At 58.3% G+C, this 139,017-nt stretch overlaps 5 gene segments (V, D, J or C); all 5 read right to left on the bottom strand.

Annotated features, from left to right (window-relative positions):
- Positions 1-39,842: 39,842 nt before the first annotated feature.
- On the bottom strand, positions 39,843-124,107 carry LOC108390611 (immunoglobulin heavy constant epsilon-like; the record flags this gene model as incomplete). The annotated part of the segment is given in 7 exon segments: positions 39,843-40,531; positions 40,643-40,776; positions 42,502-42,834; positions 42,908-43,228; positions 43,322-43,645; positions 43,803-44,099; positions 124,056-124,107. Coding segments are annotated over 7 exon segments (1,545 nt in total), but the record flags the coding sequence as incomplete, so codon positions are not given.
- LOC140850676 (immunoglobulin heavy constant gamma 4-like) lies at positions 59,389-61,504 on the bottom strand (the record flags this gene model as incomplete). The annotated part of the segment is given in 2 exon segments: positions 59,389-61,161; positions 61,364-61,504. Coding segments are annotated over 2 exon segments (225 nt in total), but the record flags the coding sequence as incomplete, so codon positions are not given.
- Positions 63,264-69,056, bottom strand: LOC108386243 (Ig gamma chain C region-like). The segment is given in 6 exon segments: positions 63,264-63,721; positions 63,839-64,168; positions 64,297-64,341; positions 64,526-64,816; positions 67,670-67,963; positions 68,993-69,056. Coding segments are annotated over 6 exon segments (1,353 nt in total).
- LOC118970097 (Ig gamma chain C region-like) lies at positions 78,560-86,786 on the bottom strand. The segment is given in 6 exon segments: positions 78,560-79,017; positions 79,135-79,464; positions 79,577-79,624; positions 79,809-80,099; positions 82,348-82,406; positions 86,689-86,786. Coding segments are annotated over 6 exon segments (1,155 nt in total).
- Positions 113,859-123,360, bottom strand: LOC118967145 (immunoglobulin heavy constant mu-like). The segment is given in 7 exon segments: positions 113,859-113,998; positions 114,142-114,257; positions 116,446-116,778; positions 116,889-117,206; positions 117,502-117,840; positions 117,913-118,230; positions 123,212-123,360. Coding segments are annotated over 7 exon segments (1,476 nt in total).
- Positions 124,108-139,017: the final 14,910 nt, after the last annotated feature.

Raw genomic sequence — 139,017 nt, 5'->3', positions numbered from 1 at the left:
AGTTTGGGGGTCAGCTAAGGAAGGGGGCGCCTTGCCCCCTGGGTGCCCCAGTGGCCGCGTGGAGCCGATCCTGCAGAGTATCAGAGATGGGGTGGGAGCTGACATACGCCCGTTGCTTCTGCGGCTGAGTGTTGGGGGTTCTCACCACCACAGCCTTGCCTCCCCTGCTTGCCTCTCCTCCTCATCCCCCAGGCGCCATGCTGGCTGGTCTCACCCCAGCCTGGCCCCTGGCTGGGGTCTTGGGGCACTTCCAGGGCAGCCGCCCAGCCCTGCCCGGTGGTTCTGACCAGAGCCTCTGGGCATCCTCTGCTTCCTGGGTCCATCTGGTCTCCCTCCCTCTCCTGCCCCCTGCCCTGGGGCTCACCTGCCTGGGCTGCTGGCTTGGCCAGTGCAGGGGGTCCTGGGGGACACAGTGGGAGGGGGGAGGGGAGCCAAGTGTTAATGTGCCAGGGCCCTCTGCACGGGGACTCCCGGGCTGTGCGTGTCGCTGGACTGGAGGCTGTTGGTGTCCAGAGATGGTTGGACTCCCACAGCTGCCTGCCTTTCTCGGGCGCCCCTCTTGCTGGGGTGGGCGCTGCTCCACACCAGGAGGGAAGGTGTTGCCTGGTGAAGGCAACAGTCAGCAGCCGGCATTCACCCTTTGCTCCTGAAGGTCCAGGAGCCCCGCAGTGGGGTGTGGCCTGTGCCCTGACTCAGCCCCCATCCTCAGGGAGGAGCCGCTCATTCACGAGCTCACGTGCAAGGTGACAAGATGCCTGGGTGCATGACAGCCTTCAGGGGGGACAGCGGCCCAGGGGCATGTGTGGTCTGGGCCAGGAGGGTGAGGACACTGGGACCGAGTGACGCCGGGGTTCTTGTTCACGGAGCCGAAGAATGAGCTCCACAAACAGTCAAGGTAAGAGAGCAAGGTACAGGCTTTATTTAGAGATACAGCGAGAGGACAGAGCTCCCGGCTCACACCAGGAGGGGGCAGGAGAGTCCTTGGTGGTGCGTCGTCTAGGGGGTTTTATAGGCAGTTGAGGATTTTTCGAGAACATGAAAAAAACTTAGGGGTGTGGACTTGTTAAGTGGTCTCTGAATATTTAGAATTAACAACACAAGCAACTTCCTGTGATGGTTTCTCTCAGATACCAGCATCTTGGTCTGGGAGCACATGAAACAAGGCCACCTGCTCAGCCCCCAAGCTGGGCTGGGTCATAGTCGGACTGCCAGGGCTGACAGCGGAGTCACAGGTTATGCTGATACCCTTGCGGAACACTCAAACATTCCAGGCCAAGTTGCTCCTGGCCTTTTGACCTTTAACTGATCTCACTGAAGATGTCTATATCTTTACCCTAGAGAATTAGTGTGACCTTGACTTTGCATAATGCTTAGCACAGACTTTCAACAGGGACTTCTTTGCCCATTGTTACATTGCTCCGACTAAATATTCTGCCCTGCTTTTCCCCCCCGGAGGCCCTCACCCTACTCTGATTATACCCCTGGTCCCTGTCTCACGAGGACTGCAAGGCACTGCTGTCCTCAAGGCAGGGGGTGTGACATACCGAGCAAGGACAAGGAGCGCCACGGAGGCCTAAGTGAATACCAGGTGTGAACGCAGACAAGCACCGCGTGGCGGGGGTGCTGCGTGGGGAGGGGTGGCTCATGGCAAGCAGAGGGCACGACAGAGGGACAGGCTGGACACGCTGCCTGCACGCCCGCAGCAGAGCCGCACCTGGAGGGGGTCCCCGGTGGCCAGAGATGGCAGGAAAGGGGCCTGGGGAGGTGGCTTTTTTTGGTGGTTATTTTCAGGTCTTAACATTTTTTTTGTGTGTGTGTTTCCTTCATTTTTTATTTTTTTATTTTGGTATGGTTAATGTACAATTACTTGAACAACATTGTGGTTACTAGACTCCCCCCATTATCAAGTCCCCCCCACATACCCCATTACAGTCACTGTCCATCAGCGTAGTAAGATGCTACAGAGTCACTACTTGTCTTCTCTGTGCTATACTGCCCTCCCCGTGCCCCCCACGCCACATTATACATGCTAATCGTAATGCCCCTTTCTTCCCCCTTATCCCTCCCTTCCCACCCATCCTCCCCAGTCCCTTTCCCTTTAGTAACTGTTACTCCATTCATGGGTTCTGTGAGTCTGCTGCTGTTTTGTTCCTTCAGTTTTCCTTTGTTCTTACACTCCACAGATGAGTGAAATCATTTGGTACTTGTCTCTCTCCGCCTGGCTTATTTCACTGAGCATAATACCCTCCAGCTCCATCCATGTTGTTGCAAATGGTAGGATTTGTTTTCTTCTTATGGCTGAATAATATTCCATTGTGTATATGTACCACCTCTTCTTTATCCATCATCTACTGATGGACACTTAGGTTGCTCCCATTTCTTGGCTATTGTAAATAGTGCAGCGATAAACATAGGGGTGCATCTGTCTTTTTCAAACTGGGCTTCTGCATTCTTAGGGTAAATTCCTAGGAGTGGGATTCCTGGGTCAAATGGTATTTCTATTTTGAGTTTTTTGAGGAACCTCCATACTGCTTCCCACAATGGTTGAACTAATTTATATTCCCACCAGCAGTGTAGGAGGGTTCCCCTTTCTCCACAACCTCGCCAACATTTGTTGTTGTTTGTCTTTTGGGTGGTGGTCATCCTAACTGGTGTGAGGTGATATCTCATTGTGGTTTTAATGTGCATTTCTCTGATAATTAGTGATGTGGAGCATCTTTTCATGTGCCTGTTGGCCACCTGAAATTGCTTCTTTGGAGAAGTGTCTGTTCAGCCCCTCTGCCCATTTTATAATTGGATTATTGGCTTTTTGTTTGTTGAGGTGTGTGAGCTCTTTATATAATTTGGATGTCAACCCCTTATTGGATCTGTCATTTATGAATATGTTCTCCCATACTGTAGGATGTCTTTTTGTTCTACTGATGGTGTCCTTTGCTGTACAGAAGCTTTTCAGCTTGATATAGTCCCACTTGTTCATTTTTGCTTTTGTTTCCCTTGCCCAGGGAGATATGTTCATGAAGAAGTCACTCATGTTTATGTCCAAGATATTTTTGCCTATGTTTTTTTCTAGGAGTTTTATGGTTTCATGACTTACATTCAGATCTTTGATCCATTTTGAGTTTACTTTAGTGTATGGGGTTAGACAATGGTCCAGTTTCATTCTCTTGCACGTAGCTGCCCAGTTTTGCCAACACCAGCTGTTAAATAGGCTGTCATTGTATATCCATGGCTCCTTTATGGTATATTAATTGACCATATATGCTTGGGTTTAGATGTGGACTCTCTATTCTGTTCCCACTGGTCTATGGGTCTGTTCTTGTGCCAGTACCAGATTGTCTTGATTACTGTGGCTTTGCAGTAGAGCTTGAAGGCAGGGAGCATAATTCCCCTGCTTTATTCTTCCTTCTCAGGATTGCTTTGGCTATTTGGGGTGTTTTGTCATTCCATATGAATTTTAGAACTATTTGTTTCAGTTCATTGAAGAATGCTGTAGGTATTTTGATAGGGATTGCATTGAATCTGTAGATTGCTTTAGGCAGGATGGCCATTTTGACAATATTAATTCTTCCTATCCATGAGCATGGGATCAATTTCCATTTATTAGTGTCCTCTTTAATTTCTCTTAAGAGTGTCTTGTAGTTTTCAGGGTATAGGTCTTTCACTTCCTTGGTTAGGTTTATTCCTAGGTATTTTATTCTTTTTGATGCAATTGTGAATGAGGTTGTTTTCCTGATTTCTCTTTCTGCTAGTTCATCGTTAGTGTATAGGAAAGCCACAGATTTCTGTGTATTTATTTTGTATCCTGCAACTTTGCTGAATTCAGATATTAGATCTAGTAGTTTTGGAGTGGATTCTTTAGGATTTTTTTATGTACAATATCATGTCATTTGCAAACAGGGACAGTTTAACTTCTTCCTTGCCAATCTGGATGCCTTTTATTTCTTTGTTTTGTCTGATTGCCGTGGCTAGGACCTCCAGAACTATGTTGAATAACAGTGGGGAGAGTGGGCATCCCTGTGTAGTTCCTGATCTCAGAGGAAAAGCTTTCAGCTTCTTGCTGTTAAGTATCATGTTGGCTGTGGTTTTTTCATATATGGCCTTTATTATATTAAGGTACTTGCCCTCTATATCCATTTTGTTGAGAGTTTTTATCATGAATGTATGTTGAATTTTGTCAAATGCTTTTTCAGCATCTATGGAGATGATCATGTGGTTTTTGTCCTTCTTTTTTTGATGTAGTGGATGATGTTGATGGAGTTTTGAATGTTGTGCCATCCTTGCATCCCTGGGATGAATCCCACTTGGTCATGATGGATGATCTTTTTGATGTATTTTTGAATTCAGTTTGCTAATATTTTGTTGAGTATTTTTGCATCTATGTTCATCAGGGATATTGGTCTGTAATTTTCTTTTTTTGTGGTGTCTTTGCCTGGTTTTGGTATTACAGTGATGTTGGCCTCGTAGAATGAGTTTGGGGGTGTTCCATCCTCTTCTACTTTTTGGAAAACTTTAAGGAGCATGGGTATTAGGTCTTCACTAAATGTTTGATAAAATTCAGCAGTGAAACCATCTGGCCTGGGGGTTTTGTTCTTAGGTAGTTTTTTGATTATAAATTCAATTTCTTTGCTGGCAATTGGTCTGTTCAGATTTTCTGTTTCTTCCTGGTCAGGTCTTAACATTTTTAATAAACTTCAGATTCACATACAGACTGGGAAGAGAACAGAGTCTCACATGCCATTTGCTCCTGTGTCCTCACGTGCATGTGTCACCGTTGTTGACGAGTATCAGTCGTGCAGCTGCGGGAAGCCCAGCGCTCCTGGTGCGGTGACAATGGGCCAGGGCACAGTGAGCGTGGGCTTCCCAGGGGCACCGCAGTCATCCAAAGTGTGGCTGAGCAGGTGTGTGTCCTCGGATGGCCTCCCCGCGGCCCTCCATGCTCCGGCTGCAATCAGCGCCCACTTGCTCCTGCTCAGGACCTTCCTCAGGCAGCTCCTTGTCTCCGTCGCTCGGCTCGGTTTCGTGGGCCGTGCTGAGGGGTGGGCTGCCTGCCACCTCTGTGCCTGGGTCTGCGTGCCTGCCTGGTGGAGCACTGCAACGGCGCAGGTTGGCCACCAGGGGGCTCCCGGTACCGCTCTGTGGTCTCCGGGTGTGGAGGGGCCAGGGCCTCACAGGGGGACCTGCCAGTGTGACCCGGCCCGCCTGGAGCTGGCCGCCCCCCGCGTCTGCGTCTGTGCCCAGAGTCCAACGTTGGACCAGGCTTCCCTGGCCAGGCCTCTGAGTTCCTGGGACATTTGGAGGTCATCGGCTGGCAATCATTCACAGACCTTACTCTACCCAGGGGACCAAGACCCCACCCCGAATGTCTCTGCAGGGGGCTTCACCCAGGCTCTGGACCCCAACCAGGCAGGGTACAGGAGGTCCCTGGGGGTTCCATGCTCACGTTGCCAAAGGTCCTCCTTGGGGACCCCTGGGAACTACCACCTGCAGGAGACTGCTGATGCTGAACTGGGGACAGACCTGCCCAGTGGAGCTCAGGGTGCCCCTCCATGGGGCACAAGACTGGGGGAGTGACCCCCGAAATGCTGTGGCAAACGGCACCAGGGAACATCACTCCCACCCTCAGGCCTCACCCCCTGGGCCGGGGCTGGGCCTGGACCTCAGGACACCTGCACCCCTGTGTGGGCACACCCAGCAGGTGCCCGGACACAGGACTCGGCTCTCACGGGGCAGCCCCCACCCGTGCCTGTCGCCCGGCGTGACCCTTCCTCCAGGGACGCTCCAAGGGTCCCGGAGGACACTTCCCGTCAAAGGCGTGGGTGAGGACGGCATCCATGTGCACACTGACCCGGCTCAGTCCTGGGTGCCAGCTGCAGTGGACACGCCCAGTGGTGCTGGCCATGCCCTCTGCCCCTCCCTCCTGCTCCTGTCCTCTGCCCTTTGCCCCTGCCCGCCCCCCCACCTGCCCAGGAGCGCCAGGTCTGGGAAGTCTCCTGTTGCATGCGATGCTGGTGACGGCCACACGGGGGCAGCAGAGTCCGTTGCACCCTGGGCGCCCAGGGTCCTGCTGGGCTGTGGGGGTGGGGTGGGCCTGAGGGGTCTCCTGCGCTGATGGGGCCCTAGGGTCCCCCCGCCTGGGCCTCAGGTCACCGGACCCTGTCCCTAGCTAGCTTACCAGACCTGTCCCCTGTCTCACACGACCCCAGCCCGAGATCACCCTGACCCTGGCCCCAGCGGACCCTGGCCCCGGGTCACCCTGACCCAGGCCTCCCCAGGCCAACTCATCACAACAGGACTCATCTCGGCCCTCGGACATCAGGGCTGAGTTGGCTGCGCTTGGGGAGAGTGTTACCCGGGGACAGCGTCTGGAGGCCGCGCGAGGGGGCAGGGACACCGAGATGGGTGCTTGGGAGACAGGACAAAGGGACCCCATCCTGGAGGCCTGTCCTGTGCTGGGCGCCTCAGTGGGGCTCCCGTCGGGGGGAAGTCTGGGCTGGCGGCCTGTTGTGCGTCCAGGGCAGGGTCTGGGGGTGCAGGGTGAGGGGACCAGGTCCCTTGGTGGGAGGGCTCACGCTGGAGGCTTGGGGCTCTGGGATGCCCAGGGAGCCGCCTTGAGGTGTTCAGCTGTGCTGACAAATGTGGGGTGTGTTGCTCATGAGGGCCAATCACAGGTGGTGGGGTCTGCCCGCCCCCCCCGCCTTTGGTACAATGGTCATAAGTAACAGCCTGTGCATTGGTGCAGCTGGAGGGGCTCTCATCTGCGTGCACACACTGGGGCTGAGGGCTGGATGCTCGCCGGTCCTCAGGGCCGCTGACAGCCTGACCCCGTGCCTGAGTCCCCACTCCATGTCAGCACCAGGTGCGGCCCGGGCTCGTGGTTCTGCCGGCCTTCTTGCTCCTTGGGGCACTGAAGGGTCACTCGGAGGTGTGAGTGGTGGCAGGGCCGCCCACTGAGGTCACCCAGCTGGGAGCTGGTGTCTCACTGGGCCTTGGGCCTCTCACGGCCTCCTGAGGGCCAGGCTAGCAGGCATGTTGGCTGTTCTTGCGGGTGGACAGCAGTCAGGCCAGCCTTGGTCCTGGCGGGCAGATGCCAGCTCCTGCCGGGGTCTCCCTGAGCCCTCTGCAGACTGGCTCCTTCCCACGGTCCAACACCCCTGTGCTGGGGATCGACAGTGCTTGCTCGTCCATGCTGAGACCACGCCAAACTCCTGGAACTGCGGGAGTGCTGTGGAGGCTCCTCACCTCCTTCCTTAGGGTCCTGGGGTGTCGCCATGTGGCCACACCAGCTCTTCTCCTCTGTGTGCATATATACTTTATCATGGCTCTGAGGACTGTGAGCAGTGCACACACACACACACACACACTCACACACCCAGGTGGGCCCTGGCCTGTGGTGCAGCCAGTCTGCTCGGGACCCAGTGGCAGCGGTGGGGCCTGGTTCCTGGGTGGCCAGGCAGAGCAGGTGCTGACGTGAGATGGCTGTGAGGAACTCCGCCCTGCGGAGATGGTGGTCCCCGACAGGATGGTGCGTCCCACGCGGTTTTGACTTCAGGGTGTAGTGAAAGCTGAGGGCCCTTCAGTACAAACACTCTGGGGGCTTGGCCAGGGGGTCTTTCCCGGTCCAGGGACCTGGGGGCCGATCCGGCCATGGTGCCGTCACTGAGCCCCAAGGTCCAGGGTGAGCCTGTCACCAGACAGAGGTCCGCCCGCACGGCCATGCCGTTCTCGCCGTCAGCACGGCCCTCCACGCCTCCCAGGCGGCACTCGCTCCATCTCCATATTGTACAAAGAGCCGAGTGACAGAGGCTTTTGCCCCCCTGTGGCCCATGTGGGCCTTCTGAGCATGTTCATAAGGAGGTTGTTAAATTCATTTACTACTCAGGACTCTGTCCACTCATGACGGGCTGATGGCAACGGCGCCCCATCAGAGGTGCAGGAGATGTGCAGAGGACATGGAGAGCACAAGAGGGCGCACGTGCTGGCACCCGGGCGTGTCGGTGAGACGAGCTGGCACATGCTCGTGACGTGGCCTGAGGAAGAGGTTAGGGGCCTCCCGTCCCACCAAGGAGCAGAGAGCATGTGGCAGCTGCCCCCAGATCAGCTCTGCAGAAACTCCTTGCAGGCGAAGGGGCACTGGAGGAGGGAGCCCTCAAGCACCTGCTCCCCTCCACCAACCCAGGGCCGTGGCACATGGGTTGTCTGGGCTCCCCCTCGGGCCCCTGGCTGCCCCTCCTGCTGTGTGGGCTTGCGGGGGCCTCCCCACTCGTTGGTCATCACCAGGTCACTGTGGGACTGTCGTGCAGCTGCGGGGAGATCCCGGAGCTCCCGGTGTGGTGCCAGCGGGCCAGCACACAGCGAGCGTAGGAGTGGGGTGCCCATCACCTCTGTGCCTGGGTCTGTGCACCTGCCTGGTGGAGCACTGGGATGGCACAGGATGGCCACCAGGGGGCTCCCGGCACCGCTCTGTGGTCACTGGGCGTGGGGTGGCCGTGGCCGCACAGGGGCACCTGCCAGTGTGACCCGGCCTGCCCAGGGCAGGCTGGCCCCCGCGTCTGTGCCCCACCACCGGCCCTGCTCTCTGGATGCTTCTAAAACCTCTGTCCCTGGCGTTTGGCAGGCTCAGCTCAAAATATCACAATGTGCATTTTATTTTTAATATTTAGTATCATGAGCTGAATTGAATGTCCCCTCCAAATTTCACATCTTGAATTCCTGACCCCCCAGGACCTTAGAATTTTACTTAGCTTAGAGATGGGATCTTTAAAGAGGTTTTTAAAGTTAAAGTGAGGCCCTGGATGACACGGCTGGTGTCCCCGTAAGGAGAGGAGATGGAGAGGCAGAGAGCCGCGGGGGACGGCCGTCTGCACGGGGGAGAGGGGCCTCGGGACCCCGCCCTGCCCACGCCTGGACCTCGGGTCTGCCTGCAGGCGGGAGTGCAGCCGCGTGGCTGCGAAGGCCCCGTGTGGTGCTGTACATCAGCTGCCCGAGCACCTGGTGGGTGTGGTGGGATCTTGGATGGAGTGAGCCTGGCCCCCCATCATTCGGGAACGTCCCAGCTGCGCCCCCCGCCACGCTACATCTCTCCTCATGCACGAGAGGTCCCTGCTCTGGGTGCTGTAGGTTCCCCTGCTGGTACCAGTCTCACACGTCCTGTTCCCATTCCAGAACTTCCCACACCTGTGGGCTCACCTAACATCGTTTTCATTTCCATCTTTAGGTTTGAAAAGACATTACGTGTGGTCTACTCCGCATCTGATGACTCTAATCCTTGGCTCTTCCGGGGTCTTTGGAGTTCTCTGGGTTGCTGATTCCTGCTTCTGGGACTTCCTGTTTTTGTTTCACTATGAGTTTTTGTGCGTGGACACCCGTCCCTCAGGTCTCCGTCTGTGAGGTTTGCCCCCAAAGTCCAAATGCTTGAAGGAGGGCGGCCCCAAGGGGGGCAAGCCTAGCGCCTGCCGCCAGCGGGGGGCCGTGTCAGTGCTACCCCGGGCTCCAGGGCTCCTGGGGCCTGAGCTCTGGCTCCTGACCGCAGGGCCCTGCTGGGGCTTAGGAGGGGACTTTCCTCATCAGAGCCCAGGCTCAGCTGTGACCGGCCATTTCCTCTTTCCTTCCCCTGGGGTGAGGCTTTCTGTTCATTCTGGGCGCTGGGGTGCATCTGCCCTGACTCCCCAGTCCCCTTCCTAGGCCAGACAGAACCCTGCCCCCAAACCCAAAGCCCAACCCCAGGACAGTGCCCTGGTCAGCCTCCTCCCTTCCTCTCTGGCCACCCCTGCTGCCCATTCAGAAATCCCTCAGGCCCTGATTCCAGCCTGGGGCCCACCCAGGCCCCAGGCTGCTCCCAGGCCTGGTCCTGCCTTATCACAGATGGCCCAGGGCCCGGCTCTCGGTCACCGTGCCTGGAGTGGCTTCTGGTGTCCATGTGCTCTGGGTGGGAGTGGGAGCTGCCACCTCCTCCACCTGGGGTGTCCTAGTCACTGTGATGCACCTGCTCACCTGGCCCAGAATTGAGTCTTGACCTAGCTCCAACCTGAGCCGCAACCCTGGCTGAAGCTCCAGGCAGGCCTCTGACCCCACTGTACAGATTCACAAGTGTGCAGAGACCCCCACCCCCCAAGGAGGGGCATGGGGGACGGGCCTGGTGGGGAGGGGTCCAGTGTCCTGGGGTGGCAGAACTGCGGTGGCGCAGGATGGCCACCAGTAGGGGGCTACCGGGACCCTGCTACACTGCTAGCATTGCTAAAGGTCCTCCTTGGGGACTCATGGGAACTACTGCCCACGGAAGCCTGCTGACCCTGAACTGGGGACAGGCCTGCCCAGTGGAGCTCAGGGTGCCCCTCCATGGGGCACAAGACTGGGGGTGTGACCCCAAACTGCTGTGGCAAACGGCACCAGGGAACATCACTCCCACCCTCAGGCCTCACCCCCTGGGCCGGGGCTGGGCCTGGACCTCAGGACACCTGCACCCCTGTGTGGGCACACCCAGCAGGTGCCCGGACACAGGACTCGGCTCCCACGGGGCAGCCCCCACCCGTGCCTGTCGCCCGGCGTGACCCTTCCTCCAGGGACGCTCCAAGGGCCCCGGAGGACACTTCCCGTCAAAGGCGTGGGTGAGGACGGCATCCATGTGCACACTGACCCGGCTCAGTCCTGGGTGCCAGCTGCAGTGGACACGCCCAGTGGTGCTGGCCATGCCCTCTGCCCCTCCCTCCTGCTCCTGTCCTCTGCCCTTTGCCCCTGCCCCCCCCACCTGCCCAGGGGCTCCAGGTCTGGGAAGTCTCCCGTTGCATGCGATGCTGGTGACGGCCACACGGGGGCAGCAGAGTCTATTGTGCGCTGGGCGTCCAGGGTCCTGCTGGGCTGTGGAGGCGGGGTGGGCCCGAGGGGTCACCTGCGCTGCCAGCCCTAGGGTCACCCCACCTGGGCCTCAGGTCACTGGACCCTGTCCCTAGCTTACCAGACCTGTCCCCTGTCTCACACGACCCCAGCCCGAGATCACCCTGACCCTGGCCTCAGCGGACCCTGGCCCCGGGTCACCCTGACCCAGGCCTCCCCAGGACATCATCACAACAGGGCTCATCTCAGCCCTCGGACATCAGGGCTGAGTTGGCTGCGCTTGGGGAGAGTGTCACCCGGGGACAGTGTCTGGAGGCCCTGCGAGGGGGCAGGGACACCGAGATGGGTGCTTGGGAGACAGGACAAAGGGACCCCATCCTGGAGGCCTGTCCTGTGCTGGGCACCTCAGTGGGGCTCCCGTGGGGGGGGAAGTCTGGGCTGGCGGCCTGTTGTGCGTCCAGGGCAGGGTCTGGGGGTGCAGGGTGAGGGGACCAGGTCCCTTGGTGGGAGGGCTCACGCTGGAGGCTTGGGGCTCTGGGACGCCCAGGGAGCCGCCTCGAGGTGTCCAGCTTTGCTTGCGCACATGGCCCTCTCCATTGTCTTGGGTATGTGTTTCTGCAGGTGCATCAACCCCTGCCAATCACTCAGGGAGCCCCGGGTCCTAAGCACCCAGAGTTCCTCTAGACTCCCCTTCTAGGGGAGCAGCCCCTGACAGTGAGGGGCGCCTACTAGTCTCTGTGTCTGCTCACTCGCTGTGTTACTTGGTGTGAGTCATGTGCCTGCTGGCAAGCCCCCTGGTCATCCTCGGGAGGCTGCCGCAGTGAGGAGGGGACCACATGTGACCTCACGGTGTAGATCACTGGAGGAACAGGCCATGTGGCTTTTGTTTCTGTCCACAGGGCCTAGCGGTGTCCTCAGTGACCGTCCACCGGAAACCACTCGTGGCAGCAGACTTGAAACCTGCCCTGCCCCCTTGCTGACAGCTGGGTGACCTGGAGAGAGGCTAAGGCCCAAAGCCTCACCCAAGCCATCTGGGGGCCAGGCAGTCGCTCCCAGGGCTCTGGGGTCCTGGTCCCTGTCCAGGGAGCAGGGGGCCCAGGACCACAGGCTCCTCCTCACATGAAGTTGTGGGCAATGGAACCCCAGGGGCCCCTCGGCTGTAGCAGCCCCGTGTTTGTGCTGGTCCGCACGCCTGCTCCGGGGACATGCCCGCCCTCAGGGAGCCTCATAGTTGATCCTAAAAACAAGACAGCCGTGAGAGGCCAGGCACTGGGGCGCCTTCACCCTCCTTCCAGTTTCAGGGTGGGGTCCTGGTCTCAGTGCCTCCTGTGGAGGAGGCTGCTGGGGTCAGCAGGGGCTTGGGGATGAGGGTGCCTCCCCCCACCCCACCTGTCCTCCCATATCTGCCCCCTGTCCCCGCCTTTCCCCACATCGCCCCATCCCACCTCTCTCTTCCCCCTCATCCCCACCAGCCGGTCCCCAGCCATGGGTTGGGGGGAGTTATTCCCCAGAGCCCACTAGATATGCAATGCCTCCACTGGATTGTACTCAGAAAGACTATCCAGCTATCAGGGTCTGCCCACCAGTGCCAGGCTTGACCCCCCAGACCGCCAGGTCTCCTAGCCTGCAGCCCCCTCGCCTCTCATCTGTACCTTAGGGAGTGTTCTGGAAGCCACAGCTGACCATGGCCTCCACCACCCCCGGGTGCTGGCCACCCTGACCATGGCCTCCAGCTGACCATGGCCTCCAGCACCACTCTGGCCAGGCTGTGCCCTCCTCCATGGCTGCCTCGGCCCCCTGGCCACCCACTGGGCTGTGCAGGGGTACCCAGGGCAGCAGCCACAGGCACAGGTGCACCCGCCACCGCCCTCCCCAGTCCCTCCTGCTGAGCCCTCAAGGCCAGCCTGTACCCCTGCCCAGGAGACCTAGCCCCCTGGCCCCCCGACAGCTCCTGCCACCAGGACGAGGGAGATCCTGAGCCACCCAGGGCCACGAGAGAGGCAGAGGCTGAGCTGCCCCCAGTGGGACCCCGCACCCCCACACTCCAGGGGACCAGGGGACGAGTCCCTGTGGGGAGGTGAGGCGGGAAGGCTGGGAGGCACCCTGCGGCCCAGCTGGGCCCTGGGGTGGGGGAGGGCATGTGTCCTCACAGGGGCTCTTGGGTCGCGCGTCTTACTCTGCGACACTTTCTGTCAGAATGTGACAATTTACAATAAAAAAGTTTTTTTTCTTTAGAAGAAAAGGAAAACAAGCTGGTCCCGGGCCAAGCAGCGGCAAGGGGCCAGCCAGAGGCACTCCTCAGCATGTTCTGTGCATGAGAAGGGAAGGGCAGGTGGGGCTCTGGGGGGAGCCGGGAGGACCCAACCGGGGGAGAGCAGGCTGGCAGTGAGAGGGCCCGGGGCTGGGGGAGCCCGGAGCGCAGACCCAGCTGCGGAGGTCCCCGCGGGGACGGCGGCTTGCAGCTCTCTCTTGGGCCCTCCCCAGGCTCCATCCTGGCGGGGGCACTGCCCTCCTGGGACCCCCAGCTCACCCAGGGAGGCAGGGCTGTGGACTAGTCAGGAGGGACCCTGGAGGCCAGACACAAGGACGTGCCCTGGGACCGGGTGCAGGAGGGACAGGGCCCTGCAGCTGAACGGGGCCCCACCTGCCCTCCGTTAGGGTGATTGTGTCGCTCTGTATCTTTCTGTGTTGAAACATTAATTCCAAATGCTGAAGCCATGCCATGTGCTGCAGACACACATCCTCTGTGACACTTACTGGTGTGGAGGGACGAGCCCCAGGAGCTGAGGCCAAGCTGGTGGGGGGAGGGGGGTCTGGGCCACAAGCCTGGCAGTGGTGGGCAGAGCCCGATAGCGGGATGGCGGGCCCTGGGCGCTGGCCACACGGGCAGGGCGGACCTCCAGGGGACTGCTGGACAGCTGCCTGGATAGCGGGGGAGAGTGCGTGTGAGAGGTGTGCTCACAGCCTCACCGCCCTCTCTGTTCTCTGGGCCCAGGGCTGCACGTGCGCCCGGACCCTTGTCCTGTTTTGGAGGGGCGGTTGGGTGCTGCGTGTCCCTTTCTGAAAGCATGAGTCTGTTCACAGCCAGGGCCCCCGTGCCCCCGGGAGAAGCCATGGCCCCAGTGGTGCCCAAGAAGAGGCTGGGGAACTTCTGGGATGAGGACTCACCCTCAGGAACGACCTCACCCCAGCCTATCTTCACGTGGGCCCCTGGGAATGACTGAGCCCTTGTGGGCCCGTGTGGGCCTGTGTGGGCGATGGGACTCATGGACATGGTGCAGCGTGTGCTCCGACCCCGTGCGTCTCTGGGGACTGTGTGCCTAAGTGTGTGTAAGCGCGTGCAGGGTGGCTGAGTGCTAAGCCATAGTCACTTAGCTCAGTGGCTCAGAGGGTACGTGTCTAGGTGTGTGTTTGTATCTGTGTCTGTCAGTGTGAACAGGTTTACTGAGAGGCCACATGTGCCTGTGTGTGTGTTTGAGCCTGTGGAGCCCGAGGGTACAATATATACTGATGGCAGTGCCTGTGTCTGTGTGTCTTCGTGTGTCTGTGTGTGTCTGCATGTGTCTCCATGTGACTGATCTGGGTGACCAGGTTTGTGGGGGGGGACTGTGTGTGTGAGGAGGGGTCCCTGCCATCTGGGCTGTACTCTGGGGGTCCTCCCTGGGAACTCTCCCTCAAATTTAAGAGTCTTCCCTGGATGGCTTGGACTGGCTGGGCTGGGGAGGTCGGCACAGGCAGAGACCCCTGCTCTGGGAGGTGGGGTGAGAGCTGGCCTGGCCTGCCTACCCTGGACACCCTGCACTGTGTCCCCAGACATGGTCCCCAGCCTCTCACTGTGGTCACCACAGCTGCTGGCCCTCCAAGGCTCTCAGTGTGCGGGGCTGTGGAGCCAGAGGCAGCCCCTGTATCTGGGGTGGGGTGCCATAGGGGCCTCCATAGCCCACCTGGGACAAGGGGCAGGACTGCACAGAGGCAGCCATTTGGGGCAGGCCCACAGGGTCTCTGGCACTGGGGTGGTAGGCGCGCTATGGAGGGGCAGCAGCCTGAGAGTGTGCAGGTCTCCCTTGTCCTGGCTGTGGCAGGGTCAGAGTTTGGATGAAGGTCAGGGTGGGCTGAGCGGCAGGGCAGGACAGAGTTGGGGGTGGGTGCACCCGGCTATGGGCGAGGGGCCTGTTCCCTGGATGGCCTGCAAAGCCCACTTCCTGGGGCTGTGTCTGGTCCCTCCCTGTGCAGGGTTGCCCTCCCTAGACAGCCCTCAGGGAAGCACCCTGGGGGCCTGGTCACTGGGCCTGCCACAGCACAGGCCTGGACACCCGGGGGCCAGGGTAGTGGGAGGAAGGTCAGAACCCCCTCAGCCCGCAGCAGGCTGGGCCCCAGCCTCGCCACCTCCGATGCAAATGCCTGAAGTTTCAGGGGGGCTGTTGTGGTCTTGGGGTGAGTGGGGCTTTCCACCCCAGCCCTCACCTGCTCTGTGGTTCCCATCCTCGATGCTTTTAGAAATATTTGCAAGCGTGTTTGTGCCTGTGTGCTGGGTGGGGGTGGGGGCCACAGCCTGTGCCCACGGGTCTTGTTTTTCAGACTGGGCTCGGGGGAGGAGAGCTGCACACCTGGCTGCCCCAGTGGGGGCAGTGAGGGTCCTGGCGGGGCCCCAGCGCCTGCAGCCCTGCTTAGCAGCATGTGGGATGCTGGCCTGGGTCATGCCCTTTGTGGGGAGGCTCTGGGCAGCTGAGGTGCCCAGCCTGAGTGGGGCTTAGGGCCCAGCCAGGCAGAACCTTCCAGAAGCACAATCTTCCTGGGCTGGTGGTACAGATGGGGAGGGAAGCTCAATAATGGGCTCTTTACTCACACCCTATGCATGTACACACAGAACACACAAACACATGCATGAGTGCACATGCACTGTGACCCTGGCATGGGCTGCCCAGGTCACAGGAGCTGGCCTGGGCTGTGCTCAAGTGCCCTGCTGTCCCTGCATGGCTCGCTCTGACCTTGCCTCTGAGCTTGGAGGCCCAGGGAGGCTGAGGCACCTATCTGGCCAGTCTTCCTGACTACAGTACAAAGCTCTGGCCCCACAGTACTACTCATGTGCATGTGAGTGCCAGCAACCAGTGAGTACATACACATGTGAGATGAGTGGGACCAGAAGGCAGGTAGTGTTCATACATGTACACAGGTGTGGTCCAGGTGTGAGCAGGCATGTAGATGTGGGTGTGGGTGTGTGGAGGTATGTGGCGTGTGTAGGGGTGTAGATGTGGGCAGGTGTCTGTGTGGAGGTGTGTGGTGTGTGTAGGCATGTAGACGTGGGCAGGTGTGTGGTGTGTGTAGGCATGTAGACTTGGGCAGGTGTGTGTGGTGTTTGTAGGAGTGTAGATGTGTGTGTGTGTGTGGAGGTGTGTGGTGTGTGTAGGCATTTAGATGGCAGGTGTGTGTGGATGTGTGCCATGTGTGTAGGTCTGTAGATGTGGGCAGCTGTCAGGAGGTGTGTGGTATGTATAGGCATGTAGACGTGGGCAGGTGTGTGTGGAGGTGTGCGGTGTGTGTAGACATGGGCAGGTGTGTGTGGAGCTGTGTGGTGTTTGCAGGCATGTAGTTTGTGTGTGTGTGCAGAGGTGTGTGGTGTGTATAGGCATGTAGATGTGGTCGGGTGTGTGTGAAGGTGTGTGGTGTATATAGGTGTGTAGACACGGTTGGGTGTGTGTGGAGGTGTGGTATGTGTAGGCGTGTAGACGCGGTCAGGTGTGTGTGGAGGTGTGCATGGGTGTGTAGATGGGGTTGGGTGTCGGTGGAGGTGCATGGTGTGTATAGGTGTGTAGACGTGGGCAGGTGTGTGTTCAGGTGTGTGGTATGTATATGTGTGTAGACGTGGGCAGGTGTGTATGGAGGTGTGCGGTGTGTGGAGGTGTATAGATGTGGACAGGTGTGTGTGGAGGTGAGCAGTGTGTGTAGGTATGTAGACATGGGCAGGTGTGTGTGGAGGTGTGTGGTGTGTATAGGCATATAGACGTGGTTGGGTATGTGTGGAGGTATAGTGTGTGTAGGCATGTAGATGCAGTTGGGTGTGTGTGGAGGTGCACGGTGTGTATAGGTATGTAGACATGGGCGGGTGTGTGTTCAGGTGTGTGGTGTGTGTAGGCGTGTAGATGTGAGCAGGTGTGTGTGGAGGTGTGCAGTGTGTGTAGGGGTGTAGACGTGGGCGGATGTATGGTGTGTATAGGCGTGTAGACACGGTTGGGTGTGTGTAGAGGTGTGTGGTGTGTGGAGGTGTATAGATGTGGACAGGTGTGTTTGGAGTTGTGTGGTGTGTATAGGCATGTAGACATGGTCGGGTGTGTGTGGAGGTGAGCAGTGTGTGTAGGTGTGTAGACATGGTCAGGTGTGTGTGGAGGTGTGCGGTGTGTGTAGGTGTATAGATGTGGTCGGGTGTGTTTGGAGGTGTGTGGTGTGTATAGGCGTTTAGACGTGGTCGGGTGTGTGTGGAGGTGTGTGGTGTGTATAGGCGTTTAGACGTGGTCGGGTGTGTGTGGAGGTGAGCAGTGTGTGTAGGCGTGTGCTGGTTTACCATGGGGCTCCCAGGAGACCCTGCTAGCATCTCTCTCCTTCCAGGCCTGGCTCACTGTTAGCACCCCCAGGAGAAGACCTTTGCCCACTCTCCAGGTCCCTCCTGGGTGTCTGCATGTCCCACGAAGCCCCTGGGCAGTGACAGGACCAGGCAGGTGGTCCCGGCAGTAGCCAGGCAGATGTGTCCTGTGTGCCCAGCATGGTCCGGCATGGCCAGGAGAGAGGGATGTCTCCGATGTGGGCACCAGGGTGGAAGATGGCCTGAGGGCTTCCCTGGGGGAGGGGTGGTACGTGGCCCGAGGTTGGGGCTGAGTATGCACGTGCGTGTTGGAGGTGAGGCCCCTAGTGGGGAGGCTTTCTCAGTACCTTCCTGGTCGGGGTAGAGACCCCAGCTCCCAGTCCCACAGAGAGGCCCCACCCCAGGAGGGGGGAGGTGGCACGCGGCCGGCTGAGGAGTCCCCTGGCTTAGAGGCTGAGCCTGAGCCCTGGACAGGGTGAATGGGGAACGGGCGCATGGCGAGCCCAGGCCTCGTGGCTGTGGCTCTGATCTGCACAGACGTGGGGACATGGCCTCCTGCCCCTGCAAACTCTGCACGCGTATGGAGACCCTCGCACAGCCGCATGCACAGACATGCGCTCAAAGACACACCCTCCGAACGCTGGCACCACATGCCGCCACGCCTCACACAAACACACGGCCCCCAGCTCACTCACTGGGCCGCCCTCACACAGAGCAGCCTGACACACGCGGGCTCACGCACAGACGAACACGCACCCCCACGTGCACACCCACACCCCTCCCTCCAGGCCCTGGGCACTCAGGGAGTCCCAGTGAGGCTGTCTCAGGCCCTGCCGCTTCCTATGGGGCCCAGCAACGTGCCCGGACCCCACTGCACTAGCCACGTGCCCCTGTCCTGCCTCGAGGGTCCCATCTGTGAGGGGGGCACGCACCCTCTGTTCGGGGAAGGCCCCCACAAGTGGCACAGGGGTGCACGGGCAGAGGTCAGCCAGCAGTTGGGAGCAGCCCAGCCAGTCCTGGGTCAGCGTTGGGCGGCTGTGTGTGGGTGGGGCCAGAGCAGCTCGGGGACCCCCTTCCCCTCTGGGGTTTGGCCCCCATGGTTGCCAGACACCCACCAGGCCCTCCACTCCAGCACTGTGCAGAACAGGGTGGGCCTCTGGGCCCCAAGGAAACCCACAGGCCTGCCTGGACCCTGCACTCGGGGCTGAGGGTCAGGGACACTGTGTGGGCGAGGCAGGAAGCAGGAACTCTGGGGTGCTGGGACCCCCCACCTGGGGCTGACAGTGGGCGTTCAGGCCTGGTGCAGGATGACCGGCACCACACAGGCCTGGTGTGGGGGTGGGCACTGCCAGGCCAGCAGGGCGATTCCCAGAGCATGGGGAGGGCCCTGCAGGGGTGTGTGGGGCCTGGCATGCTCTGGCTGGGCCCAGGCGCAGGGCATGGCCCCACCGTGCCCCCTTCCCTCTGGCTGCCACAGGGAGAGGGGCCCTGGGGTCCAGGAGGATGGCATTGGGGTGAGGGCCATTCTCTCGTTAAGGGTGGTGAGATGGGGGCCTCCTGTTCCTTCACTCCTCTTCACGTGCCCCTGGGAACCTTCTAGAAGGGGCCTTCCCCTCACCCGTCCATCTGGGCAGTATGGAGCACGGGCGCTCTGAGTGGGCATGGGCCAACATCTTTCTCTAACTCACCAGTTTAAGACAGGGAGAGACAGAGACAGATATACAAGGAGAGAGAGAGGGCAAGATGGACAGAGAGGGGGACAGAAACGGGGAGATGGGAGAGACACAGATGGCAGGGGAAGGGGTCTGAAGAGGGGTCAGAGGGAGAGATGGAGCCCAGGGCTCAAGTGGGGATGGGGGATGGACAGGGCCAGGCGGCATTAGGGCAAAGATGGGCGGGGAAGGCCAGGGTGACAGTCTGACAGGGGCTCAGGTCACCACCTGTGGCCCACGGGCCCTGCTGAACCTCACCATCGTGGTCTGTAAAGTGGCAATGGCCCCACCACAGCAGTGGCCAGCACCTGGGTAGTCCGGTCCTGGGGTGACCCTGTGCACTGTCTCTGCCCCTCCCACCCCCATGCCCCTACCCACACTGGGGCTTGGAAGCACTCATGCTGCCTGTGGGGCAGGCTCCCCAGGGCCCAGGTCACCAAGATGGGAACAAGCTGAGAACCACTCGATTCACCAGAGTCCCTGTTTGCTGTGGGGGTCACCGTGTCACTGACCCGAGGAGGGTCCGGTGGGCTCTGCCCTGCAGGTAGGGGGTCAGAGGGTCCCTGAAGCCTGAGGTGGGGGCCAGCCACCCTGCGGAGGGTGGTGGCTGAGACTGCAGGTGGGTAGGCTATTTCTGGAAGCAGCCTCAGGGGATGAGAAACATGTTCTTCGGTGCAGAACGAAGAGCCATTTGCATGTGCCCTCCAGGGCCAGTTTGAGCCAAATGAGTAAGTCAGAAACTGAGACTGGAGCCCTTCGCACCTGCCGGAGGTGGGGGTGGCAGCAGTGGGCTCAGGGCCTGATGCTGGGGCCCAGAGACCCTGATGAAGCAGCCCGGACCCCCACTCTGGGCCTGCCGCATCACGGGCCCCCTGAGCAGGTCTGCTCCAGAGGAGAGAGACGACACTCAGAGGCCAGCGGGCTGAGAGGTCAAGGCTGGTGTTGTGCCTGGGACAGCTAGGACATGGCGCCCCAGGGTCCAGGGCAGGGGCGGACAACAGAGAGACCCCAGCTGGGAACAGTGGGGGTGGGACCGAGCGACCAGTGAGGGTGCACTGGGGTGGGGCCGCCTGCCTATGTCCACTCAGAGTGCCCCGTGCTCCATACTGCCCAGATGGACGGGTGAGGGGAAGGCCCCTTCTAGAAGGTTCCCAGGGGCACGTGAAGAGGAGTGAAGGAACAGGAGGCCCCCATCTCACCACCCTTAACGAGAGAATGGCCCTCACCCCAATGCCATCCTCCTGGACCCCAGGGCCCCTCTCCCTGTGGCAGCCAGAGGGAAGGGGGCATGGTGGGGCCATGCTCTGCGCCTGGGCCCAGCCAGAGCATGCCAGGCCCCACACACCCCTGCAGGGCCCTCCCCATGCTCTGGGAATCGCCCTGCTGGCCTGGCAGTGCCCACCCCCACACCAGGCCTGTGTGGTGCCGGTCATCCTGCACCAGGCCTGAACGCCCACTGTCAGCCCCAGGTGGGGGGTCCCAGCACCCCAGAGTTCCTGCTTCCTGCCTCGCCCACACAGTGTCCCTGACCCTCAGCCCCGAGTGCAGGGTCCAGGCAGGCCTGTGGGTTTCCTTGGGGCCCAGAGGCCCACCCTGTTCTGCACAGTGCTGGAGTGGAGGGCCTGGTGGGTGTCTGGCAACCATGGGGGCCAAACCCCAGAGGGGAAGGGGGTCCCTGAGCTGCTCTGGCCCCACCCACACACAGCCGCCCAACGCTGACCCAGGACTAGCTGGGCTGTTCCCAACTGCTGGCTGACCTCTGCCCGTGCACCCCTGTGCCACTTGTGGGGGCCTTCCCCGAACAGAGGGTACGTGCCCCCCTCACAGATGGGACCCTCGAGGCAGGACAGGGGCACGTGGCTAGTGCAGTGGGGTCCGGGCACGTTGCTGGGCCCCATAGGAAGCGGCAGGGCCTGAGACAGCCTCACTGGGACTCCCTGAGTGCCCAGGGCCTGGAGGGAGGGGTGTGGGTGTGCACGTGGGGGTGCGTGTTCGTCTGTGCGTGAGCCCGCGTGTCAGCGTGAGGTGGCCAGTGTGTGGCCAGGAGCACTTCTGTGGTGTCTGTGTGCCTGGCGTGTGCCTGACCGTGGGTGCCGGCGTGAGGGGCTGCCCTGGACACCTGCCTAGGGCACTGTCCCTCTGCCTACTTCTGCCTGGGGTCTTGGGGGTCTTGATGTTCATCCTACATCTCTCTGTCCACCTGTCTCTCCCTGTCTCTGTCTCTCCCTGTCTCTTTCTCTGCCCACCTCTGTCTGTCTTTCCCATTTCTGTCTCTGTCTTTATCTTCCTATCTTTCTTTCTGCACCTGTGTCTCTCCCTATGTCTATCTCTCTGTCTGTCTCTGTCTTTCCCTCTCTGCCCACATCTCTGTCTCTCCCTATCTCTGTCTTTCCCCACTTCTGTTAGTCTCTCCCCACCTCTGTCTGTCTCTGTCTCTCCCCATCTCTATCTCTGTCTGCCTCTCTGTCTCTCACTGACCCTGGTACTCTCCCCAGTCCTGGGCCCTGGTCCTGGGGATGGCCCGTGGCTCTGCTGTGGGTCCTGTAGGGGGCCCTGGCCCACAGCCCACAGGGTGCCACTGGGGTCTGCCTTGGCTGAGGGGCTCCACACAGGAGAAGGGGGGCCCAGTGTCAGTCCTCAGTGCCAGCAGCCCCAAGCCTGGCCTTGCCCTGTCATGTGCCCATGGGGCTGCACACCCATGAGCCCTGAGGCAGGGGGCAGCCCCTGGCCTGGCCTGGACCCAGTGCGGGCCCTGGCTGACCCTGGCTGATGTTTACTATCCAAGATGGTAGGCCTGGCTGACCCTGGTTGACCCAGGCTTGTTTTTGTCTAATCCTGGTTGACTTCAGCCTCCCTTAAGGCCTGATACTGGTTGGCCTTGGCTGACCCTGACTGACCCTGGACTGACTGGTTGGCCCTGGCTGATCCCAGGTTGACATTTACTATCCAAGATGGTCCCTAACCCTAGGCAGGCCTGGCTGTCCCTGCGCTGAGGGGGGGCTGGTGTAGGGTTGGGGCTGCAGGCCTTGGGGACTTTACTGACCCCAAAGGGCTCTGGTCCATTCCTCAGGCCCCAGGCCCACTTGGCCGGGTCTCAGTTTTGGGGCATGACCCTCAGAACAGTAGTCTCTGGTCCGGACACCTGGGCCGGGCTGCACCCGCTATGACTCAGCCTCCCCGTAGGGCTATTTTGGGTGTTTCGCCAGGTGATGAGGTTTGAGAAGAAGAAAAACAAGAAAGGATGAACACCATCACCTCACCCGCCCCCCACCGCCCCCTCAGTCCCCATTCCTCCAACAAGCCCTCTCCCCACTAGGTGGCCTGGGGCCTTGGGCCCTCCTGGGCAGGGGTCTGCCTCATGCAGCCTGGGCCCTGGGCCCATTCTCTCTCTGCAAGTCAGCCTGGCACCTACACACCCCTCTGGGTCCTGGAAAAGAGGAAGCCAGGCGTTGGGGCGCCACCTCACGCTCCACTCAGTGCCCAGAACCAGGGGGCCTTGCGTCCTCAGGAGCACCCTCTTCTCAGTGTGGGTCACTCCCTGTGAAAGGCAGGATGCAGGACCCCAGGCACAGAGGCAGGACTCAGGCCTAAGGCGCAGGGATGCAGGCCAAGGCCGAGGGCTCCAGACTCGGTGTAAGTGGGCCTCAGATTAAGAGCTGGCCATGTGTGAGGCCCTGGGCCCAGTGACCAGGACCAGGGCCCAGTGACCAGGATCATCAGGGCTCAGTGACCAGGACCAGGGCCCAGTGACCAGGACCAGGGCCCAGTGACCAGGATCATCAGTGCTCAGTGACCAGGACCAGGACTCAGTGACCAGGATCATCAGGGCCCAGTGACCAGGGCCAGGGCTCAGTGACCAGGATCATCAGGGCACAGTGACCAGGACCAGGGCTCAGTGACCAGGATCATCAGGGCTCAGTGACCAGGATCAGGGCCCAGTGACGAGGATCATCAGGGCACAGTGACCAGGACCAGGGCTCAGTGACCAGGATCATCAGGGCTCAGTGACCAGGACTAGGGCCCAGTGACCAGGATCATCAGGGCTCAGTGACCAGGATCAGGGCCCAGTGACCAGGATCATCAGGGCCCAGTGACCAGGACTAGGGCTCAGTGACCAGGATCATCAGGGCTCAGTGACCAGGATCAGGGCCCAGTGACGAGGATCATCAGGGCACAGTGACCAGGACCAGGGCTCAGTGACCAGGATCATCAGGGCTCAGTGACCAGGACTAGGGCCCAGTGACCAGGATCATCAGGGCTCAGTGACCAGGATCAGGGCCCAGTGACGAGGATCATCAGGGCACAGTGACCAGGACCAGGACTCAGTGACCAGGATCCTCAGGGCCCAGTGACCAGGATCATCAGGGCCCAGTGACCAGGACTAGGGCTCAGTGACCAGGATCATCAGGGCTCAGTGACCAGGATCAGGGCCCAGTGACGAGGATCATCAGGGCACAGTGACCAGGACCAGGGCTCAGTGACCAGGATCATCAGGGCTCAGTGACCAGGACTAGGGCCCAGTGACCAGGATCATCAGGGCTCAGTGACCAGGATCAGGGCCCAGTGACCAGGATCATCAGGGCACAGTGACCAGGACCAGGACTCAGTGACCAGGATCATCAGGGCCCAGTGACCAGGATCATCAGGGCCCAGTGACCAGGACTAGGGCTCAGTGACCAGGATCATCAGGGCTCAGTGACCAGGACCAGGACTCAGTGACCAGGACCAGGGCCCAGTGACCAGGATCAGGGCCCAGTGACCAGGACCAGGACTCAGTGACCAGGACCAGGGCCCAGTGACCAGGATCAGGGCCCAGTGACCAGGACCAGGACTCAGTGACCAGGACCAGGCCCCAGTGACCGGGACCAGGACTCAGTGACCAGGACCAGGGCCCAGTGACCAGGACTAGGACTCAGTGACCAGGACCAGGGCCCAGTGACCAGGACCAGGACTCAGTGACCAGGACCAGGGCCCAGTGACCAGGACCAGGACTCAGTGACCAGGACCAGGGCCCAGTGACCAGGATCAGGGCCCAGTGACCAGGACCAGGACTCAGTGACCAGGCCCAGGCCCCAGTGACCAGGACCAGGACTCATTGACCAGGACCAGGGCCCAGTGACCAGGACCAGGACTCAGTGACCAGGACCAGGACTCAGTGATCAGGACCAGGGCCCAGTGACCAGGATCAGGGCTTAGTGACCAGGACCAGGACTCAGTGACCAGGACCAGGGCCCAGTGACCAGGATCAGGGCCCAGTGACCAGGACCAGGGCCCAGTGACCGGGATCAGGGCCCAGTGACCAGGACCAGGGCTCAGTGACCAGGATCATCAGGGCTCAGTGACCAGGACCAGGTCTCAGTGACCAGGATCATCAGGGCCCAGTGACCAGGATCAGGGCCCAGTGACCAAGACCAGGACTCAGTGACCAGGACCAGGGCCCAGTGACCAGGATCATCAGGGCCCCAGTGACCAGGATCAGGGCTTAGTGACCAGGATCAGGGCCCAGTGACCAGAACCAGCCTCCAGTGGTGAGGACCAGTGATGCGGCGCAGTCTTGGGAGGCGTCTTTCTCTACCCTATTCTGGAGTCCCGCTCTTGTCCTGCGTCTCTGCCTTGTACATGACTAAGTCAGGGGGCTCTACACAAGGGGACCCAACCTTAGGCCTGAGGCAGGCTCATTCTCTCTGAAGTCTCTACCCGTCTCCTGTCCCCCTCCCCTCATTCAGAGTCTGAAGACCTTTGCCTTGGGATCGGTTTATTGCACACACACACACACCAGCAAGTCGTGAGTGGGGGTAGGCGGGCAGCTTCCAAGGTGGGTTGGGCTCTGGCATACAGCTGGGTTCACAGGAGGTCCTTCCAAGCTCCTCTCTGCAAACACAAGAAGGGTCAGGGCCTGGGGTTCTCCTAGGTGTGCAGGGCCTGGCAGCACCCTGTCCCTGGCCGTGGCCTGGCTCTCAGGAGATGGGATTGAATCTTGCGTTATTGCACCTGGAGGAAGCTGATGCCCTGATCCCACTAGGGGACAGTCACAATCTGATCCCAGGCCTGCCTGCGTCCTCGGTGTCTGTGAGGGGGCCAGACCTCCAAGTGGTGGGACGGGAAGATGCTGGTGGGAGCTGAGCGTGCCTGCCCCCATCAGCCCACCGCTCTTCGTTCTCGGCCTCCGCCTGCCTGGCCGGCTCCTGCTCAGTACTGGGGGCCTTCTCTGCTGCCAGGCGGTGCCCGGATGCTGGTCACAGTCAGTGCTGCACTGTAGAAGAGGCTCAGCAGGAAGAGGGTGAGCAGGGTGACAGTGGTGGGCCACAGGCTGGCTCCCGGGGCATCCTCCTCCAGGTCCTCGGGTGGCAGGTCCAGCACCAGCCAGGGAAGGGGCTGTGGGCAATCTGCAAGACACCGAGGGCCTGCCAGGCCCATGCCTGCATGAGTGGGGGCAGAGCCCAAGCCTTCCCAGCAACATGCCCTCGGGGCCCAGGCAGCAGCGGGGGTGCCCTATCTGAGGTGCCTACAGGAACCCTGTCTCTTAAGGTCTCAGGGCGCCTCAGGGAGAGGCCTGGCCAGGCGGGAGGGTGGGCACTCTGTGCTGTTCAAGAGAGCTCAAGCCCCGGGCTCCCTGGATCGGGGTCCTATCCATGCTCAGCAAGCCCTCCCTAGGCCCTTGCTGCTGGATTGGCCCTGGGTGGACCCAGAGAGAACCAGACATGCCCACTTCCAGGGTGCTCCAGGTTGAGACATAGGTCTGGGTCTGTGGCTCAGTGTGCAAAGGCCGGATGGGCATGACCGGGGGCCTCTGTTGTCTTCCCAGGGAATGTGGCTGGTGAGCTGTGAGGAGCATGAGGGAGGCCCAGCAGAGGCCACCAGCACAGGCAGCGCTGCTGTCTTTGGGGTCTCAGGGCAGAGCCCATGCGTGCTAAATGGGATTCGGACCCCATGCTTCAGACCCCTTCTTGTCACATGCTGACACAGCCAGTCCCCCATCCCACCATCCACCACCCACCCACCTATCTACCCCCCTTCCATCTGCTCCGTGTCCTGGGACCCATCCACCCAACTGCCTGCTGTCCATCTGGGCCTGGCCCTGGGTCCCTTGGTGGTCGGAGCACCTCCTCCACGGCCCACTCTCCCAGTTCCGTCGCTCTCCCTACGGCCCTTTGGAGACTGGACGCTCGAGAAGGGAGAAGTGGCCAGGTGGGAAGGGGTCGGCACCCCACCTTGGCTCTGGGACCAAAGGAAGGCAGCTTGAGGGCCAGGTCCACTGAGGGGGCCCAGAAGTGTCTGAGACCAGAGCTGGGGCCCCACTGCCCCCTTGTGGGAGACCTGGTGCCAGGTGCCCCACAGTGGCCATGTGACTGCCTCTGTGCTGTCTCCCTCAGCCTCGCCTCTGCCAGGAGCCCCCAGCAGAAGCTGCACAGGTGCCCTGATACCTCAGCTGCCCCACCTGTAGTTTGGAGCATACTTGGGCTTGGGAGGGGATGGGAGCCTTGAGTGGTGGGGCCAGGCCGGGGTCAAGGGCTGCCTGGAGGGGTCTGTGGGATTGGACCCTGAGCTGTGCCCAGTGGGGCACACAGGGAGAGCCTGGGGCAGCAGGACTGGGACTGAGGGAACCTGCTGGGCGCTTGGGCAGGGACTCCGCTTGCCTCCCTGGAGCTGGGCTGTGAGCTCCTCGAACCTGCAGGGCTTGGATGCGCGTGCGCGTGTGAGCGTGAGCATGTAGGAGGCACGAGCATGTGTGTGGCACAGAGAGGTGTGGTGCAGGTCACTGGGGCTGTCCTGCACTTCTGCGAGTCCCTCCCAAGGAGGTGGGTCTCTGGAGCCCCGCCCTCCTCCCTCGTGCTCCTCCTGACCCGGGGTGGCTGCCCCTGGCTGGCAGCCTGTGCTCTCTCTCTGGTCCCTCACGGCTGCCCCTAGAGGCACATTCCAAGATACAAATGGCCATGTCACCTGCCGCTGGGGACTTCATGATGCTTGCTTCCCTCAGGACCCACTGGGCTGCGCCCACCTTGCCCCTGTCACCTCAGTCCTCATTCCCAGCTTGGCCCAAACTGCTGTGCACCATGCACACACATGCACGCTCACACAGGTCCATGGGCATGAAGGTGCCAGGCTGTGCAGGAAATGGCCTGAGAGGGCAAGGGTCACGGTGCCTCACCTGGGCCTGCACCCTCCCCCATGTGCCACAGGATGGAGGCGTGGGACTGCTTTGGCTGCATGGAGTTTATTTGGGGCTTAATAGCAGATGCCTTCCACCTCTGACAAGACCACGGACACATTCACGTGGGTGGGTTTACCCGCCAGGCGGTCGATGGTCTTCTGGGTGAGGGCCATGGGCAGGGCTTCGTGGCCCACCATGCAGGAGAACTTATCCCCCTGCTTCCAGTCCTCGGCTGCCACACGCAACATGCTGGTCACGGCAAAGGTGGCGACGCCCTGGCCAGGCTCCTGCATGGGCCTCCAGGTCAGGTACTTGTTCACGGGCAGCTCCTGGGTCCCATGCAGCCACCTCACCAGCACGTGCTCTGGGCTGAAGCCCCGCACCATGCACGTCAGTGTCACCAGCTCGTTGAGGGCCAGCTCCTCCGACGGCGGCGGTAGCAGGTGGACCTGGGGCCGGAAGGTGTTCCCTGGAGGGCAGAGGGTGGGTCAGGGCTTGGCAGGCAGGAGGGAGCCCCTCTGCTCTCTGGGTGCCTCGGACCTCAGCTCCTCTCTGTCAAATGTGGGTGGGAGCACCCAAGCCCAGGGGTGACAGGGAGGAGGCAGGCTTAGGAATGTGCCTTGCAAACCATCAAGAGCCTCTCAGTGCATCCTGGGAGGGTCTGGGCCCACCTGAGGCTTTGGTGATGGTGGCAGTTTGCGGGCTCTTGGACTCAGGGTGCGTGGCGGTGCAGGAGAAGCTCTCCCCATTCTTCCATGGCTCAGCGCAGCCCGGCAGGACACTCGACATGCTGTAGCAGCCACAGGGGTCACGCTGGGGCGTCCCCTGGACAGCATCCTTCCCACCTGTGGGCTTCCAGGTGAAGGTGGCACCCTTGGGGTCCTTCAGGCCACTCAGTGTGCATGTGAGGCTGGCATTGGAGCCCAGGAGCAGGTCCTCAAGGGCTGGCTGGTGCAGTGACAGGTGGGGCTGGCCGCACGACGGACACTCACAAGAGCAGTTACACTCAGAGTCAGGGCATTTATGTCCTAGAGCAGAGAGTGAGGCCAGAGCAGGTCAGCACACCTCTGTGCCTGCTTGCCACCCCCTTTCTTTAGGTCCAACCTGGGCCCCTCTCCTGGACACCCACTGGGGGCTCAGCCCCACAGCCCACTCTTGTCTGAGTGGAGGGCCAGCAGGGGACTGAGCTCCAGGTGCTGGGTCAGGGCAGCAGTGTGATGGCCCCCACCCCTCCATGGCTTGCCCTCTGACCTATGCAGGGCACGTCCACAGCCTTGCTGGCACTGGAGTAGTGGCTCACGTGGCATTTCAGAGACTTGCCCTCCGGGCACTGGTCGGCTGGCAGGGTCAGCTGGCTGCTCATGGTGTACCGGCTCCCGGTGGTGGCCCGCGCTGGGGGGAAGTTCCTGACTGATGCACCCTGCCCGCTATAGCTCCAGGTCACATTCACGGGCTCTGGCGGGAAGAAGCCCTGGACCAGGCAGGCGATGACCACGTGCCCGGCTGGGTCAGTGCTTCCGAGGCTCAGTGGGAAGACATTGGGGCTGGTCACAGGCTCTGCAACATAGGACACACTGTGAGACATGCTGCCTGGACCCCTGATAGCTCCACAAGGATGGAGGAGGAGACTGGCTCAGAGATGGCAGTGACAGCCCCAAGGTCACACAGCTCTTATGCTGTGGAGTTGGGGGCAGGGCCAGTCATGTGAGTCCAGCTGCAGTGTTTCTGAGCAGTCCTCAGAGTTCTGACATAGGAAGCCAGACGTGCTCCCTGCGTGGGGCCTCTGGTGCAGGCCAGTCCCAGGCTGGACTCCAGGTGGCCAGACACAGCTCTCCCACTGACAAGCTGAATCTACAGGCACCCCTGGAGCCACAGCTCCCCATCTGTGCAGTGGGCACAGCCATGCTCCCCCGGGGCTTCTGGGCCTGAGTGGGCCCAGAGGGAGGCAAGGCGAGGCGGAGCGCCCCCTGCTTGCTAAGAGCCTGGGTGGGGTCCTGCAGGAGGTCCCACTGAGGGGGAGGGCAGCCTGGCAGCCAGGATTCCAGGCGTGACTCAACTCAATCTGCAAATCCCATTCACCTCACCCCTAACCAGCCTGGCTCAACCCAGTTCAGTTCAGCTCAGGCCAGCTCATCCCAGTTTAGCTTAGCTCAGCCCAGTTCAGCCCAGCTCAGCCCAGCTAGCCCAATTCAGCTTAGCCCAGTTCACCCCAGCTCAGCTCAGCCCAGCCCAGTTCAGCCCAGCTCAGCTCAGCCCAGCTCAACCCAGCCCAGTTCAGCCCAGCTCAGCTCAGCCAAGCTCAGCCCAGCTCAGCCCAGTTCAGCTCAGCTCAGCCCAGCTCAGCTCAGCCCAGTTCAGCTCAGCCCAGTTCAGCCCAGCTCAGCTCAACTCAGCCCAGCCCAGCTCAGCCCAGTTCAGCCCAGCTCAGCCCAGCTCAGCCCAGCTCAGCCCAGTTCAGCCCAGCTCAGCCCAGCTCAGCTCAGCTCAGCTCAGTCCAGCCCAGCTCAGCCCAGCTCAGTTCAGCTCAGCTCAGCCCAGCCCAGCCCAGCTCAGCTCATCCCAGTTCAGCCCAGCTCAGCTCAGCCCAGTTCAGCCCAGCTCAGCTCATTTCAGCCCAGCCCAGTTCAGCCCAGTTCAGCCCAGTTCAGCCCAGCTCAGCTCAGCCCAGTTCAGCCCAGCTCAGCTCAGCCCAGCTCAGCCCAGCTCAGTTCAGCTCAGCTCAGCCCAGCCCAGCTCAGCTCAGCCCAGTTCAGCCCAGATCAGCTCAGCTCAGCCCAGCTCAGCCCAGTTCAGCCCAGTTCAGCCCAGCTCAGCTTAGCTCAGCCCAGTTCAGCCCAGCTCAGCTCAACTCAGCCCAGCTCAGTTCAGCCCAGCTCAGCTCAGCCCAGCCCAGTTCAGCCCAGTTCAGCCCAGCTCAGCCCAGCTCAGTTCAGCTCAGCTCAGCCCAGCCCAGCTCAGCTCATCCCAGTTCAGCCCAGCTCAGCTCAGCCCAGTTCAGCCCAGCTCAGCTCAGCTCAGCTCAGCCCAGCCCAGTTCAGCACAGCTCAGCCCAGCTCAGCTCAGCCCAGCTCAGTTCAGCTCAGCTCAGCCCAGCCCAGCCCAGCTCAGCTCATCCCAGTTCAGCCCAGTTCAGCCCAGCTCAGCCCAGCTCAGCTCAGCCCAGCCCAGTTCAGCCCAGCTCAGCTCAGTTCAGCCCAGCTCAGCCCAGCTCAGCTCAGTCCAGCCCAGTTTAGCCCAGCTCAGCTCAGCCCAGTTCAGCCCAGCTCAGTTCAGCCCAGCTCAGCCCAGCTCAGCTCAGCCCAGTTCAGCCCAGCTCAGCTCAGCCCAGTTTAGCCCAGTTCAGCTCAGCCCAGTTCAGCTCAGCTCAGCTCAGCCCAGCTCAGCTCAGCCCAGTTCAGCTCAGCTCAGTCCAGTTCAGCCCAGCTCAGCTCAGCCCAGCTAAGCCCAGTTCAGCTCAGACAAGCTCATCCCAGCTCAGCCCAGTTCAACCCAGCTCAGCACAGCCCAGTTCAGCTCAGCTCAGCCCAGCTCAGCCCAGTTCAGCTCAGCCCAGCCCAGTTCAGCTCATCTCAGCTCAGCTCAGACCAGTTCAGCTCAGCCCAGCTCAGCTCAGCCCAGTTCAGCCCAGTTCAGCCCAGCCCAGCTCAGCCCAGTTCAGCCCAGCTCAGCTCAGCCCAGTTCAGCCCAGCTCAGCCCAGCCCAGTTCAGCCCAGCTCAGCTCAGTTCATCCCAGTTCAGCCCAGCTCAGCTCAGCCCAGTTCAGCCCAGCTCAGCTCAGCCCAGCTCAGCCCAGCTCAGCTCAGCCCAGTTCAGCCCAGCTCAGCTCAGCCCAGTTTAGCCCAGTTCAGCTCAGCCCAGTTCAGCTCAGCCCAGCTCAGCCCAGCTCAGCTCAGCCCAGTTCAGCCCAGCTCAGCTCAGCCCAGTTTAGCCCAGTTCAGCTCAGCCCAGTTCAGCCCAGCTCAGCCCAGCTCAGCTCAGCCCAGTTCAGCCCAGCTCAGCTCAGCCCAGTTTAGCCCAGTTCAGCTCAGCCCAGTTCAGCTCAGCCCAGCTCAGCCCAGCTCAGCTCAGCCCAGTTCAGCCCAGCTCAGCTCAGCCCAGTTTAGCCCAGTTCAGCTCAGCCCAGTTCAGCTCAGCTCAGCTCAGCCCAGCTCAGCTCAGCCCAGTTCAGCTCAGCACAGCCCAGTTCAGCTCAGCTCAGCCCAGCTCAGCCCAGTTCAGCTCAGCCCAGCCCAGTTCAGCTCATCTCAGCTCAGCTCAGACCAGTTCAGCTCAGCCCAGCTCAGCTCAGCCCAGTTCAGCCCAGTTCAGCCCAGCCCAGCTCAGCCCAGTTCAGCCCAGCTCAGCTCAGCCCAGTTCAGCCCAGCTCAGCCCAGCCCAGTTCAGCCCAGCTCAGCTCAGTTCATCCCAGTTCAGCCCAGCTCAGCTCAGCCCAGTTCAGCCCAGCTCAGCTCAGCCCAGCTCAGCTCAGCTCAGTTCAGCCCAGCTCAGCTCAGCCCAGCTCAGCTCAGCTCAGCTCAGTTCAGCCCAGCCCAGCCCAGCTCAGCTCATCCCAGTTCAGCCCAGCTCAGCTCAGCCCAGTTCAGCCCAGCTCAGCTCAGCCCAGCTCAGCTCAGCCCAGCTCAGCTCAGCTCAGCTCAGCTCAGTTCAGCCCAGCTCAGCTCAGCCCAGCTCAGCTCAGCTCAGCTCAGTTCAGCCCAGCCCAGCCCAGCTCAGCTCATCCCAGTTCAGCCCAGCTCAGCTCAGCCCAGTTCAGCCCAGCTCAGCTCAGCCCAGCTCAGCTCAGCTCAGTTCAGCTCAGCTCATCCCAGTTCAGCCCAGCTCAGCTCAGCTCAGCCAAGCTCAGCCCAGTTCAGCCCAGTTCAGCCCAGCTCAGCTCAGCTCAGCCCAGTTCAGCCCAGCTCAGCTCAACTCAGCCCAGCTCAGTTCACCCCAGCTCAGGCCAGCTCAGCTCAGCCCAGCCCAGTTCAGCTCAGCCCAGCCCAGTTCAGCCCAGTTCAGCCCAGCTCAGTTCAGCTCAGCTCAGCCCAGCCCAGCCCAGCTCAGCTCATCCCAGTTCAGCCCAGCTCAGCTCAGCCCAGTTCAGCCCAGATCAGCTCAGCTCAGCCCAGCTCAGCCCAGTTCAGCCCAGTTCAGCCCAGCTCAGCTCAGCTCAGCCCAGTTCAGCCCAGCTCAGCTCAACTCAGCCCAGCTCAGTTCACCCCAGCTCAGGCCAGCTCAGCTCAGCCCAGCCCAGTTCAGCCCAGTTCAGCCCAGCTCAGCCCAGCTCAGTTCAGCCCAGCTCAGTTCAGCTCAGCTCAGCCCAGCCCAGCCCAGCTCAGCTCATCCCAGTTCAGCCCAGCTCAGCTCATCCCCGTTCAGCCCAGCTCAGCTCAGCCCAGTTCAGCCCAGATCAGCTCAGCTCAGCCCAGCTCAGCCCAGTTCAGCCCAGTTCAGCCCAGCTCAGCTCAGCTCAGCCCAGTTCAGCCCAGATCAGCTCAGCTCAGCCCAGCTCAGCCCAGTTCAGCCCAGTTCAGCCCAGCTCAGCTCAGCTCAGCCCAGTTCAGCCCAGATCAGCTCAGCTCAGCCCAGTTCAGCCCAGTTCAGCCCAGCTCAGCCCAGCTCAGCTCAGCCGAGCTCAGTTCAGCTCAGCTCAGCCCAGCCCAGCCCAGCTCAGCTCATCCCAGTTCAGCCCAGCTCAGCTCAGCCCAGTTCAGCCCAGCTCAGCCCAGCTCAGCTCAGCCCAGTTCAGCCCAGCTCAGCTCAGCCCAGTTCAGCTCAGCCTAGTTCAGCCCAGCTCAGCCCAGCTCAGTTCAGCTCAGCTCAGCCCAGCCCAGCCCAGCTCAGCTCATCCCAGTTCAGCCCAGCTCAGCTCAGCCCAGTTCATCCCAGTTCAGCCCAGCTCTGCTCAGCCCAGTTCAGCCCAGCTCAGCCCAGCTCAGCTCAGCCCAGTTCAGCCCAGCTCAGCTCAGCGCAATTCAGCACAGCCCAGTTCAGCCCAGCTCAGCTCAGCCCAGTTCAGCCCAGCTCAGCCCAGTTCATCCCAGTTCAGCCCAGCTCAGCTCAGCCCAGTTCAGCCCAGCTCAGCCCAGCTCAGCTCAGCCCAGTTCAGCCCAGCTCAGCTCAGCCCAGTTCAGCCCAGCTCAGCTCAGCCCAATTCAGCACAGCCCAGTTCAGCCCAGCTCAGCTCAGCCCTGTTCAGCCCAGCTCAGCCCAGCTCAGCTCAGCCCAGTTCAGCCCAGATCAGCTCAGCTCAGCCCAGTTCAGCCCAGTTCAGCCCAGCTCAGCCCAGCTCAGCTCAGCCGAGCTCAGTTCAGCTCAGCTCAGCCCAGCCCAGCCCAGCTCAGCTCATCCCAGTTCAGCCCAGCTCAGCTCAGCCCAGTTCAGCCCAGCTCAGCCCAGCTCAGCTCAGCCCAGTTCAGCCCAGCTCAGCTCAGCCCAGTTCAGCTCAGCCTAGTTCAGCCCAGCTCAGCCCAGCTCAGTTCAGCTCAGCTCAGCCCAGCCCAGCCCAGCTCAGCTCATCCCAGTTCAGCCCAGCTCAGCTCAGCCCAGTTCATCCCAGTTCAGCCCAGCTCTGCTCAGCCCAGTTCAGCCCAGCTCAGCTCAGCCCAGTTCAGCCCAGCTCAGCTCAGCCCAATTCAGCACAGCCCAGTTCAGCCCAGCTCAGCTCAGCCCAGTTCAGCCCAGCTCAGCCCAGTTCATCCCAGTTCAGCCCAGCTCAGCTCAGCCCAGTTCAGCCCAGCTCAGCCCAGCCCAGTTCAGCCCAGTTCAGCCCAGCTCAGCCCAGCTCAGTTCAGCCCAGCTCAGTTCAGCTCAGCTCAGCCCAGCCCAGCCCAGCTCAGCTCATCCCAGTTCAGCCCAGCTCAGCTCATCCCCGTTCAGCCCAGCTCAGCTCAGCCCAGTTCAGCCCAGATCAGCTCAGCTCAGCCCAGCTCAGCCCAGTTCAGCCCAGTTCAGCCCAGCTCAGCTCAGCTCAGCCCAGTTCAGCCCAGATCAGCTCAGCTCAGCCCAGCTCAGCCCAGTTCAGCCCAGTTCAGCCCAGCTCAGCTCAGCTCAGCCCAGTTCAGCCCAGTTCAGCCCAGCTCAGCCCAGCTCAGCTCAGCTGAGCTCAGTTCAGCTCAGCTCAGCCCAGCCCAGCCCAGCTCAGCTCATCCCAGTTCAGCCCAGCTCAGCTCAGCCCAGTTCAGCCCAGCTCAGCCCAGCTCAGCTCAGCCCAGTTCAGCCCAGCTCAGCTCAGCCCAGTTCAGCTCAGCCTAGTTCAGCCCAGCTCAGCCCAGCTCAGTTCAGCTCAGCTCAGCCCAGCCCAGCCCAGCTCAGCTCATCCCAGTTCAGCCCAGCTCAGCTCAGCCCAGTTCATCCCAGTTCAGCCCAGCTCTGCTCAGCCCAGTTCAGCCCAGCTCAGCCCAGCTCAGCTCAGCCCAGTTCAGCCCAGCTCAGCTCAGCCCAATTCAGCACAGCCCAGTTCAGCCCAGCTCAGCTCAGCCCAGTTCAGCCCAGCTCAGCCCAGTTCATCCCAGTTCAGCCCAGCTCAGCTCAGCCCAGTTCAGCCCAGCTCAGCCCAGCTCAGCTCAGCCCAGTTCAGCCCAGCTCAGCTCAGCCCAGTTCAGCCCAGCTCAGCTCAGCCCAATTCAGCACAGCCCAGTTCAGCCCAGCTCAGCTCAGCCCTGTTCAGCCCAGCTCAGCCCAGCTCAGCCCAGCTCAGCCCAGCTCAACCCAGTTCAGCCCAGCCCAGCCCAGTTCAGCTCAGCCAGGCTGAATAGCCAGCTTGCCCCTGCCCTGGTAAAGTGTCCTGCGGAAGGTCTGGGGTCTCCATGGCAGTCTGTCTCCCTCCCTGTCCTCTGTCTTGGTACCTGTGTCCATCCTCCCGGAAGAGCTTAGTAAGGCCTGACTGAGGACCTGAGGTCTGAATGACATCTGGGACCCACCTGCTCAAGGCTGCTGGAGGGTCCACCATGGTTGAGAGGCCTGGTTCCCTGCAGCCCCCTGGCCCTGCAGCACATGTCCATTGTCCATCTGCCTGTCACCCCAGAGGGGCTGGAGAGGAAAGGAAGCCTGGGTCTTGTTCAGGCCTGGACTGATGGTCGTGAGGTCTCAGCAGCCCCGTCCTGCTCTGGGCCTTTGCTTGTGGTAGGGCTGGCTGAGGCTTTGAGGGCAGGCTCGGGGGGCTGCATGGCTGTGTCTGGCCCATAGATAGGGTCAGTCGCCCACTTCCTGTCCCGCCAGAGGCGGCCGCTTGCCTGCACGTCATGTCTGGTCTGTGGTCTGGCTGTGGTGGGGCCAGGTGTGTGTGGCCTGCTCTGTATGACCCTCGGGAGTCTGGCCCTGGCCTGAGGCCATGTGGGTGCAAGGGCGGTCGCCCAGGTGGGGTCGTGGCTCCACGTGGCCACCCACAGGGCTGGTGGGGGAGCAGACATGCAGGGATGCAGGGGCTGAGGGAGACATGGTTGGGGGCTCTGGGACACTGAGGCAGAGGTGGCACTGGAGGTGGGGACAGAGTGGGGCCACAGAGGCTGGGCACCAAGGGGCAAGGCTCACCCAGACCAAGCCCCTCGGGCCGGCCTCGGGTGGTGTCTGTGCTGCAGGTCAGGGCATGAGGGTGAGGAGCCACTCCAGTCTCGCCATGACCAATGGCTGCCCTTTTGTGGCAAGCCCCACGAGCAGCTGGGCCTGGGCTGAAGCCAGGTGAGGGGCTTGGGGGCTGCCCTGTCTGGATGCCCTGGGCCTTGGGGATCTGGGCAGCTGAGGTCTCGCCTCTACCTGCATCTGGCAGCCTGACCTGCCTGTGGCAGCCTGCCTGTGGCAGCCTGAGCTGCATCCACTTTACCCGCTCCTGGGCGTCTGGGCCAACCCTCTCTGGGGCCCCTCACACAAGGGGCAGCTGGGGGGTCCACATCCAGTAGCTCATTTGTTACTTCACACACAGAAGGTTCTGGAGCCACCACGGGAACTAACGGTTCTTCGCAGGAGGGACTTCCCAGGAGAGAAGCTGCATGCTTGCTGGGGACACCCAGGGATGCTGGGCCCTGGGGCGGGCTGGCTCTTCCTGGCGAGGAATGGAAGGTGAGGCTGGGGGTGGGGGAGGAAGGGATGGATGGAGGGCATGCCCTGGTGGGACCCTCCAGTGGGCACATATGCCACGGCTTGGCTTAAGGAATCTCGGTTTTATTATGAGCCCCGGAGTCCCTACAGCATCACACCTGAGGGGCATTCTCTCCCAGGGCCACCTGCCATGCCCACACACGCTTGTGAGTACAGCACCCTCTGCATTGTGGGTGACTGCCGCTGTGGCTCTGCCCGTGGGCCCTGCATCCCTGGCGTAGTCAGAAGCCCTGGAGTCCCCTTCAGCAGCCCTCACCTGAGGTGGCAGGAGGAATGAGATGTGGGACATGGGACGGGGCCTTGGGGCCTGAGCAGCCCTGGCATAGAGGGAACAGAGTGGGTGGCAGGGCAGTGGGGTGCCTGCCCCCTGTTGCAGCCTGCCTGTCCCCTCAGCCAGGCACTCCCGTGCAGACATGCTTGAAGAGGAGGGGTCCTTTTGGAGCTGGGGTGCAGGCTCAGGATCCCGCTCTACCTGACGGCCGCAGCATTGGGTGGAAGAACCTGAAACTTGGGGAGAAGGCCAGAGATGAAGTGGGGCACAAGTTCAGGAGGGTCCTCAGGATGCCATGATGGTGGAGCACAGCTGGGGGGCTTAAAAATCAGAAGTCCGTTCTCGTGGCTCTGGGGGCCAGAGCTGAGATGCAGGTGCAGCAGGGCCACACGCCCCTTGCAGGCTCTGGGGCGCGGCCATCCCAGCCTTCTGCCTCCTGGGGACCCAGGTGCCGCTGGCTTGTTGCTGAGTCCCTCCCTCCTGTGGCCGGGGCTCCGGGACAGCCCCTCTCCGCCCTGTCTTCGTGTAGCTTCTACTCCGTTTCTGCCTCTCCTGTCTCTTGGGAGGACACATATCACTGGAATTTCAGCCACCTGGACAGTCTCATCTCGGACCCTTAACCCAATCCCATACGCAGAGGTAATTTTTCCAAATAAGGCCTCATTCCTGGGTTCCAGGGCTTGGGGCACGGACACAGCTTTTAGGGATCGCTGTTTAGCCCAGTCTGGTGGGTTAATGAGAGAAGGAGGGACAGAGGGGACCCCAAGAAGGTGGCCTCTTGCTGCTGGGAGGGTGTGTGAAGGTGGGGTTGCTGGCATTCCCCTGGGGGGTTCTGGACCCTGGTGTGACCCCCATCTTCCATTCCATCCCCATGGCACTGCTCTTGGGCCTGCTCCCCCACAGTGCTGGGCCTCTGCTGGCCCCTCTAGATGGGGTGACCATCACGCCTTCCTCCCAGGCTTGGGGAAGATGCACTTGGCCTCTGTGTGTGCACCAACCTTTGTCAATCTGGGGTCCCCAGGGTGAGATGCCTCATGGTCTGTGGTGAACTCAGAGAAAGAAGTCACTCAGTTCTGCCTTTGGGGGACTCCCCATCCAGGAGAGGTGAGGATGGAGCCTCGGTGTGCATCTGTGCAAGTGTGAGCTGTGTGTCTGTGTGTGAATGCAGAGCAGTCAGGGGCTGCAGCCTTGGCCTTGTCTTGGAAAGCCCCCGCTCCTCGGGTGCTCTGTTTAGGCCAGAGCCTCAGGGTCTCCAGATGAGCCCAGCATCACCAAGTCTTGGCTTCCTGCCCCGACGGGAGGCTGGTGCCATGGTCCCCTCTGCGGTCTGTGTTGGAGTCTGTGTGATGCCATCTCTCGGCATGGAGGGAGGCCCTCTCTGGAGGGATCTCTGGCCAAGAGGGTCTGGGCATGTGTGTTGGGAACAACGGGCCCTGGGAAATGGTCTTCGCATGTGCACACCCTCAGACAAGCCCGTGAGGGCCACTGCATCCCCGGTGTCCTTATTTTATTTTATTTTTCTTGCTGCAAAAAGCTTCATTGTTTCCATTTGGTCCATGGCTTGGGAAAGGACTTGAGGGTGGTTAGCAAGCACAAGCCACCGGTTGGCTGCAGGGAGAGCAGAAGCCCCAAGCCCAGGGGGAGGCCCGCAGGGCCCCACCGGCTCCTAGTTGTACTGGAGGGTGATACCTGGCCAGCCCAGCCCTGGAGGCCTGCTCATGAGGGAGTCATCTTCTTGCTGGGTTCCATCTCCTTGCCTGGGAAGTGGCTCTCCGGGAAACCACGGGGATGGGTGTCTGGGTGTGCACAGCCCAGAGCACGCAGGTCCGGAAGGGCCTGGGCAGGTTCTCCCCCAGGACCGTGGCGGCCACTGTGGCATCCAGGGTTTCAGCCTGCTCATCCTGGGATGGCTCCTGCACTGTTCTGGAAGAGGGCGCAGCTGCCGCACGGGTTCTGCATCTCCAGGAGACGCCCCCCAGCGGCACGCTTCTGGCCGGCATGTGGAAGGGGGGCCCACACCCTCCAGGGCTCCCTGGCCTCTGGCAGAAAAGAAGCCCAGAGAGAGGGCCATGTGGGAGATGCGAGGACAGGCTGACCAGGTGGTTGGCGGCACCTCCACTTCAGAAGGATAGTCTTGCTGAACCTGGGAGCTCATGGCTGACAGGCAATAAGGGGCTGAACTCCAAACATGGCTTGGCTGGTTCTCGTGGCGGAGACTGACTAAGAAGATGGTTCCGAAGGTGGCGACTGGAAGAGAGGTTGGAGTGTGGTCGGAGACTGGTAAAGAGGGCATCCCTGGGTCTGTTCATCCAAACATTGTTGAAGCAAGAGACAGATCCGTGGGACTGCTGGGCACACGGCCCTAGTGTCCTTATTGTAGCTTTTCTAATCATGGAAACCTTTTCTCGTATTACCAACCATTCAGTGTCCCTTTCCGCGTAGGGCCCACGGCTCACTTTTCTGGCTTGCTGTTGGTCTCTGAGCCCTCTTTGTACATGAGGGAATCTTGCCCTTTGTCATGTGTGTTCACGGATTCTCCCCTCATTTCCAGTGTACTTCATGAAGACCCTCGCGGGCAGGCCGCTCCGACCAGTGAGACCGCCTCGGTGTCCCGAGGAGGGGCCACAGCCTCGCGCCCACAGCTGTCCTCAGCTGGCTGGTCATCTCACCACTGCTGTGGCTCCCATCTCCAGGCTCATCAGTCAGCTCCAGACAACACGCTTGCTGGTGAGCCTCCCTCAGCTCCCCAGGACATCTGGGCTGGCAGGACGGGGCCAAGGACCGGCCCACGTGGGTGTGCTCAGTGGGTGGACAGTTGGGGCAGGTGACAGGTGGTCCCAGGAGGCTGATGCCGGCCCCACTTTGGTGACTGTGTTCCCGTGGCCTCCTGCGCCAGCAGAGCAGCGCCTTTGGGGTTCCTGCCTCGGTGTTTCCTGAGGAGGCTGGAATCACTGCTTTCACTTTGGTGTGAGAAGTGATGGTGTGTCTGGGCTGGAGGCCAGTCAGGCAGGTGTGGTGAAGACTGCACTGGGTGTCTCTGGGGGTGTGGGGGACCCTTGCAGGGAGCAGCAGCTGGCCACCTGGGCCCCACCCTTTGGCCCCTGGTGCATGTCTTCAGGAGGGCCTGCCTCCCACCCCCCATGGACCAAAGGCTTCTCCCCCAAAGCACACTCAGATGGCATGGGGTCTGTAAGAAGGAACTTTACTAAGAAACCCAAATGGAAGGAAACAGAATCGGCACCCAGGGGCAGCAGGGGGGGCAGGCACAGCGGATGGCACTGTGTGGGCCTCACAGAAGCTCCTTCTGCTGCGGGACCCCTAGCCTGGCCTCTGCCCGCAGCCCCAACTGGTCCTGTGGCTTCTCCCCAGAAGGGCTTCTGCTGTGGGGCTGAGGGCAGTCAGCATGACGGTGGGCAGGTGGTCCTGGGCGTGGGGGTGGTGGGGAGGGACACCGAGCCTGGGGAACGAGGCCCGCCCTGTACCCGGACTCTGAGCAGCCGGCAGGGCCTCAGGCCGCAGGCCCTCATCACTCAGGGGTTAGGTGGCTGTGGGAGTGGCCCTGGCCGGCACTCGTGCCAAGTTCAGGTCACTCTGTGGAGGGGACATGCCTTTCTGGGGCTTGTCCCAAAGTGGGGTGGGGGTGGGGGCTGTGACCGGCAGGCCTCACAGGCACCTCGGGACTTGGGGCTGAGCCGGAGCCCTCTGGATGCCTGTGCGCAGGTTGTTGGGTCCCTGGCTGTGGCCCCTTTGGGGGTTGGCCCGCTTCCCCCTCCCTCTCGGGGCAGAGCCGGGAAGGAGAGAGCCAGGCCTGTGTTGCTGGGACTCCGGACCTAGGCTGCCCGCTGCCTGACATGCGTGTGGTCCTGGCAGGCGCGGGGCTTCTCCTGCAGGACAGTGGCAAACACCCACTTCACCTGGGGGTGGGGACGGGGGCGGTGAGAAGACAGCTCTGCCTGGGCTCCCTCCCTCTGGACCTCCCTCACACCCGCCCTGCTGGCCCAGGAAGAGGGGCCACGTGTCCCCACCTTGAGGAGGGTGACGGTGGCGCTGTAGCTCACGCTGAGCAGGAAGAGGATGATGAAGGTGGAGAGGCTGGTCCACAGCCCGTCCAGCTCCTCGCCCTGTGGCTCTGCCATACACAGATCTTGCAGGTCCAGCTCTGTGGGCACCGGCCAGTCAGCCCTCCCCAGTCTCAGCGTGCAGGGTGGCAGGCCTGGCCACCCTGAGGAAGGGGAGTGAATAGGGGCCCTGCTCCCCGGGTCCTGATGCCCTGGTCTTGGGCAGACCCACCCTGTCTGCCCTGCTCTGTGACTTCCCAGAGTCCCCAGCCAGCCCAGGATGGGGGCCCATGTGCCCTGAGTTGGCTGCAGGCTGTGTAGGAGCAGCCTGGTGCCCTGCTCCCTTCTGTCTGCTGCCCAGTAGCTCTCCTGTAAACTGCAGAGCCTGTGGCTACCTAGCCTGGCCTCCCCAGCTCCATTTGCCAGCCTGGGGACCCCTCCAAATTGCACACAGATGGCCACCCTTCCTGGAGAACTGCACGAGGAATTCTCGGTAGCTAGAGTCCAGCTCACAGGACCTGGGACAGCCCTTGGGTCATTGCAGTGGGTGCCCTGAGGGGCTGACCCACATGGCCCACTGCTGACCCCTGCCTCCTGGCTCCTCCTGCCCTGGGGCTGGGCCCTGACTGTCCCTAGCACAGCGGGCCTCCCCTGTGAGTGACCTTGTGCTTGTGTGCATGGCACCGTGGCTCCGATGCGGAGTGTGCCAGCCTGGTGCTGCTGGGCTTTTAGAGTGTGCTTGGCGTCAGCTGTTTTCCAAGCGAATGCAGTGGTTGCTTGTGTGCTAGGGAGTGTGTGTGCACATGTGTGCATGTGTGCAAGGTGGAAGGTGGGGTCTGGCCCCTGGCTGTGACCCGCGCAGCCCCCAGCCCTGGCAAAGGGTCAGCAGCCTGCTCTGGGGAGTGCTTTACTGGGAGAGTGGGCCGGAGCCCACACCCTGTGTGTGAGGCTGTGTGTGTGTGTGCGTGTGTGATCGTCTGTCCCTCTGTAAGGTGCTGCTGGCAGGGAGAGCTGTCTGGGGGGGCTAGAGCCACAGGGGAAGCTGTGTGAGGCCTGCTGGGCTCCCAGAGGGGTGGGAAGCCTCTCTGTGCCTGTCTTGTCCTAGTGGCTGAGGTGTGATGGGGAGGAAGGTCTGGATGCAGCCTGGGTGAGAGGGGAGGTGTGGGGCCATGCTGCATGTAGACCACGCCCACCCTTGAGGGGCCGGTGGCTGCGTGACTGGGGTGGGCCTGACTCTGAGGCTCACCAGAGTGTGGGTGTGAGGGCAGGGCGGGGCCCAGAGGGCTTGGTTCTGGTGCAGGTTGGCCTACCTGTGCCCGGGAGGTAGCAGTGGGGGGTGGGCAGGGGTGGGCTTCCTGGGCCCGTGTGTCAGTGCCCATGTGGGGCTCTGACTGGCCTCGCTTCTCTACCCAAAGGGCCTGTGTGTGCCGCTGGAGGGGCATCTGTGTCTGGAGGGGCTGGCCTGGGGCTGGGGCCTCCAGGGCCTCTGGGGGCAGGGAGCAGGGGATCACTGGGGTCTCCCTGGGACCACCCTTGGGCTCGTAGGACTCCTTTGGGTGGGCAGGACTCAGAGTGGAGTGGCAGGCAGGGCCTGGACAGAGGGGGTGGTGGATGGAGCCGCGTTGCAGCCACACCCCGTCCTGTCCCCTCTCCTGGGCCAAGACACACCCCTGCCCACCCCCAAGAATGGGCGTGCCCTGGGCTCCAGCAGGTGCGGAGCGTTTATTGACAGTAGTGGGTGGGAGGTCTGGCCTGCTCCCTTCCCAGGCCCAGCAGGACGGAGCCCTCGGGGAGAGGGGCGTGGGAGGGAGGTCAGCATCATTTACCGGGGGCTTTGGACACGGTTTTCTCAAGGGTCCTGGTTTGGGTCAGTGCCTCATGGACCACTTGGCAGGAGAATTTGCTGTTCAGTGTCCAGTCCGTCCGGCTGACCTCTAGACGGCTGAAGACAAAGAAGGTGGGGACGGAGCCGCTGGTCCTGCGGGGCCACGTGGTGGTGTACTGGTCTGTGCGGACCGCGACGTCATTACGCAGCCAGAGCACCGAGATGTCGGCAGGGAAGAAGTTCTGAGCCAGGCAGGTGAGGGTGAGCTTGTCCGTGGGCCCCTGCCCTTCCTCGGGAGGCGGGAACACGTGGACCTCAGGGGCTGCACGCTTGCCTGCAGATGGGCGTGGGGTCAGCCAGGCTCCTACCCTGGAGGCCCACCCACCTGCCCCTGGCCTGCAGCTCACCAGGGGCCTTGGAGATGGAGCGCACAATGGCGATGGGCAGGTCAGGGTGGTTCACTGTGCAGTAGTAGGTTTCGCCCTCGATCCAGTCTGTGGCGTCCACCGGCAGGGTGGACATGAAGGTGTACGTCCCGTTGAAGTGACGCTTGGAGACCCGCTGGTCCTGTGGCAAGGGGAGCTTGCTCTCCCGGGTCCACTTCAGGGTCATGTCATCCACGCTGGCCAGGTCCACCACGAGGCAGGTGATCTTGGGTGACTTGTGGACGTACAGGTCGAGGGGGCTGGGTGGGATCAGGTAGGTGCTCACGCCTCGAGGGTCGGACTCTGCGTGTGCAGGAGGGTCTGCGTGAGGCCGAGAGCTGGCCCGCATCCCTGAGCCCTTGCTGACTGGCAGTCAGCGTGGGTGGGGGCCCATACCTGTGCATTTGCGGGCATGGTCCTGAAAGGTCAGGCCTCGATAGGAGACCTGGCAGGTGTAGGTTTTTTGGGACACCCAGTCGGCCTGGGTGATGTTGAACTCGCTGTGGGTGGAGTTTGCCTTGCCCTCCTGCCTGACGGGGCCGACGTGCTGGGAGCTGTCTGCTTCCCTGTGCCCGTCCACCAGCCAGCTGACCTCCATCTCGTCCGGGTGGTAGCCGGAGATGAGGCAGAGGAGCTGGATGACCGTCCTGTCATCCCCGTTGGGCTGGCAGGATGAGTGGAAGAGCTTCACAGTGGGCGGGGAGAAGTCCGCGGCACACACTGGGGATGAGGCGGCAGGTAAGGGGTTGGCCCCTGAGCCCGGGGTCCCCATGCACCAGCCAAGGGCCCAGCTCTGGTGGCACTTGAGCCCTTCCCCCACCCACCCAGCCTATCTTTCCGCTCTCTGGCCTGAGGGGCACCGCCCAGCCGGGCTCACCGCTGATGGTCTTGTTGGTGGTGGAGGCGGCATGAGCCACGCTGCAGGTGAACGTCTGCTTGGCCCACTCTCCTGAGGCGGTCATCTGGCTGACGGTGGTGTAGAGGCTCGAGGCTGGGTTGTGGGCACTGGGGAAGGCCACTGTGCTCCTCTTCAGGGACCCTGAGTCCCAGGTCACTGTCACCGGCTCTGGGAAGTAGTCCGCGACCAGGCAGCCCAGTGTCAAGGAGCTGGCATTCATGATGACGTCTTTGCAGCAGGAGACCAGGGGGAAGACAGACGGGCTCTGGCTGGAGACTGTGGGGAGGGGTCAGGGTCAGCACTGGCCTCGGGCCTAGTGCCCCATTGAGTGCCAGGCTAACAACTGACCTGGGCATCCTCCACCTGGGGCCCTGGGGGATCCTGGAGGGAGGACTGTGGGGCAGAGGGGTGTGGTCTAGGAAGGGGACCCCTACTCTAACCTTTGGGGACAGAGGGCTTGTTCTGGGCCCTTCCTCATTCCTTGGTCCTGCTAGGGACACCCTCCGATGACCCCCTGCACCCCTGCCAGAAAAACTTGCTGGCCCTGCCCTTGGCCAGGGTTCCCAGCCCTCAGCCCTGAGTAGCTGGCTGTGGGGAGCAGAGGGGCCAGCCCATCCCCCAGGCTAAGGCTCAGTGCTCAACTCCTGCACACTGAGGTTGGGACCCCCCCCCACAGGTCACCAGGCTGCCCCCCACTCCCACTGACCCTACTGGGGAGTAGGGATCCTGGGACCCCCAGGAACTGTCAGGCTGTGCCTTCTGACCCCAACCACAGACCTCATAAAGGCCCACAGATCTAGAGGCCCCATGCCCCGGAATCACTAGTATGTTCCCCCCACCATCTGAAGTCCGCGTGAGGCTCGCTGTGGGCAGGCACACCTGTCCCCAGCCAGGTCCCTGCTCCCGTGGCTGAGGCTCAGCAGCTCAGTGCCCTGAGCCCTCTACAGGGGCCCCTTCCCCCCACCCCTTGCTTGACCAGCCAGGCCTCCCTGTCCTCCATCCTCCCCGTTGATCTCCCAGGGCTCCCAACTACAGGCCCCGTGGACCGAGGATGGAGACGCCGTCAGCCCACTGCAGTCCCTCCACAGCAGGAAACAGGGTCATATGTTCGCCTTTACTGCACCTGGTCTTAGAACGCCAGACCCCAGCTTATCCCGGCCCTGCTTCCCAGCGCAGCCCTGCTCACCCTGCCGGCCCAAACCAGCTGAGCGCAGTCCAGACCATGTTGCGTCAGGACAGAGGAGGCCAGCTGAGACCCAGCTCTGTGCCCAGCCCAGCCTAAAGGGCCCTGCCCAATCCGGGCCAGCTCAGCCTGGGACCATCTACCTTGTCCAGCCTGGCTCAGGCCAGTCAGGATACCCGTCCCAAGCACCCTGGTCATCTTGGCTCTGTCCACACGATCAAACCAGGTTCCTTCAGCCCAGCCCAGCCCAGAATAGCCCAGCCCAGCTTAGCACAGTTCAGCTAACTTAACCCTGCTCAGCCCAGTTCTGCTCAAACCAGCTCAGACAAGCTCAGCCCAGTTCAGCCCAGCCCAGCCCAGAATAGCCCAGTTCAGCCCAGTTCAGCCCAGCTCAGCCCAGTTCAGCTCAGCTCATCTCAGCCCAGCTCAGCCCAGTTCAGCCCAGCCCAGCCCAGAATAGCCCAGTTCAGCCCAGCCCAGCTCAGCCCATCTCAGCCCAACTCAGCCCAGCTCAGCCCAGCTCAGCCCAGCCCAGCCTAGAATAGCCCAGTTCAGCCCAGCCCAGCCCAGAATAGCCCAGTTCAGCCCAGCCCATCTCAGCCCATCTCAGCCCAGCTCAGCGCAATTCAGCCCAGCTCAGCCCAGTTCAGCCAAGCTCAGCCCAGCATAGCCCAGTTCAGCCCAGCTCTGCCCAGCCCTGCTCAGCCTTGTTCAGCCCATCTCAGCTTATCTCAGCCCAGCTCAGCCCAGTTCAGCCCAGCCCAGCCCAGAATAGCCCAGTTCAGCCCAGCCCAGCTCAGAATAGCCCAGTTCAGCCCAGCCCATCTCAGCCCAGCTCAGCCCAGCTCAGCCCAGTTCAGCCCAGCTCAGTCCAATTCAGCCCAGCTCAGCCCAGTTCAGCCAAGCTCAGCCCAGCATAGCCCAGCTCAGCCCATCTCAGCCCAACTCAGCCCAGCTCAGCCCAGCTCAGCTCAGCTCAGCCCATCTCAGCCCAGCTCAGCCCAATTCAGCCCAGCTCAGCCCAGTTCAGCCAAGCTCAGCCCAGCATAGCCCAGTTCAGCCCAGCTCTGCCCAGCCCTGCTCAGCCTTGTTCAGCGCATCTCAGCCTATCTCAGCCCAGCTCAGCCCAGTTCAGCCCAGCCCAGCCCAGAATAGCCCAGTTCAGCCCAGCCCAGCTCAGCCCATCTCAGCCCAGCTCAGCCCAGTTCAGCCCAGCTCAGCCCAATTCAGCCCAGCTCAGCCCAGTTCAGCCAAGCTCAGCCCAGCATAGCCCAGTTCAGCCCAGCTCTGTCCAGCCCTGCTCAGCCTTGTTCAGCCCATCTCAGCCTATCTCAGCCCAGTTCAGCCCAGCTCAGCTCTGTTCAGCCCAGCTCAGCCCAGTTCAGCCAAGCTCAGCCCAGCATAGCCCAGTTCAGCCCAGCTCTGCCCAGCCCTGCTCAGCCTTGTTCAGCCCATCTCAGCCCAGCTCAGCCCAGTTCAGCCCAGCTCAGCCCAGTTCAGCCCAGCTCAGCCGTGTTCAGCTCAGCCCAGTTCAGCCCAGCTCAGCCAGGTTCAGCTCAGCCCAGTTCAGCCCATCTCAGCCCATCTCAGCCCAGTTCAGCCCAGCTCAGCCCAGCTCAGCCCAGTTCAGCCCAGCTCAGCCGTGTTCAGCTCAGCCCAGTTCAGCCCAGCTCAGCCCAACTTAACCCTGCTCAGCCCAGTTCTGCTCCAACCAGCTCAGACAAGCTCAGCCCAGTTCAGCCCAGTTCAGCCCAGCTCACCCAGAGTTACCCAGCCCTGCCCCGCCTGGACGTCCCCAGTCCAAGCAGCACAGCCCAGCACAGCCCAGCTCGGCCCATTTGAACCCAGGACAGGTCATCTCCATCCCTGTAACTCCGTCCACCCCAGCTGGGCCAGCTTGGGGCAGCCCAGCTCCACCCGGAGGAGTGGGCCCCGGCCAGCCTGCCACCTAGTCCAGCATAGGGATGGCTCCCTGCCGCTTCCCGACCCTGGCTGTGGCCCCTGTCCAGCCTGTGGCAGGCATCCTGCCCAGCCTGCTGTCTGTGCCCTCTCTGTGGTGCCTGGCCCCTTAGCCCCAGGCCCTCCCTGGCCTGTGCGAGGTCTGGCCCCTTGTCTCCTCAGGAGGGCTTCGGGCAGCCTCCTGTGTCCCTGTGTCCCCAAACAGGGAGGGGACAGTGAGGGCTGAGCAGCAGCCAAAGGCTGTCCACAGCCAGGTATCCAGGCATCTGTCCTGGGCAGGGCAGGGGTACCTGAGGTGCCGGCCCTCCGTCCAGTAGCCTGACCCCCGGGGGGCACCGTCCCAGCTCCCTGCGCGGGCTCCCAGCCGAGGTGGATGGGCAGTGCTGATGCTGTCGCCTCACGAGCAGACAGTGGCCTGGGGGAGGGGGGCTCTGCCTCAGTGCTCTCGGCTGAAAACAGGGCGGGAACCCCCGGGGGCCGAGGGGGCCCTGGAAGTCCCCTTTTCTCTGTGTTCCTGGGAAGCCGAGGGTGGTGGCGGGGTCTCAGGTGAGGCGCCTGGGCTGTGGCCGAGGTGCTCTCCTGGGGGGCCTTGTCCCCGGCCTCTGTGCCCAGTGCGTGGCCCCCTCCCTCGGTGCCACGGGCCCACGCTTGTGGGCATTTGACTCCCCGAGAGGCGGAGGGCAGCAGGCCCGGCCTCCTCTGCTCCCCAGGCCGCCCTGTGAGGACAAGGTGGTGGCCGCTCTGTGTGTGAGCAGGGGAGCCCTGGGTGGCTGGGTGCCCGAGATGTGAATGCAGGGCCTCCTGATGGCACGCTGCCTTGTTCCTGTGTCACTGCTGGAGGAACGCGCCCAGGGGGTCTCTGGGGGTCAGTGTCTGGGGACATGGGCCCAGCTGCACAGGCAGCCCCGGTGCACACAGGCTCTCCCGTGTGCCCTGCCGATGCGTGGCTCCCCCATACCCGTGCGCTCGCTCCCAGGTGGCTGTCCTGCAGTGGTGTGGCCAGTGAGGGCTGGCAGGGACCTTGGGGAGGCTGCCTGTGGCTGTGAGGTTGGCCTGTGGCTCTGAGAGATCCCTGCAGACACTGGCACCCGGTGCAGCTGCCCTGTCTGTGCTGCGGTGCTCACCCCGAGTGTGGGGCCTCAGAGAAGCCTTCTGGAGGCACCACGGCTTCTGACTGTGGCCTGCTGGGTGGCCAGGCCAGTGTGGGTGCCCCTCGATGAGTGTGGAGCCACGGGAGGGTCCAGGCCTGGCCTGGAGCCGGGGCTGTGTCCTGCAGGCCTGTGGTCCCTAAACCTCTGAAGGCTGAGCCCACACAGGGCAGCCACGGGAACCAGCCCAGCTCATCAGTGTGGGCTCCTGGGAGGGCGGGTGAAGCCTTTGGAGAGGGAGGTGGCAGGACCCTGTAACCTGGACCAGGACTGGGGGATCCCTGCAGGGAGGCCGTGGCCATAGGCTGTCAGGCTGGCATCCTTGGGGGAAGCCGGCTCCTTTGGAAGGCCCCAGAAGGGGAGTGTGGTGGCGCGGGCTGACCCAGTGCACAGAGCCAGGGCCCTGGGGGGGCCCGAGGTGAGGCCTGGGGGAGCCAGGGCCCAACCTCCCCCTCCTCCCCCAGCACAGAACAGGTGTGTCCTGCCCGACATTGCCTTGTGGACAGACGCCCTATGGGAGGTGGAGTGGGGGGAATGCTGAGTTCCTGGTAGGACCCATGATGCTGAGAGAAGACACAGGCTGGCAGAGCCCCACCGGGGAGCCTCCTGCCACCCCCGGGCCCAGGCACACACACGCCCGTGTGCACGCGGCCTGCACGAGCTCGAGGGTGTGGGCTGGGGCTGCACGTGGCCACCCTGGATCCGCCCACCCGGCTCCCGCTGCTCATCCTCCCAGGCCGTGGGTGCTTGGGGCAGGCGGCAGTGCCCTGTCCGACCCCAGCTGAGCCCGGACGTCCTGGATGTGTCTGGTTGCTGGCGCCGGGGCGGGAGGGCGAACGGGGCTGTCAGGGCGTGGGCCCTGTCCTGTCTCCATCCCTGCCTGGCCGTGGGCTTTCTCGGTCTTGGAGGAGAGTGGCTTGTTGTGTCTCTCCCAGCCCCAGCAGGTGGGCTCAGCTCTGAGCACACGTGTGTGTGTCCCCTCCCGGTTTCTCCCTGGGGCTGTGGCTCTGCCCCGAACTCCAGGTCATCCTCTCCCAGCCCCTCTAGTTGCGGGGTGCCCCCCAGTGCCCTGGCCCCTCCTCCTTCTGTCCAGGAGCGGACTCCCCATTAGGTACAGTGCCCCAGCCCTGCAGGCCGCCCTGTCTGGCGTGTCCTGCCGCGGCTCCCCTGCGTGGCCTGGCCAGGTCCACTGTCCCCACAGCGCTATCCCACGGCAGGGACGCAGGGCAGCAGATTCTCCGTGTGGTGTACAGGTGTGTGCATGTGGGCGTGCTTCGGGAGCAGGGGGTCCTCCCACCCCGGCACTCGATGGGGCCTGCTGTCAGGGTGTGCCCCAGGAGGGCTGGGGGCCGCGGGGGCAAGGACTGGCCACGGGGCGGTATTGTGTGGAGGTGGTGGGGAGCCTGGAGCCAGGAGCCAGGGCAGGGCACGGGTACCCCGGCTCAGGAGACCCCAGGGTGGGACTCCACAGGTGGGAAGCTCTATAGGAGCTGGGGGCTTGGGGACTGGCTGGGGGTTAGCTGGGGCTTGGCTAGACTGTATGACGTGGGTGGGCTTGGAGCCGGGGCAGTGTGAAGCCCCCTCTGAGGCTGGGCCCCAAGCTCAGGGCCTGTAGGGTGACCTGGGACCAATGCTGCCTCTGCAAGGGGTTGCTTGGTGCAAGGGCCAGGCTGCAGATGTTTCTACACCTCTCCTGGCCGGACACTGACTGTGGTTGGCAGTGGCTAGCCCTGTGAGTCACCCCAGAAACTCATCTCAGCCTCCTGCTAGCCACTGCGGGGGAAGGCCCCTGAGTTCTCCTGGACGGTGAGCCTGCCTCTGCTCATCTGTGGGGGTGGCCCCCTGAGCAGGCCGCGGCATGCCCCATCTGCCTCTAGGCTTCGCCCCCCCGTGCTGCCTGGCACCCCTGAAGCCTTCCTCCCTGGGGCCGCCCACCCCCCCACCCCGAGTCCAGCCTGCCCAGCTGCTTTTGGAGGAGCCGAGCGGCGTCCCCTCCTCCCGCACACAGGCTCCCCCTCCCTGTGAGCGCGAGCATCTCTTCGAGGCTCTGGAGCTTTCGGGCCTTACTGTGCTTTCTAAAGGTTTCTTGCCGATTTCCTGGAATTTGCAAGGCACCCAACCAGTTTCCAGCCCCTTGCTGGTTTAAGCCTGGGATGACCTTGTCCTGCCTAACACCCTCCTTTCACCGCGTCCTTCACCGAGCGGAGCTCTGGAACATCACACAGCCAAACTCATCCGTTACTTCCTGGGAGGCTCATGCTTTTGGGGCCGCTGGGGGGTGTCTTGGGGCAGCTCCAACCAAGGGCCGCCAGCAGGCTGGCCGAGGCCATAGCAATGGGCTCCTGCGGTCTGGAGGCAGAAGGCTGACATCAGGCGTGGGCAGGGCCTCACCCTGAAGGCGCCAGCGAGGCCCCGTCCACCTCTCCCAGCCCCTGGAGCCGTGGCACCGTTCAGGTCCTTGCCTCCGTCGTCACGGGGCCTCCCGCCCTGGGTGGCATCTCCCCTTCTCAGGAGGCCACCAGTCACTGGGCTTGGCAGCGGTCTGGAAGCTAGTGCGATGTCACGTCAAGATCCTCAAGCTAATGACATGGCAAAGACACTGCATGCCAATGACGTCACCCTCTGAGGCTCCGGATGGGCAGTCACGCTGCCAGGCGGATCCCCAGCGTGCACGGCGGCCTGTCCGCTCTGCCCCTGAGCTGGCTCCTGTCTCGGTGTCTGATCCCGCCACGACCACTGCTCCCCCTGCACAGGGTGCCATGGAGAGACCCAGAGCGGTTCTTCATCGGAGACCTGCTTTCCCCCCAGGCCCCCACTTTCCCGCCGCCTGGGGGCTCCCACACTTGCTCTGTGCTGGGCCCTCTCCTGGGGCTGGGCTGTGTCCACGTGTGCACGAGTGCCCTCCTCTTCCTGGCAGTTCCGGGTGGACGCCCACACCCGGGGGACCTGCCTCCCTAAAATCCTCATCCTTCGTGCTTATGTTTCAATGCTGTCCGAGCTGTAGGTGGATCTCAGACTCTAACAGCCGCGCGAACCCAGCTGGCGCTGTGGTTGGGAGTTCCCGTCGTCCTCCTCGGTCCAGGGGACAGACCCCGGCGCCCCCGCCCTTGACTCGGGCCCCTCTCCGTGTGTTCAGATTGTCTGACGTCCTTCAGTGGGGTTTGACCTTTCCCAAAAGAGCCTTGGACCATTTTCTCGGGCGATCCCTTACATTGTTGTGAGGTGGGCCTTGTTTCTCTTGCATATTATGTCCCTCCTTCTGCTGACTTTCGGCCTCATTTGTTCTTCTTTTTCCAATTTCGATAATAGTGACGTTAGACTATTCATTTGGGATTGTTCTTCCTTTAAGTGTGCCTGGATTGCTATATACTTTCCTCTTAAGACTGCTCTCGCTGCGTCCCACAGAAATTGGGGCTTTGTGTTGTTGTTGTCATTTGTTTCCATATATTGCTGGATTTCCATTTTAATTTGGTCATTGATCCATTGACTATTTAGGAGCATGTTGTTAAGCCTCCATGTGTTTGTGAGCCTTTTTGCTTTCTTTGTACAATTTATTTCTAGTTTTATACCTTTGTGGTCTGAAAAGTTGGTTGGTAGAATTTCAATCTTTTTGAATTTACTGAGGCTCTTTTTGTGGCCTAGTATGTGGTCTATTCTGGAGGATGTTCCATGTGCACTTAAGAAGAATGTGTATCCTGCTGCTTTTGGGTGTAGAGTTCTGTAGATGTCTATTAGGTCCATCTGTTCTAGTGGGTTGTTCAGTGCCTCTGTGTCCTTACTTATTTTCTGTCTGGTGGATCTGTCCTTTGGGGTGAGTGGTGTGTTGAAGTCTCCCAAATGAATGCATTGCATTCTATTTCCTCCTTTAGTTCTTTTAGTATTTGTTTCACATATGCTGGTGCTCCTGTATTGGGTGCATATATATTTATAATGGTTATATCCTCTTGTTGGACTGAGCCCTTTATCATTATGTAATGTCCTTCTTTAACTCTTGTTACTTTCTTTGTTTTGAAGTCCATTTTGTCTGATACTAGTACTGAAACACCTGCTTTTTTCTCCCTGTTGTTTGCATGAAATGTCTTTTTCCATCCCTTGACTTTTAGTCTGTGCATGTCTTTGGGTTTGAGGTGAGTCTCTTGTAAGCAGCATATAGATGGGTCTTGCTTTTTTATCCATTCTATTACTCTGTGTCTTTTGATTGGTGCATTCAGTCCATTTATGTTTAGGGTGATTATTGAGAGATATGTACTTATTGCCATTGCAGGCTTTAGATTCCTGGTTAACAAAGGTCTAAGGTTAGCTTCTTTAGTACCTTACTGTCTAACCTAACTCACTTATTGAGCTATTATAAACAACAGTCTGATGATTCTTTATTTCTCTCCCTTCTTATTCCTCCTCCTCCATTCTTCATATGTTGTGTGTTTTGTTCTGTGCTCTTTTGTGTCTCCTTTAACTGCTTTTGTGGGTAGTTGATTTTATTTTTTGCCTTTACTTAGTATTTGGTTGGTCTGCTTTCTTTGCTGTGATTTTATTTTCTCTGCTGACATCTGTTTAGCCTTAGGAGTGCTCCCATCTAGAGCAGTCCCTCTAGAATACCCTGTAGAGGTGGTTTGTGGGAGGCAAATTCCCTCAACTGTTGCTTGTCTGGAAATTGTTTAATCCCTCATTCACATTTAAATGATAACCTTCCTGGGTAGAGTATTTTTGGTTCAAGGCCCTTCTGTTTCATTGCATTAATTATATCATGCCATTCTCTTCTGGCCTGTAAGGTTTCTGTTGAGAAGTCTGATGATAGCCTGATGGGTTTTTCTTTGTAGGTGACCTTTTTCCTCTCTCTGGCTGCCTTTAAAACTCTGTCCTTGTCCTTGATCTTTGCCATTTTAATTATTATGTGTCTTCGTGGTGTCCTCCTTGGGTCCCTTCTGTTGGGAGTTCTGTGGGCTTCCGTTGTCTGAGCAACTATTTCCTCCCCCAGTTTGGGGAAGTTTTCAGCAATTATTTCTTCAGAGACACCTTCTATCCCTTTTTCTCTCTCTCCTTCTTCTGGTACCCCTATAATGCGGATATTGTTCCATTTTGATTGGTCACTCAGCTCTCTTAGAATTCTTTCATTCCTGGAGATCCTTTTCTCTCTCTCTGCATCAGCTTCTCTGCGTTCCTGTTCTCTGGTTTCTGTTCCATCAGTGGCCTCTTGCATCTCGTCCAGTCTGTTCCTAAATCCTTCCAGAGATTGTTTTATTTCTGTAATCTCCTTCTGGACGTCATCCCTTAGCTCTTGCATATTTCTCTGCAGGTCTGTCAGCATGGTTATGACCTTTATTTTGAATTCTTTTTCAGAGAGATTGACCAGGTCTATCTCACCCAGCCCACTCTCAGGGGTTGTCTGGACTATTTTGGACTGGACTAAATTCTTCTGCCTTTCATGGTGACAGCGGTGGCTGTAGGCCAGTAGCACATGTGTCAGCTGGGAGAACAAAGTCCTCTCCTACTTGCTGGCCGCCTTGCCCTTCTCTGCTGCCCATGTTGGTTACCCGCACTCCTGGAGCAGCTTCTGGGTTAGTCCCCTTAGCTGCTGTGGGCGGGGTCTCCATCAGAGCAGCACGGAGCCATGCGGGGAGTGGCAGGCGCACCAGGTGTGTTCTCCTGTGAAAGTGGTGCCCTTGCTAGGCAGCTGTGCTCCAGGAGTGGCCTTTGGGTCTGGCCTGGGCGGCTGTGTGCCAGGCTGAGATACTGGGCAGCTGCTGGGGGTGCAGCTGCTCCTGGGCTGCTCCTCTGCTGCCACTTCCGGCTCCCGCGGGTCGCTCCCGGGCCCCTCTGGCACCACCGCATGCTCGTGCAGGCCTCCCCCGGGCCCCTCAGGTGCCACTGCCACTGGTGCACACGAGCTGCTCCCAGGCCACTTGGTAGCCACTGCTGCAGGCTCTTGTGGGCTGCTCCTGATCCCCTCTGGTGCTGCCACCATGGGTTTGCGCAGGCTGCTCCCGGCCCCACACAGGCCGCTCCTGTTCCCCTCTGGCGCCGCCTCCCCCGGCACGCGCTGCTGCTCTCCCACTACTGGGCCAGTGTGTTGGGGTACGCGCTGGTTGGGGGAATGACTAGCAGGCTGCTTATCACCGTGAGGGTCTTCAGAGCTGCGCTGCTGCCTAGGGGGTTAGGTTGCCTGGAGTTCCCTGGGTTCCCAGGTGCTGGGGTGTGTGTGTCAGGACGACTTTGTCCAGCTGTGGGGTCCCTGTCCCTTTAAGACTTTCAAAAAGCACTTGCTTTTCTTTTGTCTCAGGGGTGCCGGTAGCAGGGACCTACTCACAGGTTTTGCTTTTCTCTTTCTCTAATATCCAGCCCCTTGTGCACTGTGTGTCTGCAATCCTGGTGCCTATTTCTAGAGCTGGTTGTTTAGCAGTCCTGGGCTTTCACTCCCTCCCCGCTCTGACTCCTTTCTTCCTGCTGGGGTCTGGGGTAGGGGGGCGTTTGGGTCCCCCTGGGCTGCGGCTTATATCGTACCTCCTTCATGTGATGCTGAGTTCTCACAGATGTAGATGTAGCCTGGCTGTTGTACTGCATCCACTGGTGTCTCTTTTAGGAATAGTTGTATTTGTATTTGTTGTATTTTCAAAAATATATATGTTTTTGGGAGGAGATTTCCACTGAACTGTTCACACTGCCATCTTGGCTCCTCCCCCTCTAGTAACGTATTTTTAATATCCCAGTCTAATTTCTCAAATAGCTCTCTAGGTGCATTTTCTTGTGTTATGCTCTTAGCGACTATAACATGCATCCTGGACTTAAAGCCGTGAACTTAGATGTCGTGTTTCACTGCTCCACATCCATGGCCTGAACTGTGACAAAGGACAGTGTTATTGACAAGCCCCTCCTCAGCGCTGCTGTCATGTCCTCTGCATCTACACATGTCAGGGACCCTGCAAAAGGCTGCCGTCATGTTTACTTTAAACAGTCACTCGTGGTTTTAGGAAGTAAGATAAAAAAGACAGTTTCCGGCACGTGCATGGTTCCCGCCTCTCATGCTCCCCTTTGCACCCCACAGGCCGGAGGCCCCTCTGGGGGAGTTCCTTTCAGCGTGAAGACCCTCCTTCCACCTTTCCTTTATGGCAGGTGTCCTGGCACCACACTCTCCCGGTTATTGTGGATCTGAAAATGTGTATTAAATGTTCATTTTTGAAAGATATTTCCCTGGATATAGAGTTCTTGGTTGAACCTGTTCTCAACACTTAAAAGATGCTATTCCACCATTTTTGGACCACTCGTCTTTGCAGTGTGAAGCCGGAGGTGATTTGTTCCCTGTGTGTGTCACATCTCTGCCTGCATTCAAGGTGTCCTCTTTATCTCTGGTTTTTATCGGCATCACATGTCATATTTATTGTTAGGAACTGAGCTTCTTGAATCTGTAAACTGAGATTTTCGCCACATTGGGAAACTTTCAGTTTTTATTTTTCAGAGACTTTTTCTGCCCCATCCTGTCCCTTGTCTCCTGGGACTCCAATTTGACATACTTTCCAATGTTTCATAGTGTCCTGTAGGATGTTGAGTGTCTTCTTTGTTTAGGGATCAAAAGAATTTTTATGATATATAGAACATATATGACATATAAAACATGTTACATAGAGGTTTATATCACATCTATTATATGTCTTTATAAATACAAATAGAGCATCTATATGTTGTTACATCTAAGTTTTCTGAGATCACTTATGATTTCTCAAATCTGCTGTTAAGTTCTTCAAGTGCCTTAGAACAATTTCAGAATTGTACTTCCTGGTTCCGGAATTTCCGTGTGGTTCTTGTGAATCACTGAGATATTTCTGTAGAGATTCTCTCCAGTCTAGTCGCTCATCATAAACATGTTTTACTCTAAGTCTCTGAACAAACTTAAAGCAGCTGCTTCAGTATCTTTGAGAATTGGGGCCTGTCTCAGCTGATCTCCACTGACTGCTTTGTACTGAGAGACTATGGGTCTCCTTTTCTTTTTTCTCTTCATATTTAGTAACTTTTAAACGTCTACCTGGTGTTGTGGATGGAAGTATTGGTTCTGAACCCCCCTCACAAAGGTGTCGGTTCATATGTCAGGAGGCAGTTAGCCCGACAGACTCATGCTCCACAACCTGTGTGCCTGTGGGCGGCAGTAGCTGACATGCCCTAAGTTCTTTGAACCTCTAAGCTGGTTCTTTTTGCCTGGCCCTTTGGGGTTTCCCCTACACAAGAACAATCAGGGGATCATCTGAGGATTGGAGTAGTGTCTGCATGCAGATTCTGGGGTTCCCTCTCTGTGGCTCTCCCTTCTGAAATCCGCCCTTGGAACACAGCCTTGTACCCCTCCGTCTGAGCCCTTGGGCCAGGATGGCTGCAGTCTGCCTGCGCTCCCGTTGCACCTGACGCCCAGGCTGCATCGGACCGACTTCCCAGGGACTCGGCTCCACGCCCGCTGCTTATGGTTGGTCTCCGGTGCCTCCGCATCGCCGTGGGCACCAGCTCACCCAGAGCTCGGTGCTGTCACACAGGCTAGACTGGCCCAGGGCTCTGCCACTGCTGCAATTGGAGCTGCTTTCTCCCACGTACTCTCATTTCCGTATCCTTGTAACGACTGTGGCTCCGCATATTTTCACGTGTTTTGCAGATGTTCGGACATCTTTTGTGAGTCATCCGTTCACTTCCATTGCCTGTTTCTCTACTGAGCTGTTTGGATTTTCCAAGTGATCCACAGTTCTGTATACATCCTGGGAATGCCTGCCTGCCTGCGTGATGGTGGGACAGGCCGTCCCTGCCAGGGCTCGGCTTCAGGGCACCCCTTTGCAGAGATTTCCCTGGCCCCAAGGTGGGGCTCTCCTGGCACCTGGCCTCTCAGCCCCTGACGCTTTCCATGCAGAAGGTGATCACACGGCCCTTCATGTTTATGGAATGATTTACTCTGTGTCTGCCTTTGCCCCGGATCTACACTTCCTGTGGCCAGGCCACGTCTGCCTCTCTCAGCTATCTATAGATGGATCTATTAGCCTTGATATCTATCACTCTATCATCTATCTATCTATCTATCTATCTATCTATCTATCTATCTATCATCTATCATATCTATCTATCCATCTATATCTATCTATCAATCATCTGTCTGTCATTCTATCCATCCATCCATGTCTCTGTTTATCTATTCATCCATTCATCCATCCATCCTCCCCTATCTATCTATCCATCCATCATCTATGTACCTACCTACCTACCTACCTTCCTATCTATCCATCCACCTATCTCTTTCTTTATAAATCAAACATCTATTTGTCTAGATATCCACCCATCTGTTTATCTATTCATCCATCTATACACCTCTTTCTTTCTGTCCATCCATCCATCCATCCATTCATCCATCCATCCACCCCTCCCTCTAGCAATCCATCTCTATGTCTATCTATCCATCCATTTATCTATCTATTATCTATCTATCTATCTATCTATCTATCTATCTATCTATCAATCATTATCTATCTATCATCTATCTATCTATCTATTTATCTATCTATCTATCTATCATCTATCTACCTACCTACCTACCTACCTACCTATCCATCCAATCTCTTACTATATATATCAAACATCTGTCTAGATATCCACCCATCTACTTATCTATTCATCCATCTATACACCTTTCTCTTTCTGTCTGTCCATCTGTCAATCCATTCATCTGTCCATCCATTCATCCATCCATCCATCCATCCATCCATCCATCCATCCATCCATCCATCCACTCATCCATTCATCCATCCTACCATCTGTCTGTCCATCCATCCATCCATCCATCCATCCATCCATCCATCCATCCATCCACCCCTCCCTCTAGCAATCCATCTCTATGTCTATCTATCCATCCATTTATCTATGTATCTAATCTATCTATCTATCAATCATCTATCTATCTATCTATCTATCTATCTATCTATCTATCTATCTATCTATCTATCTATCTATCATCTATCTACTTACCTACCTATCCATCCAATCTTACTATATATATCAAACATCTATCTGTCTAGATATCCACCCATCTATTTATCTATTCATCCATCTATACACCTCTTTCTCTTTCTATCTGTCTGTCCATCTGTCAATCCATTAATCCATCCATCCATCCATCCATCCATCTCTCTCTATCTCGTGTCATATCTGTTTCTGTCTCCTGTTGATTCTGTTATTCTGTTGATTTCTGTTATTCTATTTCCTGTTGATTCTGTTTTTCTGGAGAATTCTGTTTTTCTGTAAAAACTGGAGAGTCAAGCATTGCAGGCAGGTCCGATGTGGCTCCTGTTACATTTATGCTAGTTTGGAGTTTCCTGCACATGGTAGCATTTTGGGGATGGCAGCATCAGTCAGCTGCCTGCGTATGCTGAGTTAACAACCAAGGCCTGGATGAAAGGGCTCCACCTCCGGAGCCCATCCCACTGGTGTCGCTTGCTGCAGCAGGCCTGGGCCTCTCTGTCTGGGGTCCCGGCCAAGGAGCGGGAGTTTCTGGAGCAGGCCATTCCCTGAGTGGAGAGGCGGAGTGATGGCGGGCCCGTGGTGGATGGTGGGCCACTCCTTTGTCCGAGGCTGGGGCCCATGTGGCAGTGGGTATCCTTGTTGGGGGCCCTGCACGAGGGCGTGGAGGGAACTGTGGGAAGTCATTGACACCCTGCACAGGCACTCACTGCCCCCCCGACCCAGCTCCTCCCTGTAAACGCTGATGCCTGTGCAAAGCCCAGCTGAGCTCAGGTCACACTGGGCCTCTTGCCCACAGCCTTCCTCTCAGTGTGTCCTGACCATGGGACCCAGCACCTAGTTTCCTGAACCACACCTCTCTCTCCTCTGGGCCCCTCCTGGTCTGTCCTTTTCTGGCACCCCAACCTGATGTTCTAGAACTGGACTTGCCTCTTTGTGCAGAACTGTGTGCCCATATCCAATTCCTGACCCCCTGACCCCCAGGAGGTCAGAATGTGACTGCACTTGAGACGGGTCTTCAAAGAGGTGATTAAATTACAGCGAGGTCCAGGGTGGCTGGAGTCCCCATAAGAAGAGGAGATGGGGATGCAGACAGGCACGGGGGATGGCTGAGGGAGCCCACGGGGCAGACAGCTGTGCACAGAGGAGAGAGGCCCCGGGACCCAGGCCTGCTTCCGCCTGGACCTTGGGTCAGACTTCAGGTGGGAGGGCACCCCGGTGAGCTGGCAAGGTGGCCTGCGTGGACTATGTGAGAAACACGCTCACTGGTACAAATTCAATAAGAGGGCACGGAGACAAAGAGAACAGCGCAGCGAGGCTTTAATGACGGTCTTGCAAGATCGGGTGTCTGGTGGGCAGGCACACCTGGGGAGTTTGGCGCCAATAATTTATCTCCTAGTACCCGAGTCTCTCCCCTGGTTCCTCACTGGCTGGGTACTACAGGGTTCACATTCTTTCCCGGACGTCGCCTAAGCCAGTTATAGCTTTCCTTTACATTTGTCTTAACTTTATTGGTAGGTTTAAAAAACTCAAACAGGGATAGCGAGGCCCTTATCCATCCCCCCACACCCACTCTCAGCGTGAGCAGCTTCCACCAGTGGCCCTTTGTTAATACCTTACTGTTAAAATGTTAAACATCCTAGTGGGAATAAATCACATTTAGGTTTTATATTCTTTCCTAACAACTAGTACACAAACAGAACAGCGAGTGGCTTCGAGGCGTGGCCGGTATGGAAACTTCCACACCCAGCGCCCAGGCTAGGCCCTGCTCCCCGTGCCTGCGTGCCCTTCACCCCTCAGCACCGTCCCTGGCTGCCCTCCTCGTCTGGGGGGAGCTGCGGGGGCTGGGGGGCTGTGCCCTTGGCTGGGGAGCCGCAGCCGGGAGGGCCGGATTCTGGGGGTGCGAGGGGCCCCCGAGCAGGCTCCAGCAAAGCAGGACACCCCGGGCAGTCACGGCTTCTTCACGGGGTTAGTGCCCAAAGGAAGAGGCGGAGAGGACAGGGAAGAGCTCCGGGAACCTGGAAGAAGGGAGGGGCTCCCGGGCTGGAACCGCGCGGCTGCCTTTGAGATCCGGGTGGGTCCTGGAGTCCCGGGGCTGAGTCTCCTCCCCAGAGGCGGCCGGCCTGGTGTGGGTTCTCCAGGACAGGAGGGGGGAGGCAGCCCTGGCCTGAGGCTGGGTGTGGGGCCTGGCTCTGCGGGTGGTTCCCAGGCCTGGGAGCCCTGGCGGATGGTCTCGGTCCTGCCAGTCCTCAGCAAGGGGAGTTCCTGCAGCGTGCCTGGGCCCTGGGGACAGGGCGGGCCAGCTGTGCCCACTCCTGTCCTCCCGGGCCCTCCACCTCTCACAGGGCCGGGCGGCCCCAGGACGTGTCCCCAGGCCTCTCTCCAGGAGGCCCGTCTGGCCAGATGCTCTCACCCCAGGCAGGGCAGCCCTGTTCACGGGGGCACCCACTGCAGACACGGGCCAGGCCTCCTCCGAGGGCGCTCTGCCGGTCTGGGCGACAGCTCACAGCACATCCGAGTGCTTGTGTGTTGGGGTGCGGCGCCCGAGGTCTCTCTTGCTCCCATGAGGCCTTGAAAATGTGCTTCCTGGCAGGAAATCCTGTGTCTGGAGCCTGATGGGTGGGCTTCCCGATGGCCGAGCCTGCCCATATGATGGTGGAGGCATCATTGCAGGGCCCCATCTGGGTGATCCTGCTCGCCAACCCTGGGCGTCCTGGGAGGGCATGCATCCCTGGTCCCTGGGCAGCTGGCGTGGAGGGGCTGGCAGGTGCCCACCAGCCCAGTGGCATAGCCTGTTGTCCACTCGGGTCTGCTAAGGGGAGCGCTGGGGCAGGATGCAGCCTGTGGTAGCAGTGCGGTCAAAAGGCAGCCATGTAGGGGACAGTGAGGCCAGAGGGTGGAGGTGCAGGTCTGGGCAGCTGGCTACTCTGCAGGCTGATGCACTGGTGCTGGCCCAGGTCCAGGCTCCCCTGTTCCCCACCTGGAGGCCTCCCTAGGCCCCCTGCACGATCATGTTCCTGTAGTCAGGGACGACTGTCCGCTTCAGCTCCACCACCGAGGAGAAGATCCATTTCACCTGCAGCAGGCGGGAGGGTGAGCACGGCCCAGGCCACCCTTCCATACCAGGCTGCCCTCCTGCACCTGAACCTCCTCACAGCACAGGAGGTGGGCAGGTGTGGGGTCAGGAGGGGGCCCGGAGGGACTGTGGGGGCATCAGGGCTGTGAGGGGCTAGGGGACAGTGCGGGGCCCATGGGTGTGGGGGAAGTGCAGCTCCCACCTTGAAGAGGGTGACGGTGGCACTGTAGCACACGCTGAGCAGGAAGAGGGTGATGAAGATGGAGATGGTGGTCCACAGCCCATCCAGCTCTCCATCCTGGGCCTCCACGCAGCTCTCGTCCAGCAGTAGGTCTGCAGAGGGAGGGGGTCAGGGCCAGGCCTGCTGTGGGGCTGGGCCTGCTGGGCTCTGGGCAGCCCTGTCCTGGCCTCAGCCCCCGTTCCTCCAGCTGGGGCCCCAGGTCTGGGTCTGGCCTTGGCATCCCCTTCCCTCTCCAGGGTGCAGGTGCCCAGACTGTGCAGGGTGTGGGCTCAGCTCTGCCCCACTCCTGGGACCAGGTCCCAGGGCCTGGCAAAGCCTTCTCAGCTGGGCCCTTCCCAGGGAGCCTGGGTCAGTGTTGGCAGGTGGCACTGAACCATTGCACTAGTGATGAGAGTGCTGGGGACAAGTTGGGTGGGGGTTTCTGTATGTGGGATGGTGGTGGAGGTGCCTGGCATTTGGGATGGCTGGTGCTTGAGCTGTTCAGTGGGGTCCTGTGCCGGTCTGGTCCCTGCAGATTACCCCATGGGAGGCCCGGTCTATGAGGAGTGTGGTGTGCAGGGATGTTGGTGCATCACTGTGCACGTGATCTTAGTGCTTGTGTGTGCATGTTGGTGCATGAATGTATGTGTGCAGGTGGGTACCTATATATACACATGGCCTTGTGTTTGTGACGTTTCTGCATCTCTGTGATTGTGTAAAAGGTGCTCCTGTGTGCTTGAGCCTGGTACCCTTGGGTGCAAGTTCATGTGTATGCATGTTACAGTATGTGTGTGTGTGCATGTGCGTGCCTACATGTACCTGCTAATGGACTTTGTGTGTGTATGTTTATTGTGCACATGTTGGTGATTTCTGTACTAGTACAAGTTGGAGCATGTCTGTGCATGTTCCTGCATGTGCTTGCATGTGGGTGATGGGTGCCTGTTTGCATGTGTGCAAGTGTATGTGTGTGTACATGTGGGTGCCTATATGTGCACACGCATGTGGGCTTTTTTCTGTGTGGGTATGTGCAGGTGCATGAAGGCCTGTGTACATGCATATGTGCCTTGGTGCACGAGTGTGAGTGTACACGGGGGCACCTGTATGTGCATGTGCACGTGGGCCTGTGTGTGCATGTGTACCTTGGTGCATGTGCATGAGTGTACACATGGGGTACTTGCATGTGCATGTGCAGGCAGGCCCCTGGGGGTCCAGGTGGTCAGTGGTGTGGCCCTGCCAGGGGAACATTGGCTCTGAGCTCGGTGTCCACCTGGGCTAAGGAATGGTACCCCTGGCACTCAGCACCAACTGCCTGTGCACACTTGGGGGTGGGGCATGAGTGTCCCCATAGGGGACAGGCCTGGCCCCATGCAGGGATGAGGCTGGGCAGAGCTGCCTTCCTGAAGGAGGTTGGGGGTGTGACCTCAGAATGACTGAGGGCAAAGGAGGGCCTGTCCCCCATCCCAGGGCCAGGTGTCTCCAGCATGGGACGGAGCCACCGTGCAGAGCTCCTGGGAGAGTCAGTGGACAGCGCACCAGGGAACAGGGCCAGGCCGGCGTCCCCCAGCATGGGCTCTGAGAGAGGTGGGACACCAGTGCTCATTTCCCTGGGAGCTCCTGGGCTTCACCCATTCCCGTGCCCATGCTGCAGCCCCCAGGACTGCTGTCAGGAGCTGCGGTGCCTGGCAAAGTCCCTCCCCAGCCTCAGGCAGCCCCTGAGGTCCCAGCACCCTAGGTGGCCTGCACAGTCCCCACGCTCTGGGCCTGGGCCCCGAGTGGGACCTGCCTCCCCCTAATGGTGACAACTGCCTCAGTGTCTGGCCTGTCCCTGCCACCAGTGGGCTGGCGTTGCCTGAGCTCTGCCTCGGAACAAACCATGACAGCCTTGCAGGGGCCCAGGGTAGCTCTGGGTGCTTTATTTTGTGCTGGGCGCCCGGGAGGTATGTACATGGGGTGGGAGTCAGGTGTCCTGGAGGGACCCTGAGAGCCCTGGGAGGGGCGGGGAGAGCATTGCTCATTTACCGGGAGACGGGGAGATGGATTTCTGCGTGGAGTGGTTATGCAGGGCCTCGTGCATCACTGTGCATATGAAGGTGTCCCCCGCAGCCCATGCATTCTTTGTCAGGGAGAGCTTGCTGTAGAGGAAGTAGTCCCCGTTGTTGTCCTTCTGGGCCGGGGTGGTGCTGTAGTTGTTCTCTGACAATAGTTGGCCATTTTTCTGCCATTCAACGTCTATATCTTCTGGGTAGAAGTCTGTGATCAGGCAGGTCAGGCTTATGCGGCTGTTGCTCAGCATCTCTGGTGTTGGCGGCAGCACGTACACCTTTGGCTCCTTGACTTGCCCTGTGGGGACACGGGTCAGCACAGATGGGCACTCCCGGGGGAGGGCTGGACTGTGTGTTTGGGGTCAGGTGACCCCTGGACACCCTCCCCACACCCTGTCTGCTCTATGATCCCCACCTTTGGCCTTGGAGATGGTCCGCTCAATGGGCAATGGGAGGGCTGGGTTGTTGACCTTGCACGTGAACTCCTTGCCATTCAGCCAGTCCTGGTGCAGGATGGGAAGGGCACTGACCACACGGTAGGTGCCGTTGAACTGCTGCTCCCTCGGGTGTGTCTTGGCTGTGTGCACCTCCTGGTCATCCACGAACCAGCTGAACTGGATCGCAGAGTCTTCTGAGCCCACGTCCACCACCATGCAGGTGACCTCGGGCTTTCGGGCGATCATGAGGACGTCCTTGGGTTTTGGGGAGAAGATGAAGACGGAGGGTCCTCCGGGGACTTCAGGAGCTGGTTCAGGAGACAGAGCCCAGTGCATCAGGATCTGAGCAGCCCTCCTCTAGGCACTAGTCCCCAACAGTCCTCTGCTGGGGCTGGGCCACCCTCCTAGGGGTGGAGGGAAGACCTGGCTGACTCACCTGGGCATTTGAAACACTGGCAAGGGGTTCTTGGTGTTTTGGGAACTGTGGAGAGAGCAGACTGGGGGTTACTGGAGCCGGCAGGGTGCAGACCTCGGGGAGGGCTTAGGTCAGGGCCAGGTTGAGGCAGGTCTCAGGTGGCACCAGGCAGAAAGCCCAGGGCACCCATCCCCAGGCTGGGGGTCTTTGTGGGGCTTCCCATGCCTGTCTGCAGTGGGCAGGCTCTCACCGGTCTTGTCCACCTTGGTGCTGCTGGCCGGGTGGTTTACGTTGCAGGTGAAGCTCTCACTGGACCACCTGCTGGAGGGCACAGTCACCATGCTGCTGGTGGAGTAGAGCCCCGAGGACTCCAGGACGGATGGGAAGGTGTGCACTTCGTTGGACAGGGCGCCCGAGTTCCACGACACAGTCACCGGCTCAGGGAAGTAGCCGGACACCAGGCAGGCCACGGACACGGTGGAGCCGGATGTGCCCCCGCAGGTGGGGGCCAGTGGGAAGACCGAGGGGGCTTTGGTGGAGGCTGTAAGAGACGAGGCTGTGTGACCACCCGCGTTTGCTTACTTTGGGTGCCCGGCCTGACTGAGCCCCGACGCTTGCACCCAGCTCCCAGCCAGCCTCCTGTGTCCTGCAGCCCCCAGCCCTGTCAGTGCCCTGGACCAGCCGGCCCCTTCTTTGGTGGGAGGCCTGTGTCACCCACTGCCCGCGCTCTGCTCCCTGCCGCTTAGCCCTGAGCCCTCGTCATGGCCTGTTCCCTGCCCTCCAGGCCCTGCACCTTCTGGGGCAGCCTGCAGCCAAGGCACCTGGATGGGGGACATGGTCCCTGCTCGGGACCCCTGTCCCATTCCTGTACCCCATCCCTGTCCTGTACCCTAATCTGCTTTGGACCCCATCCCTGCCATGGTCGCCTGCCCCTCCCCTAAATGCTGCCCCGGTATCTCCTCCTAGGCCGTCCCCTCCTGTCCCATCCCTGGGCCCCTATCCCAGGCTCCTAAATCTGTGCCCTGGGCTCTCCCGTCCCTCCTGCGTCCCTCCATTCCTGCTCTCCACCCTCTGCCGACCCAGCTCTTCCCCCATGTCAGTTATTTGCCCCTCAGTAAGAGTGGGAGCCCTGCCCTTCCCTGCCCTGCCCCTCCTCTCCTGCATGGCCCCAGCACCTCTACGCCCCAGTGTGGCCAGATGCACCCCCAGCCCCAGGCCCCGGCCAGGCCTGCCCTCGGACTCTGGGACCATCTGCTCAGCCCCAGGGCTCTGCCTGGAACCCCTCCCTCCCGCACCCCAGGCTGGTCCCCTGACACCCAGTCGGCCCCACATTCTTCCCTCTGTGGCGTCCACTGCCCTCTGCATTCCCAGGAAGCTCACCCCTCCTGCTGCACTTCCCCACATGCCCTGGGTAGTAGCTGGTGTCCTGGGCCCAAGAACTGCTGCCCACCGGGTTGCTGAAAGGCTTCCTCCTGTCCGTTCAGCACCAGGCTCTTCCTGCCCAGCGACCCTCTCCAACCCCTTCCCTGACAGGCTCCTCAGGGCTCTGTCTCCTCCTTGAACCCTTGAATGGGGGGCGCTAGGGTCCCCAAGATGCCTGTGCAGCTCAGCTCTAGTGTAGTGCATACTAACTGGGACTCTGTCCTGCTCTCTTGCCAGGCATGCCTGGGGCTGCCCTCTGCTCTCCTGCCTCCACCCGAACCCCTTCTTAGCACCCTTTGCTCTCATGCAAAAGCTAGGCCTGGACCCCTGAGCTCTGCAGCCTCCCCCGACTGCCTTCACAGCCCCTGCTCCGGTCCCCTGAGTTCTTGGGGCTCTCCTGCCCTCCCAGCCCCCTTGTAAACAACACAAGCTCTGCCTGGTCCCCTGAGCTCCTGGGGCTCTCCACTGCCCTCCCAGCCTCCTGCTCACCTACACAAGCTGTGCCTGGTCCTCTGAGCTCCTGGGGCTCCCCACTGCCCTCCCAGGCCCCTGCTCACCTACACAAACTGTGCCTGGTCCCCTGAGCTCCTGGGGCTCCTCACGGCCCTCCCAGCCCCCTGCTCACCTACACAAGCTGTGCCTGGTCCACTGAGCTCCTGGGGCTCCCCACTGCCCTCCCAGGCCCCTGCTCACCTACACAGACTGTGCCTGGTCCACTGAGCTCCTGGGGCTCCCCACTGCCCTCCCAGCCTCCTGCTCACCTACACAAGCTGTGCCTGGTCCCCTGAGCTCCTGGGGCTCCCCACTGCCCTCCCAGCCTCCTGCTCACCTACACAAGCTGTGCCTGGTCCTCTGAGCTCCTGGGGCTCCCCACTGCCCTCCCAGGCCCCTGCTCACCTACACAAGCTGTGCCTGGTCCCCTGAGCTCCTGGGGCTCCCCACTGCCCTCCCAGCCCCCTGCTCACCTACACAAACTGTGCCTGGTCCACTGAGCTCCTGGGGCTCCCCACTGCCCTCCCAGGCCTCTGCTCACCTACACAAACTGTGCCTGGTCCCCTGAGCTCCTGGGGCTCCTCACGGCCCTCCCAGCCCCCTGCTCACCTACACAAGCTCTGCCTGGTCCCCTGAGCTCCTGGGGCTCCCCAGTGCCCTCCCAGACCCCTGCTCACCTACACAAACTGTGCCTGGTCTCCTGAGCTCCTGGGGCTCCCCACTGCCCTCCCAGCCCCCTGCTCACCTACACAAGCTGTGCCTGGTCCCCTGAGCTCCTGGGGCTCCCCACTGCCCTCCCAGGCCCCTGCTCACCTACACAAACTGTGCCTGGTCCCCTGAGCTCCTGGGGCCCCCCACTGCCCTCCCAGGCCCCTGCTCACCTACACAAACTGTGCCTGGTCCCCTGAGCTCCTGGGGCCCCCCACTGCTCTCCCAGGCCCCTGCTCACCTACACAAACTGTGCCTGGTCCACTGAGCTCCTGGGGCTCCCCACTGCCCTCCCAGCCCCCTGCTCACCTACACAAGCTATGCCTGGTCCCCTGAGCTCCTGGGGCTCCCCACTGCCCTCCCAGGCCCCTGCTCACCTACACAAACTGTGCCTGGTCCACTGAGCGCCTCAGGCTCCCCACTGCATTCCCAGCCCCCTGCTCACCTACACAAGCTGTGCCTGGTCCCCTGAGCTCCTGGGCTCCCCACTGGCTTCCCAGGCCCCTGCTCACCTACACAAACTGTGCCTGGTCCACTGAGCGCCTCAGGCTCCCCACTGCACTCCCAGCCCCCTGCTCACCTACACAAGCTCTGCCATGTATCCAGACCCCAGCCTCGCCCTCCTTCCATCCAGCCCCCTCCAGTGCTCTGACAGGATTGTGCAGCCCCTGGGTCAGGCCCCTCCCTTCCCACATCCCGGGTCACCTGCTACAGTTCTGCCTGGTCCCCTGAGCCCTTGGGTCCACGCCCTGCCCTCCCAGCCCGTACTCACCTGCGGAGCTCTGCCTGGTCCTTCCGCCTCCTGGGGCAGCCCCCGCGATCTCCAGGCCCCGCTCACATGCTCGTGGCCCTCCTGCTCCTGGGGGTCCATGCTCCTGGTGCCCTCCTCTCCCTCGGTCCCTCTCCCAGGTCCCTGAGCTCAGCTCGGCCCCCACATCTCCTAGGGCTGCCTCTGTCTTCTGTGCCCCTCTGGACCCCTTAGCCCAGGCCCAGCTCCTGACCTCAGCTCCCTGCTTTTTTATCCTACCAAGCAGGCTACTCAACCCCGGAGCTCTCTGAGCCCATGAGAGCCCACATCACGGTCTCCTCTCCTCGACTGTGGTCTCTTGTGGCTCACCGGCTGCAGCCCTGGGCCCCACAGCTGTTACATCTGACCATGCCCTGGCCTGGACAGGACTTTTAGGACACCTGGGGGTCTGTTCCTTCCCTGTGCTGAGCCCGCCGTGCATCAGGTCCTTGGCTCAGACCTGTGTCCATCCTTGTGTGGATCCTGTTGCAGCCCAACCCAGCCCCATGCCCCCAGCCCAGCTGGTCAAGGGCAGACCTAGGCTTGCACCCACCCAGCCCCTCACGTTCTCAAATGCCCTGTGGGGTGTCACGTGGTTCTGGCTTGGGTGAGCATGCCTATGGCCCCCAGTCCTGGTGCTGGGCTGGGTGCATGGACCCCAGGCAGCCTGCTCCCCCAAGCTACCTCAGCTGCAGGAGTCCCTCTGGGCTCCTGAGCCTCGGTGCTGGTTCCCGTGCCCTCTCCACTCCTGTGCCCCTGCTGCGAGCCTACCCCACTCACCTCATACCCGGTCTCCACAGTGCCACATCCTCTGGGGCCCTGGGCCATTGTGGCTCCTGGGTGCTGGCAGGACCTCTGCTGTGTACCCACATCTTCCTAGGAGCTGGGCTGTCCTGGAGGTGTGGGCTCCCTCCCAGCAGCCCCGCAGAGACTCAGAACGGGATTGAAACCTGTGGCACTCTTCCCAAAGTTCCCTTTTCTTCTGGGTGGTTTCTGTCTCAGAGGGCCTGGGGGAGTCCGAGGCTGCCTCCCAAGGGTGTTGGGGGTGGGGAGGTGGGGCCGTGAGGGATGGTGGGAAGTGGCCGTCCTGGTGCTCTGGGCTGTCTGCCTCCTGCAGGGTCTATACCTGCTGGCCCACCGCAAGCTGTGGCTGCGGCCCTGTTGGGCCCCTCTTCCTGCCCGGAGAGCGAGGCAGGGCCAGGCTGTCCTGCCACCGCCTGCAGCCCACCGGGCCTTGTCCTGTCCGCCCACCAGGCCGGCCTCCAGAGGAGAAAACCCAGTCTTCCCTGAGGTCCCGGCCTTTCGCACCTTCCCGCTCCTGCTCCATCCGTGGCGCCATCTCCAAGCGAAGGAGGTGGGACCCTGTGGTCATGGGGGCAGTTGTGCTGGTCACAGCTGTCCTGGGGACACATGGAAGTGTGATGAGCTAGAACAGAGTTCACCTTGGCTACCCGGAGCTCAGCATCCCTGGGGTGGGGACAGCGTGTGGCCCCTGCACTGCTGAGTGTGAGCCGGGGCCTCTCTGGCCAGTGTGCCGGGCGTTGTCCCTCAGTTTCTGTGTCTGTGGGGCCTGTTTTCAAATGCCCTGGGCCTCAGCCTTGTGAATGAGGTGCTGTGGGCCCTGCTCAGGACACACTCAGGGTGAATGATCCCCAGGTTCTGGTCCCCCAGGCCACCCCTGCATGCCTTGTGGGCAGCTCTGCGTGTCACATGGTCAGCACGCGGGCCACCGGTCACCGGCTCTTTCCGCTGGTGGTTGCCAAGAATCACCCAGATGCCCCTCATCTGGAGTCAGGTAATCCATGTCAGTGAGTCTGGGAACTCCCTGAGGAGCGTCCAGGTGGAGGGGCTTCTACCCTAGAGCCACTGCAGCCCTGAGCCTGGGTTCCTGGAGGACCAGCGGCAGGTTGTGCATGTCACGTGGGACCTGGTGCCTCGTACTGATGGCTGAGCCCAGTCCAGACTAGCTCAGCTGAGCTCAGCTAGGTTCTGCTTAGCTTCCTTGGCGTAGCTGAGCCCAAGTCAGCCCACGTCAGCCCAGGCCAGTTGAGCATGGAGCCTAGCCCGTGGCAGCCTCCGCCAGCCCCGCGGCCCTGCCTGGTCGAGCCTGGCAAAGGAAAGGCAGGGTCACCCCCTGACCACCAGTAGCCCCGCTCAGCTCAGAAGCCCAGAGCTGCCCAAGCCAGCCCCACCCAGCAAGCCCAGCCTGGACCCTCCCAGCCCACTTAGTGCAACACGATCTGGAATGGCCTAGAGGAGCCCAGATGACCACCCTGGCCCAGCTGAACCCAGGACAGGTCAGTCATCTCCATCCACAGAAGTCTGTCCACTCCAGCCACGCTTGGCCCAGCCCAGCTCAGAGGAGTGAGCCCAGGCCAGCCTGCCACCTAGTCCAGCATAGGGACAGCTGGTTCCCTGCTGGAAGTCCCCTTTTCTCTGTGTTCCTGGGAAGCCGAGGGTGGTGGCGGGGTCTCAGGTGAGGCGCCTGGGCTGTGGCCGAGGTGCTTTCCTTGGAGGCCTAATCCCTGGCCTCTGTGCCCGGTGCATGGGCCCTTCCCTCGGTGCCACGGGCCCACGCTTGTGGGCATGAGTCCCCGGGAGGTGGAGGGCAGCAGGCCAGGCCTCCTCTGCTCCCCAGGCTGCCCTGCGATGACAGGGTGGTGGCCGCTCTGTGTGTGAGCAGGGGAGCCCTGGGTGGCAGGGTGCCTGAGATGTGAACACAGGGCCTCCCGATGGCACGCTGCCTTGTCCCTGTGTCACTGCTGGAGGAGCGTACCCAGGGGGTTCTCTGAGGGTCAGTGTCTGGGGACATGGGCCCAGCTGCACACGCAGCCCCGGTGCACACAGGCTCTCCCGTGTGCCCTGCCGACGCGCGGCTCCCCCATACCCGTGTGCTCGCTCCCAGGTGGCTGTCCTGCAGTGGTGTGGCCAGTGAGGGCTGGCAGGGACCTTGGGGAGGCTGCCTGTGGCTGTGAGGTTGGCCTGTGGCCCCTGCAGACGCTGGTGCCGCGTGCAGCTGCCCTGTCCGTGCTGCGGTGCTCACCCCGAGTGCGGGACCCCGGAGCAGCCTTCTGGAGGCACCACGGCTTCTGACTGGCCTGCTGGGTGGCCGGGCCAGCGTGGGCGCCCCCGATGAGTGCGGAGCCACGGGAGGGTCCAGGCCGGCCTGGAGCCGGGGCTGTGTCCTGCAGGCCTGGCCCACCCAGCTTCTGCCGCTCACCCCCCCAGGCCGCGGGCTTGTGCGGCAGGCCTCAGGGCCCTGTCTGATCCCAGCTGTAGCCAGACGTGCCGGCATGTGCCTGGCTGCTGGTGCCGGGGTGGAGAGGACCTGGTTCAGGCCCATGGGCCTTCTCCATTCTTGCCTGGTCTCGGACTTTCTTGGCCTCCGGGGAGCATGGCTCTCCTGTGGGTAGGAGTATGATGAGGGCCCTCTGTATGGTATGGCTGATAGGGACAATGTACAAGGACAGCAACCCAGCGGGTGGCTCCACTCTGTGTGGCACCCCTCCCTCCTCAATAGAAACAACACTACAAGGACAGCAATTTATGAGGTGGCTCCCCTTTGCCTCGCCCCCTCCTCAACCCAAACAAAAAAAACCAATCCCTTGGTTTCCCGTGCTGCCGAGCACGGGGCCCCAAGGTTCGCTCCCTGAACTCCCTCCCCCTCGCCTGCTCACTTGCTGTGGACGTAGGAATGTTACAGACAAGGAAGCAGAAAGGTATGAATTGCTCCCTTTTCCTTTGTTCGGGGCTCAGACTCTTTGGGAGGTTGCTCCCCTCTGAGCCCGCCGGCGTGAGGTAAAGCCTCAACACTGCAAGACCTCCGAGTGCCGCTTGGTTTTTTCCGTCGGTGACCCAGTCCAGGCTTTTTTTCAGTATTTTCTGAAACGTGCCTCCCTCTGTCTCTTCCTGTATTCATAGGAGTGTCTACATCTCCTATCTGTCATCAACTTGACTGCCACCTGTTTCCTACTGTTAGTCTGGGGAGAGGAAATCCCAGGCAAAATACCTCTCAAATCCAAAATCAGTCAAAGAGAGAAATAAAGTTTAAAATTCATGTATTGCACACAAACTGCAGTCTGGGGGCTTCTCTCTCTCCCGCTCAGAGGCAAAACAGGCCCTCCCCTCCCCCCTCAGGTACAGATCAGCCCTCCTTGCCCAGGTCATTACCCACTGATACGGAGATGAACTTCTCTCCACCCCTGAGGAAGGATGCAAATGCACTAAAGCCACACTTCTTTCCACCAGGGAACCCCTGTTGATATGCAGATGTACTAAAGCCAGGTGAGATATTCTGGAAACGTGACAATTTCACCCACACCTAGCATTATCTATCTCTATATATCTATCTGCTGGGGGAGAGGCGTTGCGTATTTTCCTCGGCTCATGTCCCCGCCACGACAAAGAACTGAAGGGCAGAGACACAGCAGAGAAGCAGGGTAAAAGTTTTATTTAAAGTTACTTAGAGAGGAAGTGCAGGCGACCTGGAGAGAGCAGTGCCCTGAAACTTTGGTGCTCCCCCTTTGAAGGATTTTTCAGGAATGTGACAAAGGGCTAGGGGTGTGGACTTGTTAAGTGGTCCCTGAATATTAAAAATTAACTTAACTGTAAGGAATTTCCTGCCTTGATTTCTCTCCGGGACACCTGCGCGTTGGTCTGGGAGCACATCAAAAGGCTGCCTGCCCAGCTCCCAAGGTGGGCTGAGGTATTGTCTACTTGCTAAAGAATCTAGCCTCTTGAACTTCCTGGGTGTTAAAATGCAATCTTATCTTCAAGATGGAACTCTTCCTGCCTTTACCCATGCCGTCTACAGCTGGGCCTGCAGCTAAGTTAGTTGCTCAGGTTGCAGAATCACCTCGTCAGATCTGAAGGAGGAAAGAGCACAGAGGCCTGGGCCTTTTAGCATGCTAGAGTGAATCTCACACATGGTTACGAATGGTTAGCATAATAAAACATGTGCTGCTCTTCTTTATCTGGGGAACATTAACTGATCTCACTGAAGAATGATTCTAGAGCTCAATGTTTAACATAGAGTTTTAGTAGGGGGGTTTCCTTGCATGTAGCTACATTGCTGACTGCAAATATCTCACCCTGCCCCCTCCGGAGGCCCTCACCCTACTCAGACTACATCTAGGGTCCCTGTCTCATCTGCATATCAATAGGCACTCAGAGGTGGAAAGAAGTGTGGCTTTAGGGCATTTGCATCATTCCTCAGTGGTGGAGAAGTTCATCTCCATATCAGTGGGTAATTACCTGGGCAGCAGAGGGCTTATCTGTACCTGAGAGGGGAGAGGGAGGGGCAGTGTGGTTGCTGCGGGAGCAGGAAAGAGAGGCGGCCTGGGACTGCAGTTTGTGAGCAATAAACGGGTTTTAAAGTTTATTTCTCCCTTAGACTGATTTCGGTTTTTAGGGGTATTTTGCCCCGGGATTTCCTTTCACTGGACTTAAAAATTGGCATAGTATTGGCAGGATTCCTGTGAACCCAAAATCTGTTGTAATGGGTGCGACCTTTGGGAGGGCTGGCCCTAGAAATGATGGCTCATGCCGTGGACATGTGTCTACACTCGTGTGGTCATGGAGGCGCCACCACCGCTGCTGGCCACGCCGACCCCGGCCTGTGGCCCAAGCCTAAGGCTGCTGCTCCTGCTGCCGGCCGGAGCCTGGCCACAACGTTGGAAAGGAGCAGAGGCCTGTGTCACCTCGATAGAGAAGCAACTGGCTGCTGTGTGCAACGCCTTGCTACAGAGCCCATCACCGGAACAGCTCCAACCGGTGATAACCTCCTATCCCAACACAGGGTGGGTGCGAGACTGGACCACCCACTTAATTGGACATGTGTTGCAAGTATGGGTACAGCAATTAGGAGTGAAATGGACGTGGCCCTGGACATTTCTACACATGGACCAGAGATGGTTGGCTCTTCTCGCACCTTGGGGAAAAGGCCTGGAAGCTGGCCTTCTGTGCTTCGTTTTTTTGTGTCCTTGATGCACTCCCTGGCTGCAGTTCCTGCGTGATGGCTGGAATGGACGAGTTTTGGACTTAATCTGCATGGGACTTTGAACCTAGCTGAATCCTCTGGCTTGAGAATTATGATTGTGTTGCTGTTGTCAAGAAAATAATGTTTAAAGAGAGGCTTGACTTTGTCTAATGTTTGGTTAAAATTTTGTGAACAATCTAGCAAGATTGTTAGGAATGAGTAAACAAGTGTAGAAACGTATTTTGTGCTTAGACTGTGCTGTAAAGTACATTTACTTAATATCATAGGCTGAATCCTCTGGCTTGAGGATTCTCAAGATTTGATTGCTGTTGCTGTTGCGTGTTACTAGATGGGTCGGAAGAGGGGGATCAAGTAAATTGTAAGGCGAGATTTCTGGAAGGGTGGATTGTGGGTAAAATTGAAACATTTCCAGAATATCTCTCTGGCTTTAGTATATCTGCATATCAATAGGCTTTCAGAGGTGGAAAGAAGTACGGCTTTAGGGCATTTGCATCATTCCTCAGGGGTGGAGAAGTTTATCTCCATATCAGTGGATGATTACCTGGACAATGGAGGGTGATCTGTACCTGAGAGGGGAGAGGGAGGGGCAGTGTGGATGCTGCAGGAGCAGGAGAGAGGCGGCCTGGGACTGCAGTTTGTGAGCAATAAACGGGTTTTAAACTTTATTTCTCCCTTCGACTGATTTCAGTTTTTAGGGGTATTTTGCCCCGGGATTTCCTTTCCCTGGACTTACACTGGCCTTCTAGTTTTAACTGGTTAGCTGAGTCCTTTCTAGGGGCTTTACTGACCTTGCTCTCTTTCCACCCTGCTCATACCTATTTTCCTGCCTAACGTATCTACCTTCTGCTATCCGTCTATCTATCCATTCATCCATCCATCCATCCAACTGTCCATCTGTCCATGTCTTTCTATCTCCTACTGTTACGGAAAATACTGGAGAAACCTGGACTGCATCACCGACGGAAGAACCAAGCAGCTCTCAGAGGTCTTGGAGTGCTGAGGTTTATTTTACGGCAGCGAGCCCCGAGGGGTCTCATCTCCCAAGGTGTGAGCCCCAAACAAAGGCCAGGGGAGCAGTATATATCCATCTCTACGTCCACAGCAAACGAGCCGGCAAGGGGGCGTGAGGTCAGGGAGTGAGTGCCTGGCAGAGCGGGGAGTGAAGGGCAGGGGGAGTGAAGGGCAGGGGTTTCAGCTGTGTTTGCCAAGAAGAGCAGCAGGAGGGAGCCAACCGGACTAGCCTGCTGTCCCTGGAAATTCTTCCCTGTCACTACTGGTTCTTTACTCTGGAGAACCCCCCACCCAAAACTGGAGAGTCAAGCATTGCAGGCAGGTCCAATGTGGCTCCTGTTACATTTATGCTGGTTTGGAGTTTCCTGCACGTGGTAGCATTTTGGGGACAGCAGCATCAGTCAGCTGCCTGCGTATGCTGAGTTAACAACCAAGTCCTGGATGAAAGGGCTACACCATCAAGGCACACTGCTCCCAGGGCTGGGTGCCCCTCATCCCCCTGAGCACCGTCCCTGGCCGCCCTCCTCGTCTGGGGGGAGCTGCGGGGGCTGGGGGGCTGTGCCCTTGGCTGGAGAGCCGCAGCAGGGAGGGCCGGATTCTGGGGGTGCGAGGGGCCCCTGAGCAGGCTCCAGCAAAGCAGGACACCCCGGGCAGTCACGGCTTCTTCACGGGGTTAGTGCCCAAAGGAAGAGGCGGAGAGGACAGGGAAGATCTCCGGGAATCTGGAAGAAGGGAGGGGCTCCCGGGCTGGAACCGCGCGGCTGCCTTTGAGATCTGGGTGGGTCCTGGAGTCCCGGGGCCGAGTCTCCTCCCCAGAGGCGGCCAGCCTGGTGTGGGTTCTCCAGGACAGGAGGGGGGAGGCAGCCCTGGCCTGAGGCTGGGTGTGGGACCTGGCTCTGCGGGCGGTTCCCAGGCCTGGGGGCCCTGGCGGATGGTCTCGGTCCTGCCAGCCCTCAGCAAGGGGAGTTCCTGCAGCGTGCCTGGGCCCTGGGGGCAGGGCAGGCCAGCTGTGCCCACTCCTGTCTTCCCGGGCCCTCCACCTCTCACAGGGCCGGGCGGCCCCAGGACATGTCCCCAGGCCTCTCTCCAGGGGGCCCGTCTGGCCAGATGCTCTCACCCCAGGCAGGGCAGCCCTGTTCCCCGGGGGCTCCCACCGCAGACACGGGCCAGGCCTCCTCCGAGGGCGCTCTGCTGATCTGGGCGACAGCTCACAGCACATCCGAGTGCTTGTGTGTTGGGGTGCGGCGCCCGAGGTCTCTCTTGCTCCCATGAGGCCCTGAAAATGCGCTTCCTGGCAGGAAATCCTGTGTCTGGAGCCTGATGGGTGGGCTTCCCGATGGCCGAGCCTGCCCATATGATGGTGGAGGCATCATTGCAGGGCCCCATCTGGGTGGTCCTGCTCGCCAACCCTGGGCATCCTGGGAGGGCATGCATCCCTGGCCCCTGGGAAGCTGGCGTGGAGGGGCTGGCAGGTGCCCACCAGCCCAGTGGCATAGCCTGTTGTCCACTCGGGTCTGCTAAGGGGAGCGCTGGGGCAGGACACAGCCTGTGGTAGCAGTGCGGTCAGAAGGCAGCCATGTCGGGGGCAGTGAGGCCGGAGGGTGGAGGTGCAGGTCTGGGCAGCTGGCTACCCTGCAGGCTGATGCACTGGTGCTGGCCCAGGTCCAGGCTCCCCTGCTCCCCACCTGGAGGCTTCCCTAGGCCCCCTGCACGATCATGTTCCTGTAGTCAGGGACGATTGTCCGCTTCAGCTCCACCACCGAGGAGAAGATCCATTTCACCTGCAGCAGGCGGGAGGGTGAGCAAGGCCCAGGCCACCCTTCCATACCAGGCTGCCCTCCTGCACCTGGACCTCCTCACAGCGCAGGAGGGGCGCGTATGGGGTCAGGAGGGGGCCCGGAGGGACTGTGGGGGCATCAGGGTTGTCAGGGGCCAGGGAAACAGTGCGGGGCCCATGGGTGTGGGGGAAGTGCAGCTCCCACCTTGAAGAGGGTGACGGTGGCACTGTAGCACACGCTGAGCAGGAAGAGGGTGATGAAGATGGAGATGGTGGTCCACAGCCCATCCAACTCTCCATCCTGGGCCTCCACGCAGCTCTCGTCCAGCAGTAGGTCTGCAGAGGGAGGGGGTCAGGGCCAGGCCTGCTGTGGGGCTGGGCCTGCTGGGCTCTGGGCAGCCCTGTCCTGGCCTCAGCCCCCGTTCCTCCAGCTGGGGCCCCAGGTCTGGGTCTGGCCTTGGCATCCCCTTCCCTCTCCAGGGTGCAGGTGCCCAGACTGTGCAGGGTGTGGGCTCAGCCCTGCCCCTCTCCTGGGACCAGGTCCAGAGGACAGGGGACCAACAGAGCCTTCTCAGCTGGGCCCTTCCCAGGGAGCCTGGGTCAGTGTTGGCAGGTGGCACTGAACCATTGCACTAGCAGTGGCATTTTTGGGAACAAGTTGGGTGGGGATTTCTGCATGTAGGGAGGCATGGAATTGCCTGGTGTATGGGAGGGCTGGTGCCTGAGCTGTTCAGTGGGGTCCTGTGCTGGTCTGGTCCCTGCTGGTTACCCTGTGGGAGACCTGGTTTGTGAGGAGTATGGTGTGCATGGATGTTGGTGCATCTTTGTTCAGGTGATCTTAGTGCTTGTGTGTGCATGTTGGTGCATGTGTATGCATGTGCAGGTGGGTAACTATATATACACATGGGCTTGTGTTTGTGATGTTTGTGCATATGTGTGACTGTGACCTAGGTGCTCGTGTGCTTGAGCATGGTACCCTTGGGTGCAAGTTTGTGTGTGTGCATGTTGCAGTATGTGTGTGTGTGCATGTGGGTGCCTATATGTACATGCTGATGGGGTTTGTGTGAGTATGTTTATTTAGTACACATTGTTGCTTTCTGTATTAGCACAAGTTGGTGCATGTGTGTTCATGTTCCTGCATGTGCTTGCATGTGGGCAATGGGTCCGTGTTTGCAGTGTGTTCACATGTATGTGTGTGTACACGTGGGTGCCTGTATGTGCACATGCATGTGGGCTTTTTTGTGTATGGGAACATACATGTGCATGAGCTCCCGTGTGCGTGCATTTGTACCTTGATGCATGAGTGTGAGTGTACACGGGGGCACCTGTATGTGCATGTGCATGTGGTCCCATGTGTGCATGTGGAGTTTGGTTCATGTGCGTGAGTGTACATGTGGTTTCCTGCATGGGCACGTGCAGGCAGGCCCCTAGGTGTCCAGGTGGTCAGTGGTGTGGCCCTGCCAGGGGAAGGGCCTTGCTGTCATTGGCTCTGGGCTCGGTGTCCACCTGGGCTAAGGGATGGTCCCCCTGGCACTCAGAACCAACTGCCTGTGCACACTTGGGGCTGGGGCGTGAGTGTCCCCACAGGGGACAGGCCTGGCCCCATGCAGGGATGAGGCTGGGCAGAGCTGCCTTCCTGAAGGAGGTTGGGGGTGTGACCTTGGTGTGTTTGAGGACAAAGGAGGGCCTGTCCCCCGTCTCAGCATGGGATAGAGCCACCCTGCAGAGCTCCTGGGAGAGTCAGTGGACAGCGCACCAGGGGACAGGGCCAGGCCGGCGTCCCCCAGCATGGGCTCTGAGAGAGGCGGGACAGCGGTGCTCATTTCCCTGGGGGCCTCTGGGCTTCACCCATTCCTGTGCCCATGCTGCAGCCCCCAGGACTGCTGTCAGGAGCTGTGGTGCCTGGCAAAGCCCCTTCCAGGGCTCAAGCCGCCCCTGAGGTCCCAGCACAGTCCCCACGCTCTGGGCTTGGGCCCCAAGTGGGACCCACCTCCCCCTAATGGTGACAACTGCCTCAGTGCCTGGCCTGTCCCTGCCACCCGTGGGCCGGCATTGCCTGAGCTCTGCCTCGGAAAGAACCATGACAGCCTTGCAGGGGCCCAGGGCAGCGCTGGGTGCTTTATTTTGTGCTGGGCCGCCGGGAGGTGTGTACATGGAGTGAGGGTCAGGAGTCCTGGAGGGACCCTGAGAGCCCTGGGAGGGGCGGGGAGAGCGTTGCTCATTTACCGGGAGACGGGGAGATGGATTTCTGCGTGGAGTGGTTATGCAGGGCCTCGTGCATCACTGTGCATATGAAGGTGTCCCCCGCAGCCCATGCATTCTTTGTCAGGGAGAGCTTGCTGTAGAGGAAGTAGTCCCCGTTGTTGTCCTTCTGGGCCGGGGTGGTGCTGTAGTTGTTCTCTGACACTAGTTGGCCATTTTTCTGCCATTCAACGTCTATATCTTCTGGGTAGAAGCCTGTGATCAGGCAGGTCAGGCTTATGCGGCTGTTGCTCAGCATCTCTGGTGTTGGCGGCAGCACGTACATCTTTGGCTCCTTGACTTGCCCTGTGGGGACACGGGTCAGCACAGATGGGCATTCCCGGGGGAGAGCTGGACTGTGTGTTTGGGGTCAGGTGTCCCACGTTCACCCTCCCCACACCCTGTCTTCCCCTTGACCCCCACCTTTGGTCTTGGAGATGGTCCTTTGGGTGGGCGATGGGAGGGCTGGGTTGTTGACCTTGCATGTGAACTCCTTGCCATTCAGCCAGTCCTGGTGCAGGATGGGAAGGGCACTGACCACACGGTAGGTGCTGTTGAACTGCTCCTCCCTTGGGTGTGTCTTGGCTGTGTGCACCTCCTGGTCATCCACGAACCACCTGAACTGGACATCGGAGTCCTCTGGGCCCACATCCACCACCATGCAGGTGACCTCGGGCTTTCGGGCGATCATGAGGACGTCCTTGGGTTTCGGGGGGAAGATGAAGACAGAGGGTCCTCCCAGGATATCAGGAACTGTTTCAGGAGATAGATTACATGGTGGGTCAGCACGTGGCACTCATTGCCCCACAGGCATGTCTGTGTTGGACCACCTCCTAGGGGTGGAGGGAAGGCCTGGCCAACTCACCTGGGCATTTGGGACAATTGCATTTGTCCGGTTTTGGTGTTTTGGGAACTGTGGAGAGAGCAGACTGGGGGTTACTGGAGCCGGCAGGGTGCAGACCTTGGGGAGAGCTTAGGTAAGGGCCAGGTTAAGGCAGGTCTGAGGCAGCACGAGGCAGAAAGCCCAGGGCACCCGTCCCCAGGCTGGGAGCCTTTGTTGGGCTTCCCATGCCTGTCTGCAGTGGGCAGGCTCTCACCGGTCTTGTCCACCTTGGTGCTGCTGGCCGGGTGGTTTACGTTGCAGGTGAAGCTCTCACTGGACCACCTGCTGGAGGGCACGGTCACCATGCTGCTGGTGGAGTAGAGCCCCGAGGACTGCAGGACGGATGGGAAGGTGTGCACTTCGTTGGACAGGGCGCCCGAGTTCCACGACACAGTCACCGGCTCAGGGAAGTAGCCGGACACCAGGCAGGCCACGGACACGGTGGAGCCGGATGTGTCCCCGCACGTGGGGGCCAGCGGGAAGACCGAGGGGGCTTTGGTGGAGGCTGTAAGAGATGAGGCTGTGTGACCACCCGCGTTTGCTTACTTTGGGTGCCCGGCCTGACTGAGCCCTGACGCTTGCACCCAGCTCCCAGCCAGCCTCCTGTGTCCTGCAGCCCCCAGCCCTGTCAGTGCCCTGGACCAGCCGGCCCCTTCTTTGGTGGGAGGCCTGTGTCACCCACTGCCCGCGCTCTGCTCCCTGCCGCTTAGCCCTGAGCCCTTGCCATGGCCTGTTCCCTGCCCTCCAGGCCCTGCACCTTCCGGGGCAGCCTGCAGCCAAGGCACCTGGATGGGGGACATGGTCCCTGCTCGGGACCCCTGTCCCATTCCTGCACTTCATCCCTGCCATGGTCGCCTGCCCCTTCCCTAAATGCTGCCCCGGTATCTCCTCCTAGGCCGTCCCCTCCTGTCCCATCCCTGGGCCCCTATCCCAGGCTCCTAAATCTGTGCCCTGGGCTCTCCCGTCCCTCCTGCGTCCCTCCATCCCAGCTCCCCACCCTCTGCCATGCCAGCTCTTCCCCCCATGTCAGCCGCCTGCCCCTAAGGGAGGGTGGGAGCCCTGCCCTTCCCTGCCCTGTCCCTCCTCTCTTGCATGTTTGCAGCACCTCTAGGCCCCAGTGTGGCCAGATGCACCCTAGCCCAAGGCGCTGGTTAGGCGTGCCCTCGGGCTCGGGACCATCTGCTCAGCCCCAGGGCTCTGCCTGGAACCCCTCCCTCCCGCACCCCAGGCTGGTCCCCTGACACCCAGTCAGCCCCACATTATTCCCTCTGCAGCGTCCACTGCCCTCTGCATCCCTACAAAGTTGACCCCTCCTGCTGCACTTCCCCACATGCCCTGGGTATTAGCTGGTGTCCTGGGCCCAAGAACTGCTGCCCACCCGGTCACCACATAGGTTCCTCTTGCCCAGTAACCCTCTCCACGCCCTCCCTGACAGACTCTGCAGGGCTCCCTCTCCTCCCTGAACTGGTTCACCAGGATCCCCAAGACACTTTTACACCTCAGCTCCAGCACAGTGCAGGGCAGCTGGGACCTCAGTCCCTATACCCACTAGCCAGGGACTCCTGGGTCTGCCACTGCCCTCCCAGACCCCTGCAAACCTACACAAGCTGTGCCTGGTCCCCTGAGCTCCTGGGGCTCCCCACAGTCCCCCCATCCCCCTGCTCACCTACACAAGCTCTGCCTGGTCCCCTGAGATCCTGGGGCTCCCCACTGCTGTCACAGCCCCGTGCTCAACTACACAAGCTCCGCCTGGTCCCCTGAGATCCTGGGTCTCCCCACAGCCCCCCACCTGTCTGCTGACCTACACAAGCTCTGCCTGGTCCCCAGATATCCTGGGGCTCCCCACTGTCCGTCCAGCCCTCTGCTCACCTACAGAAGGTGTGCCTGGTCCCCTGGGCTCCTTGGGCTCCCCACTGCTCTTCCAGTCCCCTTCTCATCTACACAAGCTTTGCCTGGTCCCCTGAGTTCCTCGGGCTCCCCACTGCCGTCCCAGCCCCCTGCTCACCTACACAAGCTCTGCCTGGTTCCCTGAGTTCCTCGGGCTCCCCACTGCCGTCCCAGCCCCCTGCTCACCTACACAAGCTCTGCCTGGTTCCCTGAGCTCCTGGGGCTCCCCACTGCACTCCCAGGCCCCTGCTCAACTACACAAGCTCCGCATAGTCCCTTGAGATCCTGGGGCTCACCACTGCCCTCCAGCTGCCTGCTGACCTACAAAAGCTCTGCCTGGTCCCCAGATATCCTGGGGCTCCCCACTGCCCAGACAGCCCTCTGCTCACCTACACAAGGTGTGCCTGGTCCCCTGAGCTCCTGGGGCTCCCCACTGTCCCCCCATTCCCCTACTCACCTACACAAGCTGTGCCTGGTCCCCTGAGCTCCTGGGGGAATCCCCACAGCTCTCCCAGTCCCCTGCTCACCTACACAAGCTCTGCCTGGTCCTCGAGATCCTGGGGCTCCCCACTGTCTCCCTATCCCACTGCTTACCTACACAAGGTGTGCCAGGTCCCCTGAGCTTCTGGGGCTCCCCACTGTCCCCCCATCCCTCTGCCCACCTACACAAGCTCTGCCTGGTCCCCTGAGTTCCTGGGGCTCCCCACTGCCCTCCCAGCCCCGTGCTCACCTACACAAGCTATGCCTGGTCCCCTGAGCTCCTGGGGCTCCCCACTGTCCTCCCAGCCCCCTGCTCACCTACACAAGCTGTGCCTGGTCCCCTGAGCTCCTGGGGCTCCCCACTACCCTCCCAGGCCCCTGCTCACCTACACAAGCTGTTTCTGGTCCCCTGAGATCCTGGGGCTCCCCACTGCCCCTCAGCCGCCTGGTGAAATACACAAGCTCTGCCAGGTCCCCTGGGCTCCTTGGGCTCCCCACTGCCCTCCCAGCCCCCTGCTCACCTACAGAAGCTGTTTCTGGTCCCCTGAGATCCTGGGGCTCCCCACTGCCCCTCAGCCGCCTGGTGAAATACACAAGCTCTGCCAGGTCCCCTGGGCTCCTTGGGCTCCCCACTGCCCTCCCAGCCCTCTGCTCACCTACAGAAGCCGTGCCTGGTCCCCTGAGCTCCTGGGGCTCCCCACTGTACCCCCATCCGTCTGCTTCCCTACACAAGCTCTGCCTGGTCTCCTGAGTTCCTGGGGCTCCCCACTGCCCTCTCAGCCCTCTGATAACCTACACAAGCTTTGCCCGGTTCCCTGAGCTCCTGGGGCTCCCCACTGCCCTCCCAGCCCCCTCCTCACGTACAGAAGCTGTGCCTGGTCCCCTGAGCTCCTGGAGCTCCCCACTGCCGTCCCAGACCCCTGCTCACCTACACAAGCTGTGCCTGGTCCCCTGAGCTCCTGGAGCTCCCCACTGCCCTCCCAGCCCCTGCTCACCTACACAAACTGTGCCTGGTCCCCTGAGGTCCTGGGGCTCCCCACTGTATCCCAGCCCCTTGCTCACCTACACAAGCTGTGCCTGGTCCCCTGAGGTCCTGGGGCTCCCCACTGTCCCCCAGCCCCCTGCTCACCTACACAAGCTCTGCCTGGTCCCCTGAGGTCCTGGGGCTCCCCACTGCCCTCCCAGCCCCCTGCTCACCTACACAAGCTCTGCCTGGTGCCCTGAGATCCTGGGCCTCCCCACTGCCCCTCAGTCACCTGGTGACCTACACAAGCTCTGCCTGGTGCCCTCAGCTCCTGGGGCTCCCCACTCACCCCCATCCCCCTGCTCACCTACAGAAGCTCTGCCTGGTCCCCTGAGCTTCTGGGGCTCTCCACTGTGCTCCCTGGCCCCTGCTCACCTACACAAGTTCTGCCTGGTCCCCTGAGGTCCTGGGGCTCCCCAGTGCCCTCCAGCTGCCTGTTGACCTACAAAAGCTCTGCCTCGTCCCCGGATATCCTGGGGCTCCCCACTGCCCACACAGACCTCTGCTCACCTACACAAGGTGTGCCTGGTCCCCAGATATCCTGGGGCTCCCCACTGCCCACACAGCCCTCTGCTCACCTACACAAGCTGTGCCTGGTCCCCTGAGCTCCTGGGGGAATCCCCACTGCTCTCCCAGTCCCCTGCTCACGTACACAAGCTCTGCCTGGTCCTCGAGATCCTGGGGCTCCCCACTGTCTCCCTATCCCACTGCTCACCTACACAAGGTGTGCCAGGTCCCCTGAGCTTCTGGGGCTCCTCACTGTCCCCCCATCCCTCTGCCCCTCTACATAAGCTCTGCCTGGTCCCCTGAGTTCCTAGGGCTCCCCACTGCCCACCCAGCCCCCTGCTCACCTACACAATCTATGCCTGGTCCCCTGAGCTCCTGGGGTTCCCCACTACCCTCCCAGGCCCCTGCTCACCTACACAAGCTGTGCCTGGTCCCCAGATATCCTGGGGCTCCCCACTGTCCCCCCATCCCTCTGCCCCCCTGCACAAGCTCTGCCTGGTTCCCTGAGTTCCTGGGGCTCCCCACTGTCCTCCCAGCCCCCTGCTCAGCTACACAAGCTGTGCTGGGTCCCCTGAGCACCTGGGGCTCCCCACTGCCCTCCCAGGCCCCTGCTCACCTACACAAGCTGTTTCTGGTCCCCTGAGATCCTGGGGCTCCCCACTGCCCCTCAGCCGCCTGGTGAAATACACAAGCTCTGTCAGGTCCCCTGGGCTCCTGGGGCTCCCCACTGCCCTCCCAGGCCCCTGCTCATCTATTCAAGCTGTGCCTGGACCCCTGGGCTCCTGGGGCTCCCCACTGCCCTCCCAGGCCCCTGCTCACCTACACAAGCTCTGCCTCTTCCCCTGAGTTCCTGGGGCCCCCCACTGCCCTTTCAGCCCTCTGATAACCTACACAAGCTGTGCCTGGTTCCCTGAGCTTCTGGGGCTCCCCACTGCCCTCCCAGCCCCTGCTCACCTACACAAACTGTGCCTGGTCCCCTGAGGTCCTGGGGCTCCCCACTGCCCTCCCAGCCCCTGCTCACCTACACAAACTGTGCCTGGTCCCCTGAGGTCCTGGGGCTCCCCACTGCTCTCCCAGCCCCTGCTCACCTACACAAACTGTGCCTGGTCCCCTGAGGTCCTGGGGCTCCCCACTGTCCCCCAGCCCCCTGCTCACCTACACAAGCTGTGCCTGGTCCCCTGAGCTCCTGGGGCCCCCCACTGCCCTCCCAGCCCCTGCTCACCTACACAAACTGTGCCTGGTCCCCTGAGGTCCTGGGGCTCCCCACTGTCCCCCAGCCCCCTGCTCACCTACACAAGCTGTGCCTGGTCCCCTGAGCTCCTGGGGCTCCCCACTGCCCTCCCAGCCCCTGCTCACCCTACACAAACTGCCTGGTCCCTTGAGCTCCTGGGGCTCTCCACTGTCCCCCAGCCCCCTGCTCACCTACACAAGCTGTGCCTGGTCCCCTGAGGTCCTGGGGCTCCCCACTGCCCTCCCAGCCCCCTGATCACCTACACAAGCTCTGCCTGGTGCCCTGAGATCCTGGGCCTCCCCATTGCCCCTCAGCCACCTGGTGACCTACACAAGCTCTGCCTGGTTCCCTCAGCTCCTGGCGCTCCCCACTGCCCCTCAGCTGCCTGGTGACCTACACAAGCTCTGCCAGGTCCCCTGGGCTCCTGGGGCTCCCCACTCACCCCCATCCCCCTGCTCACCTAGAGAAGCTCTGCCTGTTCCCCTGAGGTCCTGGGGCTCCCCACTGTCCCCCAGCCCCCTGCTCACCTACACAAGCTATGCCTGGTCCCCTGAGTTCCTGTGGCTCCTCACTGTCCCCCAGCCCCCTGCTCACCTACACAAGCTGTTTCTGGTCCCCTGAGATCCTGGGGCTCCTCACTGCCCCTCAGCCGCCTGGTGAAATACACAAGCTCTGCCAGGTTCCCTGGGCTCCTGGGGCTCCCCACTGCCCTCCCAGCCCCCTGCTCACCTACAGAAGCTCTGCCTCGTCCCCTGAGCTTCTGGGGCTCTCCGCTGCTCTCCCCGGCCCCTGCTCATCTACACAAGCTGTGCCTGGTCCCCTGAGCTCCTGGGGCTCCCCACTGTACCCCTATCCCTCTGCCCCCCTACACAAGCTCTGCCTGGTCCCCTGAGTTCCTGGGGCTCGCCACTGCCCTCCCAGGCCCCTGCTCACCTATTCAAGCTGTGCCTGGACCCCTGAGCTCCTGGGGCTCCCCACTGCCCTCCCAGCCCCCTGCTCACCTACACAAGCTCTGCCTGGTGCCCTGAGATCCTGGGCCTCCCCACTGCCCTCCCAGCCCCTGCTCACCTACACAAACTGTGCCTGGTTCCCTGAGGTCCTGGGGCTCCCCACTGTCACCCAGCCCCCTGCTCACCTACACAAGCTCTGCCTGGTGCCCTGAGGTCCTGGGGCTCCCTACTGCCCTCCCAGCCCCCTGTTCACCTACACAAGCTCTGCCTGGTGCCTTGAGATCCTGGGCCTCCCCACTGCCCCTCAGCCACCTGGTGACCTACACAAGCTCTGCCAGGTCCCCTGGGCTCCTAGGGCTCCCCACTCACCCCCATCCCCCTGCTCGCCTACAGAAGCTCTGCCTGGTCCCCTGAGCTTCTGGGGCTCTCCACTGCGCTCCCTGGCCCCTGCTCACCTACACAAGCTCTGCTTGGTCCCCTGAGTTCCTGGGGCTCCCCACTGCCCTCTCAGCCCTCTGATAACCTACACAAGCTGTGCCCGGTTCCCTGAGCTCCTGGGGCTCCCCTCTGCCCTCCCAGCCTCCTCCTCATGTACTGAAGCTGTGCCTGGTCCCCTGAGCTCCTGGGGCTCCCCACTGCCCTCCCAGCCCCTTGCTCACCTACACAAGCTGTGCCTGGTCCCCTGAGCTCCTGGGGCTCCCCACTGCCCTCTCAGCCCCTGCTCACCTACACAAGCTGTGCCTGGTTCCCTGAGCTCCTGGGGCTCCCCACTGTCCCCCAACCCCATGCTCACCTACACAAGCTGTGCCTGGTCCCCTGAGCTCCTGTGGCTCCCCACTGCCCTCCCAGGCCCCTGCTCACCCTCCTTCCATCCCATCCCCGTCCAGTGCTCTGACAGGATTGTGCAGTCACTGGGTCAGGCCCCTCCCTTCCCACATCCCGGGTCACTTGCTACAGTTCTGCCTGGTCCCTTGAGCCCTTGGGTCCACGCCGTGCCCTCCCAGCCCGTACTCACCTGCGGAGCTCTGCCTGGTCCTTCCTCCTCCTGGGCAGCCCCCGCGATCTCCAGGCCCCGCTCACATGCTCGTGGCCCTCCTGCTCCTGGGGGTCCATGCTTCTGGTGCCCTCCTGTCCCTCGGTCCCTCTCCCAGGTCCCTGAGCTCTGCTCGGCCCCCACATCTCCTAGGGCTGCCTCTGTCTTCTGTGCCCCTCTGGACCCCTTAGCCCAGGCCCAGCTCCTGACCTCAGCTCCCTGCTTTTTTATCCTACCAAGCAGGCTACTCAACCCCGGAGCTCTCTGAGCCCATGAGAGCCCACATCACGGTCTCCTCTCCTCGACTGTGGTCTCTTGTGGCTCACCGGCTGCAGCCCTGGGCCCCACAGCTGTCACCTCTGACCATGCCCTGGCCTGGACAGGCCTTTTAGGACACCTGGGGGTCTGTTCCTTCCCAGTGTCCCTGTGCTGAGCCCGCCGGGCACCAGGTCCTTGGCTCAGACCTGTGTCCATCCTTGTGTGGGTCCTATTGCAGCCCAGACAAGCCCCATGCCCCCAGCCCAGCTGGTCAAGGGCAGACCTAGGCTTGCACCCACCCAGCCCCTCACGTTCTCAAATGTCCTGTGGGGTGTCACGTGGTTCTGGCTTGGGTGAACATGCCTATGGCCCCCAGTCCCGGTGCTGGGCTGGGTGCGTGGACCCCAGGCAGCCTGCTCCCCCAAGCTAGCTCAGCTGTAGGAGTCCCTCTGGGCTCCTGAGCCTCAGTGCTGGCTGCGGTGCCCTCTCCACTCCTATGCCCCTGCTGTGAGCTGACCCCACTCACCCCACACCTGGTCTCCACGGTGGCACGACCTCTGGGGCCCTGGGCCTTCATGGCTGCAGCTGCTGGCAGGACCACTGCTGTGTGCCCACAGCTTCCTAGGAGCTCGGCTGCTTCCCGGAGGTGTGGGCTCCCTCCCAGCAGCCCCGCAGAGACTCAGAACGGGATTGAAACTGTCTCATCGCTCCCCAGGTTCCCTTTTCTTCTGGGTGGTTTCTGTCTCAGAGGGCCTGGGGGAGTCCGAGGCTGCCTCCCAAGGGTGTTGGGGGTGGGGAGGTGGGGCAGTCAGGGACGGTGGGAAGTGGCCGTCCTGGTGCTCTGGGCTGTCTGCCTCCTGCAGGGTCTATACCTGCTGGCCCACCGCAAGCTGTGGCTGCGGCCCTGTTGGGCCCCTCTTCCTGCCCGGAGAGCGAGGCAGGGCCAGGCTGTCCTGCCACCGCCTGCAGCCCACCGGGCCTTGTCCTGTCCGCCCACCAGGACGGCCTCCAGAGGAGAACCCAGTCTTCCCTGGGGTCCCGGCCTTTCCCACCTTCCCGCTCCTGCTCCATCCGTGGCTGTTTCTCTGACTGAAGGAGGTGGGACCCTGTGGTCATGGGGGCTGTTGTGCTGGTCACAGCTGTCCTCCTGGGGACACATGGAAGTGTGATGAGCTAGGACAGAGTTCACCTTGGCTACCCGGAGCTCAGCATCCCTGGGGTGGGGACAGCGTGTGGTTACTACAGTGCCAAATGTGGGCCGAAGTCTGTCTGACGAGTGCTGGTGTCGTTAACCCTCGGTTTCTGTGTCTCGGAGTGGCTGCCATAGCTCCGCCCACCCGCACATCCTGGGGCCACCCAGTGACATCACTTGAGGCCGGGTTCTGGGGATCCCCTGGAGATTGCATTGTCCATGTCCCAGAAGTGCCGGGGCCAGCAGGGCGATGTGGGTGCTCCTTCCCAGTTAGATGGAGGCTGGGCTTGTCCCGGTGCTGTGGGCCCTGCTCAGGGCTCAGGATGAATGCTCCCCAGGTACCTGCCCCCAGGCCACCTCTGTCCGCCCCGTGGGCAGCTCTGCCTGTCACACGATCACAATGCGGGCCACTAGTCACCGGCTCTGCCCCTGGTGGTTGCCAAGAATCACCCAGATGCCCCTCATCTGGAGTCAGGTAATCCATGTCAGTGAGTCTGGGAACTCCCTGAGGAGCGTCCAGGTGGAGGGGCTTCTACCCTAGAGCCACTGCAGCCCTGAGCCTGTGTTCCTGGTGGCTCGGCGGCAGGTTGTGCATGTCATGTGGGACCTGGTATGTCCTCCTGGTCCCCATACTGTCTGTTTCTTGCATACGCAGGACAGTTTCCTGTGGTTAATCCATCATTTTTTGGGTCCCATCTGGGTTCTTGGGCACCAGTTGCTGCTGGTCCTTGGTCAGTGCTGATGGAGGGCTGCTTTGGTGAGTGAGGGTGGGACAGCATGTCGGGCTGTATCAGAATCTGTGCCGGTCCCCATGCAGTGTTCAAGATCTCATCTTTCCAGACCAGACTTTTCATTTAAGATAGTTGCTGAGCTACAAATTTACGTGTGGTTGAAAATCTGGAAACCATCCTATGGAAATCTGGGCCTGGCTCTCAGAAACATTTGCGCTGTTACAAGAGCAGAGATGCTGTGAAGGTGTGTATGTTAATATGTTGAACATTCTCCTTGTACAGAAAACTTCTTTGTAGAAAAAGGGGACTTGGGGTGCCCAATGAGGGCTGGGGCCCTGGCTCAGCAGGCGGCCCACTGGGTGGCTCCATGGAGTGTGTTTGGCTTTCCCTGGTTGGTCCTAAGCTGGAAGGAGATACCCCAATTATGGGGTCATGGACCATGGTTCACTGATTGGGCTTTCCCCGTTTGGGGTGACAGTCTGGCTTCTGGGCTGGTTGCTAGTGACAGTGGTCTGACATCCTTCAGGCTGTCAGCCATCTCTGTGTGCCACACTGCCTTGCTCCCTGGCCCTGTGGGTCAGCTTGTCGAGAGGTGTGCCCACAGCTGATAGGGCCTTGGCTCCCTGCAAGGCTTCTCGGCTGGCTCCTCCTTGAGCAGATGGCCGCTGCCCTCCAGGGACCTTGACCTGCTCCCCGCCCTCCTCCTTTGTGTCCAGCAAGGACTTAGTCTTGTAGCAAGGCTCCCCCCACCTTAGGTTAATTGGCTGAGCCTGTAAATCAGTCATATGTGCCTTGCACGAATGTGGGGGTGCACTCAGCCATGTGTGCCTCCAGGGTCAGCAGACCTGGTTTATGCAGCACTGTAACATAGGAGCATGAACTATTTTGGGGTGTGATGGGACAGAGGAGAAGGGCTTGAGCCAGGTGCGAGTGTTGGCAGAGCCAGTGTGGATATATCGGCCTCACAGCCTTCGTGGTGCCATCATCAGCAGGTGAGGGTTGGGAGTTGCCTCAGGTGGCTGAGGTCATCCTGCCCTTCCTGGGAGGGCGTGGATGTTGGGGAATTTTAATTGCCTGAAGCTCAAAGTGATTCTTACCTCAAAGGGACATGTTTTCTGGTTGCCTATCTGCAGCCCTCAGAGCCCTGGGATCCCCACACTCAGTTCATACCTGTGTCAGCAAGCAGTCCCCATTACATTCTCTCAAGTGTCTTGTTGGTCGTGACTGTCACAATGCGCAGAGCAAGGCCCTCAGATGGTGGCTGTGGGGGATCCTGAAGGGCTGTCTTTCATCCCCCAAATCCCAGCTTCATGGGCTTATGTTTTTGGAATCAGAAAGTACCCCCTGCCCAGACCAGTAGAACTTCATGACCAGGGTAGCATCAGTCCATGCAGGGCTGCCCCTCTGGCCCATGTATGGGGCACAATGGAGGCCATTAGGACTGACTCCCCGAGTCCTGCAGCATGATGCTGTTTGGCTGGAGGAAGGAAAAACAAGGCCATGCAAACAGAACAGAGAGATGCCATAGGGGGAGAACAGACCAGACCCCAAGGTCCGTGCCTTATATGGAAAGGGGACAGCTCTCCCTGAATTCCATCCTTCTGATGTGCCAACTAAGACCCGGGTGTCAGCCTCCTCCTTCTTGGAAGGAAAAAAGTTTCTAGTTGTCTATTATGTCACCTGTAGCCAATCATACCTCTCCACGCCCCCTGGGATAGCTTGCCCATGCCTCCCCCTCCTAGCCCCTTATAAGCCCCCACCTCCCTGACCGGGTGTGACCTCCCCGGCCTGTGATACCCAGACCGCGGAACATCACCTGGCAGTGGCGCTCAAATAAACTACCAGGCCCTTTGTTGCCCCTCTTCACCTGCATATTTCAGCTAAAATTTATCTTACAGGTGCCTCCCATGATGGGGCTCTGGTGCCTGCAGCAGACCTCACCTTGGGCCTGGACCCACAAAGGTGCCCCAGCAGGCTGCTCAGTGAGCAGGTGGCATTGGTACAGTGCTGGGCTGCGTGTGCTGGAGCAGGGAGGGGCAGGGTGGCCTATGGTGGGTGAATTGAGCTGCTGGAAAGTGTGGGAGACTATGGGCTTGCAGGGGGAGGAGCTGGGATTCTCATGGGCCCCTAGCAAGACAAGCTGCTGATGGAGCTGGTGGAGCTGGCCCAGGATGGGCCAGAGGCCCGGCATTGGTCTAGAGCCCCTGGTTTCCTCAGACTGGGTGTCCTCCTTGTGCTGACGCTGTAATGTCAGACAGGCCCTGGGAACCTACAGCCCAGAGGAAGGTGTGTGGGGCAGGGGAGGTTAGAGTCAGAGGGGTTAGTGGTACAGGGAAAGGATGTAGTCCAGAAGAGAATGTGGGACAAACTGCTGGGTGCTCCAAGATTTCTTGGCACCCCGAGCTCTGTTGTTATGTGACTTCTGCCTGGGGACAGGGCAGATGAAACCTATTTTATGAAGCCCCCTGCTTTGAGGCCAGTCCTTCCTTTGACCTGCTAATGGGGTAGAATTTGGTGAATGTGCATTTTCATGATCCTGTTAGGACAGTGGCTCAGTGTTGCAGAGGTATTTCACCAAGATGTCATAGAAGTGGTAGCAATGACACATGTGTCAGCTTGGGACAGACCAGTAACCATGGAGCACACAGCCCTGGGGTCAGGGTGGACCTGTAACTGTGGAGCATATACTCCTGGGGCTCAGTGCAGACCAGTGACCAGGGAACATACAGTCCCAGGGTCAGAGCAGAACAGTAGCCATGGAGCATACAGCCCCCGCGTCAGGGCAGACCAGTAACCGTGGAGCATAAAGCCCACGGATTCAGGGCAGGCCAGTAACCATCGAACATATGGCCCCCACGTCAGGGCAGACCAGTAACTGTGGAGCATACAGCCCTGGGGCTCAGGGCAGACCAGTAACCGTGGAGCATACAGCTCCCTGGGTCAGCAACAAGCCTAGTTGCCATAGCAGTCAAGACCAGCCAAGTGTGTGTGAGTGTGACCTCTGATGACCAGGGTCTGAAGTGCTTACCTGGCCTGCCTGCCCCCTGCCTGGTGTGCCAAACTTTGTTACATTCATCTGGATGGTGGGAACAGACCCTAATAGCCATGAATCTTTCAGGCAAAGTGAAATCCTCTTGGATAACACAATATTCTTTCTTAAAGGAAGTCGATGTTTTGTCTCCAAAAGTAGAGAGGGGCTCACGCTGCCAAGCCAACGCACGCACTCGACCTCCTTGTGGCAGGACCACTCCAAGGCCACATGATCGGTGAGAGTCTCATGTGGTCAGTGCCCACAGAGCAAGCATAAGCCCACGTGCCACCACCTGCCTGGCTCTCCTCTGTGTCTTAGCAGGTATGTGACAGTCCTCATGCTTCATATCCAGGATGCTGTTCCCTCTACGATGCCCTACTATGTTAGGTACCATCTAGAAAGAAAAATGCTACCTTGTGAATAGACCCACCACTTATGACTTGGCATTTTCATGTCATATGTATTGAAACACATTCTTTATGTCACTAGACCTTGGGGCTCAGCTTGGAGCTGGCTTTGCAGTGTCATTTTGATCCCCTGTTCAGTAATGGTGCCAAGTGAGCTGGAACAATCTTGTCTGGAGGCAGCTGGTTCCTTTGAGTTAGAAGAATATTCCATTGTGTTTCAGGGTGTAATTTTCTGGGTTCTCGGAAAAAGCAGAAGCAATAAGATGTATATGTCCCTATATGCACGTGTGTATGTGTATCTGCCCCAATGTCATCTACCTCTGGCTATATAAGAGCCTCATTGTAAGGAATCACAATTACATATATTATATGAGGACCATGTTATTATAAGGATCACGTGATCGTTGAGGCCCACCAACCCAGAGTCTGCTGGAGACCCGGGAGAGCCAGTGTTGCAGTTCAAGGCCCTCTGCTTTAGCTTGTTGAGAAAGGATGCCTGGAAAGAACAATTTTGAGACCTTGCATGTCTGGAAATGTCTTTATTCCACTTTCACCCAGGCATCACTTTGGGTGCAGAAGTCTAAGTGAGAGATAGTTTTTCTCTAGATGCTTTAGGCCATCTGAATTCGTGTCCTCCCTAGTGACAGAATATTCTAGAAGCACCAAAGGAACTCAGGTCAAACGGTGGCCTCTTCTCCTGGTGTCCACCCTGGATAGCTAGAGTAAGGCAATTCAGTGGATAAAGGGCGGTCACTTCAACATACGGTGCTGGAGCAGCTGGATATCTCCACGCACAAAAATGATTCTAGGTGTGAACCTTACACCTGTCATGAAAATTAGCTCAAGGATCATTGACCTAAATATAAAGCACAAAGCCATGAAACTTCTCAAAAATAACAGGAGAAAGTCTAGGTGACCTTGGTTTAGGCAATGAGTTTTTAGAGACAACATTACAAACACATTTCATGGAAAATAAGAATTCATTAGTTGGACTTTATCAAAATGAAAAATGTCTGCTCTGTAAAAGATACTGTTGAGAGAATGAAAATAACAGGCCAGAGACTGGGAGAAATATCTGTAAAGCTCATGTTTAATAAAGGGCTTGTGTGCAAAATATGCAGAGAACAAAACATGCAGGATTCAGCAATAAGGAAACAAAAGCCCAATACAAAAAAAGGGCAAAGTGTCTGAACAGACACCTCACCAAAGAATGACAGATGGTAAACAAGTGTCTGGAAAGATGCTGCACATCATATGTTTTTAGGGATCGCGAATTAAAACAACGATGTACCACTGCATACCTGTTAGGATGGGAATCCAGAAACAGAGTAAAACCCTGACAATCCCAGTGCTGGGGGGGATGTGGAGCAGCAGGAGCTGTCACTCCTCACTGGTGGGCGTGCACAATGGCACAGCCAGTGTGGAAAACAGTTTGGCAGTTTCTTAAAAGTCTAACATGACTTTATCATACAACCGAGCAATGGCATTCCTATTATGTCCACCCCAAAGCCTGCACACAGATGTTTGTAGCAGCTTTATTCATAACTTCAAAACTTGGAAGCAACCACTATGTCCTTCAGTGGGTGAATGGATATATAAACCATGGTGCATCCAGACGATGGAATTGTATTCAGCAATAAAAAGAAATGCAGTATCTCTTCCTGATGAATTGATGCTTTCATCATTATATCATGTCCTTCTTTGTCTATTGTGACTGTTTTTGACTTAAAGCCTATTTTGTCTGAGTATACCCACCTTTGCTATCTCCTGTTTATCGTTTTCATGGGGTATCTTTTTCCATTCCTGTACTTCCGGCCTGTGTGTATCCTTAAACGTAAAATGAGTTGCTTCTGGACAGTGCCTGGTTGGATCTTGTTTTTTATCCTGTCCACAATCCACAACTCTCTATATTTTAATTGGATAGTTTAATCCATTTACATTCAAAGTAATTATTGATGGGGAAGGACTGACTATTGCCATTTTGCTAATAGTTTTCTGTCTTGTTTTGTTCCTCTTTTTCCTTTTTGCTACCTTCCTTGGTGCCTTGTTGATTTTCGTGTAGTATTATTCTTTGATTCCTTTGTTGTTCAGTGGGTATAAAGTTCTAGTTATGCAAAATGAGTCAGTTCTAGGATTTGTTATGCAACATAGTGCCTACAGTTAACAATATTGCATGTACACCTATACATTCACTAAGAGGGAAGATCTCATATTAATTGTTCTTACACACACACACACACACACACACACACACACACACACACCCCTAGAGGCACGAGGAAACTTTTTGAGGCAATGGCATGTCTATTACTTTGATGGTGGTGGTGGCTTCACAGGTGTATGCATATATTCAAACTCATGTACACATTAAACTTGTGCAGTTTTTTAATATATTAATGGTATCTCCATAAAGCTGTTAAAAAAAAGAAATTTGTCAAAAAAAGAGCCATCAAGTCACAAAAAGACATGAAGGAACCTTAAATGTACGTTGCTAAGTGAAAGAAGCTGCCTGGAGAAGGCCACATACCATACGATCCCACTGCACGGCATCGGGGAGGCACATCTAGGGGGGCAGTGAAAAGATCCGCAGTTGCCAGGGACATGGGGGCGGGGTGTGGGTGGGGAATGACTAGATGGAAGATGGGCTCTTCAGCCCAGTGACTCATGGTGGCTACATGGACAGCAGCTTCAACAGCAGATCTGATCAAGGCAGCTCCACAGACAGCAGCCTTGAGGCTTCTGGGTCCAGATGAAATTTACATTTGTCGAAATCTATAAAACTGTGAAGCATAAGGAGCAAACCATAAAGTTAACTATGGGCTTTAGTTAATGACAATTAATTAATTTTGATGCATTGTGACAAATATACCACATTTGATGCAAAATGTTTATAGTAGGTGAAACTGTGAGTGTATGGGGGAACTGGAGTATATGGAGACTCTGTACTTGCTGCTCAAACCTAAAGCTATCTTAAGAGAACAAAGTTTATTAAAAAAATAATGATGCTATACAGAAAAACAAAAGCAGCACCACGGACAGCAACCGCAGCCACTGCCTCCTGTGGAAAAGGCGGCACCATGGACAGCAAAAATTAGCCTTATCAGGGGAGTTTACAGATCAGTTTTCTGGACCATTGTCCATGACCTCATGTATCTTAAGGTCATGGAATAGTCCGTTTTTATGACTCAAATGCCCAACACAAGAGTTTAGGGTTATAATCCGCGTGTGCGGAAGCCATGACTGCCGTACAGGGAAGACTGGATTGACCGGTGGTGGCGGTGGAATCCTAACAGGGTCCCTGATTTTGAAATGAAATTTGTCTGTATGTTAACCAATTCTTTTCTTTTTTCCACCTCCCGTTTCTCTACTATATAATGTAAGTCTCGTTAGTGGTGATTCACCACAGCTCAGAATTTAAGACGCAGGGAATCCAAGGTTGGTTGCTACTTATCAAGAAGAAGACACATCACCCAAAGGTATTTAAAGTGATATATTGGACTTTGTCTTCTCTTTTGGGAGGAGAGATTTCATGTTTTAAGTTGTATGTGGGACAATTTCACTATGTTAGGAGGAAGATTAATTTGCTATGTTTTTTTATTTGGAAGATAAGAATGGTCCAAAGAGGACGCTTGGTCGACAAGGAGTGGATTGTGGTGGTTTTGGTCTGTGTCCTCTTAACTAAACTCTAACTAAATTGCTTGGATTCCCTTCTCTGTGTGGTGCTAGATGAGGATTGGTGATAAGTGGAATTTACACAGGCTTTGGAAAGCAAAACTGAAGCAGCGATCTGTATGTCTGGGAGGGTGGCATGGAGCCCCAGGCGCTCCTAGTAGTCATGCACTCTGTCACTGACCTAAAATGGGCTTTGTTAGTGTGCATAGCTGCCCTCCAAGCTCCTGTCGGACCTCTTTCAGGTCTCCTGAGTCCTGGGCCAGCCGATGTGCAGCTCCACCCTGAAGGTGACCAGTTTCTTCTAAAGGTGAGAGATTCCAGATTTTCCTGAAGGATTTCAGTTTTCTTTATGGGTGACATTTTCTCCTTCTTTCCCCTGCCTGAAATTTTGTTTTCATTGTGGTAAAAGGCACATTACAAAATTTATCATCTTAGACCCTTTAAAGCATACAGATCAGTGATATTAAATACATTTATAATGTTGTACAACCGTTATGACCATCCATTTCCTTAACACTTTCAATCTTATAAAACTGAAACTCTGTACCCATGAAACGATGATCCCACATCCCTGCCTCCTGCCCCCGGTAACTGCTAGTGTACTTCCTGTCTCCTTGGATTAAACTACACTAAGCATTAACCTCATGTAAGTGGGAATCACACAGAATTTGTCTTTGTAGCTGACTTATTTCACTTAGCATGATGCCCTCCAGGTTCACCCATGTTGTACAGAATTTCCTTCCTTCTTTTTTTAATTAAAAATATTTTTTAATTTCTAATTTTGTATTCCAATCAAATTTTACTTACACAAAGACACAGCTGGCCTACCCCTTAAATAGGACATCAGGTTTTACCAAATCACAACAGAGCTGAGATTGGGCATGGCTGAGATTGGGCATGGCATAAATACCACTTCTCTTTCTTTTTTCTTAAGCATATTTTTTGTATTGAAGTATAGTTGACATACAATATATTGGTCTCATAGTATATGACACAGTGATTCAACAGGTGCACACACTATTAAATCCTCACCCCCACTAGCGCAGTTACTATCTGTCAACATGAGAAGATGTGACAGAATCATTGGCTACATTCTCCATGCTCTCCTTCCATCCCTGTGACCAACTTACATCATGACTGAGATTGTTCTTCCCCCTTATTCCCCTCCCCCTCCCCACACCCTAAGCCCTCTGCAGTGGTGACCACCAGTCACTTCTCAGTGTCTATGAGTCTACTTTTATTCATTTGGTTTTGTTTTTATACTCCACAAATAAGTGAAATCATATGGAATTTGTCTTTCTCCACCTGGCTTATTTCGCTGAGCATAATACCCTCCAGCTCCATCCATGTTGCTGCAAATGGTAGGATTTGTTTTCTTCTTATGGCTGAATAATATTCCATTGTGTATATGTACCACCTCTTCTTTATCCATTCATCTACTGACGGACACTTAGGTTGCTTCCATTTCTTGGCTATGGTAAATTGTGCTGCGATAAACATAGGGGTGCACCTGTCTTTTTGAAACTGGGCTGCTGTGTTCTTAGGGTAAATTCTTAGGAGTGGGATTCCTGGGTCAAATGGTATTTCTATTTTGAATTTTTTGAGGAGCCTCCATACTGCTTTCCACAATGGTTGAACTAATTTACACTCCCACCGGCAGTGTAGGAGGGTTCCCCTTTCTCCACATCCTCGCCAACATTTGTTGTTGTTTGTCTTTTGGATGGCAGCCATCCTAACTGGTGTGAGGTGGTATCTCATTGTGGTTTTAATTTGCATTTCTGTGATGATTAGCTGTGTGGAGCATCTTTTCTTGTGTCTGTTGGCCATCTGGATTTCTTCTTTGGAGAAGTGGGTGTTAAGAATTTCCTTCCTTTTAAAGGCAGAATAGTATTCCATTATATGTATATACCGCATTTTGCATATCCATTCACCTATTGGTGGACACATAGATTGCTTCCTTGTTTTAGCTACTGTGAATAATGTTTGCATGAATGTGGGTGAACAAATATCTCTTCAAGAGTATGCTTTTAATTCTCTGGGGTATATACCCAGAAGTGGAATTTTTTGGTAATACAGTTGTAAGATAAATTTTAGCCGAAATAAGCAGGCAAAGGGGCAACAAAGGGCCAGGTAGTTTATTTGAGTGCAACTCCCGGGTGATGTTCCGCGGTCTGGGTACTACAGGCCAGGGAAGTCACACCCGGTCAGGGAGGTAAGGGGTTAGGAGGGGGAGGAGTGGGCAAGCTATCCCAGGGGGCGTGGAGAGGTATGATTGGCTACAGGTGACATGATAGACAACTAGAAACTTTTTTCCTTCCAAGAAGGAGGAGGCTGACACCTGGGTCTTAGTTGGCACATCAGGATGGAATTCAGGAAGAGCTGTCCCCTTCCCATATAAGGCACGGACCTTGGGGTCTGGTCTCTTCTCCCCCTATGGCATCTCTCTGTTCTGTTTGCATGGCCTTGTTTTTCCTTCCTCCAGCCTAACAATAGTAATTTTATTTTCAATTTTTGAGGAACTTCCATACTCTTTTCCACAGTGGTTATTCCACTTCACATTACCACAGCAGTGCACAATGGTTCTAATGTCTCCACATCCTTATCAATTTATGTTATTATCATTATTTTTTCACAGTAGTTATCCTAATGCACTTGATTTGATATCTTACTGTTTTCATTTGCATTTGCCTAATGATGAGGGATGTTGAGCCCCTTTGCATGTACTTATTGGCTAGTATTTTTTCTTTAGGGAAATGTCTATTTGAGCCCTTTGCCCAATTTTGCATCTGTTTTTTTTTGTTGTTGTTGTTGCATTTCAGGGGTTCTCTATCTATTCTGGATATTAATCCCTTATCAGGGATTTGCAAGTATTTTTTCCTATTCTGTGGGTTGGCTTTACTCTGTTGATAGTGTCATTCCATGCACAAAATTTAAAAATGTTCATGAATTCTAATTAATCTTTTATTTTATTTTGTTTTATAGTTTTAGGTCCCACATTTAAGTCTTTGATCCATTTTCAGTTAGTTTTCGTATATAGTGTTAGATAAGGGTTTAACTTCATTTCTTACATGTAGACATCCTATTTTCCCAGCACCGTTTGTTGAAAAGATTGTCCTTACCCCATTGAATTCCCTTGCTACCCTTGCCAAAAATCATTTGACCATGTTGTGAGGGTTTGCTTCTGGACTCTCTATTCTATTGCATTGGTCTATGTCTGTCTTTATGTTGGTACCATACTCTTTTGATTACTGTAGCTTTGTAGTAAGTTTTGAAATCAGGAAAAATCAGGAAGTGTGAGTCCTACAACTTTTTTATTATTTTTCAAGATTTTTTTGGCCATTTGGGGTCCTTTGAGATTCCATGTGAATTTTTAGGATGGATTTTCTATTTGAAAAAAAATGCCATTGGATTTTTATAGGGATTGGATTGACTCTGTGATCACTTTGGGTGGTATTGACATCTTAACAGCAGTAAGTGTTCTAGTCCATGAACATGGGGTGGGTCCATTTCTTTAATTTCCTTTAGAGTGTTTTGTATTCTCATTGTATGAGTTTTTCACCTCCTTGGTTAAGTTAATTGCTAAGTATTTTATTCTTTTTGGTGCTATTATAAATGGATTTTTAACGGTAACTTCCTTTCTAGATTGCTTATTGTTTATATATAGAAATGCATCTGATTTTTGTGTGTTGACTGTATATCCTGGTACTTTGCTGAAATTATTTATTAGTTCTAACAGTTTTTTGAGGAATCCTTGGGGTTTTCTTTTTTTTTTCTTTTTTATGCTTAGGAAAACTTAAACCTCTAAGTGACTTTAGTATTATTTATTTTTTAAAGGTATTATTGATATACATCTTATGAAGGTTTCATATGAAAAAACAATATGGTTACTACATTCACCCATGTTATCATGTTCCTCCCACACCCCATTGCAGTCAGCGCCCAACAGTGTAGTCAGATGCCACAGAGTCACTGTTTGCCTTCTCTGTGCTACACTGTTTTCCCCATGATCCCCCACACCATGTGGACTAAACATAATATCCCTCCGTCCCCTTCTCCCGCCCTCCCCACCCGCCCTCTCCCACCTCTCCCTTTGATAACCACTAGTCCCTTCTTGGAGTAAGTGAGTCTGCTGCTGTTTTGTTCCTTCAGTTTTCCTTCATTGCTATACTCCACAAATGAGGGAAATAATTTGGCACTTGTCTTTCTCTGCCTGGCTTATTTCACTGAGCATAATACCCTCTAGCTCCATCCATGTTGTTGCAAATGGTAGGATTTGTTTCTTTCTTATGGCTGAGTAATATTCCATTGTGTATATGTACCACCTCTTCTTTATCCATTCATCCACTGATGGACACTCACGTTGCTTCCATTTCTTGGCTATTGTAAATAGTGCTGCAGTCAACATAGGGGTGCGTATGTCTTTCTCAGACCGGGCTGCTGCATTCTTAGGGTAAATTCCTAGGTGTGGAATTCCTGGGTCAAATGGTATTTCTATTTTGATCTTTCTGAGGAACCTCTATACTGTTTTCCACAATGGTTGAACTAGTTTACATTCCCTTCAGCAGTGTAGGAGGGTGCCCGTTTCTCCACAATCTCGCCAACGTTTGCTGCTGTTTGTCTTTTGGGTGGTGGCGATCCTTACTGGTGTGAGGTGATATCTCATTGTGGTTTTAATTTGCATTTCTCTGATGACTAGCGATGTGGAGCATCTTTTCATGTGTCTGTTGGCCATCTGAATTTATTCTTTGGAGAAATGTCTGTTCAGCTCTTCTGCCCATTTTTAAATTCGATTATTTGCTTTTTGTTTTGTTGAGGTGTGTGAGCTCTTTATATATTTTGGATGTCAACCTTTTATCAAATCTGTCATTATGAATATATTCTCCCATACGGTAGGGTACCTTTTTGTTCTATTGATGGTGTCCTTTCTTTACAGAAGCTTTTTAGTTTGATATAGTCCCACTTGTTCATTTTTGCTTTTGTTTCCCTTGCCCGGGGAGGTATGTTCATGAAGAAGTCACTCATGTTGATGTCCATGAGTTTTTTGCCTATGTTTTTTCTTAAGAGTTTTATAGTTTCATGAGTTACATTCAGATCTTTGATCCATTTCATATTTACTTTTGTGTATGGGGTTAGACAGTGATCCAGTTTCATTCTCTTACATGTAGCTGTTCAGTTTTGCCAACACCAGCTGCTGAAGAGGCTGTCATTTCCCTATTGTATGTCCGTGGCTTCTTTGTCATATATTAATTGACCGTATATGTTTGGATTAATATCTGGACTCTGTTCTGTCCCACTGGTCTCTGGGTCTGTTCTTGTGCCAGTACCAAATTGTCTTGATTACTGTGGCTTTGTAGTAGAGCTTGAAGTTGGGAAGCGAGATGCTCCCTGCTTTATTCTTCCTTCTCAGGACTGCTTTGGCTATTCGAGGTCTTTTGTGGTTCCATATGAATTTTAAAACTATTTGTTCCAGTTCATTGAAAAATGTTGTTGGTATTTTGATACGCATTGCATTGAATCTGTAGATTGCCTTAGGCAGGATGGCTGTTTTTACAATATTGATTCTTCCTATCCATGAATGGATTTCCATTTGTTAGTGTCTTTAATTACTCTTAGGAGTGTCTTGTAGTTTTCAGGTCTTTCACTTCCTTGGTTAGGTTTATTCCTAGGTATTTTATTTTTTTTGATGCAATTGTGAATGAAATTGTTTTCCTGATTTCTCTTTCTGTTAGTTCATCGTTAGTGTATAGGAAAGCAACAGATTTCTGGGTATTAATTTTGTATCCTGCAACTTTGCTGAATTCAGATATTAGTTCTAGTAGTTTTGGAGTGGAGTCTTTAGGGTTTTTTATGTACAATATCATGTCATCTGCAAATAATGACAGTGTAACTTCTTCTTTACCAATCTGGATTCCTTGTATTTCTTTGTTTTGCCTGATTGCCGTGGCTAGGCCCTCCAGTACTATGTTAAATAACAGTGGGGAGAGTGGGCATCCCTGTCTGGTTCCCGATCGCAGAGGAAAAGCTTTCAGCCTCTCGCTGTTCAGTATGATGTTGGCTGTGGGTTTGTCATATATAGCCTTTATTATGTTGAGGTACTTGCCCTCTATACCCATTTTGTTGAGAATTTTTACCAGGAATGGAAGTTGAATTTTGTTGAATGCTTTTTCAGCATCTGTGGAAATGATGAGATTTATGTCCTTCTTTTTGTTGATGTGGTGGATGATGTTGATGGATTTTCGGATGTTGTACCATCCTTGCATCCCTGGGATGAACCCCACTTGGTCATGGTGTATGATCCTTTTGATGTATTTTTGAATTCAGTTTGCTAATATTTTGTTGAGTATTTTTGCATCTATGTTCATCAGGGATATTGGTCTGTAATTTTCTTTTTTGGTGGGATCTTTGCCTTGTTTTGGTATTAGATTGATGCTGACTTCATAGAATGAGTTTGGGAGTATTCCCTCCTCTTCTATTTTTTGGAAAACTTTAAGGTGAATGGGTATTATGTCTTCTCTATATGTCTGATAAAATTCCATGGTGGATCCATCTGGACCAGGGGATTTGTTCTTGGGTTGTTTTTTGATTAGTGATTCAATTTATTTGCTGGTAATTGGTTTGTTTAGATTTTCTATTTCTTCCTTGGTCAGTCTTGGAAGGTTGTATTTTTCTAGGAAGTTGTCCATTTCTTCTAGGTTCTGCAGCTTGTTAGCATACAGATTTTTATAGCATTCTCTAATAATTTTTTGTATTTCTGGGGGGTCCATCATGATTTTTCCTTTCTCATTTCTGATTCTGTTGATGTGTGTTGATTCTCTTTTTCTCTTAGTAAGTCTGGGTAGGGGCTTATCTATTTTGTTTATTTTTTTTAAAGAACCCACTCTTGGTTTCATTGATTTTTTTCTATTGTTCGTTATTTTATTTATTTCCTCTCTGATCTTTATTATGTCCCTCCTTCTGCTGACTTTGGGCCTCATTTGTTCTCCTTTATCCAGTTTCAGTAATTGTGACTTTAGACTATTAATTTGGGAATGTTCTTCCTTCTTTAGGTAAGCCAGGATTGCTATATACTTTCCTCTTAGAATTGCTTTCACTGTGTCACACAGAAGGTGGGGCTTTATGCTGTCGGTGTCATTAGTCTCCATATATTGCTTGATCTCTGTTTTAATTTGGTCATTGATTCATTGATTATTTAGGAGCATGTTGTTAAGCCTCCATGTTTTTGTGAGCGTTTTTGTTTTCTTTGTACAGTTTATTTCTAGTTTTATGCCTTTGTGGTTTGAGAAGATGGTTGGTAGAATTTTAATCTTTTTGAATTTACTGAGGCTCTTTTTGTGTCCTAGTATGCGGTCTATTTTGGAGAATGTTCCATGTGCATTTGAGAAGAATGTGTATCCTGCTGCTTTTGGGTGTAGAGTTCTATAGATGTCTGTTAAGTGCATCTTTTCTAATGTGTTGTTCAGTGCCCCTGTGTCCTTACTTATTTTCTGTCTGGTGGATCTGTCCTTTGGAGTGAGTGGTGTGTTGAAGTCTCCTAGAATGAATGCATTGTGTTCTATTTCCTTCTCTCATTCTGTTAGTATTTGTTTCACATATATTGGTGCTGCTGTATTGGATGCATATATATTTAGAATGGTTATATCCTTTTGTTGGGCTGACCCCTTTATCATTATGTAATGTCGTTCTTTATCTCTTGTGACTTTCTTTGTTTTGAAGTCTAATTTGTCTGATACTAGTACTGCTACACCTGCTTTTTTCTCCCTATTGTTTGCATGAAACATCTTTTTCCATCCCTTGACTTTTAGTCTGTGTATGTCTTTGGGTTTGAGGTGAGTCTCTTGTAAGCAGCATATAGATGGGTCTTGCTTTTTTATCCATTCTGTTACTCTGTGTCTTTTGATTGGTGCATTCAGTCCATTTACATTTAGCATGATTATTGAGAGATATGTACTTATTGCCATTGCAGACTTTAGATTCTTGGTTACCAAAGGTTTAAGGTTAGGTTCTTTACTATCTAACTGTCTAAATTAACTCACTTATTAAGCTATTATAAGCACAGTCTGATGATTCTTTATTTCTCTCCCTTCTTATTGCTTCTCCTCCATTCTTTATATGTTAGGTGTTTTATTCTGTGTTCTTTTGTGTTTCATTTGACTGCTTTTGTGGGTAGTTTATTTTATTTTTTGCCTTTAGTTAGTATTTGGTTGGTCTGCTTTCTTTGCTCTGATTTTATTTTCTCTGGTGACATCTGTTTAGCCTTAGGAGTGCTCCCATCTAGAGCAGTCCCTCTAAAATACCCTGTTGAGGTGGTTTGTGGGAGGCAAATTCCCTCAACTTTTGCTTGTCTGGGAATTGTTTAATCCCTCCTTCATATTTAAGTGATAATTGTGCTGGATACAGTATTCTTGGTTCAAGGCCCTTCTGTTTCATTGCATTAAATATATCATGCCATTCTCTTCTGGCCTGTAAGGTTTCTGTTGAGAAGTCTGATGATAGCCTGATGGGTTTTCCTTTGTAGGTGACCTTTTTTCTCTCTCTGACTGCCTTTAATATTTTGTCCTTGTCTTTGTTCTTTGCCATTTTAATTATTATGTTTCTTGGTGCTGTCCTTCTTAGGTCCCTTCTTTTGGGAGTTCTGTGGGCTTCCGTGGTCTGAGAGACTATTTCCTCCCCCAGTTTGGGGAAGTTTTCAGCAATTATTTCTTCAGAGACACTTTCTATCCCCTTTTCTCTCTCTTCCTCTTCTGGTACCCCTATTATGTGGATATTGTTCCGTTTGGATTGGTCACACAGTTCTCTTAATATTCTTTCATTCCTGGAGATCCTTTTATCTCTCTCTGTGTCAGCTTCTCTGCGTTCCTGTTCTCTGATTTCTATTCCATTAATGGCCTCTTGCTCCTCGTCCAGTCTGCTCTTAAGCCCTTCCAGAGATCGTTTCATTTCTGTATTCTCCCTCCCAACTTTATCCTTTAGCTCTTGCATATTTCTCTGCAGGTACATCAGCATAGTCATGACCTTTATTTTGAATTATTTTTCAGGGAAATTCATTAAGTCTATCTCCCCAGGCCCTCTCTCGGGGGTTGTCTGGGTAATTCTGGACTGGACCAAATTCTTCTGCCTTTTCATGGCTATAGCGGTGGCTGCAAGCAGGTAGCGCGTGTGTCAGCTGGGAGAACAAAGTCCCTTCCTGCTTGCTGGTCTCCTTGCCCTTCTCCGCTGCCTGTGTCGGTTACCCGCACTCCTGGAGCAGCCTCCTAGTTAATCCCCTAAGCTGCCGTGGGCGGGGTCTCCGTCAGGGTAGCACAGAGCCCCGCGGGGAGTGGCAGGCGCGCCGGGTGTGCTCTCCTGCGAGAGCAGCACCCCCGCCAGGCAGCTGCGTGCTGGTGGTGGCTTTGGGTCTGGTTTGGGTGGCTGTGTGCCAGGAGGAGACTCTGGGTGGCTACTGGGGTGTGGTTGCTCCAGGGCTGCTCAGCCACTGTAGGCTTGTGTGGGCCACTCCCAGGCCCCAAAATCGGCCATTGCCACTGCCGCTGGCTCACGCGGACCACTCCCGGGCCCCTCGCTCGGCTGCCGCTGCCACCACTGCTGGCTTGCGTACTACTGGACCGGTGTGTCAGGGTCCACGCCAGCCGGGGGAATGACTGGCTGGCTGCCTATCACCATGAGGGGCTTCAGAGCTGTGCTGCTACCTAGGGGGTTAGGTCACCTGGAGTTCCCCAGGTTTCCTAGCTGCTTGGCTGAGTGTGCTGGGAAGCTTCCGTCCAGCTGTGGGGTCCCTGTCCCTTTCAGACTTTCAAAAAGCACTTGCTTTCTTTTGTCCCAGGGAAGCCGACTGTGGGGACCTGCTTGCAAGTTTTACTGTCCTGTTTCCCTAATATTCAGCACACCACGCACTGTGTGTCTGTGCTCCCGGTGTGGATTACTAGAGCTGGTTATTTAGCATCCTGGGCTTCCACTTCCTCCCCACTCCAACACTTCTCTTCCCGCCTGGGAGCCGGGTTGTGGGGAGCGCTCAGGACCCCCAGGCTGTGGCTTGTATCTTACCCCCTTCATGTGATGCTGAGTCCTCGCAGGTGTAGATGTAGTCTGCCTGTTGTACTGTATCCTCTGGTCTCTCTTTTAGGAATAGTTGCATTTGTTGTATTTTCAAAAATACATATGTTTTTGGGAGGAGATCTCTGATGAATTACTCACACCACCATCTTAGCTCTTCTGAGTTCCTAATGTATGTAATCATACACTTCAGGCCTCTATTTCCTAATCAAATGTCTGGTATGTTGCACTTCATGTTGTTGAACTTCTGATGAAATTTTCAGACTGTCCGTTAGGTCCGGCCTCCCGGCAGCACCGTTATTCATGACGTCTGCACCTGGTGACCCCACAGCTGGGGCCCAGGGCCACCCTCACTCTTCTGTGTCTCCTGGTTCTTCCTTGTCCGGTTCTGTCTCCTTCCATGTCTTGTTCTTTGTGATTTTGTGTCTGATAATTGTATTCAAAAGTGCGCAGTTGAGCACTTGAGCCTAAGGGGATGGGATGACTTCCCTCTGCCTCTGGCAGGTTCCTGGTGGCCCTCACGACGTGGGGCCAGCCTGACCCCGGGGCTGAGGCTGCCCTTTTCAGGGGCCAGGCAGCTCCTCTGGGCACAGGTGCTTGGGGAGGGCGGTTCGCTCCATCGTTATTCCTGCAGTGGAGTCTGGGCTTCTGGCCCAACGTGCAGGCGCTTTTCCAGGGCCTTCCTTTTGGTGGGTCCTGGCCTCCACATGCCCCCCCAGCCCCGTACTGTTGTCAGCGTTGATGCTCAGTTTCTCAGCTGATTACTCCAGAGTCAGGAAAAGCCTTTACGGGGGAAAGTGGCTGCAAATGCCAGGTTTAAATCTGAATTTGTCTCCTTTTGGCTCTCAGCCCTGTAATTACTTACTGGTTTACTAACTCTCTGCTGCATCTTGGGGCCTGGGGGCCTTGGATACCCCTGGGAGGGCAGCTCTGGATGCCCTCCTCGCATCCCACAGGAGGCTCTGTGTTTAGCAGCAGGGCATATCTTGGCACAACAAGGCTCTCCTGCCCCTCGGTGCCAGGCAGCAGTGACACCACTGCCCACCCACCCTGGGCCAGCGCACAACACGTGGAAAGCACATGCTCATCCCACACCCTGCGCAGGCTCGGGGCTGTCAGGCCAGGTGGCTCAGCCCCTTGTCCCCCGACCTGTGCCTGTGTGTGCCTCACCACCAGCCTCCAGGCTCCAGCTGGTGCTGAGCACATTCCAGGGTGCCTCGTGCCCAACCACACCCATGTAGGTGGCTGGCTGTGGGCCTGGGCAGCCAGGATGTGCAGGACTCTCCAGGTGTGGAATGTGGTGCTCCCAGGCTGGGCCGTGGGGTGCGCAGTGCAAACCAAGGATGGTCCACCCCGTGCTGACCCTCCAGCCAGGCGATGACAATGTCCGGGGGTGAGAAGGTGGACACCTCGCACAGGAGCCCAGAGGCTGCCCCTCGTGTGGTCAGGATGCGGACAGTGAGGCTGCTGGGTGCCGTGACAGCTGCAGGGAGAAGCAGGTCGTGCGTGGGCTATCAGGGGCATCGGGAGAAGCCAGGTGGCCCTAGGCACTGGGGGCCTCTGGGCTCTGGGAGAGCGGTGGCCAGAAGAGCTGCCGGGCCGGGCATTGGGTGTGCAGTGCCCGGGCCACCCATCCCTGGGCCCTGGAGCCGGCCTCTCCGAGCTCTCTCAGCGCCACTGCCTCCACATGGGACGGCAGGTCAGGGTGGCTCAGCATGCAGGTGACAGGGGCTCCTGTGGCCCACAAGGCCCGGGGCAGGGCCAGCTGGCTGCTCAGGCTCTGGGAGCCGTTGTGGAATGGCCGCAGCTGTCTGTCCACCACAGCCTGGCGGGGCGCTGCCCCGGCCACCAGCCAGGACATGCGGGCCTCTTGCAGCTCGTCTCCCAGCACCAGGCCAGTGACAGTGGCCTCAGGCTAGAGCCACAGACCCTGCAGGAGAGGGGGCAGCAACTAGATGCCAGGATGGTGGGTGTGGTTCAGACAGTCTGCCAGAGGAGAGCCAGCAGTTAGCGGGGTGTGCAGACCATCCCGGGCCGAGGGTGGGCTGGAGGTGGGGGTCCTGGGGTTGGTGAGTGATGCCCTGGCACCCTGGCTCCTGCAGGGTCCCCAGAGCAGTCCCCCATTTGCTCCTCCCGTGCCCCCACTCTGTGCCTGGGACTGACCTCCTGGGGCCGTGACACAGGGTTCTTGGCGTCCTGGCTCCTCGGGTGGATGGGTGTGGTGGGCACAGGGCGCTGAGGAGGGGACGGGTGTGTGAGGCAGGACCTCCTCTGGCTCCTCGGGTGGACGGGCTGTGGTGGGTGCAGGGCGTCCTTCCTCCCTCAGGGCCCTTGAGACCCGAGTGCCCCCGTTCCCTGCACCTCTGGTTCTGGAGGGACCCTGCCTGTCTGCTTGGCGGCCACCAGAACTGTCCTGGGAGCTGTCGTGACTAGCGGCCACTCTCCCGAGTGCAGGGCGTGAATGGCAGTGGAGTTATGGGGCGGAGGGTTTGCAGCAGAGCGGGGGTCAGAATCCCTCCTGTCAAGGGTCAGAGGGTGACTATTTCAGGTCTTGCAGCTGCGTGGGATTCTCTCTCACTGCTCCTGCCTCCCCGTCCCTCTGGGACCGGGGAGGCCGCTCTTCAGCTGCGGACAATGGGCTCAGGCTTCATCTGGCCGGCAGGCCACGTGGTAGCCATGCAGCACCGGGGGCGGGTCCTCCCAGGAGGCCGTGCGTGCCTGGGGGGAGGGCGTAGCCCCCTGGGCGAGCCCCACAGAAGTTCCTCTTCCCCTAGAGGTCCTCCCTGCTGCCCAGCAGGCCTCCCCGGGGGCTGTGCTGGGCGGGGTCCCCCAGCAGTCAAGGGGCCGGGTGTGAGCCCTCGGAGTTGGGGCTGAGGGCCCACACGCTCAGGAGGACCAGGGGCTGGCATGCCCGGGCTGCAGAGGGGGCCACGCTCCCCACCCTCACCTGAAGATGGCCTTCTTCTTGACTCCCCCTTCCTGTGGTCTGAGCAGCGTACGCCACACGGGGACTGGCAGTGTTCAGAGATGAGGAGCCCTGTGTTCCTGGACATCCACACGGGCGGGTTCTGGCCTGGTGAGGGGGCATCCCGACCAAGGCCCGGGTGGGAGCCCCCCACACTGATGCCACAGTGGCTCCTTGCCTGGGCCCGGCCAGCGCCCTGGGCCATGTGGGGGCCGCCCCTTCCCTACCAGCACAGCTCCCCCAGGGTGTTCCTGCTCATGTGGCCTGTGCCGTGCTCAGCAGAGATGGGACCCTCTTCCGAGGTGGCAGACAGGGGCTGTGTGACCCCATGAGGCCCCCCCCACCAGGAGAGGCTGAGCCAGGTGAAGAGATGGGCCCTGCCGGGATGAGCCCCTGCATCCCCTGCCACAGCTCCAGGGCATCCGGTGGTTCTGTGAGGGTCCCCACGTGGGGCTCCATGCCAAGCTCGTGTCGCAGCTCTCCACGGGGTCAGCCGAGCCCCAGTGTTGGCCATGGGCCCCCTTGTCCGCTGTGCTCTCTGTGGGTGCCTGGGGTTCCCTGCTCGCAGGATCCGGCACATCATAACACGTGCTCAGCGATGCCCGTCCAGTGCCCGCTCCTGACCCAGGTGGCTGTGCACGCCCAGGATGTGCCACAGAGCAGCTTGAAGGAGGCAGCCTCAGGGGCAGGAGGGCGGGGTGGGGGTGCCGGCGTGGGGGCTCTTTACCCTGGGCCTGGGCAGCGGTGGGGATTTGGTGGTGCCCTTTGGCGGGGTCGTCACAGCCCTGTGGGGTTCTGAGTGTCCAGGATGCTGGAGTGGGCGGAGCCGTGGGCGGCCGAGGGTCAGCGCGGTCTGGGGAAGGAGGGGCCGGGGGCCGGGCAGGCGCTGCAGGGGAGGTGGGCGTGGGCTGGACAGCGCCGTGTGGAGGCGGGGCTGGGGGCTCCGCTGTCCCTGCTGCCTTTTCCTAGCCAGCTGCCTCCTTGTGCTGGGGACAGGGTCTGTGAGGAAATGGAGGCGCCCTGGGGTGCTGGTGGGTGCTGTGTCGGGCCTGGGCCTCTGCTGCGGGCTTTGGGCCGGGCCCAGGGTGGAGGGTGCTGGGGAGATCCGGGGGGTCCTCAGAGGTCTCAGGGCCTCCTGCCTGGCCAGCGGAAGTTCTTCTCCACGTTGGAGTCGGCGGACTGCTGGTGGATGCGGCAGCGATAGGGACCCGGCTGCCCCTGGATGGTCAGGAAGGAGAGCTGGGTGTCGCCTCCTTTCCACATCGCCCAGCTGGTCACCGGGGTCTGACTCTGTGTCCCTGGGATCTCAGGGACCTGTGCCAGGTCCGGGAGGTACCCGGCCGCCAAGCAGGCCAGGGTCACGTGCTCATCTTCCTTTGGGGCTTTACATGTTGGGACCAAGGTGAACAGGACCTGAGCTTGGGCTGCTCTGCTAGACAGTCGAGCCGGGCCGTGATGCTCAGGGTGTGGGGGGCCCGGGGACTGGCTCAGCTGAGTGGCTGCTCCTGTCCATGAACAGAGCAACTGACTTCCCGTTGCAGCCTGTGGTGGGGCCGGTGCTGGGGCCGCTGTCACCAGAGAGCTTGAGGGGTGAGGGGCCCCTGAGTCCAGACCTCCAGCTGCTGCTCCCCAGGCCCCTGCAGGGGAGGCACAGGTCCCCTCTGCCTGGGGCCGTGTGGCTAGACTCTGGGCCTTGGCATGGGGGATCCGTCCTTCTCTCCCCGATGCCTGCCCCATGGGCTCCGCCGCTTGGGGACAGGCCGTGATCTGTCCTGGGAGCTCCGGGCATTCAGCCCGTGTTGGCAGGCTGCGCCCTGCAGTGTTCTGGGCCCCATGTAGGGCTGCCTCTTGCAGCTGCCCGGCTCTGGGAGGGTGCCCCCAAACCCGCACTCTCCCTGGGTGGCTGAGGACAGCCTGGTGTGCACGTGCTCTCTGCCTGGGTCCCTGATGGCACTGTCCCATCCCATCCCAGTCTCATAGGTGCTCTCCACCCTGTCTCCTCTTCACACTTACCGCACGGCCCACCTGTGTCTGGACAGGGCCACGCCTGCTCATCTCTCAGCCTCTCCCCTGGCCCCGGGAGCGGGACCCACCTCCTTCCTCTCCCGAGGCCCGGTGATCCTGTCCCCTTTTTTCCTCAGCAGGGCCATGGCCTGTCCATATCCCAGGAGCCATCTTGGCCCTGCTCAGAAACCCCTGCCCTCACAGAGCTGCCCAGATGCCCTTCCCCATGCCCCTTGGCCCTGGGCCTGGCACCCTATGGTCACACTTTGCCAGACCCCCTCCAAGCATTCTTGGACAGATGCTGGGATGGGAGGTGTGAAAGGGTCGAGCTGTGTCCCCCCAACTCATATGTAGAAGTCCTAGCCCCCAGGACCTCAGAATGTGACCTTCCTTGGAGACATGCCACAGCAGCTGTAAGCAGTAAGTTACTGGGTCCCCTGGAGGAGAGCGGCCTCCAAACCCAATCTGACTGTGTCCCTGCCCAAGGGGGCTGGACAGAGACAAGCCCAGGAGGCAAAGAAGGTCCTGGAGGGATCCTCTGAAGCCGAGGACCGCCCAGGTTGGAGGAGGCAGGGCGGCACAGGGCGGCCCTTCGTGGCCCCAGAAGAGGCCCAGCCTGCCTCGCCCAGACCTTGGAGCCCTAGCCTCCTGACCTGGACCAGGCAAGGCGTGTGGGCCGGTTACGGTCACCATGGAAAAGGACAGAGATTCCAGTACTGGGTGGGTGCCCTGCAGCGAGCCCCAGCGGCCTTAGAGATGGTGAGGGGCAGGGGTTGGCAGGGCGTCGGGGTGCCGGCACGGTAGATGCGGGTGATGCTGGCGGGTCTGGGGGGGACCCCAGGAGGGCTGCGGAGGCAGGGACCGAGCAGCAGTGGTCCCTGTGTTAAGGAGGCCGTGGGCTTAGCTGGATCACGTCCCACCGTTTTGTGCGAAGTCGGATTTGCCCCGCAACAGACTCAGGCGTCTTGCCGATGTTTCTCTGCAGAGCAGACATGGGGGGAACGTACGAGGGGACACTGGGCGGGGACCGGGAGCAGGCAAAAGGCTGGAAGGTTCTGGGCCTGTCCCGGGAGCGTCGGACTTGGGGGGCAGATACCTGATGGGTCAGGTCCACAGCTGGACGAGGCTGTGTCCCAGCATCAAGCACGTTAGTGTCTCACCTGCATCTGATTAATTTGATGCTCAGAGGAGATTCTCTACTCAGAGCCGATGCCGCACAGGGTGACATTTTTGGGGATGTGCGCGTGAGTATTTTGCAGGTGAGGCCATGAATGTTGGAGGCAGAGGGCAGACTGTTAGGGCTTGGGTGTGTCTCCCAGTTTATATATGACACCCTATCTCTGCAGGACCACACGGTGTCAACTCATTTGGGAACAGAGTCAGTAAGGAGGTGGTCAGTATGTTAAGATGGAGTTGTTCTGGGTCGGGCTGGGCCCTAATCCAGTCTGACAGGACCCTCATGAAAGGGGAGTTAGGGGCAGACACACAGGGAGGCCCCGGGTGAGCCTGATGGTGGACGGTGGGTGATGTTTCCACAAGGCACGCCGAGGAAGGCTGGGCTCAGCAGCTGGGTGCGTCTGGAGCAGAGGCTCCCCTGGGCCTGTTCGCAGCCCAACCCCCTCCCACACCCGAATCTGGCTTCCCTTCTCCAGAATCTGAAGGGAACACTTTTCTGTCATTTCAGCCCCCAGTGGCTGGGACTTTGTCATGACAACTCTCGGATATCAGTATAGGCGCTCTGAGCCACCAGCCGCAGGCGCACAGACCTCCCCATCCTGCCGAATGTGTCCTGAGCTTTGTGGGTCCCTTGTGCAAGGCTGGGATCAAGGAAGTTCCAGCTAACAGGAGCCTGCAGCTGGGGGCCCCCAGCCCTTTTCCCGTCTCCTCTGGCACCTCATCCTGTGTTGGCGGGCTGTAGCTTGGGTCCTGGTTGCCCCCATTGTTACTGTCCTATGCCTTCTCTGAAGGCGCTTCTTACCGGGCTTGGCTCACAGGGCCGGCCCTCTCTGGCTCTCTCTCGATGGTCCCTCCTCACAGATGCCCACTGCCACAGCTGTCTGGACCTCTCTGGCTGCCCCCTGGATCTCCTCAGCATGGCCACACCTTCCCCTCTCAGGTCTGCCTCACTACCATCACCCTGGGCCCAGCCATGGCCACTCCTTCAATTTGATGCGGCTGCATGAACTCTCTCTGTATGTCTGCCTCTCCACATTGCGTGTCATCCTGACAGGCTCATAACAAACTTCTGTCCCCATGGCCATACTCCACTCCCCGCCTGGCTGGGTTGCAGCACCCCAGTGCCAACAAAGTGCCCTCGGGGCGGGTATGTGCCACCCTGTGCTCCCCCGGAGTCCCATGGGCACACACAGCACAGGACTGGGCCAAGCCCTCAGGTGACGGGGCTCACTAGGAATAGAGGCAGAGTGACACTTGTGGGCTGAGACCCCGCTGATCACACCCGAGGACAAGCCTGCTTCCCTGCCCAGGCTGTGTTTCCAACGCCAGGCCTGGAACCCTCTCGGCTCGGCCCTCTTCCCTCATCAGGGGGACCGGCCCTGAGACCCTGGTCAGCAGGTGGGGCCTGGGCCTGCGTGGACCCAGATCGCCCTTTCCCACAGGCCCCCTGAAATAGGTACACCCCTGAGACTCAAAACACACAGGGCCTGTTCTTTGGGAAAGAGACCTTCATGAGGGAGCAGCTTCGCAAGATAAATTGTACACATTTATTTCAAGGGGGAACGTGCGTACGATGCAAAGTGTGTGCATCTGCGGGGGCAGAGCCCGGGGCTGCAGGGTCCCCACCACCCACAGCATCGGGCCATGGAAAGAAGCTGTTTCTTAGAGCGTCCCATGCAGGGTGACATGGGGAAAGTTTACGTACAAGCTGACCGGCCACACGGGCAGGGGACCCCGGGCCCACAGGTGCCCTGCGTGGTTCCGCCTCTGTGGCCTCCGGGAGTCTTCCATGGTGGGTCATTTCACCTGCGGGCAGCAGACAGTGTGAGCTGCTTTTCCTGCCCCTGGGAATGAAGCCTGGGTGGGGCTGGTCCCTCCCCGCTGCCCCTTTGCATTCCAGAGGTCTGTGCCCGGGCCTGGGCGCCTCAGCCTCTGCCCGGCGGCCCCACCTTGAACAGGGTGACGGTGGTGCTGTAGAACAGGCTGAGGAGGAACAGGACGATGAAGGTGGACGCCATGGTGCTCAGGTTCTCGAAGCCCTCCTCCTCGGCGCTCACCTCGCCCTCTGCAGGGACACGGCACGGGGCTCAGGCTCCGCTCAGCACCATGGGGACCCCACCCTCAGGACCCCCGGCCTCCGGCCTGCCTGGCTCCGTGGCTGTGCTGCCCCCCAGGGGGGTTGGGTGGGGTGGGGACAGAGGGGCAGGAGGTCAGGAAGGCGTAAACGTGGTGCGTGCCTCCCCCGGCCCCTTCCTCAGCCCTGCGGGGACGGGGGTTTCCAGGCTCAGCCAGGAAGGGTCTCAGGCCAGGCATGAGCGGGGGCTGGGCAGGGGCAGGTCATGGCCAAGGCTGAGCACCTTGTCCTCGGAGTCCTGCTGTGGCAGTGAGGGTGACAGGGCAGCACAGCCAAGGAGCTGGTGGAACCCCCTGTGAGGGCCTCCTGGGTTCCTGCAGGAGGCACCGTTGGAGACTGAGAGGCAGGGGACCACCTGTCATCTGGGCTATGGGGTGAGCAGGCCCGCAGCCAATGTGGCCAGTGAGGGTGGACAGGGGGTGCAGGGGGATGTCTAGGCCTGGGGGCTCCCCTCTCCGCATGTCAGCTGACCTCATCCTCAGTCTCTCTGTCCTCAGAGTGGGCAGCACATGTGAGGGACTGAGTGGGGTCCTGGCTGGCTTCGGTGCCCGTCAGACTCATAGCTCTGGGACTCGGGGTCAGATAGCCCCCTAAGGCCCCAGGGAGGGTGACATCGAGGACACTTAGAGGGGTCTGCAGGCCCTGCAGAGAACAGCCCTTGGGGACATGGGAAGGGCAGGTGGCCTGTTGTGAAAGGAGCCCCTGTCCCCCTCCCTGACCACTGGGCTCTGTGCCCCCTCTCTCCCTGCGGGGGTGTCTCCTGTCCCGCACCTCCAGTGGTGGGGTTCTGGGGCAGACCCTGCTCAGGTCAGGCTGCCTGCAGCTCCCCCTGCACAGCAGGGCCTCCTGGACTGACATGCAGGCAGGACAGGCCCTCACTCTGCCTGACCGCAGGCGGCTGCTGGGGGGCCTGGCAGCCTCAGGGGCCTGCATGTAGGCCTGGGCCTCTCTGAGGTGCTGCAGCCGGCCGTGTGGCCTCGGTGTGGCCTCTGAACCCTGTGCCCAGTTCTGGGGAGGTTGCCCGTGGTCAGAGTCTTGGAGGGCCACCGTCCAAGCCGAGGCGGAAGGACAAGCAGTGCTGAGGCAGAGCCCTGTGGAGAGTGCGGTGCAGGGAGTGGCAGGGCTGAGCTGGGTGTGTTGCCATGAGGGAGGAAGTACCTGCCTCAGGGTACTGCATGGCTTTGGGTGCCCAGGACTGGCATCCATGTGTGTGTGTGCCCATGTGTGCATGTGCCTGTATGTTTATGTGCCAGTATCTTGTCCATGTGTGTGCGTGTGTATGAGTGTGTGCTTATATGTCTCCATTCAAGCATGTGTGTCCATGTCTTTGCACAAATGTACATGCATTTCTCTATCCATGCCCACTGTATGTGTCTGTGACCATGTGCATCGTGCCTATGTCCACATGTGTCTATATCTGTGCATGTGCATGTGTGCACATGTGTCTGTGTGCATGAGCATTTGTGTGTCCATGTGTGTTCCCATGGGCTTGTGCATGTGCATGTGTACGTGTGTGTGCACGTATGTCTCTGTATGCCCATGTCTGTGTCTGTGTGTGTATGTGGATCTCTGTGCCCACATCTGTGTGTGTGCATGTGTGTCTGTGTGCCCATGTGTGTATCTGTGTGTATGTGGATCTCTGTGCCCCCGTCTGTGTGTGTGCACACGTCTGCATCTCCATGGGCAGATGCCTGTGCATGTGGTGTGTGTGCATGTGTGTGTGTGCATGTGGCACACACCTATTTGGCCATGGGGGCATCTGGGGGAGCAGTGAGCGGGAGCTGGGTGTTCTGTGAGCATCAGGTAGGGGCACCGGGCGTGCGGAGGTGGGGGTGGGCGGCAGGGGGTGCAGGGTGGTGTGGGGGCAGCACGGCCACGGCCCCAGCGGGCGAGAGCATCGCTCACTCAGGACCAGCGTCTGTGAATGCATCTTTTTATTTCTGTTTTGAGAGCATGCAGCGTGGCACCCTATGACATGCTCAGTTCGCACACAGGCACGCATGCAGCGCCGGGTCACCCACAGGCCCCAGTGCCAGCCCGTCGGGGCAGCCCAGGGGTCAGTAGCACGTGCTGGCCGTGTCAGACAGGACCAGGGAGACGTTGTACAGGGTGGGTTTACCGGTGGTCTTGTCCACGGTCCTCTCGGTCACCGTGTGGGGCAGCGCCTCGTGGCCCACGACGCAGGTGTAGGTCTCCCCGGCGCTCCAGTCCTCCTCACTCACTGTCAGGATGCTGTGCGCGAAGTAGAGGCCCGGGGCCTGGGGCTCGGGGGTCGGGGCGCTGGTCACATACTTGTGGGAGGGGACGGGCTGCCCTTTCTGCAGCCACTGCACAAACACGTCCGGTGGGGAGAAGCCCGTCACCAGGCAGGTGACGGAGGCCGACTCCCGCAGTTTCAGCTGCTCCTGGGTGGGCGGGAGCACGTAGACCGAGGGCGTGTGCTTGGCGACCTCTGCGGGACACAGAGGGCCGTGAGCTCAGGCTGCCCCCCCCGGCCCACGGCCAGGAGCCCGGAGGCCGCGGGGGAGTCTGGGGCAGAGGGAAGGGGCAGGCAGGGCCTACCCTTGGGCCTGGAGACGGTCTGCTTCCGCGGCGAGGGCAGGTCCGTGTGCGTCACTGTGCACGTGAATTCGTCGCTCGACTCCCAATCCTCCACGCAGATGGTGGCCTCGCCCGTGGCGCTGAAGGTGGTGTTGGGGTGGCTCTCGGAAATGTTGGTGTGGGTTTTCAGGGGCTTGCCGTCCTGGCCGGTCCAGGAGATGGCCAGACTGTCATAGGTGGCCAGGTTTGTGACCAGGCAGGACAGCTTGGCCGACTTGGTGAGGAAGATGCTGGCGAAGGAAGGGGGAATGGCGAAGACCTGGATGCCAGTGTTTGGACCTGGAGTCGGGGCAGAGCAGGTTTGAGGGATGGTTGGGAAATGAGGCGAAGGTGGGGGGTTCCCCAGACAGGGAGGCCCCCCTTCGCTGAGCCGTCCCGGTCCCACAGTCGCCCCGGGGGGGATGCTGGCTCCTCAGCTGACAGGTGGCCCCAAGCTGTCCTGTCCCGCTCTTTCCCGCTATGCAAAGGCAAGGATGGGGCGCAGCGGGCCATGTCTGGGCAGTGCCCCCAAACCCGAGTGGACCCCAGGTGTGTGAGGGGCCCTGCGTGGGAGGCCATACCAGGGGCCACTCACCGCTGCTGCACAAGGAGGACACGTTCTTCTGGAAGGTGAGCCCACTGTGCTCCACGCGGCAGGTGAATGTGCTCTGACTGAGCCAGGCAGTCTCGGTGATGGTCAGCATGCTGGTGACCTTGAAGGTCACGGGCCCGGACCCCTTAGTCTCGGCTTCCACGTTGTCCGTGGTGGCGCCAGACTCCAGCCGCTTCCCGTCTTGCAGCCAGGACACGGAGATGTGCCTGGGGCTGAAGCCTGTGGCCTGGCAGATGAGCCTGGACGTGCGCTGGCTGTTGCTGGAGAAGGCGTCCCGGGGCGGGATGAAGACGTCCACACTGGGGGGCAGCTCTGCGGGCGCTGCAGCGAGGGCACAGGGGGTCAGCCGGGCCCAGCCCACCCTTACCCAGCCCACAGTGGGGCAGCGCTCACCTGACAGGGGCACTTTCACGACCTTGTTGCCGTTGGCGTGCTGAACTTGGCACGTGAGGAAGTCATCGGAGCCCTGGAGCACGTCCACGGAGGCCAGGAGCACCTGGGAGGTGGCCACGTACTTGCCCCCCCGCAGGACCGAGGGGAAGGTCTTGATGTCCCTGGTGCTCACGTCACTGCTGTTCTTGTAGTTCCAGGAGAAGGTGATGGAGCCGGGCAGGAAGTCCTGGGCCAGGCAGCCCATGGCCACCAGGCTCTCATCGGACAGGGGGCTCTCACAGGACACCAGGGGGTAGAGATTTGGAGGGGACGAGCTCTCTGAGGACACAAGAGGGGACAGACAGAATGGGGGGTGGTGAGGAGAGCGCCCTAGGTTGGGATGGGCCCCGCTGTCTGCCCCTGGTGCTCTGTGGCTGCCCCTTGGGGCTGAGCCCACCACCGACTGCCTGGACGTGACTGACAGCACGGAGGGTGGTGCAGTGAGGCCCGGGGTCCTGGTACAGGGGTGCTGGGGGTGTGTGGGGGCCCAGCTCTGCTGCATGGGAAGACAACGGGTTTTTGCTTCCTGTTAGGAGGGTAGAGCTGGCCTCTCACCCTGGCACTGTCCTTGCACACAGAGGCCGTTCAGGACGGCCCAGCCCAGGCCCGCTCTGCCTTCCCGCGGACGCCCTGGAGTCACCCTGACACGCAGCCCCGAGCACAGCGAGCCCCTTGAGAGGCAGGTGGCCATGCAGGGAGCCTTGCCAGCTGGCCACACTGGCGCTCAGCCTGCATGTCTGGGGTGGGTGTATATGTGATAAGTGAGCCGGCGTACACTCGGCTTGGCCTGTCCCGAGCCCACTCAGGTTAGGCCTACTTAGCCCACCCAGTCCAGCCCATTTCAGTGGGTCAGCCTTGCTCTGCCTGGGTCAGCGCAGGTCAGTGCACTGTACGCAAGCTCACCCAGCCCAGCTCAGCCTAGCTCAGCCCAGCTCATCCCGCCCAGCTCTGCCTGGCTAAGCCCTGCTCAGCTCACCCAACCCAGTTCATCCAGATCTGCCCAGTGCAGCCCAGCTAAGCGCTGCTCAGCTCTGTCCTGCTCAGCTTAGGCCAGCTCAGTTCAATTCAGCCAAGCCCAGGTCAGCCCGGCTCACCCTTCCCATCTCAACCCAGCTCAGCTCAGTTCAGCCTGGTTCTGTCCAGCTCAGAGTGGCTCAGCCCAGCTCTGCTCAACTCAGCCCAGCTCAGCTTAGCCCAATTCAGCCTCCCCAGACTGGCTCTGACCAGCTCACCCAGCCTAGCTCAGCCCAGCTCAGCCAATGATAGCCAAGCTCACCCAGCTCAACTCAGCCTTGATCAGCCCAGTTTAGCTCAGCTCACCCAGCCCAGCTCAGTTCAACTCAGCCCAGATCACCTAGCCCAGCTCAGCCTGGCTCAGCCCAGAAGAGCCCAGCTCTGTTCAGCTCAGCTCAGCCCAGCTCAGCTCAGATCAGCTCAGCCCTGCTCAGCGTGGCTCACCCTGCCCAGCTCAGCCCAGCTCAGTCTAGTGAAGCTCTGCTCAGTACAGCTCAGCCTGGCTCAGCCCAGAACACCTCACCCTGCCCAGCTCAGCCTAGCTCAGACCAGCATAGCCCAGCTCAGCATAGCTCAGCTCACCAAGCTCAGTTCAGCCCAGATCACCCAGCCTAGCTCACCCAGCTGTGCCTAGCTCAGCACAGCTCAGCTCAGTGCAGCTCAGCCCGGCTCAGCCCAGCTCTGCTCAACTCAGCCCAGTTCAACTAAGCACAGCTCTCCTAGTGCAGCTGAGACTGTCTCAGCCAAGGTCTGCCCAGCTCAGCCCAGGTTAGGTCAACTCAGCCCAGCTCAGCCTGGCTCAGCCCAGCCCAGCCCAGCTCAGCTCAGCGCGGTCCAGCTCAGTGTAGCTTGGCTCACCCAACTCAGTTCAGCCCCACTCAGTTCAGCTCATCTCAGCCCAGCTCAGTCTAGATCACCCAGCTCAGCTCACCCAGCTCAGCCCAGCTAAGACCAGCTCAGTCCAGTGAAGCTCTGCTCAGCTCAGCTCACCAAGCCCAGCCCAGCCCAGTGCAGCTCAGCTCAGCCCAGCTCAGCCTGGCTAAGCCCTGCTCAGCTCCGTCCTGCTCAGTTCAGCTCAGCCTGGCTCTACCCAGTTCAGCCCAGCCCAGCCCGGCCAAGCTTAGCCAAGCTCAGCCCAGCTCAGCCCAGCACAGCTCAGCCCAGTTTGGCCGAGTTCCGCCTGGCCTGCCCGTCTCAGCTCAGCTCAGCTCATCTCAGCCCAGCTCTGCCCAGCTAAGCTCAGCCCGGCTCAGCGTGGCTCACCCTGCCCAGCTTAGCCCAGCTCAGCTCAGTGCAGTTCAGCTCAGCTCAGCCTGGCTCACCTAGCCCAGCTCACCCAGTCCAGCTCAGCCCAGTGTAGCCGAGCTCAGCCTGGCCTGCCCAGCTCAGCTCAGCCCAGCTCATCTCAGCGCAGCTCAGCCCAGCTCAGGCCAACTCAGCCCAGCGCTGGCCAGCTCAGTGCAACCCAGAGCAGCCCAGTGTAGTTCAGCTCAGTGCAGCTCAGCTCAGTTCTGCCTGGCCCGGCTCAGCCTGGCTCAGCTCAGTAAACTCAGTCTCATGTGATTTAGTCCAGTGCAGTGCAGCTCTGTATTGTCCTGAAGGCCCAGTGGTACTGGCCAGAAAGGTGCCAGAGCACCAGACCCACCTGCTTCATTAGTCCTCTCACCCAGGGATAATTAAAGCAGGGCTGGGCTCAGGCTGGGGCATCCCTGCCGTCTCCACCCTCCCACGCCCACTGGACTTTCTCCAGTGGAAGCTCGGATCCCCAGTCCCTGACCAGTCCCACTGGCCTCTGGCTCCCAGGAAGTATCGATCACAGACATCCTTCAGCTTCTTGGGTAAAATACTTCCTGGCAACTTAAATTCCTTAAGACATCTGCAAGGACTGTGTGGGGGTTTGCTACCATCAGAGCAAAAAGCCTGTCTCTGCTTTACAACTGGCAGCTCTCTCCACAGAGCCCTCACTTTCCTGGCATATACCCTCAGCCACAATTGTCCCTTCTGAGCCCAACGTAAGCCCCTGACTTCAACCGAATTCCCTCTAGATAAAAGTCATCATTAAAATGACCAGGAAATGGGTTTCATCTGAATTTGCCATGCACAGTCCTGGTGTCGCAAATCTCTTTGCAAGGGGAGCCTACTTGGAGGTGCGCAGCAATGATCTAAAATCGAAAGCTGTGTTTAGCGCCCACGTGAAGACAAGGGCGCTTTGCTCTAAAGCGTCAGGAGCAACCACTAGCTAAAGAACCAGAGCGCGGCACCGCCACCTTCCTCGGAATGACCTTCAGGGGAAGTCACACGCGAGGGACCCAGACCAAAGCTGCTCAAGGGCTTCGTGCAAGTGAGTCCCAGCCTCCACTGAGCGGGCCTCAGAGTCCGACTCCCGTTCAAGCAGAAACAAAGCATCCCATCGACCTTTCCGGAGCAGCGAATTCGGCCGTTTCTCTCTTACCATTTGGGGTGCCCGGTCACTGGAAAGTCCCGTGGGGTTTTGGCGTGGAAGAATTCCTCCAAATCCATGAAAAATGGCAGATTGAAGCACAGCTGGCTGGCCTGGTGGCAGAGGCCACGGCTACACATGCCCAGCTGGAGGGAGGACCAGGAGGCCCCCGGGCACGGCGGGCCTGGTGGGACCGGCTCCCAGGCCCTCCTCTGAAGAAGCTGGATTCAGGGTTCGCAGCAGAAACCACCCTCCCAGGTGCTCCGAGTCCCTCTCTGATTTGACTTCTGACTGAGTTTCCCCTCAATCCACCAACTAATGTGTTTAACTGAAGTAATTCAGGAAAATCACACACATTTCACCTAAAAATTGTCCTGAGATGAATATTTGAAAAGCAGTCTCAAAAAATGCTGAAACGGAGGCCCTTTATTGCAATATCAACATGTTTCTTTGTAGCGAAGGGAAGATCGGCTAGCTTAAAAATTGCAACAAGGTCACTATAAAAACAAGGCTTCAGGGCCAGGGAAAATAGTTTGAGATTAATTAACATTTGAAGGAATAACTAATTAATAAAAGTTATGTGAAGACATCGAGAAACTTTAATTTCTTAAACATCTTACATTGAAAATGAATATAAAGGGGAAGTTGATAAGCTAACACTGAAAAAATTAAATTCCAGTGTTTAAAAAAGGAAGCTTTCCATTTCCGGCAGCACTTTGGGCTTCTTTAGAAATGCAAATTACCCAGGTGTTGTTTTGCTCAGTGGAAGCTTTCAGACATGTCCCTGGGCAAAACTGCCTGAAAACCCCTCTTCATAACCATAAGCTATGTTTGTCAGTCGCTGTTTCCTGCTCCCTAAAATAGGCGCTCGCGGTGGCCTGCGCCTGCCACCCGCTGCAGGTGTCTGCCCTGCCCTCCGCCACCTTGCCTGGCTCACAGCATCCACGGAACATCTCAGCCCCTCAGAAAACAAGCCTGATTCACCCTTGTCACACCTGAGACCCCAGAGGGCGACGGCGGCACCACGGCACCATTTCTTGGCTGAAATGGCGCGATACCAACTCCAGGAAGGCAGGATTCATGGTTTCTCATTGAATGATAAGATTAAAATATATAATACACTTGAAAATATACTGAAATACATAACCTTTGAAGTTACAGTTTTCTTGACCGTTTTCCTCAGGAGCCGCTCCAAAGGCATCCCGTCTTTTAACGCTCAGGGAGCACGTATCTCAGGAGGAGCGAGTCATCCTCTCGGGGGGCCACCCTGTCCCGGGGAGCCGAGCTCCCACAGACTGCCCGGGTGAGCCCTCCCAGGGGCCGGAGCACCCCACTCTCACCAGGCCTGGGGGAGAACTGCTTGTCCCTCTGCCCCCAGACAGTTATCTTCCTGGCCAGTAAGGAATTTTAAATACAACCTGACAGAACATGACTCAAAACCCTGGAGAAAACCCTTCTCTCTGAGCTCCTGGGTGGGGCAGCCACCCAGCACACCCCACAGGCCAGCGCTGTGACTCTGACATCAAGTGTCTCCCCACAGCGCTAACGTGCTGTGGCCCCTTGTCCCCCCACGGCCCTTCCTGCCTCCCATTTTTTCATGGGATGGGTGACTCCATGAGGCCTGCCGGCATTCTTCTAATTTTCAAAAGCACCATAAAGTCAAGAGGCCCTGGAGTCCCTAAGGCACCCAGTCACATTCCTGCCTGACCAGCCTGTGCAGGACCCTGAGGGACACGTCCCCAGGACCAGCTTGGAAAGTCCCATGAACAGGAGAGAAAATACAGGCCCTGGAGGGGCTGTTCTTACCTGAGCTGATGCTGACCTGGGTTCCAGGTCCCCACACGTCCATACCATAGTAATCACAGTGGCATAATCTCCTTCCTCAACCCTCCAAAACCAGGGCACAGTTGGGCACTGCGCAGACCCATGGGGACTTGCACTGTCCCCAGGAGCCCCATGGAGCCTCCCTCAGAAACCAGGCACCAAACTGACTGCCCTAACTGGGACTCAGAAGTCCCATCTGCCCTGACGACCACTGCCCCAGAGATTCAGAGGCGGCGAAGCCCGCAAAGCAGCAGCCAGGGAAGGTCCTGATGAGGCTGGAGGGGATGGCCAGCTGCCAAAGGGGCCGCCTGGTCCCCACACTGCAGCCGCCCCTGGGACTGGGCACGTCTGTCTCAGCCGCATTCAGGGGGACCCTCTCCGTGGCTCAGATTCCCAACCTCTAGAATGCCTTAGTGTCTCAACAGGGATGCCCTGACTCCCCAGACCTCCCCAAGTGCAGTTGGGGTGAGGGGGAGGCGAGCACCCACCTGAGGTGACGGTGACCTGGGTTCCCGCGCCCCAGATATGGAGCCCACGGTTGACAAACGTGCCAGGACTACCAGCAAGAAGTGGTGCTCGGTGGTGTGTAGGGTCCCCGGAGGCCCCAGGGTGGCTGAGGCCCCAGAGGGTCCCCTGGCTGCCCAGCCTAGGAGTCTGAGACCTCTGTTTCCCATCTGTGTGAGCCATGGTCTCTTCTAGGTCCCTTTCTGGGCCCCTCAGGCTGTCCCTTGTGCTTCCACACCTGAGACCTAGACACCCTACTTTTCACTAAAATGCACCAAAAAGCCTCAGGGAGAAAGCAGGGAAGAGCGCTGGGAGGACTCACCTGGGGAGACGTTGACCTTGGTTCCCCGGCCCCAGAAGTCAAGGTAGTCACATTGTCACAGGCCCACTTAGGGAGTGTACAAAAACCCAGAAATCTGCCTGGCATGGCACACAGCCCCGAACCCTCAGGCCCCCGTGCCCCCGACTCAGAACCCGCTCTGCCCAGCCTGCTATCCACAGGCATGAGCCCTCTCCCCAGAAAGGCCATCAGCAGAACGCAGGCCGAAGGGCCTCAGCAGGAGCCCCACCCCATACAGACCCAGCAACCTCTGGGCATTTCCTTCCCAGCCCTGGACAGAGAGGCATAGAGAAAGCCTCTTACCTGTGGTGACGGTGACCCGGACTCCCTTTCCCCAGTAATGAACAGCATCACACAGGGACACAGTCTGTTCTCCCCACCATGCAAATACTCAGTGCCCAAGCGTGCAGCAGACACAGCCAGGCTCCCCACACCACAGTGTGCAGCAGACACAGCTGCCCCCCTGACCCCACAGGGTTCAGCAGATACAGCTGAGGTCCCTGCCCTAGTGCTTGAAGAAAGCATGGGCATGCTGAGCTGGCACCTGCTGTGGCCACAGAAACCCCGCAGCCAGGGCCCCCAGGGAGCCCCGAGGCCAGGAAGTCAGCTGTCTGCTCCCTCCTGCTGTCAGCTCTGGGTCTGGGAACCACAAAGTCACCTTCTGATACCTGGCTACTCCATGGCTCAGCGTCACTCCCCGCCCCCACCAGGCTGCCCCCAGCACCCCAGGGCCCTGTGCACACCACCCCAGCCCAGGGCCTCTGCGATGGGCCTCTGCCTGAGTGCTGCCCCTCCTCGGTGCACCTGGACGCCCCCCTTCCAGTGTCACCCCTCCCCCTGGTCTGCATGGGGAGTGGGGCAGGTGCCCAGCTGCCCAGGGAGTGCTGCGGGGTTTTTGTAGAGCTGTCAATCACTGTGCTCCCAGGTAGCACTGTGGTTCCCGGCTCAGCCAAAACCCTGAGGCCAGCAGGTGGTGGGGCGGCCACAGAGCCCAGGAGACCCAGTCCTGCAGCCATTTCTGGGTCTGGGCCAAGTTTGTGCTGCCGGGCCTTCTGTTTTAAGGATGCCCTTGTGGTTTCCTTTTCGTTTTACAAATAAAGGCAGGGTCAGGGACTTGTCATTTGGGAGAGGCCTGCCTCAGTGGTGGGGTCAATGCAGTGGCCCCCCCCGAGGTGCCCCAAGGCAGACAGCTCCTGCCAGTGCTGGGTAAAGATGGGGGCATCCCAGGAATGAGTCCCTGCAAGCACCAGGCATGGCATCTGGATTGGTGGGATGGGCTGACCAGAGCTGGGCCCACTGCCCGTGTTTAGCCCACAGCCCCAGTGTTGCGGTGGGGCCCCACCCACTCCAGGACAGGCACCTGGGAAGGCTTCTCCTGGCCTGGCTGCCCTGAGCAGCACTTGGAGATGAGCGGAGGGCTGAACCGCTGAAGGCAGGTGGAGAGAGTCCCCTGGTCCCTTGTTAATGGGGGCACACTTGTGGTTGGTTACTTGTGAAACTAGCCTGTGAGCTAGACGTGGCTCTCTAGCTGGCACAGGGGTGCTGATGTCCAAAGGGAAAGACCGTCGGGTCAGCAATGATGGAAGGTAGGAGGGAACGACATGTGGTCTGCTCACTGAGCCGCTGGAGAAGTCAGAGATGACGCCTGACCTCTGCTTGGGTGGCCGATGCAGTGATGAGCAGGCCTTGCTGGGGTCAGGGAGCTGTTGGTGGGCTCAGCGGTCTCCCCGGCCTCCAGGCCCTGGTGCTCCGGCCTCAGTGACCTGATCCCACCTGGGCTGCTTCCCTAGGACCTGGCACCTTGGTGCAGAACAGTGTCCTTAGCAGGTAACAAGCGTGTTTCTTGTGTTCTGAGGGGAGGGTATCTCTGCACTCACTCCTGCTGGCCTCTGCCATAGAGACCAGGCTCCTGGCTGCTCCACTCCAGAAGGAAGGTCCTTACGGGAGAGAACACCAGGGAAAGTCTTGTTGTTTTATTTCTCAGGCCAGAAGCAACACGAGAGCAAATGTGGCTGCCGTCATGAGCCGTCACCCGAGGAGACAGAGAGGCCGTGGACAGAAACAGGACTTCCCTCTGCTAGCATCTGGGGACACACGCAAACCGAGGAAACACCAGAGGAAAAGGGGAGGCAAAGAAGAGAAACATGGGTGGTGGGTGGGGGCACGACAGTCAAAGGAAACACGGGGCTCCAGTGCCTCCTGCCATGTCTGCCCCACTCCCCGTGGCGGGAAGAGGGTTGGGGAGGCAACCACGTCCTGAGAAACCCCCTGAGTCTCCCAGGTTCCCGAGGGAAGGGACTGACTGGGCAGACCCTTGTCCTGGCCACAGAGGCCTGCCAACAGCGGGCAGCCGGGCTGATGTCTGCCTTCTCCCGGAACCCGGAGCCTGGAAGGGAGCCTGCTCAGCCGCGGAGCATGAGGTGCTGTGCTGCCGACCCCGTGCGCATCTCCGCCGTTCCTCCGTGACGGGGCCATGGCTGCCATGGTCTGGGCACCAAAGGCTGAAGCAGGAAGGAAGGGCAGCGGGGACTGCACCCTCCTGCACATCTCCGTATCCAGAGCAAGGCCTCCCCCGGGCCCGGGGCACCTCCTTTTGCTTGGAACCTGTCCTCTCTGCCTGGCACAGACTGGCTGCTCCTGGTACCACCAGCGGGAGGGGGGACTCAGTGATGGAAGCAGGGGCTCCTGGGTTTGCATCCTGAGGGCAGTGCGCCACAAGGGCAGGCCATCCGCGTCCTCACTGCAGGGACACGGACACTCAGCCGAGTCACAGAGGACATGCTGCCCCATCACCCCTTTACGCTGACAAGCTGTCAGGAAAGTGAAAGGGTGGTACTTTGAATGGGAATCACATGCGGGGGATCCGGGAGGAAGCAGAGGTGAGGGGCGACTGCGGCCTTCCTGCTCCGGTCTCCCCAGGGTCAGAGGAAACGGGCCACGCTCTATGCCCAGCCAGTAGTAGGGGTCAGTGCTGGGGCGGCCATTGTCCTTGGTGGGGCTGGGAGGGGAATCCAGCCCCAGTGGGTCCAGGAGTCCCTGAAGGAGGGACGGCGTCGGCGACTGGCTGAGGGAGTGAGGGCACAGACACTGGCAGAGGCTGAGCCTGTTCAAGGGCAGAGCCCTCAGGCGGGGCATGGGAGACTGGTCACATGACATCGTCACAGCACCGTCATCAGGCATGTGTCACTCGGAGACTTATGGCATAACCTTCTTCTCGGAATGTCCCCCTGCTCTCCCAACCAGGGAAGGTCATCATCTTTTCTTCTTCAAGATTTTTCTGTGGCTCTCATGCCTTTGGATTCTAATCTCAGGTTAAATTTCTCCAAGGGCCACACTGTTTTCTGAATGGGTCTCAGAACTCGCTGGCCTGGACTCCCCCTCCGACTCGCTGCAGGGCGTGTTGTCTCCACAGCCCCCTGAATCCACTCCCAGTGGAAGGCGCAGCACTCACTCTGCGGACGGTGACAGTGCTTCCCGTGACCTCTGCAGTAATGGTCCTAAGGGAGCTCCACCAAGACCCACTCACCTGCTCTCCTGACGCACACCCATGGTGGGCACTTCTTGGGCCTCCTGGGGGCCACGCTGGGCCAGGCTGGCCAGGGAGCTGTGCCCTGATGTCTCCTGAACCTTCTTCTGTTTCCCAGCCCAGGGACAATAGCCCACCCGCCTGGGGGAACGTGCCACGGCACAGGCTGAGTTTTGTGATTGCTTTACGATTGCTGGCAGTGGAGGTGACCACGGTCAGGGCTGGGCGCCCAAGCTGTGCGATAGAAAGTGGGTGTCTCTGGGCTGGGCGCCCAAGCTGTGCGATAGAAAGTGGGTGTCCCTTCGATGTAGTCCCAAGATGCACAAAACTGTGGGAACGTGACTCCCTCTGCATCTGGATGGGAGGAACTCGGCGCTTCAGATGTGAGGTGCCGGCCTCCGCTTGCCAATGCATGGTGAGGGCTCTCCCACCGGTGGTGCTGCGTGGGCTTCGAGCCATGCTACTCCCCGTGGCCCCTGCCCTCGCAGCCCCTGCAGCAGGGAGGAGCAGGGGCCACCGCACGGGTCTGGCTTGGCCGTGCCACTTGATTGCTCTGAGCCTCAGAACCCTCCTCTGTAGTAATAGGGATAGTGGCACCTTGCTTTCTCGAGTCTCGCTGAATAAAAGAGAGAGTGAGGTGAATAGCCTGGTGCAGAAGGCACTCAGCAAATGCTGGCAGCTGCTGCCATCTGCCCCACTCCCTCCCAAGGTGACAGAGCCCGGGGAGAACGACCCAGGCAGAGCCATCTCCTGGTGACACAGAGCTGGCATTTCATCCCAGAGTAATGGATTTGCTCAAGCTGTCCAACTTCCCGCATTTTACCGTGAGGCTCCTGTGCTGCACAGCGGGCATCGTTCTGGGGTCTGGGTGGGAAGTCTGTCCCTCTAACGGGCACGCTAAGCCCATGCAGTACTTTGAGGACAGACACGCTTGGTCTCAGTCCTGTCTCACCGTCTTGTGTAAGGGTGTCTGAAGGAAGCTTTCCACAGGTCGCCTCTCTTGGCTGTTTTGTGGGTGTTGGGCTAACTGTGTTCCTCACAACTAAGTCCGTTCTCGCTGTGTGTGCATGGGAAGCTCGTGGTCTCCCTGCCTCCGCTTCCACCCAGGCCTCCCATCCTGCACTGCCGCCCGAGCCGTCTGCTCTGCTTGGGCCTCTGTTGCTGGGCTTGGCCACTGATGCCAGCGGTCAGGAGTGCGGCAGCCTCCCGGCTTCTCCGGGCCCTGCCAGGGCCTGAGGGTGAGTCAGGGCAGACGCCCTCTCCCTCTGCTCCGTCTCCATGGTGGTCTGGCCCCAGCCGTACCGGGAACTACGTGGGATGTGTGCCCCTGTCCTTGGGTGCCCGCTTCTGTGGTGTCATTTGGTGGCTGACATCTTTTCACCATGTGGGGGTCATGGAAACCTGTTCTTGGATTCTTGACTGTTCAAAGTGTTCTCCAGTCACCGTTATTTATGTACTTATTTTAAAACAAAGTAGTCTATTTTAAAAATTGAGATATAAATGGCATGTAACCGTGTACGCTTAAGGTGTACGGTCATGGGTGTGCTGCATCTGTCCTGTGCGATAACATTGTCGTCATCGCGTTCGCCAGCACCTCTGCCCAGTCTCGTGGTCACCGTTTCTTTTTTGTTCTGGGAATAGTTAAGATCTGGTGTCAGCTCGTCGGAAGTTCATGAACCAGCGCTGCTCGCTGATTGCTCCTCAGGCGGTCACACCTCCCGGGTGTATATTACCCACTGGTTCAAGGTTATACCTTAAAAGGACATCTCCCTAATTCTACCTGGAAATGACCATTTTATTTTTAAGAAGTTTGGCTTCTGCAGATCCCTCACATAAGGGAGGCCGTATGGGGTTTGTCTTCTCTAACTTGTCTTGCTTAGCCTCACGCCCTCTACGTTCATCTGTATTCTCTCCAATGGCACTAAGCCCTTGTCCCTCATGGCCGCCAATCTATCCCACTGCACACACACACACACACACACACACACACACACACACACACACACTCTCACACCCACCCAAGTTCTTTATTTATGCGAGACGGCACACGGCTGCCTCCAGGTTTCAGCAGCTTTTAGTGAAGGACAGCCTGGTGGGGCAAAGACTGCCAGGTGCCCCCATCTGCTCCCAGCCTGAGTCGAGGTGCTGTCCCTTATCCACTGGTGCTGAATGTGGCCGGTTAGATGTAAGACCACCTGTTGTCCCCCTTATCCATGATTAGGTATTTTTGAATGCTGCTCAAATCAATTCTTTCCAGAAGGGTCTACCAGAAGTAAGAGGATAGCGAAAACATTTTGAAGTGGAATCGAAACACTGCATCCTGAAGTAAGATATGCTAGACACACCGTGATAGGGACACTGCGAGCCTGAGAAAGTCCACCTGCTGTGGGGACTCCTGGACACGTGCCGTAAGCGGGCCGGACTCCCCCCTCTTCCACGGATGCCACGGCTGTGTGTTCCCTCTCCTCTGCCTGTCTCCTTTGTCTATCTCTGCTCCTTAACTCCGTACAGTTTTACTCTGCTCCACATTCATCTCACTCTGTCCTCATGTCCCCATCTGTTGTCTGTGGGGTCTTTCAACTTGTCTTCATGCAGGTTTTAATAAAAGTCCTTCTGTCACTGTGGCTGTACTTGGTCTCGTCTGGCTGACCTTCGATCTCTGTGAGCACTTGTGTTTGGTGTTATGATTTTCATTCATAAACCCAATTGCATCTTTTCTTATTTGTGAAGAATGTTTATGGCTGAGATTTTCATCTTTGGCAATATTTTTCTTGTGAGCTTTCTTCACCTATTGGTACACTGCGTGGCTGCTGTTTGAAACCATCAGTACTGCCCCAGTTCAGAGCTGTCACTCATGGCTTCATGAATTAAACTCTGGACCAGCCATCTGTAGGCATTTCCTTGGGATGGGTTCAGAAGCCTCGTGGTCTCTGGCTCACTGGCAGAGACTGTGTGTGCCAGCGGTGGCACTTCAGGCCCTGTGCATCCTCTGCAAACCACACTGACCACAGGTGGATTCCCTGGGCGGCATCTGCGTCCCAGCCCCCATGCTGGTTGGTGCAAGCCAGGGGTGAAGCTGTAGGAGTCTACGGAGAGGTTGTCACTCTCAGAAAGTCTACCTGTGCCGGGACCCCTGCCGAAGGGCTTGTTCCCACTGTTCCTACGCAATCTGACCCTTCCTCCCGGGTGGTGTCTGCCAGATGTCAGGTCGTCCTTTATGTACATACTGCATTCTGTGGGTGATACCAGTTTCCCTGGGCTTGCTGAAAGAGGAAGTCCCGAGTTACAAAAAATATTCTATGTTTTGCTTTACACAGATCCTGGAAGGTGAGGGCAGTGCTGTGTGGAGGTGTGTCTGAAAGGCAGAAGCCTCAGATGCGGGCGAGGGCTGGACGTCTGCACCACACCCCGGTGTCCCCGGGACCCCGCCGGTGCTCTCTCCTTCCTGGGCCCTGCTCTGCACCCCAGGGTGGCCTGTGCAGTTGCTCATCACTGGGGCTCTTTGCACCCAGGGGCCACAGGCATGAGCACCCTGGCTAGGCCAGCGCCCATGCCCTGGGAGCTGCTGCCGCAGAGAATCTGGGGTCCTGTGCCTCCGCTGCACATCTTCCTCTTGGTTTCCAAGGAACGCAGCCCAGATGGGCTCAGATGGAATGTCCCTGGGGACAGCAGCTGCCTCTGTGGGTCCCCAGAGCTCTCTGTGTGTTCCACTATCCATATTCCTGCCCAACATTCGCTCCCATGTGCATCTTTTCCTGCAGCTTTGGGGTTAACGAACACTTTTTTGGTGTGTCGCCCTTGCTCCTCTTTGGCATTGCAGCTCTGCTGCGCTCACACTGCTGCCCATGTTTGCTCTGGACTCTACGAGATGCCTCCTCACCCCAGGGCAGCCCACATGGGTGAGGGCATGCGCCTCGTGCGCACCAGGGAACCCGTGCTGGTCCACACGCCACATGCGCCCCACGGTGCAGGCTCTAAGGCTTACTTTAAATGGTCATGCATTTTTCCAATTTTACCTTGGTTGTATAAAGTTCATCCTCATTCAGACAAATAATTTTATCTTCAAAAGTCTGTCTGGTATGTGTTGGATAAATGTGTGTATATATATACATATTCATATCTACATACATTTAATATGTGTAATATAGAATATTGAAAATGAAAGTATATTTTCCAACAGCTAAACACTAGTATGTTTCCTCTCTCTTTATATACATTTCCTCAATGAGGATGGACTCAAGGGGCCGTCCTCCAAGATCACGCATGTGGAAGATATATTTAGTGAGCATAAAATTTTTGGATTATGTTTTCTTTCCAGTGGGTTATATAGGCATTGATAAGTTTTTTTTGAGAAGTCTGGGCAGATGGTCCCCCTCTTGTAAATGACCTGCTCTCCTTGGTCACCCAGTGTTCTGCGGTCCAGTAACTGCGACCATAAGGGCCTGACTGCTCCCGGGCGTTCTACTGCCTCGGAACGTTGGGAAATGTCTGCAGTGTTGTTCTGAGCCACGTGTGTGAAGCCTGGTGCTGGACCAGAGGGGTGGGGCCGTGCAGGAGGGGAGGCAGGAGGGGCTCAGAGACCCTGAACTGTCCTGGAGCTTCTCTGCTTCCTGCGTGTGGGCAGTGGTGTGGGGGAGTCTCCACACAGCGCCAGGCACACCACGGGAGAGCAGGGTGCCCGGGGGGCTCGGCTGTCCTTCAGGCCCACTGCTCCCCCTTTTACCAGCACTGGCCCTCTGGGACCCAGGTTGGCAGCACCTTTGCCCAGGAAAGGTGCCCTGTGAGTGCCACCTTTAGCCCTCCCCCTATATGGGGCTCCAGGCCTTCTGGAGACATGCCCGGGTTGATGCGTGGGTGGGTGCCAGTTGGCAGGTGCCCATTGTGTAAAGCTCACTGGTGGGCTGGGCCTACTGGGATACTGATGTGGCTGCCTGGTGTGGCCGAACCCCCAGAGCTGGGACAGGGGGCCTTGGGGGACTGGGAAGGGATGTGTGATGGGGGCTCCAGGGAGGAGGCTGCTTGGGTGGCTATGTCTATGGGGCGGGCAGTGGGTGCAGCTGCAGGTGAGGACAGGGGCACCACTCGCTCACAGCCAGGGCTCTGCCCCGGGTGGCCCGTCCCTGCCTGACCCCTTGTGTGCTGGCTGCCCACCCAGGCTTTCTGAAAGGGGCCTGAGGCCTGGCTGAGCTCTGGCCCATGTGGTGCTCTCCAAGCCTGCCCCCTGCGAGCTCGCACCCCGGCTGGCCCTGGGCTAGGGGCAGAGGACAGGGGGCCTGTGGTCCTGGTGGACGTGCGGGGCCAGCAGTGCTCGGGGGCCTTTGGGTGCCAGCCTCTGGGCCCGGGGCCATGGGGCGGGTGTCTGTGCCCCTGGCATTGGCTCTGGATCAGGTACGGAGGTCATGCTTGCGGCCCTGGCCCCAGCGCAGGAGTGGCGGGCATGGGGTGCTCCTGTCTCCCTGAGGGGCCCTGGCCTCCAGGTCAGCTCTAGCCAAGGACCCTGGAGCTGAGCAGGAGGGCGAGGTCAGGGCCTGGACCACTGACAGCCCAGCCATCTGTCCTCATCACTGAATGGGCTCTGGGAAGCAGCTGGGCTGCTGGCGTCCCCGGGGAGTCAGTGAACAGTGCCTGGCTGGGAGCTGGGCTCCCCTCTCTGACCTCGGGCTGGGGCTGGGCCCCCAGAGCCCGCAGGGATGGTTTTAGCCACAACCTTTCCTGCTGTGGTAGCTCCCAGCACACCCACAGTGACGCAGGCTGGCTCAGCAACCACCAGCTGCATCCGTGACCTGGAGGCCTCCGGGGGTGGGCTGCCGGGCCAGGGTCCTGCTGGGTGGGGCTGGACCAGAAGCTGTGGGCTTCTGTGTCTCTGTCTGCCTGCGCCTGGATGGCCCTGGGCAGGTTTTGCACCGAGCCTGAGTCACTGTGATCTCCACCCGTATTTATACCCACGGTGCCTCAGGCTGGTACGAATTCCGTCAAGGTCCCCGGGCAGGGAGGCTGCTGGGTGTACTCCCTGGCTGTGTTTCCGGAAGGCCATCTCCTGGCTCAGAGCCCCTCGACAGGCATCACTGTCTCCCTGAGGATGCAGGTGGGGGCAAGGGGGTGTGTGCTGGTTGGACAGGTTGCGTGGTGACTCAGGTCCAGGGTCCCCTCTAGGGGGCCCACTTGGGGGTGGGTCTTTCTAGCCTGAAAAGTGTCACTGTGGGACCAGCTGCCATATGCCACCGTGGTTCAGGCAGGACCAGAAACCTCCTGGCCTGCTGAGGGCTCAGCACCCTTGTCCGATTGAAGGGTGGGGGTCCCCTGTACTGGTCGCCTCTCCTGAGCACCCAGTGCCTGTGGGTTCTGAGGGTGCTTGGAGCTGGTCTGGTGTCAGGATGGGCCCCCTGGGTGGGTGGGCTCTGAGGCAGAGGCCAGCTGCCCCCAGCCCTCCCTGTGGGCAGAGCGGGTCCCTCCTCCCAGGTGCAGAGCACGGCTGTCCTGGATCTGAGATGCAGCCTGCGCCCTGCTGCCCAGCCTGGCCAGTGTCCGTGATGTGTTGGGTCCATCCTGTCTGCAGGGGCTGCTGCAGGAGGGGATCCCCCATGGCAGGGGGGCAGAGGGTTCACAGAAGGGCTTTGGGGTCTGTCCTGAGCCACCGTGTGGGTTGTTCTGCTGTGAGGGGCTCCTGTGCAGAATGTCCCCTCTGAGGGGAGGGGCAGGGATGGGGCACACCCTAGGACCCCATGGACACACACGCCGCTGTGGAGCTGGGAGATGGGACACACCCCGGGGCCCGGGGGTGGGTGGGCCGGGCGGGCGGCCGAGGCCCTGATCTGTGGGGAGCTGCAAGCCTCCTGTGCGGTAGCCACCGGAAACGCTGCAGCAGGTTCCCCGTGATGGAGCCTCCTGCCCTCCCCACCCGAGGGCCTCTGGCTTGTCTCAGGTTCCTCGGAGAGCATGGGGGCCCTGGTCGGGGGAGCTCTCAGCCTGCAGGGGCCCTGCCTGGCTCTCTGGGCAGAGCCACCCTGAGGTCCCCAGGATGTCTGGGAGGGTGGCATGTGGGGACGGGGCCCAGCCCTGGTGGGCCAGCTAGTTTTGAGCATTAGCAGTGTCACTGTGGTCCAGCTGTGCCCGTACCCACAGTGACAGAGGCCTGGGCAATATGGCCTGTCCCCAAGAGGGAGGACACGCCCCACAGCTGGCGCCCTGTCCCAGTCGGGGCCTTGGAAGGAGAGGCTGAGGCAGGTGCTTCCCTGGGAAACGCAGGCCTCAGGGCTGCCAACTGGGTGCCCAGCCCCCTCTCTGCCTGGCTGAGGGGCCTGCTCCGTGCCTCCGTTTCTCCACGGTGGAGGGGGTGCTGATGGAGCCCCTGGGTGGGGAACTGACAGAAGGCTGAGGGCTTCACTTTCCTGAGGCCTGCCTAGCCCAGATGGGGCTTCTGTGCTCATGGTCTCTGGGGACTCGGGGCAGCCCCACCGCCTGTCGGGGCCAAGCCACACCCTGAGCGTGGTCCCTGGACGCCGAATCCTGGCTCTGTGGCTTTGGGCCTCTGGTTCCTCCACCAAACCCCCAGTGCTGCTCCCTTGGTGCACTGTTCCCCGACACTGACCCCAGCACTGCCCCTCAGCACTGCCCCCTCAGCACTGCCCCATCAGCAGTGCTCCCTGCTCTGACCCCACCACTGCCTGTCCAGCACTGCCCCCATCACTGCCCCCTCAGCACTCCCCTTCAGCACAGTCCCCAGCACTGTCCCCACCACTGCCCCAAGCACTGTCCCCACCCCTACACTCCTCCCTGGCCACACTGGACATGGCCAGTCCCTAGCAGCCTATGATTTCAGCCTTGTACTTTGGAAAGAGTCAGCTCTGGGTCCCTGTCCAGGAGACCTTCAGCTTGGGGTCTGCCTCCAGCCTCGCTGCCACAGATTCCAGGGGTGGGTGCCACCGTGGGTTCAGAGGAGGAACCCGGGGGTGCAGGTGGTGCAAGGGCTCTGCAGAGTCAGCCCTGTTACTGCGATGGGCGGTCTCAGTTTGGTCATAGTCACTGTAGTCATCTACACACTGTCTGACTCCCCGTGACTGTAAACAGGCCTGGCGCCAGGAGGTGGAGCCGGCAGAGGGGCCTCCTGGGGGCAGGGAGGGCCTGGGCCAACAGGGCCACAGAGCAGGCCAGGAGCTGCCTTGGGACTCGGATGTGTGCCCCGTTGCTCGGGCGGGTGATAACAGGGTGGGCTGGGAAGGTGGGCACAAGGTGGCCTGTCCGCTCTGCCCCTGAGCTGGCTCCTGTCTCGGTGTCTGATCCCGCCACGACCACTGCTCCCCCTGCACATGGTGCCACGGAGAGACCCAGGAGTGGTTTTTCATCGGAGATCTCCTTTCCGCCCAGGCCCCCACTTTCCCGCCGCCTGGGGGCTCCCACACTTGCTCTGTGCTGGGCCCTCTCCTGGGGCTGGGCTGTGTCCACGTGTGCACGAGTGCCGTCCTCTTCCTGGCAGTTCCGGGTGGACGCCCACACCCGGGGGACCTGCCTCCCTAAAATCCTCATCCTTCGTGCTTATGTTTCAACGCTGTCCGAGCTGTAGGTGGATCTCAGACTCTAACAGCCGCGCGAACCCAGCTGGCGCTGTGGTTGGGAGTTCCCGTCGTCCTCCTCGGTCCAGGGGACAGACCCTGGCGCCCCCGCCCTTGACTCGGGCCCCTCTCCGTGTGTTCAGATTGTCTGACGTCCTTCAGTGGGTTTGACCTTTCCCACAAGGTCCCTTACGTCGTTGTGAGGTGGGCCTTGTTTGTCTTGCATTTTCCAACCAGGCTTTGGCCGGCCCGCAGGAGCGGGACCGCTGCGGTCAGCTGGTCTTGCATCTGGACGTCCTGCTGATTTTCCCGTTAGTTCTAACAGCTTGTCCGCAGGTTCTGGCGGGCCTTCCTTGTAAGCGGTCATATCATTTGCGAATAATGACATTTTTGGATCTTCCCTTTCAATCTTAAGAGCTATTTTTCCCTTGTCATGTAGCGCTAACACCCCCAGTGATGTTAAATGAGTGTTTCTCAAACTGTTTTGACTGCAATCCTTCTAAAAAATTTTTATGTTGTAGTCCAATACAAAAACATATATTATTTGTATATATGTATGCACATATATATATTTATTTCTCTACCCAAAGCAGATTTTTGTGAAAATATTTACTCTCGTTATGTACCATGCATATCATTTTTCTGGTTTTCTTTGTTCGTGAACAACAGGCTGGCTATAGCTCTGACCTGATGCCACGCCCACCACGAGGCCCGGCTGCACGCCGCACAGCCACGGGGGCCTCTTCCCTCATTCCGGGTCTTGGGGGAACGCCTCTCAAGTTATCCACCAACTGTGCTTTCTGCAGCCTTATTCCCTCTTTCAACACTCTTTTGGGTTAGTAATGTATTTTTAATATCCCAGTCTAATTTCTCTAACGGCTTTCTAGGTGCATTTTCTTGCGTTATGTTTCTAGCGACTATAACATGCATCCTGGACTTAAAGCCGTGAACTTAGATGTCGTGTTTCACTGCTCCACATCCATGGCCTGAACTGTGACAAAGGACAGTGTTATTGACAAGCCCCTCCTTTGTGCTGCTGTCATGTCCTCTGCATCCACACATGTCAGGGACCCCGCAAAAGGCTGCCATCATGTTTACTTTAAACAGTCACTCGTGGTTTTAGGAAGTAAGATAAAAAAGACAGTTTCCGGCACGTGCATGGTTCCCGCCTCTCATGCTCCCCTTTGCACCCCACAGGCCGGAGGCCCCTCTGGGGGAGTTCCTTTCAGCGTGAAGACCCTCCTTCCACCTTTCCTTTATGGCAGGTGTCCTGGCACCACACTCTCCTGGTTTTTGTGGATCTGAAAATGTCTATTACATGTTCATTTTTCTAAGATATATCCCAGGACATAGAGTTCTTGGTTGAACCCGTCCTCAACACTTAAAAGATGCTATTCCACCATTTTCTGACCACTCTTGTTCGCAGTGCGAAGCCGGAGGTGATTTGTTCCCTGTGTGTGTCACATCTCTGCCTGCGTTCGACGTGTCCTCTTTATCTCTGTTTTTTATTGGCATTGCACGTCACATTTATTGTTTGGAACAGAGCTTGTTGAATCTGTAAAGTGAGATTTTCACAACACTGGGAAACTTTCAGTTTTAATTTTTTCGGAGACTTTTTCTGCCCCATCCTGTCCCTTGTATCTTGGGACTCCAATTTGACATATTTTCCAATGTTTCATAGTGTCCTGTGGGACACTGAGTGTCTTCTTTGTTTAGGAATCAAAAGAATTGCTATGATGTATAGAATATATATGATATATAAAACATATGTGTTATATAGAGCTATGTATCACATCTATTATGTATCTCTATGAATATAAACAGAGCATCTATATGTTGTTACATCTAAGTTTTCTGAGCTCACTTATGATTTCTTAAATCTGCTGTTAAGTTCCTCAAGTGATTTAGAACAATTTCAGAATTGTACTTCCTGGTTCCGGAATTTCCGTGTGGTTCTTGTGAATCACTGAGATATTTCTGTAGAGATTCTCTCCAGTCTAGTCGCTCCTCATAAACATGTTTTACTCTAAGTGTCTGAACAAACTTGAAGCAGCTGCTTCAGTATCTTTGAGAATTGGGGCCTTGTCTCAGCTGATCTCCACTGACTGCTTTGTACTGAGAGACTATGTGTCTCCTTTTCTTTTTTCTCTTCATATTTAGTAACTTTTAAACGTCTACCTGGTGTTGTGGATGGAACTATTGGTTCTGAACCCCCCTCACAAAGGTGTCGGTTCATATGTCAGGAGGCAGTTAGCCTGACAGGACTCATGCTCCACAACCTGTGTGCCTGTGGGCGGCAGTAGCTGAAATGCCCTCAGTTCTTTGAGCCTCTGAGCTGGTTCTTTTTGCCCGGCCCTCTGGGGTTTCCCCTACACAAGAACAATCAGGGGATCATCCAAGGATTGGAGTAGTGTCTGCATGCAGATTCTGGGGCTCCCTCTCTGTGGCTTCCCCTTCTGAAATCCGCCCTTGGAACGCAGCCTTGTACCCCTCCGTCTGAGCCCTTCGGCCAGGATGGCTGCAGTCTGCCTGTGGTCCCGTTGCACCTGATGCCCAGGCTGCATCGGACCGACTTCCCAGGGACTCGGCTCTATACCCGCTGCTTGTGTTTGGGCTCCGGTGCCAACGTGTCGCTATGGGCAGTAGCTCGCCCAGAGCTCGTTGCTGTCACACAGGCTAGACTGGCCCAGGGCTCTGCCACTGCTCAATCGGAGCTGCTTTCTCCCATGTGCTCTCGTTTCCATATTCTTGTAACCACTGTGGCTCTGCGTATTTTTGAGTGTTTCATGGATGTTCGGACATCTTTTGGGAGTTAACTGTTCACTTCCATTGCCTGTTTCTTTAATGATGTGTTTGGATTTTCCAAGTG

Source organism: Manis javanica, chromosome 8 (assembly GCF_040802235.1).
Source record: "Manis javanica isolate MJ-LG chromosome 8, MJ_LKY, whole genome shotgun sequence".
Lineage (NCBI taxonomy): Eukaryota > Metazoa > Chordata > Mammalia > Pholidota > Manidae > Manis > Manis javanica.
The sequence above is the reverse complement of the archived record's forward strand: the minus strand, read 5'-3'. Positions and strand labels throughout refer to the sequence as shown.